General features: G+C 31.5%; 2 protein-coding genes across 2 annotated transcripts; both read left to right on the forward strand.

Annotated features, from left to right (window-relative positions):
* The first annotated feature begins 22,408 nt into the window (after window positions 1–22,408).
* On the forward strand, window positions 22,409–101,547 carry LOC134696830 (uncharacterized). The gene is made up of 8 exons (XM_063558782.1): window positions 22,409–22,568; window positions 28,695–28,872; window positions 29,502–29,605; window positions 96,676–96,792; window positions 97,836–98,036; window positions 98,904–99,007; window positions 99,665–99,785; window positions 101,147–101,547. The coding sequence occupies exons 1-8, from the start codon at window positions 22,517–22,519 to the stop codon at window positions 101,392–101,394; spliced, it is 1,125 nt and encodes a 374-aa protein (XP_063414852.1). The 5' UTR covers window positions 22,409–22,516; the 3' UTR covers window positions 101,395–101,547.
* On the forward strand, window positions 51,096–59,635 carry LOC134696815 (uncharacterized). Its single transcript, XM_063558770.1, has 5 exons — window positions 51,096–51,198; window positions 54,598–54,714; window positions 56,306–56,500; window positions 58,503–58,618; window positions 59,492–59,635. Exons 1-5 carry the CDS (start codon window positions 51,096–51,098, stop codon window positions 59,633–59,635), a joined length of 675 nt encoding a protein of 224 aa, XP_063414840.1.
* Window positions 101,548–125,894: the final 24,347 nt, after the last annotated feature.

The following is a 125,894-nucleotide window of genomic DNA, read 5'->3' on the forward strand; positions in this document are numbered from 1 at the left end:
TAAATGGTGCACATGATGTTTCTTATTCATTTATAACGACTGTCATGTGTTGCATTCCGAAATTGACATATTTGACCTGGATACGACAACCGTTCATGCTGGCTATTGAAAATCATTCCTCTAAAAAATCACAGTTCCAGCTGTTTGCTTCTTTACAAACAAAAAGGGAGGTCATGGAAGAGCCTACCCAAACGCGTTTACAATTATACTTATCGGACATAGAAATTACCTTAATTGTCCTATTCAGAATCGAAATATTTGATTCAAGCTATACTTTATTGTAGTTTTAACATGCATAGGCATTATATTTGTGTTATTTAAGCCCTCACTATCGCTCGGGCAAACATAATTACAAATATAATGCCTAGCCATGTTAAAACTACAATAAAGTATAGCTTGCATCAATTATTTCTTAAAAATAAAAGTTTAAGAATATGATATGTTTGGTACTTTCATGATAATCTGTATCATGCAATGTAAAAGCAGACCATTCGTTTTTCTTGCACAATTTGCAAACGAATCAAAAAAATATTTAACATAATATATAATTTAAAAGTTTTCTATAACAATATAAGAGATACATGTTAAACAAAGCATACACATAATATCATCAGAAATCGAGGCAAGTTTAAAGTTTTAATTCAAAGAATTAATCAGATATGATCAAACATTGATTGATTGTCATGATTGTGAGCATCAAGAAAAATCGATCTTCAACCGATACATGTATGAAATTGACGTTAACACTGTTACAGGCTTTCAAGAAAGAGGGCGGCACTGTTTATGCTACAGAGACACCTAAGTTTTGTGATACAGCAACAACTGCTACGAATCCAGGACCAGATGGGCTGACAATTGTTTCCTGGGATATTTCAGGTTACTGTAGTTCTTAGATAACTGCAATTTTCTTGTTGATTAGATAGATATAGGAAGATGTGGTGTGAGTGCCAATGAGACAACTCTCCATCCAAATAACAATTTAAAAAGTAAACCATTATAGGTTAAAGTACGGACTTCAACACGCAGCCTAGAGCATATTTAAATAAGACAAAATAATAAGGATCAGCTGCAACTTAATTATTTAGTTTATATGCACCTCGCCAAATGTTAAACACCTAAATAATTTTGCTTCTTTTGTTGTTGTTTATAAATCAAATTTTATACTGCTTCTTTATCATATATTTTGTAAATCTATTGTTAATCTACAGATTAGAACTCAGGCATAGATTTTCTTCCTATGGGAACAGGTTTTCTAAGGCTACATACAGTATTTTTAATTGAAAGTTTCTTGCAATACAACGGTGTTTTACGTGCTGCTTATCAGTGCAAACGATAAATATTCTGTTTTTGAAGATGCCCAGACGTAAGTTAACAGTTGAAAGGAAATGGCAAGTTATTGGTATGTGCATACTGGTTTGAGTATGCGCAGAATAGCTGTTCAATATGGGGTTGTATTCTGTTCAACATTCAATGTTTATTACATGTTTTCATACTTATCCGGAACAAATTGAACTGGACCGATTTCTTAAATCACCGTATTTATCGTCTATCATTAATTTCTATGACACCGTCTGTTTCAATATTTCAACACATGGAAATGGAATTGTAACCTTCTGAGGAATATCGAGACATACCACTGTCAAGTTGTGTTCGTTATATATTCATCGAGATTGCGATTGCAGTCACTTGGTTAAAGCAGTTGAGTCCTGATCAGCATAGGTTGCGTCCAGTGCAATTTTGAGGTCATTAAAGCGCCATAGAAAATAGAGATAATGGGATCGTAGATGAGCAGGAACGGTCTGGTAGATCATTTTAAATCTCATACAGATGACAGTGCTTTTTCCATAGTCAGTTTGTCGTCATTCACTACTACATGTACTAACTGTTTACCGCAGACTAAATAAACCTAGTTCACTGCTGGTGGAGATTTATTTCCCCGATGGTATCACCAGCCCAGTAGTCAGCACTTTTTGTGCTGAATTGAATTATCATTGATTTGGTTATGTTTATAAGTTAACTGTTTACCAAATTTTGAATTTTTGAAATACTACTTTTTTTTACCTCAGGCATAGATTACATTTTTTTTGTACCTTAGCTGGATTTGGCAAAACTTTTAGGAATTTTGGTCCTCAATGCTCTTCAGCTTTGTACTTTATTTGGCCTTTTAAACTTTTTTGGATTCGAGCGTCACTGATGAGTCTTTTGTAGACGAAACGCGCGTCTGGTGTATATACAAAATTTAGTCCTGATATATATAATGGTTTTATTTACAACCACTGGGTCGATGCCACTGCTGGTGGAGATTTATTTCCCCGAGGGTAGTCAGTACTTTTTGTGCTGGGATGAATTATCATTGATATGCTTATGTTTATAAATTAACTGTTACAAAATTATGAATTTTTGCAATACTTAGGCTTTTCTACCTCAGGTATACAATGTAGATTAGTAATACCTTAGCTGGATTTGGCAAAACATTTAGGAATTTTGGTCCTCAATGCTCTTGAACTTCGTTCTTTATTTGGCTTTTTATTTGGATTCGAGCGTCACTGATGAGTCTTTTGTAGACCATTTCTTACTTGTAGGAATCGTCAAGTTTGACACAAGTGACGATAAGATCAAATCATGAGATAACGAAAGGATGAAATGTCCGTGGAGTTACACTCGCCACTGATCCTAATTGTACTTGAATGTAGTCACACATTGTCACATTTTGTGTATGGTGCAGAGCAAATTTGTGTTTGCCATTTTACAACTTTTTGTCATAATTTTCATAGCGGAAAATTTATTAATGAAAACAGTCAAAACTTTCACATGGCCAATAGTATGTATGTTATCAAATAAAAACACAAATTCAGTTAAATTTATTTTATTTCGATTAGTTATGAATACAATAAAAAATAATTCTGAAAAATTATCAGGTGTTGCTTAACTTTTGGCGAGTAGACAATTCTAATATCTTTCCATTTAAAAAATTAGAATTTTAAGTACAAAGCAATACATTATTTTGTAATCTAATTGAACTGCTTTTAGCTTGATAAATAGGGAAAATGAAGTTGTGTTTTTACAAATTAAGCCGATCTGCCTTGCTTGTCAATGTCAATAAGACAACAATTAGATACATGTCATTGTACGGTCTTTCAATATAAGCAAACAAAACCCTTCAGGTCAGATATAAACTGGCCTAAAATTTCAAAACGCTATACAAGAAACCAACGATATTTTGCATACCAAAACAATCCAACGGAAAAAACATAAAACTGCAAATAAAAAACCAATGACAATCATTAAATCATTAACTTGGAAACAAACACATACAGAGTAAGGATGGATTAACCAGGTCGAATACATTCCCTTTAACCGGTTTGCATCATTGTTTTTTTTTATTCCCTTAGACAATTACAAATTAATAATTCATACAAAAGGTTTGTCCTGCAAAGTTATTCGTACTTGGACAATCGTTAAAAACTCAATAATGGTAACAACTCAGTGAAACATCATTTTTTTTTTGCATTTGGCAACAATTATCTCTCGCAAAAAATTGTTACAATGCTTTCTATCATATTGTGGTATTCTGGTACTCTTCATGTATAAAACATCAGATTTAATGTCCCAATCCGCACTGATATAAATTTCCAATTAATCAATTCACACAACAAAGCAGGTGCCCTCTTCATCGTGATATTAGCTAGCGCATTGTAGGTAGAAATATAGCTGTACTCTACTTGATTCTATGGGTTCGTGTATCATGCATAAGACTTGTACTTTATAAAAGTAATGTTTATACAATTGTACAAATTATAAATTTAATGTTATTATTTTTTCTTCAGAAATCTGTCTGGATGGAATACCAGGTATGTATAGACTCGAGATAAATAAGACCTTAGCAAAGGATACAAAATGTACATATAAATGTGTCACTTTCTGCTCCTTCAGACATTAGAGGTCCTCAATAAGTTCATCTATATCGAGCCATTTCTGCAGCATGATTAGGTTTAATTGTTTTACTAACAAAAGGAGATATATAGAAATAGTAGGGATAACAATTCCAATCCACTCCAGGAAATTACAAACAAATTAAACGTTGCTATTAAACCAGTACAATGAATGAAAGATAGACAATGAATATACATCTTTTAATTAAAAAAAAGTATTCACAAAACAATCGGAACTCCAAGGTAAATTTAAGAATAAAAACGTACATAAAAACTAACGAAATAAGACGAACACAATGGTGCTCTATGACCTGGTTTTATAACTAGATAATTTTTAAACCCCATATTTGATATTGCCGTTATATTGATATTTTCATAGTCCTGCAATTTGATGAAATCAAATATATTCTAATAGATATTTTCTACGGAATAATGCATGTACAGCTATTATTTTTTCGATGTATTTTTAAACTTATGTTTATAAAATGAATTTTTAATTTTGATTTTATTTTTACAATAAATTATGTATTATTTACAGGTAATTTTGACGACACAGTTGACACAGACATTTCGTGGATATATTTCTTGGTAGCTGGACTTGCCATATTGCCACTCCTGATTTGGTTTATATGTTTGTTAACCTTATGTTACAAGAAACATGGATGTATTTGCAAGCGTATTAAAATACCAAAAGTAAAACTACCAACAAAGAGCAAAAAGCGTCTGTCACCAAAACCACCATCTGAACATGAAATTGATGTCAGCAAGGGCGAGATCGTTGGACCAGCGAGGTTCACAGGACCTATTATCGTAGGACCAGACTATAACATGGCTAATTTGTTCCGACCTAAGAAACGAGTCGATGATTTCACAATGTTGAGTGCTATCTTTATTGACAACAAACCATTATATTTACTGGGTGCTCCTAACATAAGACCAATATACAAGGATACATTCGATGACTATATGTTGGGTGGATTACGACGGAGTTATACACAAATAAGTATCGATTCTAGTATCTATGAGCAAAAAGAGGATTGAGATGGGATAATTAAAACAACTGCTTAGAGCTTTTTCCATGCAATTATGACAAAACTTTACACATTTATGAAATCAGATTATTAGTTGGTTATTATTTTTGGTTATCAAATATTACAATTGAGCCATCATTAATTGTTATGACGAGACCCGTAGGCTCATTTTGTATTGCTCATCAGTTCTGGAATAAATCAGCAGACCATCTTTTGATGTAGTTTTTAAGATAAGAAAATCCGTATTGCAACTAAAGTGTGAAACATCCTGAAAGAAAATTCGACAGCAACTATAAAAACTATATGTTTGGTCTAAAAAAATCATTCTATGTAAGACCGAACTGATTTTCAATTAGATATATGACAAAAAGATGTGTAAATGTTTACATCAACCGTGTAATCAGTTTCCACACCGTAAACTAATACGGCAGTTTTTTTAAATAATTTTTATGAAAGAAAAAAATAAACTTATTAAAATTCATATAAGTATAATGTCTTGATAGTTAAAGATTAAATAAGCCTCGTTGATAACAATAAACAAACACGAACACACAGCCAAATACACATACAGTGTTCTTTGTTTATATGTTTAGTTTATAACGTGGGTAACATATCGTCCTAACATCGTTATTGATACTTATTCAAATTTATAAGATTTCAAAGATTGATTGTTTAGAATTAACAATTGTGTTATGTATGTCTGCTTATTCACAAAGTAGTCATTGTTTAATATACCTGTTCATGTTTGCATAATTGATTTATGAATTATGACGCTTATAAATGGCATTCAAAATAAAAATTTAAATGAAAACATTTGAGATATTATTTCTTTTGCAGTCTACTTTAAATGTTTTTTTTTATGTTTAGGTATAAACCTCTATAGTTCATGCATTTTGTGTACTAGTAATTCTAGTTTTAACAGATAAAACTATAGACAGGGACGATATGTCATTAAAGATTAATAAAAAATGTGTCGACAATATTATTTACCTTTGATGAAATTACCTGGTCCAAATAATCAGTGTTAAGCTATTATCATCACTTGTCAGACTTCGTTACCGTACACGATTTATAGTCCATCAGCTGGTAGGGCAAAAAATCAGTTCTGTGTTACACCCCAGGGTACCGCAATTTTTTTGTATAAATTTAAAGAGTAATATCTGAAGAATATTTTAAGAGGTGTTAGACTTTTGAAAAAGTGTCCAAAAGGGGTTAAAAGGGTACTTATTTCAGGGTATATCAACAATTTTGTTTTGCACACTATTACAGAAAAATGTAAAAATAACCAAGTTTTCAGTACTTTACTTTTTATTAAATGGAATACAACACTTTTTATTAAATTGAATACAACATATCTTATTAAAACGCAGGCTAATTTTTAATTATTTTTTAAATCGTAGAGGACCAAGAAAAAAAGGGGGATAGTCAATTTCCAAAAGTCATGATTTTGAATGAAAAGAAGCATATGTACTAATTTTCTTGATAAAATGGTATATTGTTTCACATTAAAACATACAGCATAAAGTATATAAAGGCTGTTGAAAAAAAATTAAAGATAAGAAACAAAAACATAGAGTATTAACGACAAACACAAACATAAGCAACAAGAAATGCACTATTCTGTCACAAATTTATACATCACATTCATGAATTAACTCACATATTAAAACAAACAAAACTGTCAGAGTTTCTAAGTTTCTTTTTTTTTTTTTTAATTTAACAACCGCATCACCACATTTTAAAGTCACACAGAAGGTCAATCCATAGAATCATCAGTTTGGTCAACTGCATCTACCGAATTATCATCTTTTCCATCATCTTCGTCGTCATCGTTAGCAATATCAACGATTTGATAATGCTTGTATCTACAAGCTTTCGAGCATTGACATCCAGCTATCTGTTCAGGATAAACCTTGTTAAACACATGAACATCTTTTTTTGGTACAACCAGCTTTACATGAACAGCACATCAGAATTACCAAAGCATCTAACGCTGGTGGTTGGTCTAGCAAATTGATACTGATCATAGCGCTCTTAACAATCCAATCATAGTTGTTTGGCAACAGACCAGCGTGGTGTTAAAGAGCAGATTTCCAAATCTTCGTCTGAAAGTTTGCTTGTTTAATGTGCTTTTTAACATTACATCTTTCGCATTTTAAAACGTTCTGATCTTTATTTATCGATATTTTTAATTTCGTAGCCATATATAGAACACGAAAACCTCTCGAGTGTTTTGACAACTCTTCGCCAACCTCTTCCAAGTTTTCACCAAGATGGAATAGACCTTCTGAAAACTCCGCATAACGTGTCAAAAAGACGAATGCTTTGCTTTTTTTTCTTTACCAGACAAAACACTTACTGAATCACAACCTGTATTGGCGCGAAATCCTGGAAGTTTTCTACAAAAATTCTCACCCAGTTCTGTGTTACACCCCAGGGTACCGCAATTTTTTTGTATAAATTTAAAGAGTAATATCTGAAGAATATTTTAAGAGGTGTTAGACTTTTGAAAAAGTGTCCAAAAGGGGTTAAAAGGGTACTTATTTCAGGGTATATCAACAATTTTGTTTTGCACACTATTACAGAAAAATGTAAAAATAACCAAGTTTTCAGTACTTTTCAGTACATATCTTATTAAAACGCAGGCTAATTTTTAATTATTTTTTAAATCGTAGAGGACCAAGAAAAAAAAGGGGGATAGTCAATTTCCAAAAGTCATGATTTTGAATGAAAAGAAGCATATGTACTAATTTTCTTGATAAAATGGTATTTTGTTTCACATTAAAACATACAGCATAAAGTATATAAAGGCTGTTGAAAAAAAATTAAAGATAAGAAACAAAAACATAGAGTATTAACGACAAACACAAACATAAGCAACAAGAAATGCACTATTATGTCACAAATTTATACATCACATTCATGAATTAACTCACATATTAAAACAAACAAAACTGTCAGAGTTTCTAAGTTTCTTTTTTTTTTTAATTTAATAACCGCATCACCACATTTTAAAGTCATCCATAGAATCATCATCAGTTTGGTCAACTGCATCTACCGAATTATCATCTTTTCCATCATCTTCGTCGTCATCGTTAGCAATATCAACATCGTTGTTTGTCGATGGAATGACTTAACAATCTAAGGCAATTACTTCATAGCTACAACACAAAATGTTATCAAGCACACCTTTATTGAGTTCGATAGAGTGCACCTTTTCTGAACGCAAACAAAATCACCTTAAATTGTATTTTTTTCATATATATTCCGTTACACATTCACCTTATAAAATGATGTGTCTCACAAAAACATCATGAATCGACAATTAAATGTTTGTTTTCAGTTGCAAATTGATAATTCTTATGTGTGAATACATTGTACATGTTGTATACTGAATCAAAGACGGTAATTTGATGATTTCCGGTATTTCACGAGTATTTGCACGTACATATATTTTATTAAATAATTCATATTTTAGACAATATATAAATACTGCAAATGATTTAAACATTGCATAATGATTAATTCTCAAGTTTAATTAGCTAAAACGGGTAATTGTATCACGAATTTCTTTATGAAAGGTGAAAATATGCCTTAATTTGAACCCAAAAAATCGGATTGTTTGTAATGTAAAAAACATTTCATTTTAAACAAAAAATCTTCCGAGTTACATTTAATATGATAAGTTTTATATCTCTTTTAGTTGTTTAAACCTATACTTTATTTTTTTTAATCGCTTTATATTAAAAATATTAATTACAAATTACTTAGTCGTGATTGCTAAATGAGGGGACCATTAGAAGGAACGTTTTTAATCGTCTTTTGGACACTTTTTTGTTAGTCTAACACCTTGTATTCTATCAATAAGATAATGAAGTTGAATTATATCCAAAAAAATCGCGGTACCCTGGGGTGTAACACAAACTCCTTAACTAGCGCGCTTTTGAAAACTAGCTGATGGACTATTAATCTTTCAAATTTCTCGATCTACATCTGTCTATTTTGACCAAAAGTGTTAAATAACTATTAATATTTCCTCGCCTGTCTAGCAATTTCCAGAAATGAATGGTGAAAAAACTGAGACTGCCAAATGTAAAAAATGGTTAAAGTTGTGAATTAGGGGTTTCAGCTTATGTAAGGACTCGATTATGCCAGTTGTTGTTCATTCGTTTTATTTTGACATTTGATTAGGAACTTTCCGTTTTGAAGTTTCCTCAGAGTTCAGTTATTTTGTGATTTTACTTTTTTTTTATAATAACTTACATATATCCCTTTCTACCTTTTTGTTTATTATTATGATATATAAAAAAACCAATTCAAATGAAGATAGCAGTACACTGTAAATTGACCACTATCCATTCATGACTGGACGTTAAAGTGCATATATAATCAAAACACATAATATTGTCTCAGTTCCGTTTCTACAACAACCAGCAAATAACTAATACATAAGGTACATTTTACAAAGACGCTTATAAAGTCACAATCAATTGAACATGGGTTTGAATTGGGTAAGAAATGAAAAACAGAAAACCAACAAAACAGGAAAATTGGTAAATTTAAAGGCGTTATTTAGATTTTTCTCGAATAAATATCAGGGAAGGAAAATTTCCCAGTAGCTTCGCATGGAAATGCAGAAATAAAAATCAATTTGTGTTTTGCTATAGTCCTGCGCATAAATGAAAAGTCTAGCCTTTTTTATATACAAACAAAGCCAAACACTGGAAGAGTAAAGCCAAGTGTTGGTGATTTAAAGTTAAATAAAGGCAACAGTAGTAAACCGCTGTTCAAAACTCATTGAGATGAAAAAAATAAGCACTGAAGAAATAAAATCAAGCGCATGAGATGTCTCGTCTAGATCTGTAAATATTTAAAAAGTTTGGCCTAGAGATTTAAAATCAACTGTATATAATATAGAAATATTTTCCCTATGTGTATTTAACTTTGTTGATTATGGTTGCATGTTTCTTTTAATGGCTAAGTGTGGTCATCCGTTGATATAGGAATAGATTAAACAACTTAAAAACGGTTGATCAATATACTCGTATAAGTCGTTCACGATCGTATGTAGGCGGCGTCAGACAATATTGTAAATAGAAAAGTGCTGAGTTTAGATTCTTAATTTTTAATGCACGTGTACAAAACTGAAGTTTTATTTTCGGGAAATGCCATATAGAAGATTTATGTCATTAAACTAGGTTCAACCCACCATTTCTTTTCTAAAAATGTCTTGTGCTAAGTCAGTGATGTGGCAGTTGTTTCTATGTATGTTGTATTGACGTTTGTTTTTGTAGCATTACAGTGTTTCTGTTTTTCTCTTATAGTTGATGTGTTTCACCCGGTTTTAGTGCGTGACCCGGATTTGTATTCTCTCAATCGATTTATGACTTTCCAACAGCGATATACTACTGTTGCCTTTATAATGACATTTCTGCGTATGAAAGGTATCATATAATTTAATATATTGCAAGTTCATGTGGCATATGATTTAAGATTTAGAGGGTAACAACAAACTAACAATACCAGTAAATTTTATTTGCAAATTACAGAAGACGACATAACTTGTTTGAACTATTACAGACGTTTTCAAATGTAACAAAATACTATAAAGAAAACTGTAATCTTCAATAGAGGCAAAATATACACAGAGGAGAACCAAAGTCATGAGTCGAAATCCAAGATAAATAGATTGTAACCATGGCATCTTTCTGCGACGTATGACACTCTTCAAATGGTAGTCTGCTCAACGATCGGGAAAAGTATTTAATGTTTATTTAAAATGGGAACAGATGCACAGATACATGTAGCTAGGTTTTATAAGATGGTTCGACAAGAATATTAGCGTTATATGTAAGCAGCCACGTCAGGTGAAAACCGTCATTTTGCAGTGTAAAAATGTCACTTATAGATCCCTCAAAGAGTTTTGCAAGGCTTCTGTAACACACGAATACTTATTCCGATCGGACAGAAAACTATTCAAAGTGAATGTTTTAAGTCAATGCTACTGTAAATCAACCCTGCAACGAGTTTGTTCAAGATGCAGTAACTATTCAAATTTAACTTACGAGGCATACCTTTGTTAAACAGATTCATAATTTGCATTAAAATTTGAAACTGCTAAGTGCAATTTGTAAAGAAATGTACATGAATAAGATAATTGACATATTCATAAAGATTTAATAAATTAAAAAAAACATAAAGTGACAAACTGTTTAATATTTTGTGTCAAGTATAAATATATTTTGCAACAATACCCATCTTTATTGAAAACAGTTTAGAAGAACATAAACCTTGTGCCCAATTTAATGAGAAGAAGAAAGCTATGGACAAATAAGTAGATTTTACATAGTTGATAATGACATAACTGTGTCAATAATTTTATTTAGATGAATAGGGATGGGACATATTATGGCTAAGGTTATACGCCTTAATTCTTATTTATATAGCTTCTGTAATTTCATAGTCGTTAAATCATATTTATTACTTTTATACGACGTCATTCCACACTGACCAGTTTTTTTGTATATTATAAAGTTGGATTCATCTGTAGGATTATGAATACTGTCATACTAGATATTTCTGAAGTATGTGTTTCAATCATATGATCCTACAGTTTCTTCTCTGCGCTATGATTGTAATGTGCATTTCCCAGACAGGTAAATAAATTTATATTCACTAGTTTAATCTCATACCTAGAACTTTTATACTATAAAATAAAAGCCTCTAATGTAAAATAAGGAGAAATAGTAAGATATCCAATGAGTTGAACAATTTAGATAAAAGAAGGTCAACGGTCTGTTGATTGTACAGTACCATAAACGAAATACAAATATAATACACAGCAACAAACGACAACACCTCCTTACTACCGACAGTATGTGTCGGGGTTAACATATTTACTATTTATTTTTACAATTTATTTTAAAATCAATGTTTCAGAGATCGTAGTGTTGGCGACTGGTCTTTAAACTATGGTTATTGTAATGTTCGGACCATTTGAAGGTCACAAAATTACATGGCAAACTGTTTACATTCGTTAAAGACTGTAAGCTGACCTTATTTGGGTTGGTTTGTAGTTGCATTGAAAATTATGAAGTTTAATATTTTCAAATCGTTTAAAAAAATTATTAACAACAATGACATGTCTTAATCAAAATTTCAAAGTGTATCCTATATATTTGTAGACCCCTTTCACGAACTAGTAATCGACTGTAATCTCTGAAAGTATGGACGATGATATATTTGTCTAGTATATTGAGATGCTATTCAACGAGTTCTACATGTGTATTTCAATTAAAGTTCAAAATATCGACCAATCGTGTACTTAGCCTTAATAAAAGATAATAATAATATGATATTTGCACCAACATAAGTGTAACATGATGTTAAAGAAATGATTTCGGACTCCTTGCGACTGCTTTTTCTTCAAGCGTTCTTTTAAATATCTCTTTTCTTATTTTGTGTATATTAAATATGTCGTGTATAATTACAGAGGCCACGTGTGACCTACCATTTTACTACGATGACGAATATGAAATTGCAGGCAGAGATAAACTCCATCTGAATTCTACCATAATAGTAGACTATCCATTATCAATTCCGGGTACAAATCGAAGAAACTTTGGTTGTATAGAAAAACAGGGTGACATATACCTACTCAAGTAATTTATTATTTTTTACTATTTTATACTTTATAAAACGGAACGTTCACACAAACTGCTATAAACCTTAAAGAAGAAATGACGTATAAAATAGCATTTCAAATGACAGTCAAATGGTTTGCGAAGGAGATGGGGGAGAGGGGGTGGTATTTTCGAATCAGACATTCCAATGTTATTAAAAATAAAGTCGTGTTGAGGTTTAAACTGTTTACATAATAAGCACAATTAATCATTTGGTATATTTTCCTTTATAAATTAAAACTATTGAATTATTATTTTTACATCATTCGAGACCATGGAGTCTTGGTTTTAAAGCAAACATGTTATGTTGGTTAGTAATTTATACTGAACCTTCAAATTATCCTTTCTAATTCAGACATTGTATTTACAGAGGAACAGAGGATGTAGTTATTTTCGGCCAACCTACAAAGCTTTATATGTGTTTAGAGATCCACCAAGTGAGCAATGCTACATATTACTACTACTACAAGACAGGTGAGTGCACTTGTGACAGTACCGAACTTCATGCTTATCAAATACATAGATATATGAAGATATGGTATGAGTGCCAATGAGACAACTACACATCAATAAATATTGACAAAAAACAGTACATAAAAAGAGTGTGCAATAGTGATATAGATACGTTATTAGAGAAATAAAACATCTCAAGAACAACTCATTACTGCTAACCTTCAAGCATTAAAAAACGAAATGCTAAACCTTCGCTTGAGCTTCAACACAACACAGCGAGAGCCATAAATTGATACAAACAAACCGAAAACAGCAATACACCACAATAGAAGAAAAACGATTTGTGGTCTATTCATAATTTGAACAATAGTCGGATTTATATAGGAGGTCAATACATTATATGCATCCACAATCAGCTTTAATATGATAAACACAATTTGAAGAAAAAAGTAAACGTTTATATGGGCAAAATCTTAATATATTTATAAAATTTGTAATTTGCCTTGCCATGTTTCTATTAACAAAGCTACTGTTTATTGAATTATAAATTAATACAATAGGTTATGACGTGTTTCTACACGATTATTTATTTGGATTAAAGACTGGAGAACCTACTTTTGATGAAGTTTGTACCGAGACAACCGACGAAAAAGCTTTCATCATGATTGCAAAGAAAGGTTAGAGTATTCTATTCTTTGAAATGATATTGTATCATTAAAATAAAATAAAACAGAACAAATGGATCTTAATTGTAATTAGAAGGACCCTCCATAAAACAAAAACACCTAGTTCAAATGAGGTTATTCCAAGCTAAGAAATGCATTTGCATTTGAAGGAAAATCTTGAATTGAACATAAATGTCATCTTAAGATAATACAAACAAAATTGCGGCGGAAATTAAACAAGCTCAATAGAAGCGAGGACAGGTGCCTAAACAGAGGGCATTTTTATGAGTCATGAAGCACCCTCCATGCGAGTCCAGAATCAGTAAAAATGTTGCAAACGACAATTCATTATTGTAACTTTAGTGTCGAAGGCAGTTGTTTATCATCATAACTCTGTTTTTATATAAGGATCTACCTCTTCTAATGAAGTTGGTAGATTATAAACATGCACAAGTGTAACGTACAAAAATGTATTAATAAAAATATGTGAACGCAATACGATGAAGTAGAGTGTCTATTACTGCTGAGAAAAAAAGTCATCAATTGACATTTAAAAAATTGAACAACTTTCGATAGTTTCGATAGATATATTTTAGATTGAAATTGTTTAACCGAGACAATATTGTCAGATTTGATGCAAAATTTCTAGATTCCGTACGTTCTTTAATCTCAGGTTTATTGATGTACATAGCTTGTTATTACTCACTAAAAGAGAAACCAAAGACTTTTATTTTGGTTTTTAGTGTGTTTTGTTTTAATTCTGATCACATGAGTACACACTCAGTAGGATACATACTTATAATCCATTGACAAACCGACTGTCTGTTGAAAAAATAATCGGTCAATTAAAGGATTATGTTGTCTATACAAACATAAGTTCACAAAGAAGAGGTTATATGTATCTAAACATTAAGTCCAAGTACTTCAAATCTTTCAATACTTTGTACTTGGATTTAACATACATAAAGAAAATACAAAACTAAGAAAGCAATGAAGTTGTTTAAGTTGATATATTGAAAAAGAAGATGTGGTATGATTCCCAATGAGACAACTATCCACAAAAGACCAAAATAACACAAACATATGCCTTTTCTGCTTCTTTATTAATATTTTGTTTAATTTTATTGTGATTGAAATATATTATATCGCAATGTTGACTGATGTCCACTGTTTGTGACATTTTTACCCATTGTGTCTGTTTGTGTTGTTCACGCATCGTTGCCAATACAATGGAATTTGATACGACTGTCATAAAGGTGAACGGCATAGCTAACCAGGCGAAATCCATCATTTTATACGTAAATTGCTGTACCAAGTCAGGAATATGACAGTTGTTATTCATTTGTTTGAGCTTTTGATTTTTCAATTTGATAAGGGACTTTACGTTTTGAATTTTCCTCGGAATTCATTTTTTTTGTGATTTTACTTTTTTTGATTACTAGTATGTTATATTTTGATGACCTCAAAGAAAATCTTTGTTTAATGAGATGATGTATGCAATAGAGAATAGAAGTGTAACGAATATAAACATTACAAATTAGATTTGTGCAAAATGTGTAAAGAATGGGATTGAAAATCTTACAATAGACATCCAGTGTTAACCCGGTAGATTTTCATTGACGTTGTAGGGATTCATAGGTATATGTTTGATTCCATGTATGCTGTTATATCAGAGTTCTTTAGTTGGACATTCCAAATAATGATGTTTGCGTATGCACTCCTTATTGTTAGATGATGAGATAAAGTTGTAATGATCCAAATGTCGTCTCTATTAACATAGTCGACGTAAAAACTGAAAAATATGTTCCAGCACTATAAAATTTGTTCCAGAACTAATTTTGTAACCAAGTGTGAAATAAGTTCCGGAACAAATATCACAGTACCATGAGTTTTGTTACTCTATTAATATTTAAAAAGAAAGTGAAATAAGTTCCTGTGATATTAGTTTTGAACGAAGGTACCTTATAGAAGTCAATGAAAATGTTCTGTTCAAACCTATTTCACAGAAAATAAGTTATGTGCTTGCATGGGGTACATTTGCAATTGAAGGCATGACTGTAGGAAGATAAGAAATAAAAGCGATTACAATGTATCATAATTTGTATCTATGTTTTATCATTTATATATGTGTTATTCGACCTCCTTGTTCCCTGTTAATCTTTCATGGGTGTTCTAGGCATACATGTACTTAGTTATGGTCATTGCACAGTTTTAAAGTGTGTGTCTTTTGTTTCTTTATGTCTATTTATATAATTGATCGTTCACTTTGTTCTTTTAAAAAAAGTAAAAATGTTCATCTTTAACCGCTATAATACTTTTTTTTCAGAAAGACTTTTATTATTATTTCTAATTCTACTTTTTCCTGGGTCATAAGTGTCATTTTTAGTATTATTAATTGAGTATGTCATTAAACTTTTGCTTTACTCCGCTATATCCAAATTGGATGTTTACACTTTCTATTTATTGAATTATCAATATAATACATGTTTTTTATAATGACTTTAAACTTACTGATGACAAGTGCTCAGTATATAAGATAACTTGTTTAAACAGTGGAACATATTTCACAGACAAGGAACTAATTTCACCAGGTGAGGAACAAATTTCACAAATCCAGAACTTATTTCACCAGGTAAGGAACAAATCTCACAAACATGGAACTTATTTCATTAGGTAAGGAACAAATTTCACCAACCCAGAACTTATTTCACCAGGTAAAGTGTGGAACTTATTTCATAGAGATGGAACAAATTATATAGAAATTGTCTGTGAAAAAAGTTCTCCCAGAACATATTTCCTGTGCAATTAGTTCCACTGGAACTTTTTTCACAGGAACAAATTTTGGCTCACATATACATCTAACAAAATATTTAATTGCCAATGACTGTTGTTTGTTAGTGTGGTTCGTAGTGTTTCTTATTTCTCGTTTGATTGGACCGTTGGTGTTTGAAATGTTTCACACAAGTTAATTTTTGGACCCTATATAGCCTGCTGTTTGGTGTGAGCCAATCATTCGTGTTGAAGGTCAAACTTTGAACTATAAGGATTTACTTTTACTACTTGGACAGAAAGTTGTCTCATTGACACTTATATTACATCTTCGAATATTTATTGATCTGTAGTTGTCATTTAACAAATTTAACTTGAACTATAATTTCTTAAGATTCGTATGATGAAGGTCTACTGAACACAACATGTCCACAAGATATATTGGCTGTATTTGACAACGTGAATATTACGAGCTCTACTGGTACTAAAACAACTGGGTGTCCAGGAACAACAGTAGATGCTTGTACAGACAGGACTACAGTAGCATTAACATACAATAGCACTTGCGCTCCAGCAAAACTGACATCAGGTATGGAGCTACTTTGACTATTTCTATTTTTATCTTTGTAATAATAAACCGATATATGTAACCAAAACAGAAGATGCAATTTAGATGGAAAGCATTTAATATTCCAAGTAAACCCTATTTCTTTAAGAATTATATTGTTTAAATATTTCTCTGCATATCACAATTATCCTTTTAATAATATTCATGGTGCATTAGATTGAATGCCTGTTTCTTTTGATAACAATTATAAAAAAGAAGATGTGATATGATTGCCAATGAGACAACTGTCCACAAGATACCAAAATGACACAGACATTAACAACTATAGGTCACCGTACGGCCTTCAACAATGAGCAAAGCCCATACCGCATAGTCAGCTATAAAAGGCACCGAAAAGACAATGTAAAACAATTCAAACGAATCAGAATGTCGAAATGTTCTATTGTAATGATTATTTGTGTATTTCTCTGACCGTTATGTTCTTGCATTTATATGTACTGTAGTCCTGTCATGTAATTTAATCATTTAAGTGTTATATTATATTACGCCATAACAGCGGGAGGTTTTGCTAGCCGCAAAACCAGGTTCAACCCACCATTTTCTATTAAAAAGTCCAGTAACAATTAAGGAAAATGGCAGATGTTATCTTATAGTTCGTTTTCGTTTGTTTTGAATTGTCGTTTTGGCTTTTTGATGCACTTCAGTGATTCTGTTGTTTCGTTGCGTTTCTCTTAAAATTGGTGTGTTGACCTCAATTTAAGTTTGTAACCAGTCTTTTTTTTAATCGATTCATAGATATAGGAAGATGTGGTGTGAGTGCCAATCAAAATAAAAATTTAAAAAGTAAACCATTATGATAAAGTACGGCCTTCAACACGGAGCCGTGGCTCACACCGAGCAACAAGCTATAAAGGGCCCCAAAATTACTAGTGTAATTTGATGACTTTCGAACAGCGTTATACTACTGCTGCCTTTATTTGAGATTTTATGTTTGTTCTTGCAACAGTATCAAATAAACACTGTTCCTGTTAGATATGATACAGTTATAGACGTTGTCATGGGGGAATCAGAAATCGGTTCATTGTCGACCCAAAACACTTTATCAACTTTTATTAACAGGAGACGGGAAGTACAGTTGTTTATTCTCAATCATATTGGGATCTGAAACATATCTAGGTGTTTGGAATCAGGATACGACGGTTGATGACAGCAATACATTCAGATTCTCTTGCTTTGTATGTATGAATTCTAATAAGTTTCTTTCTACAATTTATTTACCTCTAAGAAACAACAGAAAATTAAAACTAGACATTCGAACCTACAATGGAGGCAAACATATTGAATTATAAACCGTTGTACAGTACATAAAGTGTTAGGTGTCTATTGTAAATAGTAAGGCTTCATATTGCACTTTGTAAATACAGCTGTTTCTCAAACCACGTCTCTTTTGGGAAGATATATAATGTTCATAGATATATTTGATTTGTTTAAACTCTAACAAGTTCGGGGCATATAAAGAGTAAAAATATACCATACAGCCCCATGTTTTGACCTTTGAATATAAAAGTAGTACATATCAACTTTCCATTTTAGAATATCATTTTTCACGAAACTTTATTATTGTAATAGTGTCACTGTTTTAGCCGCAAAGGAAGTTCCTATGATAAATACCATTGTCTATATTTACGGAAATGCAACCTAAAGTTGAAAATAAGAACCTTGAGTTTGAGACTGTATACGACACCGTTTTGTAGAAATATGGTTATTTTAAAAAGTAATACAAAGTGTAATAACATATACCAGATTTATAAGTTAGTACATTCATCAGTTACTCTAAAATCAAAACAGTTTGAAGGTTGAAGATTGAAGATTACATACAAAACGTTTTACAAAATCTGGCTAATGATAAAATGGCTAAGAGGTAGATAAATGTTCGTTTTTGTATGATTTCAACATGTTATGTATTTTACGAACTGAAATATCCCACAAAGTAGATGATACCATATTTATGTTCATGCAGTGTAACTGAATTAATGGATCTTTTGCAATGGATTTACCTTTTGAGAAAGATATAAGCAAAATAACGAATAGATCAATTTCACTATTCAAAAATGGTGTAAGACCAACTGCGGATAAAAAGAAGCCCTAACTCAAATTAATTTTGACCCTACCTTTGTTATACCTTTTTTCACATACATGCATATTTTCAACATTTAATGGAAATCGACCACACTGATAAATCTTTTTGTTATAACTTATGTTACAGTTGAATTTTTTTTTATTCAGGCATACTCATTAACAGGGGATGTTTTGTACGCGACAGAAACGCCGACAGCATGTACGAGTACAACAACGTCTACTGATCTTGGATCAGCAACGAAAGGTGCTACTATTGTAGCATGGAATATTATTTGTAAGTATCAGGGTAGACAAAATGTATGTGTCATCATCGCTTCAAGTGTCTTTATAAATTGTATAGTAGTTGCTATAGTTGTCAAAAAGTATATGTAAGTAAGGACTTCGACATAAGACAGCGGCAAATGATACCAAAAGGACACCGACACTCATAAGTCTAAATACTATGAATGAGTACAAAGAAAAAGATCAATGACAATCACCAGTACACAAAACACAACATAGAGACTGGGCAACAAGAACCCAACCACACACAAAGGGGGGGGGGGGGAGGGGAGGATATTAAATGCCCCAGGGGATATTAAAATCCTGAACCACATGTCGGAACACAAAGATACAACTAAAAATAATAAATGACGAGTTAGCAGCTTACAAACAAATAGCTTAAATCTGACGAAATTGTTAGGGTCCTCATTTTAACTTTTTTGTTTTGCCAGATAAACATTTAGTTTTGCAGCATCTTATATGTTTATCGCATTTCTATAGAATAATATTAGTTGTATTATATGCAATGGTCCTTACATTTCTAACCTTTATGACATCGATTTTAACTTTCCAGTAGCCTTGTGTGTAAATTTAAACAACATGTTGTTCTTTGATGTAGGTATATTCTGATTTAAATTATATATTTGCAGTGAGGTGTCCTGATAGAGTTATACTGCCAGGTAATTTTTCTGACATTATAATTTGTAAACGATTAAGTTGCTGTTTCTTACAGTCATTGAAGTTAAACCTGTTTTCTTGCAAGTGAATATGGCATATTCAAGTGTGTATACTAGACTTATCGATGTTGTTTTTACACAATTGAGTATTATTTTCACAACGACAGTTCTTCATACTGCCTTCATGAATGGATTAAGACTTTAGAAATATTTGATTTGTTGTGTCGTTAAGTTGCAGTCAGCTTGTGTACGTTTAACACACATCTCCGTTTAGTGTGAAGATAAATTTATTAGAAAAGCACTGTAAACAATTCTAAAATATAAAACAAACAAATAACAAAAAAAAAGTAACACAAATACCGAAAAAAGAAGTCCATAAAAACTGACAAAATCAAACGACGGACTTAAAAACTATCTGATTGTTTAAATGGAGGTCATACTTGTTTAAGTAGAAACATCTATAATATTTGCAGTTATTACATTCTAATTTTGTTTCTTTATAAGGTATTGTACTTTTTACATTATTGCAATGCACCTTAACGTGATGTACGTCTTCATTTTGTAGTTGTACCCGAGTCACCGGTGGATTTAACTTGGTTACATTATCTGGCTAGTGGACTTGGAATTATATTTTTCATTATCTTGATTTGCATTCTTACTTGTTGTCTCTATAAGAAGTATGGTTGTGTTTGCTTACGCAGAAAGCCCTTAAAGATAAGAATTCCAGCTATCAAATGGAAGATAAATAGGCACAAAATGAAAAGACAGGAATCACAGACAGGTTTCATGAATGGAGATGAAAAAAATACAATGTCATCTTCTTTAGCAAGTCGAAATTTGTCTAATTCTTCCGAATCCGATCTTCCTGATGTGTTCAAACCAAAGCAGTCAATCCATGACTTAACCATGATGTCTGCTATTTTTAAAGAAAGAAAAATCCCAATTATAATGATGACCCCTAAAGTTGGGCCTATGTATTCTGATACAATTGACGATTATCTTAGGTCTGGTCGAAGCTATTCGCAGACTAGTTTATTCCGACTTGATTCTGGGGTATTTGATGAGGATTTAGACATGGAATAAGCATTAACAGAAAGTATTGATTCATAAATATCTCATCTACATCGTTATTAGATATAGGACGAAGTCGTATAAGTGCCAATCAGACAACTCTCCATCCAAATCACAATTCATAAAAACAATCATTATATATCAAGGTACGGTATTCAACACGGAGCATTGACACACAGCGAACAGCAATCTTAAAAACGCCTTATTCATTGCTAGTGGTCTATAATACCAATGAACTTTATTTCAATTTGTTATATTTCACTTACATGCTGGAATTTATTTACAAAACAAAGAGCATAGACGGACAATTATGAAGTTAAGAAAGCCATGAAAAAAGTAAACCGATCGAATGTTTAGTTGTAGTACATGTATCATGATTGTATTAGTTTGTGTTCATCATTTAATAAGGCAAATATTTTAAAAGGGTACGATGTTTTGATAATGTAACGACAAAATTAGTATACGATGACTAGTGTTTGTTAAACCAGAAATAAATGTAGTTCCATAATAGGTTTATATATTTATAATGTACAAGTATGTTCATCTAAGTCAAATAAAAATATATAAAATGTTTTTGTGTTAGATTGAGAAAATTAATTAAGAACAGTCATATACTTACATCTAAACCTCTTGTTTGTTTGTATAATCATATCTTTATGACAGAAATGTATAGATGTGATATGAATATAATTTAAATAAATTTAGGAATTTTGTTATTGCTTGAAAAAGATGATATATGAGATGAAAGCAAATGTATTATCTTTACGGAAATAATAAATTTTAAAGTGTAAGAAACAGTTATAGATATCACAAACAAAACTATACATTTAAATTAATTTATCGACAAAATCAATGATTCGTGTCTGATTTATTGGTTAAACCACGACCACAATACAAAGCTAACGTGTGAATGAATGGGTGGGTTTAAGTGTAATTAGAAATCGATGAACTCATGTTAAAAACGCACAGGAGATGTTATCATTTCAACCCCCATAGAGACTGAATGCAAATGGTAATATGTGGTTATAGAAAATAGACTCTTAATTGTTCTAATGAATTCTTATACAAATTAATATAAGTGTATTTCTACTTGATCAACAATAACGGTTCTGTATGAATTTTCCAACTGCCTTTTACTTTTTATCTTTGAATATCTTGAAGGTCTTAATTTTCCCATATTCGTTACTCACAGAAATTTAACATCTGGTGACATAACATTGCAAGATTATAAATAATGTTTTAAAAGATTTGGATATAAGAAATGCAAGATGTTCTTTTATGATATACTACGTTTTGGGTTTCCGTTACTGTCAATAGCAGGTAAGTGATTAAAAGGATGCCCAACACAGTATATATATATTAATTTAATTACTTCGGGAAGGGTAGAAAATCGAACCTGTCGATGTCGAAATCTATAAGTATGATTTAACAATGTTAAACGGTATTGCGTTTCCGTCACAACTGCTGAAGTATTAGTCCTGGTTTTATTAATTCATAAAATATGTATAGTACACAGAATTGGAGAGAAAGAATTATAAAAGATAAAACAAATTATTTTTCTGATTGACTTTTTGTGACTTATATGACAAATTACGATTTTCGTTTCAGTAGTCGCACATATAAATGTTATGATTCCTCGAACGCTTCTTCAGTAAAAAAGTTTTTGAACATCAGATCGCAAATTAATGGCATTAATCTTCATAAACAATACTGGTGTCTTCTCATACTTTGTCGACAAGAAGACATCTATTACCTTGATTTTCCTTTGTCCTTAGATATGAATTGAAATTCTAATGCTGGTGAAGTTTGCAGGCAGATTGTGTATGCTTTCTCTGTTTGATATAGTAAATATGATTAGCACAACATTGAATCAACAGTTTGAGTTCTCTGTTCACGCAATTTATTAATAAATGAATTATTCAGTAATTGATTTCATCGTTCTTTTCATTTAAACGTCATAGACTGTTTGCTTTTTGATTACACTTGAAGCTTTTAGATGTAAGCATGAACGAATTACAACGTTAATGTTTCTTCTAAAATATATAGTTATATATATACGGTATGAGATTTTCTGTAAAAACCTATGCTTTTTAAAAAGTAGATTGAAATCGGATTATATTAACTTCATAAAGAGAGACAGTAATGTCGAACATTTGAAAGATATTTACAAAAACAATGTTGATGAAAAAGGAAACTTAAAGGTCACAAGGTATACTGCTGTTATTGCTTCTTATGAAAAATCTTTAGTTGCGGTATTCACCAACATTTGTTGGCGATGCGCACCAACACACCAAAATGATACCAATAGAAAAGTATGTAGTTCAGTGGTTGTCGTAGGTTCATGTCTGACATTTTTGTTTTTCGTAAACTGTTTGTAATAAATCAGGACGTGATCTTTCTCAAATAAATGGTTTCATATTTTTCATGTCGAGACCTTTTAAAGCCGATATTGCGGTACGGATTTGTTTTCGAATAGAACGCCGTAGAATGTCGTAGAATTACTTCACATCATCAACTTTGATGGATACTTGATTTATTTGCATTTATACCACATCTCCTTTTTATAATAGTAGAAAAATAAATAGACGTGATGTCAGCATTTCTAAACAAGACAACTGTACGACGTTTCAATAATAAAACAAATAAAAAATGTGCAACAATTCAAATGGCAAAACTATAGACTATACCTATGACAAAACAATTAACGTAAAACAAGTATGACAGACATGACAAAAAATAGTCTTTGGGTAGTTAAATCATTACATAATTATGTAATCGCTGTTCCATGACCCAGTTGTGGTAATATAAGAAATTGTTAGAATAACAAAGCAACGATAATATATGCCAAAGAAATATGCAACTTATAAATCGAAGTCAAAATGATAACGCCATGGCAAAAAGAAAAGAAAAGAAACACGAATAATAGGAAAAACTTCTACAAAGACTGAGCAACATGATCCCCACCAAAAACTGAGAGATGATATTAGGTACTCTGGAGAGGTAAATAAAATGAGTTCTAGATAATAAGCTTGATCCAAGTTTTTAGCACCACATATTAGCTGATTTATAAGTGATTCATATATAATCCTAGGACAACATGTACATCAAATCATCGGTCGTTTAGGTTTGTAACGAAATGTGAGCTAATAAAATTTGATTTTAACATGTTTGTTGATGACAAAGAAAAGACCATACTGGTTCCGGTATAAACAGCTACATTGACATATTAAAAAAACCCAAGACGAGCAAGACTTAAATTTAAAGCAAGATCAACATGAATACATATTAAACAGAACTAGAGGCATCTCAGGTAATTCAGATTGATAAGGAGATCATGTCCAACATGGAGCTACCTCAACATTGTTAATAACACTTCCCTGCGAAATGTGTTATCGAAAGGTCCGAAATATCGTGAGCGCTAATCCATCAATTGGATATACAACTTTAGGATTGTGCCAGGCAATGGGCTAAGCGCCAGAAAGAAGACGTAGACACTTTTCCGAATGGATACAGCGGTGATGTCGTTGCTACAGGTCAGAATTAAGAAACTGAATAAGTCTACGTCAATCTTCAAGACCCAAAGGTTGCAAAACACTTACCTTACCTCCATGACAAATATGTTGTTGTCCCCGCAGTTAAAGCCCAAACATCATCGTTTTTGTTGTGTGTAAAACTCATAACATTAACTGCTTGATCAACGAATTAGGTATTGACACTTCACTTGGAAACATATACCCTCACGACATTTACCGAAGAAGAAATCCTGGATAATCATAGGTCCGTGCTATGTTCCTTTGGAATTGCAACCTAAGACGAAGAACTAGATCTTCCATCTGTGTATTTGATACATAAACTACATAAGTGTTCTAACAAACAACGGTATATCGCTCCACGAAACCTTTTTCTAAATTATCAAAATTTATTTTATAAGCAATCAAAGACGGGCTTCAAAGTTATTGTGAAACTGCTTTTTCTAAAAGTGGCTTGAATTAGATGTGGATACTTTAAAATACCAAAGATCTTATAGGGTACATACAATCTAACTCTCTTTCATCTTGCAAGAGTATTTAAACTTTTGACTTTCTAGACTTTACACTAGTGTTCCTCATTCCAAACTAAAAGATAAATTAAAAGATTTGGTACTGATGTGTTTCATAAAAAACGAATGGCCAACGTAGATACAATTATCTTGTCTTGGGGAGGGATAAATCCTACTGTGTAAAGGATCACTCTGATTCAAACAAAAAATTCTCTGAAACTGACATTATCAAGATGCTTGATTTTTTTATTGACAACATATTTGTTACGTTCGGAGTACGTGCTTTTCAACAGACTGTCGACATTCCAATGGGAATAATTGTGCCCCTCTACTTTGCCGATTTTTTTTTTTATAATTATGAGGTTAACTTCATACAGGAACTTTTTAGAAAGAAAGATAACAAGTTAGCAATATCCTTTAACCCTACTTTCCGCTATATAGATGACATTCTTTCAACAAATGATTCAAAATTTGGGAACTATGTTGAATGCGTCTATCCCATCGAACTAGAGATAAAGGATATAACAGATACAATTCAGTTGGCCTCTAATCTTGACTTTCATCGACATCTCGAAATTGACAATGAGGGTCGGTTGAAAACAAAACTTTGCAACAAAAGAGATGATTTCAGCTTTCCATTTCTAAGTAGCAACATTCCAACAGCACCTGCATACGGGATATATATCTCCCAATTGATATGATAATCCCGTGCTTGCATTTCCTATCATGATTTTCTTGATAGAGGGTTGCTGCTAACAAATAAGCTATTAAACCAAGAGTTCCAAATGGTGAAGTTGAAATGATCCCTTCGTAAATTTTACGGACGCCATCACGAGTTGGTTGACCATTAGGGAATAACCGTTTCACAAATGATATCGGATATGTTCCTTACGTTGTAACTACAATCCCCTTTCCCTTTCATGAATGGGATCTACCAAATTAGACTATTTACCGGATGTGTTATAACATAAGCAACACGACGGGTGCCACTTGGGGAGCAGGATCTGCGTACCCTTCCGGAGCACCTGAGATCACTCCTAGTTTTTGGTGTGGTTCGTGTTGCTTATTCTTTAGTTTTCTATGTTGTGTCATGTGTTCTATTGTTTGTCTATTTGAATTCTTTCATGTTTAGCCTGGCGTTGTCAGTTTGTTTTCTATTTATGAGTTTGACAGTCCCTCTGGTATTTTTTTCCTTGTTTTTAAAAATGTAAAGAATTATTAACATGTTGAACATAAATAAGAAATATTGTTATTTCTTTGAAGTGTGACAATGTCATTTGGTTGATGTCTTATTTGTGTTTACCAAGTTATTTTCCATATTTGATTTAAGCATATGTTTACGACAGATAAGGTATAGCTGTGATATGTATATTATAATCAGTTCTGATAGATTTAGGGCGTTGTTATTTTGTGAAAAAGAAATAGTAACTTTTATATATAAGTATTATGCTTACCGAAATTGGAGATTTGAAATGAAATGAAACAGTAGTCCTTGAATAAAATACCAAAAACCATCCATTTCAAAGTGAGTTGTGTCTGATGTATTGGCTAATTACTTCGTTTTTCAACAGTACTTGAATTTTTTTCATCGTATTTCACATTAATTTTCTAATATACATAACTCATAGAACAAATCTTATTATAAAATATTCCAGTATCTGATTTGATATTTCGAAAGGTATTGAGGTTTTTGTGAAAGGAAAATGTCGTATCTTAATTACTACGATTTTGCTCAGGCTTTGCATTGCTGTCAAAATCAGATGTTACAAAATGTACAACTACTTAAGAATAGTATTAAAATGCTATATATTTGTTGCAGTTACACTGGTATGCAAAGACAAAAAAAATTCTGTATATATTATTGAGTACAAAAAAAGTGAAAAAAAATGAATGTGAAACTAATGGTTTGATTTAAGCTTAGAACTATAAGACAAATGAAACTCAAATATGGCATTAATCACAGAATATCAGGTCTATGAAACAAACAACGACTACATGTATGTGTTTTGGTTTAATGTGTTTGTAAGTAAACAATTCCCTCCTTTTTGGGGGCAGTGCAGTAAAACAACACGATGCAAGAAGAATAATCATAATATGTAAGTCTCAAAACGACATTGCTATATGAATAAAACAATCCAAAACAACACAATGTACCGTTTTAAGATAACTCGATGTTTCCTCTAATTTAATTAAGAAATAGTTCATGGGGGCTTGAATATATCGTGATTTTACCACGGGTTGGCCCTTTATGACAAATACTTTACCCTGAGCGATAACGAGGGGTAAAATATCAGCATAAAGGGACAACCTGTGGTAAAATCTAAATATATTCAAGCCCCCATGAATTATTTCGATTCTAATAGGTCAAATAAGGCAATCCTTTTGGATCGAAGCGCTCTAGGTGTAGGCAAATATTTGCCATTCCCAGAAATAAACTTACTACTAAATTGGCGTCAAAGAACGGAGCAAACTGAATTAGTGACATGCTTAAAGTATTTAAAATAACATATATAGATAGTTTTGAATTAATTTAAATGATAATTTACTTATATGTCTTAATTGTTTTAACAAATATGACTTATAACACATTTTAGCATCGTTTGTTTACGTTTCCATGTTGTGATGATTTTCGGTAATACAATCGTGTATTTTCCCGTAAAATGCTCATATTCTAGCGTCATCGTTTTATGACGTCGCAAACTCATTCATGAAAAAGCATATGACGTGGGAGTACGATCGGAACAGCCCATGCAATATATTCAAATTTTACCACGGGTGTGTACTCAAAGCGTTTGAAGGACGTCATGTTAGGATACCTATCAATGCACATTCCACTGGTAATTAAAGCATACACATATCAGAACAATCTTAAAAGGATGTGTTTATAAAAGCCTTATGTTGATATCAGTTTTCAAAGACGGACGAAAGATATCAGAGGGACAGTCATACTCAGAGATTAAAAATAAACTGTCAATGCCATAGCTAAAAAAACAAAAAGACAAACAGCCAAATAAAAGTACACAAGACACACCATAGAAACGTAAATAATAAGCAACACAAAATCCACCAAAAACGGGGACGATCTCAGGTGCTCCGGAAGGGTATACAGACCTTGTTCCACATGTGGCACCAGTCGGGTTATTTATGTGATTACAAATCCCGGTTAATAATCTTATTCGGTATATTACATTTGTGAAAAGGGGAAGTGTATTGTAGTTACGACATAAGAAAAATATCTGATATCATCTGTGCAACGGTTATTCAATAACGGTCAACAAACTCGTGATGGTGTCCGTAAATTCAATGTTCCATCAGTAATTCAGTAATTTGTTCTTGAGTTATCAAGAATAAACTCTAAAGTGATAAATAATTTTTCTAACAATAATATTGTTTGCTTTCTTTTTTAGCATGTCAATGTAATTTTCCATCACAGCTTATAGGAGTATGGAAAGGGGCTGACCGAGGGGACATGACATTTGTAAATTCTACATACTTACAATTTTATAAAGTGACCATTCCTGCTGTCAGTGCTTTCCACTTTTACTGCGAAGAGCAAAACAGTGCAGGGACTTTATACTACTTGAGGTAAAAGAAACTTAGAATTATGTTAAAAATGAGTTTTAATACTAATTTTTGTGGTAATAATTATATAATCTATATTGACGTGAAAAAAAGTAGTATCCACAGAATCGTAACATGGTCACTTTTTTCGTTTTTTTTTATAGTTATCTTTATTGAACATATTGCAGTCAAAATCTTATGAAAATAAAAAGTAAAAACATTTTCACTTTGTCATATTAAAAATTTAGATATTAAACAACCAATCAATACATCGGAAATAAATTCTAGCTGTGTTATGTATCAAAATTTAGAAAGGAAATGAGTAACAAATCAAAGAGACAACAAACCGACCAAAGGACTGACACTAGCCGTAAGCCATCAATGGGTCTTCAACGCAGCAATATTGTCTTTTAAATTCATACACGATACCATGCTTTTAAAGAAACAATACTCAAGATGTACATTTTGTCTACACTAGACTTGTTAGTAGCTCACGAATCAAAACAGTTCGAAAACAATCAACAAATATAAAAACCCATCTGTTTTATGCGCGTATGACTGCGTACAAATAACAGCTAAAGCAATTTAATTAAAATACTGAATGAAGATATTCCGGTATACAAATTATCATAACAAACTATTTAATATTTCAGAGCAGAACAAGTGAATAACATTTTTGGCTTGATAATAAAGTTCTATATGTGTTTAGAAATACACGTTGTTGATAGTGATATTGCTTACTATTACCAGTTAACAGGTGAGTGCTAAGCATATTACAACCAATGATATAAAAATAATAACTTCACTTACGGACACGGGGATGTTGGGATATATACTGTACGACGGAGGAAAATACGGCTTAAACAATAAAATCTAACCTAAGGGAACAAATGTCGTCTCTTAAATTGCCAAATGTTCCTTTGGGAGTTGGAACCCTACTTTCTGATCATTTGTTAAATGAAACGTGAAAATTAAAAACATAAGCTGAAAATCATGACGTCAGCAGCGACGCGTAGACTTTTCAACGAATAATTACTGAGTGAACTTCTAAAGGAACAGTCCATTAATAATAGTAATAATATTGACCTCGTGGTACTGAATGAACATTCTACTTTTTAAATGTCGATCGTCCGATAAACAAAAAAAAAGATACAACAATCTGTATAATACTAAGTGATTCAGTATGATTAATTATTTCAATGGACTATTTATTAGAACATGACCCCTATTTGCAAGATAACATGGTTGGAGACGGTACAAACTCAGCTACTTTTGACAGCGTGTGCAGCAGGACATTGGTCAGTCGTAATTTCATCACATTAGTTCGAGATGGTAGGTACATGTTTGACTTTTAGAATAGTAAAAATTTTCATAACATCAAAACAAGTTTTGCCTCTCGTTTTTTCATCATATGTTATTCACATTTGTTAGCCATAATCATGATATTCTAGATTTGTATATGGTGTGAAACTACAGAATAGTCCATCTTTAAACAATACCAGTCTTAAAACTGTAATGAATTTACCAAAGATTATCAAACATCAAATATCAAAATAGCGAACATAAATTTACCCCAAAAAAATACTAACACACAAGCAATGAAATGAAAAGCTATCAAAGCTGATGTCACACGGATTCTTACTTTTACAACACATGTTTGTTTTTCAGAGTAGTTTGTCATTGCGATTCAGAATTGTGTATTTCAGTACTAAACATAATTTCGAATTGAATTAAATGCAGTTATATTAAACTCTTGATTATAACAGAAAATCTCAAATGTTTAATACACATCTTTTATAATAACTATGTTGAGAATAATTTATGTTTGATTATTGCTACTATATCATACCAGAAACTAAGAAAATACATTTATTTAAATGCAGAAAACGTTTCTTATTGAAATCATTGTATACAAGGTACGAAACCACCTTTAATCAAGCTGTGTGTTACTCATAGGTTCCATTGCTGATGGAAGTCTTAACATAACATGTCCTGAAGATCTACAGGCCCAGTTTGGTAATGTTTCCATTCAGCACCAGAATGAAGCGTACGCATCAATGTGTCCTGACACTGTATTTGATGTCTGTTCAGATAAAACTTTGATTAACATTACATACAATGGAACGTGTTCTACAGATTCTACTGACAAAACATTATCAGGTTTGTATTACAAACACTTTATTTTAATATTTATAAGTGTGAAATGTATTTACGTATAACTAACATGTATATGCCTCCTATATAAGGCAAAAGTGCAGCAAAGGAAATATAACTTGCATCAATTAAATATCATGTAAAATGGAAATCGACACTTAGATGATTTGAATTACCAAGCTCTGAATTGATGTGTAATGCATTGTAACGAATATTTTGGTCTTTTTTATAAAGTTTTGTGAGTTTATATTTAGCTGCTTAACAATTTTACCCTTGTTATCTTGTACCACTGAAAATCCCCGAAAAAAGGCGACACGACAAATAACAGTCTGTAGAACTCAACACAGATAAATTAAGATTAAACTGTAATTGTTTTTTTCATAGACAAGAATCTGAAAGAAATCAACCACATTCTATTCCGGAAGAGGGACACTCACAACAAACAATGTGGCTTTAAAAGTTAATTCTTATTTTTTATTAGAGATGCATCATGAATTTTTATATCATGTAAAATCACCAATTCTGTAATACTTAAAATTGAGAATTGAAATGGGACATGTGCTATAGAGACAACAACCAGACTTTAGAGCCGACAATAGTTTGTTTTATAACAATTATTCTAATAGATTTACTCAAATCAGGCAAACAATTTAAGAAACCTTCTTCTAAAATTATTTTTATCACAAATTTAACAGCAAAACAATACAGGAAAATTAGTGGATACTCAAACGTATAAACTATTTTTCTATGAACTTCCAAGTTACAGTGTCCAACGAGATGTATAAGCTATTATAAGTCAATGAGTGTGTGGATATAGAACAGTAAAGTTTTCACAAAACTGAATGCAGCATTTTGAAATTTTGTCACTAGTCAAGTAATATGATAGTTGTTGTCCATTCGTTTGATATATTTGAACTTTTGATTTACCAATATTTTTGTGATTTATCTCTTTACAAGATTAACACGACGCACTGTTGCACAGATACATGAATGATCTTATGGAATCATCAAATTTGAGTGGTGAAACCAAACATGTGAACAAATTATCTCCACTTGACTATATGTCGAAAGTGAAAAAAAAAATGTACAAAAAACAACTGACGAAATATCAAAATAAAATTAAAAAAAATTATGCACTATCAATAGTCAGTGATTTAATTTACCATTACTTACTTACAGCTGTGGGACTATACCGCTGTATACATTCGATACAAGACGGACCAGATACCTACCTGTCTATATGGAACGACGCTACTTTTGTTACCAATCCATTTTACTGTCTAGTACGTTTCAAATTCAAATTACTCTACTTAATATAATTAATAACAAATACAGATTTGTTCTGTTCGTTAGTTTACAATGATGTAGTCGTTAAGATTTATAATTCGAACCGTAATATTATTTTTAACTTTTAGACAAATGTTTCTTGGGGAAATTAGGTTATCCATGGTTTGTAAAAGTCCAGTTAAACACATTACAATTTTAATTATTATGATACTGTATTCATTGAAGTATTTGTTTAGACCAGTCAACCTGTAATCAGTAAAACTGTAATATTAATAAGAGTCGTTTGTGTGCAGATTTCAATACTTTGTATTTGCTACGTTTTTTAAACCTAGTGTACCGTTTCTATTCTAAATACATGTTTACGGGCTTTTTCTTCAATACTTTACTATTTAAATTGTTAAACTGTTACATAATCATGTTCCTTTTTTTTTAAATCCAGGCATTCAGAAGAACTGGTGATACAATTTATGCTACAGAAACTCCAAAGTTTTGTGAAAATACAACAACATCTTCTGAAGCTGAGACAGGTGGTGTTAAACTTGTTATTTGGGATATAATAAGTAAGTTTATTTGGCTAAGGAAAATATGATTTGGCATATTTATTATTCAATACCTATTGATAACGGTTATCTAAACCCCGTTAAGTTGTTTCACTTAAGTACACAAAAAAGCTTTGTCCTTTGTATGTTCGTCTTGTTCGACATCTGTTTTCTCTTCCTAAACGATTTTGTTGAAGTTTTCCTATTCTTAACATACACTGTGTTTTATTTTCAAAACATCATAAAAGTATTTTATCGTTTGTATGTAATAACTTCATGAAAGCTCCATCATTTCTGTTTACTTTGATATAATTCCGGGTGTAAAACGCATTTAATTACAATGTATTTAAACTTTCGGAAATTTCAACTGAAAACCAATAAGACAATACTCGTTTACTCTATGCAGATAATTTATCTATTTAGCACACAGTAAAATTTATCATCTTCATTTCAGGTACATGTGAAGTTATAATTCCCAGTAAGTATAAATAGCTTTACGCTCAATTTTAAAAGAGTATTAAAAAACGAAAGACAGAAGATATTTTAAGATGTTTCAAATCAACTGATGCTCGGGAGATGTCAAGAAACATACGTAAAGATCTGGGTAGGGGTTTCTTTTTCGTGTTTATCTTTTATAACAATTTTCTCTATTTTTATTCACTTCAAACCGTTCTTTGTTTTATACTAAACTATTATTATTTTCTCTCTTTTAAGTATTGTTTCTCGTTTCTCCAGCACTCCCTTTATTCTGCACGATTAAACCACAATTCTCTATTCTGTAAACCCAATTCTGATTCTCATATTTGGTTGGTAGATTGAAGCTGAACCCAGCACGTGACTTCTCGGGGAAACGTTGTAGGATTTTTTGTAACAATTAAATAAAATTGAGAATGGAAATGGGGAATGTATCAAAGAGACAACAACCCGCATTACTTTAAAATTTCATCAAATATCGATCAAAGATCGATATCGACACGTATCTATATATATTTTATAAAATTAAAAAAAAGAAACATTTTATAAAAATTCGAAATAAATGTCATGTTTCAATGGAAAATAGTTTACATGATATTTGATATATTGTAGCAATACCAGAAGTTCCTCCTAACCTGGCTTGGCTGTACATGCTGTTAATTCTACCATTCATTCTACTGCTTATACTAGCTATATTGTTGGCCAGATATTGCTGTCGGAAATATGGATGTATATGCACGAAAATCAAATTGCCAAAACGAAAGAAGAAACCTCCACCTATTGTTGACGACGGGACTGGACAACCTGACATAGTTCAAAAAATTACATTTGTTCCAAGTGTCATAAAACCAGCTCAACTTTATAATTTTAAACCCAAAAAGCCCTTAAATTTCTTTCCCTTGTTTGATCCACAATGGATTCCGTCCAAAACATTACAACCGATTGCAAAAGTAGAACCTTTATATAACGATACATTCGATGATTACATGCAAGGGAAACTCCCCCGAAGACCGTCTGGTGTAAGTTTATACAGCTTTTATTCTGGACCAATGTCCAACGGCAACGCTATATAACATGCTGTTTTTAGGCTAGTTGACTTGATATTGTGTATTTGTTTGATAACTATAACATATAATTAAAGTATTTAGAATCGGTCTTAAATTGTGTGTTAGTATACATATATTGCAACAAGTTAAGGCAAACGTTCAGATTGAGCCTTTATTTGGTTAACCAGCCTCTATGCAAAGATTTAGAATTGGACATAGAAGTGTAAATGTTATGCAAAGTGTCAAAAATGCACGAATATAATAACGGTTTTATTAGATCGTTAATTTTACACAACTTCAAGAAACATCCTGACATGATATCTGGTGATTTTGGCAGAATAATCTAATCTTGTGTCAAATGTACGGAAAGATACTGCTGTACTTAAATTTTGACTATTTTATTTATTTTGTCTCTTTTGTTTACGCATCGTTGTAAATATAACATAATTTGATGAGACTGTCGTACAAGTGAGAGGTTAAGCGCTATTAAACCAGGTTCAATTCACAATTTTCTACATTGGAAATGCCTTTACCAAGTCGGAAATATGACAGTTGTTATTCCTTCGTTTAATGTGTTTCAGGACTTGTTTTTGCCACTTGATTATGATTTGTTTCTAGATATTGACTATGAGGGTCGGTTGAAAACAAAACTTTGTACTTGTTTGGCTTTATAAATATTTTGATATGAGCATCACTGATCAGTCATATATATGTAGACGATACGCGCGTCTGGCGTACTAAATTATATTCCTGGTACTTTTGATAATTATCACGACGAAAGAGATGATTTCGGCTTCCAAATTGCGAAGTTTGTTCTGAAGCTAAAGTCATCACGTCGTAAATTGTACGAACGCCATCACGAGTTGGTTCACCGTTATAGAATATTTGTTATATATATATGATATCGGATATGTTCCTTTTGTCTTAACTACAATTCCTATTCATTTTCACGAATGTGCCCTACCAAATTATACTGTTTACCTTCATTTGTGAATTTTTACTGATAGTGTCTGTTTATTTTGTTCACGCATCATTATCAATATTATTAAATTTGACGCGATTTCAAAAATCTGTACCAAGTCACGAATTTGACAGTTGTTATCCATTCGTTTGATGTGTTTTGTCATTTGATTTTTCCATGTGATTAGGGACTTTCCGAATAAATTTTTCTCGGAGTTCAGTTTTTTGTGATTTTACTTTTTATAGTATCACAAGTGTATAAGTAATTTGACGTAAGGTCACTTTGGTCATTTCTACTTTCTTTTTGTTATTTGTCAGACAAATTAAGCGATTCATCCTTTTGTTATATTGATAGCTTGGAGACACTCAGATTGCGCTCATTAACGAATAGCTAAAATTTGAAGACGAAAATTGTATTGCATGACTGGATTGTTTGGTTGGTTGTAGTGTACCAATATGCATAAAAGAATAAATTACGTACATAACTTTTTTGAAGGCTTTTGTATTTCAACTGATAATGCATCTGCTATCATGTGGTTGACGATACTTTGTAATTTTTGCTTTTTTTGAAATTATAAAAAAAATAGTATAACAAAGGCAGTTAAATTATCAGATGTGCCATAATGAAATGCACAAACTTGAGAATGAAAACATAATATGTGGAACAAGCTTCAGGTATAACAATGACATTTAAAAGCATCATTTTATGCTAACTTTCAGATGTCGATTGATTCCATTTTTTGTTCTTTTAGAGATTATTTATTTTGTAGATACGCCATCATCATATTTTTCATACTTTACAAAATGAATATGCAACACAGAATCAATTGTTTAAATCATAGTTTACTATTACAAACACAATAAAAGATACGGATTAAGTAATTAAAACATTACTTGCACATTATTATCAGCAAAGATCATAGCTTAAATCAACAATTGTTCTCTTATATATACGAGAAAGTGATATAGGTGTTTTCAGTTTAAAGGGTCTAATCAAAGTAAAATATATGCTAATTGATTTAGTCGTAAATGTCTTCATTTGCTTCAAATGAGTTACATTATTAAATTTTCCTTCTATTATTTAAAACATTTTTTTATATAATAATGACAGTGATGACAATAGTTGTAGGATTTTGTGTGTTATGTTTGATTTGTTTAATCAATGTGGGTGAGTATTTTTTGCTGTCTAATTTTCTAAAAAAAAATCAATTATCAGCATACAAACTATTTATTATTAAAAAATGACGATCCAGAACAATTTTAAATATATCTAGTAAAGTTTATAAATTGCCTTAACATTAACATGTTTCCTTGTTTATAATTTCGCAAACCTGCGTTGTTGCCATATTATTATTACAATAATTTGTTTCTGTCCATTTTCTTTCCATTTTGTTTTTATACTCCATCTAGTAACCATGGTAATTAAATTGGTAATATACGAAAACAAATAATTTAAATTATCGCTAACTGTAACAAATCGATTTGATAATATAAGAGTCACCTTTTAACATGCAGCTGACTTTAGGCTTGATAATACTGATTAGAACAAAATCAACGCATTAAAACATAAGGCTGACATTTTTCTTTTTAAATTATACTTTTTATAGACTGTCAATGCAGTTTCCCTTCTGACTTAATTGGAAACTGGTTCGGAGCTGACAGAGGAGATGTGACTGTCTATAACTCTACGTTTATGAAGTCGTATAGCCTTCTACCTCACGAGGCTTTACCTGACAGTTTGGACTTTACTTGCCACATTCAACAAGACAACAAATACATTTTACGGTACATAAAACATATAAAATAATATTGAGTAAATAGGATAATTATTCGTTAAATCTGCTCGAATACGTCATTGTTGATTACGTCACATCAATGAATAATAACGGTGCATTACATTATAATTAGAATCTAGGAAACGCCCCTTAAGGTAAAAATAGATTTCAGATGTGCAGTATATCTGAGGTAGCTAATGAACACCTTAGCTGTGTATTATTCAGATTATAGCACAGTAAGAACAATGAGATTTTACCCATGTCATGTGGTAAATAACAGTACAGTTTTATCCCCCTAGATAACACATATATAACAAGGTATAAAATAAATACAAAAATCAAAAAAAATTAACAACTATTCTATTGTTTCGAATGTTTCAATTTTGATATTTTTTTTTATTCAAACACGTCAGAGCCTTTGCTATTGTAGACATGTTTGTCTTCAAGTTTTTTTTCTTCATTTGATAACACTCAGTTGAGAATAGAATAGCAAAAAGAACAACAAAAAGAAAAAAAATAGAAAATGAATTATACCTTACAGGAAAACATTCAATGGGGACAAAAAACTTGTTACTCCAAAATATTAACTTTATATTTTCTACAGAATTGTAAATTGTACATTTAAATACATTGATCATTATCTTACAAAAATGAATACAGAATAGGTTTTCGATAAGGGAAATATGAGTGAAGGAGGTCTTTGGGTAAACGTTCGTACGACAGGACCCAACAAGATAACTATAAATGTGATATGTCGTTTGTAATTTACTGTATCATTTTAGATCCCCAACAGAGCTGTCATTTGCTAATTCTACCATCCACTTGTTTCTCTGTATAGAACTGACTATAGTTGACAGCAATATTGCTTATTACTATCAGTTGACAGGTAACCATTACATTTATCTTCGTGATTTGTCAATATAATGGATTTAACTAGTTATGTTTAGAATATGAATCACCAGTGCGAGCAATTGAGCAACCCTCGACCTCAATTTATTTTCTTAACATGAAAAAATAAAGGTTGCAGTTGCCGTGTTCACAAATGATGACACACTCCACCGGAAACTTGTTTATAAATATAACGTGTAATTTCTATGCCTAAAACGTAGACAGATCGCCATAAAACACATGTGGTGGAGTATAAACAGACGCGCGTTTCGTATACAGAAGATTCATCAGAGGAATCTTTATAAAAACAACAGGCTAAACAGGTGATTACCGTTGCTACTGTGAAATGAAGATATAAAGCATGGAGATGTAATACAAATGTCGATAAGACGAATATCAACTCTAGTACACATGCCATGGATATATAGGGTCCTTTTAAAAAAAAACGCTTGGAAAGTACCATCATTGTTCATTGTTCATTTTTCTTTATTCAATAATGAATAATGAATTATACTGTCGTTCATTTTTTCTCTCTATTCAACATTATTAAGTGATGATGAAAAATGGATAATAAACGTACTTCAGCGAACAAGACAGAAACATTATAAGAGTTCAAACGAGAATATTAACGGCATGAATAATTTAAGTATGGGTATTTTAGTCACAGTGTATACCTTTTTTTGTTCTCATCACCGGAAGTTTATATAGTTTATGGAATGTGAATGCTGCATTTCAAATCTGTGTATGACATTCATATGTTAACTATACAATCGTTTAGAAGAAAACAGATTTAAAGAAAAAAAAATTGTAATAGAGAGCTCTTATTCCGACTATGTTCATATATTTTTTATTTCTAAATAAGTTAGCCTTTCATATCTTTTCCGCGAACTTTATTTTGCTGGTCTACACATTTTCTGTAAAAAGGAGCTTCTATAATAGAAACATAGTTTAACCTCCAGGCTTCAGCTCGGTATCACTGCAATATATCCAAAGTCTCTATATAGTCTGGACATATTTCTAAAATTGAAAGAGTTCGTGCTTTGTAGTTAGGTTTGACGATATGTCAGGTTTACGTCTATATTAGTCCCTTAGATTATATTGATTTTACATCTGTTTTAATCTGTTGTGTTATATCTTTACAGAATATAATCCTTTCCTTACTAATATCTTGTATGGTCATGTAAATATAAGTGTCAACCTTCAAGATGTTTGCGCAAGAAAAACAGCAGCTAGAAACTTTATAACTTTAGTACGAAATGGTAAGCATATACTCTTTGTTGGTATTATAAAATTATCAAAATATGTTTTAGAATCTCTAATGTGAGCAAGTGTTGAATTTATTTTCTACATCGACGAATTCGTCTTAAAGCACGCGTTTGAGCACAAAAACTCATAAACTCGGCGATTAATTCAACGCAAGACTTTAAATTTCGACGGAAGTTTCAATAAATCGGCCTTTATTAATTCAAATTCGTCGAAATTCAAATTTACATGTTGGAATCTTTTGCAAATATTATATTAAACAGCACTCTAAATAGCGCGAAAACGAAAACAAAAACTCAAAAGATTTTATGATTTGTTTACAGGTTTTGAATTTAATTTGAATATCATATGACCTGCATTTGAAGAAAGTTCTGAAGTGTTGATTATATTTTTTTGCAGGTTCTATCGAGGAACAACATATAAATATAACCTGTTCGTCAGCTATTCAAGCTATTTTCACTAATGTGACAGTTCACCATCATGGTGAAGCTAGCGGGTTGTACTGTAGTAATACCACATGGGACGTATGTACTGATAAAACAAGAATACAAGTATCGTATAGTGGTGTATGTGAAAATACTGATGTGGGAAAAACATTCTCCAGTAAGTTTACCACTGATGATCGCTAAAAGTAATAGCATTGCAAAGATCTTAAACCTTTCATTGTGAATTGTCTGATTGTTTTAATTAGCATCGTTAAGTAAATTATCAGTTATTCAATCCTGTTTTCTTAGCTAATATCAGGTAAATGTATTTGGAGTACCTCAAGGAAGAATGTGATATAATAATAAAAAAGTCAACTATAAGGACAACATACAAACTTTAACACCAGACACTTTTTTATACAATTAATCATGTTGAAATGCATGCATAAAGGTAATGGCTTTTTCGTTGTTGATCTGTCGTCGGAAATCCCTAAAATAACATTGTTAGGTAAAGTTTCTTGTAACATTTATTGTTAAAGGTATCCACCTTTATTCACACTAGATCAGTTGTAAGGAAATACGTGTATAAAGAACATAAAGTAAAGACAATAATTATCATATCTGTCGATTTCCCCCCCGTTGGTTCCATAATTGTTAAATGCTTTAACGATGATAAATGTACTTATACTTTAGACATGGAATGTTATGTATTATTTTGTAGGCTGACTTCATTCTTTATTTTAAATAGGTGGGGGAATGTATAAATGTTTACATTCAATTAACGAAGATTCTGAAACGTATCTTTCTGTTTGGAATATGGACGCTGGTATTCAAAATCCATTTAGTTGTTTTGTGAGTATTATTGAAATATTAATTTAAATATTTGCACCACACTATCTTTTGTTTCGACGTATGATAAACGTTTTTAATCCCGCAGCATTTGTGCACCCGGCTCGTGTCGGGATTAACAGGCCTTTGTTAGTCTTGTATGCTTGTATCTATATGTTTCGTGTGACGTCTTTTCCCTTATAATAGTACGTGCAGGATTTGACACTTTTCTCCATTTCTATCCTCATCTTAATTCATAAAGAAAAGAAAACGTCAGTTTGCACAGCTTTAAACGTTATTTTTATCTCAAAAGTTGGAAAGCGTAGAGTTCATGTTTTGCAGTCAAGGCAAAAACGCATGCAACATACAACATATTATCAAGACAGTTATAACAGCAAACTTGAATAGTAATACTAATAGGAGGTGTTCACTATCTGGAACACCGTAAAGGTACAGAAAGGTAAACACAGCCAGCATTACAACAATTTTGATTTTCATATTCTAGCACCTCCTCGGCGGTTGCGTCCTCAGTTACCTTGAGTGCTGGAGGTAATGAGTTCTGTTCCGTGTCAGGTAAAAATGAAGAATTTGAAATGGTATTTGTTGGTTCTCCGCTAAGTTCGATGCATATAGGGGTACAATCAATGACTAGTCGAATGAAAGTCAGAATACTTGTTCGAGTATGATAACATGTATCTTATGAACTGTTATATTGTGAAAGATCTCTTTAACAAGCAGACTTTATGTTTATGTCACATTTGTATGTTCTCATCCTTTATATAACTTGAATTGAAACAATACTCTCAAGGCTTTTTTATTCTCATTGTATTAGTAAGAAGAGTCTTAACCATGTTAACCATGTTAACGGGAAAGTTATAATACATTACTTTTTTTCTGAAATGTTTCACACTTGTACGATGCCATTTTGTTTTGATAACTACTGCGACAAACAAATAAATTAAAAAAATGCAACACAATACAGTACAAAAGCACAGGTCTTGTGCAATGTCAAAAAATTCATGTAAGCACCATACACACAAATATGTTAAGGATTGTTTCAAGCTTTTTGTTTGTTTATAGAAGATGAGTTTTCGCTATTTTATGTTTTGTATGTTCTAGTCGTTACAGAGAATAGGAAATACTACGTACGCCACGGAAACTTCAAAGTTTTGTAGCAACACATCATCCTCAACAATAACAGAGCCTGGTGGTATACGTGTAGTACTGACAGATCCATCGGGTATGGTTAATTGTACTAAAGAGTAAAACCACAAAAATACTGAACTCAGAGGGAAATCAATTCGGGTAGTCCATAATCACATGGTAAAATCAAATAACAAAACGCATCAATAACGAATGGACAAGAAACGTGATGTTCCTGACTTGGTACAGGCATTTTCAAATGTAGAAAATGGTGGATTAAACCTGATGCTATAGCGCTAACCCTCTCACTTCAAAGACTATTTAGCTGACTATGCGGTATGGGCTTTTCTCTTTGTGGAAGGCCGTACGGTGACTTATAATTGTGTCTTATTTTGATCTCTTGGGGAGAGTTGTCTCATTGGTTATCATACAACATCTTCTTTTTTTAATACATTTTTAACCATAAAGTGCTTTAAAAAAAACATTGTTCGATCGAGTCGCGTATGAATGTGCCAGTCTGCTTTATATCCAGTTATGATTTCTGCAGTACTATAAAGGACATTTTGGTTGTGATAAAAGATATTTTAAAGTTTTAAGTAAATCATTCACAATTTTTCTCGGCTCGGACCAATTTAGATTTTAACATAAATAATTTTTTTTCTTAGATTGTTGACACATTTCATTCATTTGTGCCGTTATGTTGTAATTTGATATATGTATCTCTTACAATTACTTTATCGGTATACATTTTACTAAGTTTGCCTTTCAGAGTTATGTGAAGATATAACTACTGTTACAACTACTGGGGGCATTAGTGGTAAGATAATTTATGTATTTCACATCTGTTTTAATTTCGTGTAACGCCTATATGATAAATTTGGAAATCTAAGTTAGTGATTCATGGAAATGTATCAACAATATAGGTTATCTTCACACAATTGAATAGTAATAACCAGGTTGTACCTTCGGATTTGGTAGCTGTAAACGTGTTGAACTCACGAGTGTACAATACTTGACTTGACGATTGAATGATAAAGTATTGATTGCTGAACCTCTAGTGGCAAACATTTCATAGTGTTTTTTACTTCCCCGTTTTAACCAGGCGTGGCTGCGTATTTATACATCCAGTACAGCAAAACGGAGGAAATAATCTGTCTAGGGGTTCACTATAAATCAAATATAAGCAATACAATTTAGAATGGAAATGGGAAATGTGACAAAGAGACAACAACCCGACCATAGAAAAAAAACAACGGTAGGAGGTCACCAACAGGTCTTCAATATAGCGAGAAATTCCGCATCCGGAGGCGTCCTTCAGATGACCCCAAAACAAAAATATACTAGTTCAGTGATAACGAACGCCATACTAATTTCCAAATTGTACACAAGAAACTAAAATAAACTAAAATAATACAAGACTAACAAAGGCCAGATGCTCCTGACTTGGGACAGGCGCAAAATTGCGGCGGGGTCAAACATGTTTATGAGATCTCAACCCTCCCCCTATATCTCTAGCCAATGTAGAGAAGTAAACGCATACCAATACGCACATTTAAAATTCAGTTCAATAGAAGCCCGAATCTGATGTCAGAAGATGTAACCTAAGAAAATAAACAAAATGTCAATAATACTTAAATAACAACAGACCAGTTAACCATATTTCTTATTCACAAACTACTAGTGTTATTTGAAGAGCATTTTTTGTCCATATGTCAGTCAGTCCAGTCCGTCTGTCTCCCATTTGTGCATGTGCCCTGTAAGCCCTACCTGTGAATGGACTTTGTATACATGTTTTTTTTTTCTATTTTACTCATAGTTCTCTGACCAAAACATGTAGTTACACATAATAAAACAATGATGTGTCGATAATCCGAGTAGTTATTTATATCTTATCCTGATAGTGTGAACAATACCTGCAATTTTTTTATTTGTTTTTACAAAACATACATTTCACCCACTTGAGTTATGAAATACTTTTAATACTATTTCCATTACAGATGAATCGCCTTATTTAACAGGATTATTGGGCCTTATAGGAATACCTGCGATAATTATCGTCCTGGGAGTCGGAGCTATACAATACAGAGTACACAAGAGTAAAATGTCTAAAAGCCAAACCGAGTTTGATCCATTTAGCAGTTCAACAACAATGCATATCGATGTCGTATCAAAGGCAACTTTTGATCCGAAAATTATTCATTCTGCAAGAAAATATAACTTCAAACTAAAGAAAGCAGCAAATAGTCCGTGGCCAATGTTCGATCCGCATTGGTCTCCAAAAAATATTTTATCTTTAAGTCCTGCACCAAAAGTAGCTCCCTTATACAGTGATGTTTTCGATGACTAATGACACCACATATTATTTAAGCTAACAGTCACAAAGAACAAATAAAAAGATGGAGCTTTCATACCACATTAGTGTTAACACAAACGTTCATCATTGTTGGTTGTAAACGTGGTGGCTATTAATGTGTGTAATGACAACGTTGCATTGAATTGAATTCATTAACATTTTATTTGTTACAATATAAATATTATATTTTATATAAAAAAAGTCAATAAATTCGTCGGTTATTTGATTGGGTTTTCTTTTCAAGAGTGGAAAAAAATGTAATTCATTATTGATTATTTTGTTTTTGTTATAAACTTATATACATAAGTAGAAGATGAGACTTAGAAAAATATTATGTCAAAAAACAAACTTTACAACAACAGTCTTTATTGTGATCTATTAAACATCCTTTTATGTGATTACTAGTTTTCAAAATATATGATTCAACTGCATTTGGTTAGGGCTGTAAAATAGTTGATTGGCACCAGCAACATTTATCCAGAACTATTAGACAATAGTAGATTGACATTTCGTTACCTATGATATGTTTACCACCGCCTTAAAAAATAGGGGGTATTCTGTTTTCTCTCTGTCTTCCATCTAACTGTTAGTCCATCTATCTGCTCATCTGCCCGTCCGTTCATCCATCAGTCCGTCCATTTGTCCCAGGAATATTTGTCGTCGCATCTTTCACAGGACCTACACCATAATGATTTCTGAAACTTGGTTTAAGGGTTTGTTTAAGTTAGCTATATCGTGTGATGCGTGTTCAGAGTCATCATTCAACAACTTCCTGTTTACCGAACACTTGTATCTTTACACATAATATTCAAATTTACAATTTCCGTCACATTTTGCTCAGAAACTACAATACAATGATTTTTTAAATTTGGTTTCAGGGTTTATATAAGTCAGCTTTATCGTTTGATGCGTTTTCAAACTCGTCACTCATTAACTTCCTGTTAACCAAACATTTATATTATGTTATACATGAGAGCCAAGTTAAAAATTATTGTCACATTTTTCTCATGAACTACGATACTAGGATTTCTGAAATTTGGTTTTAGGGTTTATATAAGTCAGCCATACCGTGTGACGCGTGTTCATATTCATTCAGATTTATCACTTAACATCTTCCAGAATGTGAATATAATTATGATATATAAATTATGCAACATTGAAGTTGAAGTTCAAAGTAATTTTCATCTTTAAAAGATCTGAATATATAAATTACTTTAATAAGGTTTACACATTTTTTAAAAGTCTCCCATATAATTTTGTCACTGTTTCCAGTCGTATTGCCAAACCAAGAAAACAATACCAAATGACCAAGTACAATAAGCCACTGTTTTGTCCCCAATGTTTTCATTTTTCACATTCTGTTATTGAAAGCTATTTATCATGTAATTATTTCCTGAGGTTTGAAGTTTGTTTGAAAGAACTTAAAAACCATTAATTCAGCAACTGGGTAAAGTGAGCGGGGACAAAATGAAAATATCAGTATTAAAACGTTAAAAGTTAAATAAGAATGCGAGGTCATACATGTATGTTATTGGACTACCTTTACAAAAAAATATAGAAAAATTAAAATATCTGTAAAAAACGTTATATTGAATACGAATACGAGGTCATTTGTTATATGACTAAACTTGAGATTTGAATGGTTAATATGTGAAAGAGACAACAACCCGACCAAAGAGCAGAAAACAGCCGAAGGCTACCAATGGGTCTTCAAAGCAGCGAAAAATCCCACACCAAGAAGTGGTTCTTAGCTGGCCCCTAAATAACATTGTGCACTAGTTCAATGACAATGGACGTCCCAATCAACTGCAAACATATAAATGAACTTAATTAAAAATACATACAAGACTTACAAGGTCCAGAGGCTACTTGTCTGGGAAAGGCGGCGATGTTAAACATGTTTTGTGAGCTCTCAACACTAACCTCTAGTCAATGTAGAATCCAGCAACACATAGCAATAGGCACACTAAAACTCACTTTTAAAGAATATGTAACTACTATGTAAACAAAGTAAATCGAGAATGATACACAAACTAACAAAGAACTACTAGCAGTTAGGGATATGCCAGCTCCAGACCTCAATTAAACTGATTGAATAATTATGTTTTCATCATATAAAGAATAAACAGCGATAAGTTTTGCTCAGTTATGGTGTCGAAAATCATGAGCTTAAAATCGAGAGCTGGACATTTTACGTCAATACAGATCATGGTTTGTTGTTTTTACAAATTATAGCATTTTTTCGCAAAGGCATTACAGTTGTGTATTAAAGTCCAGAAACACAGTACCGTCGTTACCGACTCCTATTTTCCTGGAGTGCAAAATTAGAACCACATTCGTTTTTAATAGTAAAATAATCAAACTAAGCAATGATGTACCTCTGGGAATAGGTAAAATAATACATTATAATGTTTCGAGGGAATATTCGTAATAGTCTTACATTACATTTTTATTTTTTAAATCAATATGATCAACCGAATTTGATATATTGCTTTAGTCTATGATAGAAACTACATAGCCTGTTGATCTAAGAGACTGTTTCTCCCTACATCGGACATTTAAGATTGACATCCTCGTCGTGTTAGGGCGGAATCCACTTAAAAGTCTATGGTTTCAGTCCTTGTTACTGTTAATTGAATCTACAACAAGTTTGTTCAAGTTGTAGTAAGTATTTTAATTTGACATTTGAACATAGATTGCTTTCATATAGTGCATTTGATTAAGATGCACAGACATATAATTCATACTGAAACGGATGTAATTAATATATTAATAACGTTTTAACAAAAAACAACACAAAAGTGATAACTTGTTGGATCTATTGTGTCAAGCATATTATTAAATATTCTTCACAACAATAACCTCTATTATTGGAAACTGTGTGCATAATTCAATAAGTTATACGCCTTTTTCGTATGTCTTCCATAATTAAATCAGTTTATTTTCGATTTATTAGTTTGGCATCTTGCATCTTTCGTCCCTCTTAATAGCCGTATCAATTTCGATAAATAAAATTTAATACGTTTTACGTCACGTCATTTAATACCGTCTATTATAAATATATGTGAGCATAACAATTATTATTACTTCATACTAGACGTTTCCGAAGTATGCCACTCTACTATAGGTTTTTGCATTTTGTAGTCTGCGCTATGATAAAAATGTGCATTTCACAAACAGGTAAAGTATATATATTTATTTGTTCATCTTAAAAAGTGTCTTTCACTTTTATACCTAAGATAAAGGCTTTGTTTGTAAGAATTCAAACGTTTTTAAAAGTACAGCTCTTTATAAGAACCAGGCAGTGTGCCATATACATGTGATATATGGGGGGTTTCAGATTTTATCTATATTTGGCCTAGTAGAAGCAACAAATGAATTCTGCTCAAAAAATAATTTTGAGTGGCAAAATATGAGTGGTTGCCATGGTAACGGACACACAATTTTTTGGCTGTTAAGCGTTGTAAAATCTTTCAAAAATCAGCTAAATCACCACATTTCACAGCCTGATTATGAAAAGAATTTATGCATTTTTCATTAATTTTCATATGTAACATTGATAGATCTTGGTTTAAGCCTCATTTTAGTGAAGATTGCATGTCAACCAAATTTGTAATTTTTTTGTAAAATTTTGTGAAAAAATGCATATTTTCAACTTTTCTGAAATTGGGATTTTTGCTGAATTACCACATTTTCTCCGGTGTTTTTCAGAAAAGTGCAAATGTGTACAGAATAGTTAACACTGTAGTTATGAAGTTTGGATACTACTTTACCAAATTTAATAGAAAAATGTGTGGGATTTTTTTTAGTTTTATCACCATAGCAACCGTTTTTTCCCTTGGAAACGGAGTTTTCATTTGCAGAATATTGCAGTTTAAGAGCTTAAATGTCCAGAATGTTTCATAACCGATAAGGAAAAATACATAAAAGCTAACGCAAACTTTAAATTACAATCGTCAAATGTTGTTGACTTCAATTGTTACCACGGAAAGACATGTTATCCATAGCAACATCCACTAAAAAACTGCATAAATAGAAATTTATTTTTAAAAAAAATATATAAATAAAGGGTTCAAATTTGAATGTGCTTTTATTCTTTGCTTCACTAACAGTCTTGTCTGGGATGTTTTCTTCAGATTGTTCAATAAATGTAATATGTCATGAAACATTAAGGGGGGGGGGGCTTGGAAAAAGGGGGAGAGTGGTAAGTCGATTTTTTTAAATGTTGCATACAAGTAGATATTTGATAAGATAATTGAGTTTCGTAGTCCAAAGAAACATTGGTTTTCGCACTTTAACTTCAGTTTAAGTTATTAGAAATCTATGAAATTTAAACACACGGTTATTTACCACATAAAGAAGGTTGGGATTGATTTTGAGAGTTTTGGTCCCTTCAGTTTAGGAATTAGGGGCCAAAAAAGGGCCCATTTAGACATTTTTCTTGGTTTTCACACAATAACTTCAGTATAAGTAAATAGAAATCTATAAAATTCAAACACAATTTTTAAGAACACAAAAGAAAGATTGGGATTGATTTTGGGAGTTTTGGTCCCAAAAGTTTAGGAATTAGGGGTCAAAAAGGGGACCAATTAAGCATTTTTCTTGGTTTTCGCACCATAACTTTAGTATAAGTAAATAGAAATCAATGAAATTTTAACACAAGGTTTATGACCATAAAGGAAGGTTATGATTGATTTTGGGAGTTTTGGTCACAATAGTTTAGTAATTAGGGACCAAAAGGGTCAAAATTTAACTTTGTTTGATTTCATCAAAAATTGAATAATTGGGGTTCTTTAATATGCCGAAAACTGTGAATGTAGATTCTTAATTTTTGGTCCCGTTTTCAAATTGGTGTACATTAAGGTCCGAAGGGTCTAAAATTAAACTTACTTTGATTTTAACAAAAAATGAATTCTTGAGGTTCTTTGATATGCTGAATCTAACCATGTATTTAGATTTGGGATATAGGACCATAAGAGGTAAGTTTAAGTTCTTAGACTACATTCATTCTGTGTCAGAAAACTATGTTGTGTCAACTATTTAATCGCAATCCAAATTCAGAGCTGTATCAAGCTTGAATGTTGTGTCCATACTTGCCCCATTTATTGCTTGAAATAACTATTTGATAGTGTCTGTTTATCCTCGTATCATTAAAGGTCGTCAAATTGCATAGAAAACTGAGGTCGTTAAAAATTGAATGATGACATCTAAATGGTTTTTGTTTTGTGTTCGGTGGTTGTCTCTTTGATATTCACCCCGAAATTTTATGTTTTTATAAATGAAAATGATAAAACAACATATAAAACAAAGTCCTTATTTTTGCAGTTTTTTTTTAACTTTTTATCATGTACAAGCCTAAGTTTGATTGTCACAATGAAACGTATTGCAACACTGTTTCCAAATGTTTTTGTCCATTTTTTGAAAAATCTATCAAATTCGTTAATATCACAAGGCATTTGTTTATTTGATACTTAGACTAAACCTTCAAAACGTACACTTTGAATTCATAATTTTATTTTTTTAAAAGATCCAGATATTAGAAATGATATTTTAAATAAAAGTGATAGTTTCTTTTGTACAAGTTCTGCATATTTCTGAAGCAAAGGTGAAGGACATTAATTCATCAATGTTAAAGGTGAAGCTCTCCTTATGAATTAATACTTTTTTGTCCAATAAGTGTATAAACAGTTAAAAGGTTAGTCATAACTAGTTAACAAAGGTACGTATACCAGGATTATAATTTCATACGCCTGACGCGCGTTTCGTCTACATCATGTACATAAGACTCATCAGTGAAGTTCAGATCGAAATAGTTATAAAGCCAAACAGATACAAAGCTGGAGAAGAGCACGAAGGACCCAAAATTCCAAAATGTTGTCACAAATACGGGTAAGATATTCTATTCTTTGGATAAAAAACTCCTTGTTTTTTTCGAAAAATTCAAAGTTTTGAAACAAGAAATTTATAAAAATGACCATAACGAGAGATACAGACTGGTTGACGTTTTGCCACCGAGGGTACCACCAGCTCAGTAGGCCCCACTTTGGTGTTGACATCAATATCAATTATATGATTAATATTTTGTAAATTTCCTTTGTACAAAACTATAAATGTTTTGAAAAACTAAGGATTGTCTTTTCCTAGGCGTAGATTGCCTTACGGATTTGGCACAACGTTTAGGAAATTTGGTTTCCATTGCTCTTCAACTTTGTACTTGTTTGGCTTTATACATATTTTGATTTGAGCGTCATTGATGAGTCTTATGTAGACGAAACGCGCGTTTGGTGTATGATCCTGCAACCTTGGATAACTAGTGTACAATACAATGAATAGGACAAAAACGAAAATCAATGACGACAAACAAGTCCACAAAACATTTAAAAACTAACTACTGATTTACACAAACGCAAATGTAAACTGCTCTCCCTTCTCTTGATTCCGCACTTTCAAAGAAAATAAATGTTGAAAAAATGTTGAACAACAGAAATGTTCCACTTATGCAAAATAAATAATGAATCGATAACAAAACAGTACAAATGAAACGTAAAAGCACATGCAATAGCTCTAAAAAATAGTATATACATGTACGCACAAACAAAATTTTTAAAATTGAAGGTTATATTTATATAATTTCTAACATACCATATTGTGGTCTTCTCCGATGGCTTTTTTATTTCATTTTTTTTATAAATGATACTGTGCATTCCAGAGGCTACGTGTGATCTACCGTTTTACTTCGATGATGAATATGAAATAGCAGGCAGAGATACACTCCATATGAATGCTACCATGATAGTAGATTATCCTCTGTCAATTCCGGGTACAAGTCGAAGAAACTTTGGTTGCATAGAAAAGCAGGGCGACATATACCTACTCAAGTAATCTTTAATTTTAGAATTGTATAATGTATACAAAGGAACATTGACCAACTACTATAATCATTTTAAGAGAACCAACGTACATGTATCTAATAACTTTTTCAGTTCTTACACATCCTTGACTTCTAAATATTTGCCATTCAGCGTTCATGATGAAGGTGAATCAGGAAAAAAATTTGGAAGCTTAAACGTTATAACTTGTTGTTATAGATCGACACTTTATTTAACAGCCTAATGGATACACTTCAATCCGACATCTCAGTAATCGATCTGTGTGGATTCAGTAAATTGTGTCCCCGTGCCTGTAGTGTATGTCCTTATATTTTTACAGTTAAAGGTTTGTTGCTTGTGAGAGAGCTGCCTACCTATTCTTTTTTTTTTTATATCTCAGTAACATTACACTTAATGTCCATCTAACATTGTTTACAACATATATAAATCTACTATAGGTTGATTTTTTTGTGTTGAAATCAGTCATAACTTTAGAGATACTTTCAAGATATCTAATGAACAAAATAAGGTATCATCGTATGTATCATACACAATATCATTTATTCTTATTCTTATAAGTTAATCTGACGGAACAAAAATGAATAAATAAGAAGGTGCAGTGTGTTTATACTGAACCAACATTAAAATAACAGTTTTAATCATTCAGACATTGTTTTTACAGAGGAACCGAGGATCTACATATCTTTAACCAAATTTCAACGCTTTTTATGTGTTTAGAGATCCATCAAGTGAGCAATGCTACATATTACTACTACTATAAGACAGGTGAGGATAATACAGTCAAACGGTATACACTGGATTAATTATGTTAGTGGGTACCAATTTGTCGTTGATTTAAGAAATCTGGCCTTTTTCATGGATTTCAAATTTCGTGTTTTTTGAAAAGTCTGCAAACTTTCTTTTAATAAATTTAAATATATGGAACATGTTAATTCGTGGTTCTACTGTATCAACGAAATCCACATGGTACCCAACGAAAATGATTGATTCCACAGTACATATTAATTTGAAAATAGATTTATTGAAATTTGAAGGAAAGCAACACAAACTGGTCAAGGTACGCAGTTTATAATCATGATTCAAATATGTGAATCAAGGTATTTTAAAACAACTCATTACAGCTTAACTGAAAGCATTACCATTGAATAAACGCAGCACCGTTTGAGTATTGGTACAAACCCTTCAGAAACTTGGCATCATTTAATGAAAATTAGAAGTGTCGTCCAATTTAAAACCCTTCAGAAACTATGCATCCTCTAAAGAAAAATGAGACTTCCCGTTTTACATTACTGAAATATTATATACATGTTGGTGACCTTCTGTTGTTGTGTTTTTTTATTTTGGTCGGGTTGTTGTCTCTTTGACACATTCCCCATTTCCATTCTCAATTTTATGTATGTTATAACGTTAAACCATGGGAACATCCTTGTCGCATGGTGTATCACCATGAGGAGTAAATATCATTCCCGAGGGCCGAAAGTTTTTCCATTTTTTTATTCTGTTTATCATATATTTAATAAAATCAGATCCGTGATTTATTATTTCTTTAAACACGTTTATCCGTTTATCGACCGAAAATACACATAGATAGAAAAAATAATGAAAATGTATTGATAAGAATTATGAGTACTTAATACTTTTTTATGCCCCCATTGCCGAACCTATTCATAATCTAGCCCTTGTCCGCCAGTTCAGTCTTTCCGTCGCGTAGGGTTTTAACTGGTTTCCGTTTACCTCAATTAAATGTTATAAATCTTACTTATATTCTCGGCATATAACCACAAAACACAGATCAAATTTAGCAATGAATGTCATCTCTTTTATCGTTCTCGAGTTATGCCCCTTTACAAATGGACAAAGGCTTAATGCTTAAACTATCGTCTCCGTTTTGCCTCAACCAAATGTGTTTGAACTACTACGCAATATGTATTTACAAAAAAACACAGATTAGGTTAAAAATTGGGTGGCCTCATTTTTACCCCTCTCAAGTTTGTCCATTTAGCGCCGATTTACCAAAAAAAACAAGAAAAAACAATGTCTCCAGTGAAGTGTCCAGTCTCTTTTGATAATTTTCAGATAAAGTTCGTTAAATTGCTTATAATCAAGTTTGTTTCACTTTGGCAAAAGGGTTTCAGTGAAAAAGATGCTCGTAAAATTTATAAACGCGACTTGTGCAAAGTGAGAGAGGAGCAAAAGCCCACTTAACCCTGTGGTTCAGGTAAACTTAAATCTGTAATAACGAACTTTTATCCGATATCACAAATTACCAAAACACTGTGATAATAGATATCAAAGGTACCAAGATTTAAATTTATTATGCCAAACGCGCGTTTCGTCTCCATAAGACTCAACGGTGCTGTTCATAAAATAGATATCAAGCCAAATAAGTTCAAAATAAAAGATCTAGAGCATTGAGGTAACAAAATTCAAAAAAAAAAAGTTGTGCCGAAAACGGCAAAAGAAATATGTGACGGGGATAGGCAATTCCTATTTTTTTTAAATAATTAAAGTTTTGGAAATTTATAAAAATTACCAAATTCTTGATATTCATGTCAACACCGACGCGCAGACTACAGGTTTGGTGATACCCTCGGGACGTAACGTCCAACAGCATTGACATCGACCTGATAACTGATTCCAAACAATCGTTATTACGAATATAATCTGGTATAACTAATTTTCCAATATGTAATAACGATTTTATTAAGTTATCACAAATTACAAAAAAAATGTAATAACGAATTCAATTCGTAACAACAAATTACAAAATCTGTTATAATAGTTTCCAAATATCGGTCACCTCACGAAATCGTCCTGCGCTTCATGTCACCCAATCTTTATTGTTCATGCTCTTTACGAGATCTCATGCCAAAATACATGCTGTTGTATGAAAAAACAGTGTTTGATAAGGACTTTGAATTTGCTGAAAAATAAGTGATATATTTAAATGAAAATCAAATTGCACATATGAAGCAGAGATACAAATAGATATACATCCTTGCAGCATAACCCCCTTCAATGTTCACAATATTTCAGGAGTTTCATGCATGGTTTATTGGGTTCAATTTTGAGTATTTCTAGAGCACTAAGTACTCCCAACTCTCTAAATTTTAATCATATAAACAGACGGACGGACACATACATGAGTTGTACATAAATATTTCATCACTGATGGCGTAAACATCTTTTGCTGAGGAGCAGTTATTTTCGTGTATGGCTAAGGATACTTGTTAAACCGAATGCTAAATACATGGAAATAGAAATGAATAATCAAATTGATACCCACGTACATAAACCCACAGTATATATAAATATGAAAAATATGCATATTTATCTTTGAAATGAAAATCATTTACATATGCTTACCATGAATAGTGTCTGAGAAGAGTGAACCGGTATGAATAATACCAACGGTTACAAATACAATGATACATATGTTGGTTTGTTTTTCTTATTTTTTTCTTTTTTCCTACATATTTGTACTGAGCAGCTTATTAATTATAATTTTTAATTTGAATAAACGCTGCTCAATATGCTTGACACAGGTTCACACTTACATTTTTCAATTATGAATTGTTTGCATGTGAGCGAGCTTTCACTTGTTTAAAATATCTTTGGTCTTAATTATTGTGACTCGGATGTTGAGTTGTCTCATTGGCAGTCATATCACATTTTTATATCTATTTTCGTGTTATATTTGATAAACTATCCAATATTACAATAGGTTATAACGTGTTTTTACGAGATTTTATTATTGGAACGAAGACTGGATATCCTCGATTTGATGAAGTGTGTGCTGAGTTAACCGACCAAAAGGCTTCCATCATGATTGTAAAGAAAGGTAAAAGTATTCTGTTTAACATAGTCCATTTAATATCAAACATTTCAAATATGAACTCAACGTCATCGTATTGTATTTTTTTATCTTTTAATTAGGCATATTAGTAAAATTCTTCAAAAAAAAAGAATTATAATGACCTTAAACATAGCTATATATGATTCAAAGTTTTATAGATAACATCTCTGCTTGATGAGACGATGTACTAGACCTTTCAAGAAAGAGACGAAACATAAAAAAAAACAATATTCAAACTCATAATTCAAAACCAAACTGACAATGCCATGGCGTAAAGGGAAAACAACAAAAAGATAAACAAAAGTTCACAAAACACACGTAGAAAACTAAATACTAGACAATACTTACCCTATTGAAAACATTAGGTGAGCTTTGGGATGTATGTGCAGCCGTTGAATAAATCAAAAGTGTTGATATCGATGTAACTGTTAAATTGTGAAGAATATTGATTGGAGATTTTTAGGGATCTAAATGTACCTGTGATTGTTGAACATGTTGAATAAACATTATAACATTTTTTTCTGAAGACGCCTATATTTGAATGTAAAAATGGTGATGGTCAGATATTTAATAATTTAAGGTGCTATGGGAGTAAACATTAAAGATTGACTTTGTTCATTCTTTGCCAAAACTTAGAACATATTGTGACATTTCAAAAAATATAATAACTATGATAGGTAATCGAGCAATATCTCAAGCTACAGGTTGTTAGAAAACGACACATTTTGTATTGATTCTATAGGGGAAAAAACATCATTACGTGATAAGAAGTTTAACTTAATAATAGAATTGTAAAATAAAAAACAATGCGCTAGAATATTTTAGAAAATGGTTTGATAATATCAGAAGAAATGATAGGGCCACCGTACGTTTTTTCGGGCAAAAATTTAAGATAGCAAAAATTAATGTAGATTTCTTCAGAAAATGCACTTTATGTTCGAATTACCTTCCCTTAAAATTCCAACTTAAAAACATTACAAAGCAAGCAAAAATAATCTACGCTTGTAATTTCTTTTATTATTTATAAGTTAAATTCTGATGAATGTTTTCTTGAAATGAAAATTCACATGAGCTACTTTTGTATCTGCTTTTCTCATCACATTTTTTCTATCTTGATAAGTTGATTGCAAAACTACACCTTAGGTTCTCTGTCATTTACAATCAAAGATGGATAAAGTCATCCATACTACCTTAATCGTCGTGTATCATTTATATATATCGTTCTTAATAAGTTTTTTCTGCAATTGAAGTATCCACTTTGAAATGGGAGATCGTCATTGCCCTGTTTTATGTCAATGTCAAATCAATAAATTTGGGGTATGTATGTGATATCCATATTGGAAATGAATTATATGTTCTTCGGTTAGACATTCCAAAAAATCTCTTTAAAGTTTGAATATAAAGGAAATATTTTTAAAAGGTTCGTTGAATATATTTGAGGTTAAGATTTCATTTCGTTATTGATGTCAACCTGTTCATCGTAGACGTAGACGTAACAACTGTATATCAAACTAATGATTAAACTGTAGTAACTGTTGTCATTTCACCGATTTGATTTAACCTTACAATGTATTAGGGTCTTATGAAGAAGATTTACTGAACACAACATGTCCACAGGATATATTGGCTGTATTTGATAACGTGAATATCACAACATCGTCTGGTACTAAAACAACTGGGTGTCTAGGGACAACAGTAGATGTTTGTAGAGACAAGACTACAGTAGCATTTAACTACAACAGTGCGTGCTCTGCTGCAAAAATGAAATCACGTAAGAAATTACGTTTGATATATTTTATTTAAACATATATTTATATTACATAAACTTGCTGACAAACACAGAGTATGCTAATATATCGATACGTTTTTATATGAAAAACTAAAACCATTTATACTGCAACTTACTAGTTGTGTTTATTTCCTAAATATAGTAACATACATTGTAGCTATATTTTGTATAATGTCAATTTCATCATGGAACACTTTCTCCGCAATCAGGTGTTCATTAAGGTAGGAAAATACATTTGACATTTGTGTTACGATCCTTCAAACTAGTTTAACCCAACCTCATTCTAATGTGCCTGTCTCAAGTCATGAATCTTTTAATTGAGTAGTTGTTGGTTGTTGTTCTTTGTCATATTTTTGTTTTTGTTTAATGTTTTGTATTGGATGGTCTGTTTTGTGCTGTTGCATCACTGTCCCAGGTTCAGGGGAGGGTTAGGTGTAATGCAGTAGTTTCGTTTGTTACTGTGTTACATACTTGTTTATCTATCATTATTGTGTATGGGCTTTGCTCATTGTTGAAGGTCGATCAGTAACCTAGAAATGTTGATTTATGTGTAATTTTGGTCGTCTCTTATGGATATTAGTCTCAATTACAAACATCTTCTTTTTGATAATAAAAAAAAGTCTGAAATTACCTATATATGTACTTGACTCTTCTGATTTTTACTACACCAGTATCAATTTGTCTGAATTATACTCGATAATATTTGACTGTTATCTTCAACATACTTAACTGTACTGATTTGTACTTGAACCCTATCTGTTCCATTGAAAATAGTCTGAACTATACTTGATCTTATAACATTTACCCCTTTTCCCTTTCAACTGTTCCTTTTAATGGACATGACAACAGCTACAATAAAGATATATAAAAAAGACTTTGACATCCGTACATGCATGATATGATTTTCAGATTTATCAAACCGAGATCCTTAAACTATCCATCAATATAAAAGTCTGAGTGTTTTTTTTTATAAAAAATAGAATTTCTATTATCTGAAAACCGCACCTGCACTGAGGGTACTAAAAATGTGCTTGTTGTTTTGCTTTTGTTTTGTTTTAAAAAGACCCAACTCACCTTATTTATTAAATAAACAAATACATACTAGTTTTAATAGTTGTAATTCAATAGTACATGTAAAACAGCTATCTTTTCAACTTAGGTAACATCAGCCGACAAAAATAACCGAAATTGTTAAACCTTAAAACAAATCTGTTCTTATTCTAATTTGGCATATTTAATATAGTTGTATATCTAAAAGGAAAAACAATGAAAGCAATTTCTAAAATTGAGTCTATTAAGTTGCATAAATATGCAGTAACCATAAAAAATATCTGTCACTCACACAATTTGATTACCATTTAAGATATTTGAATAATGGTCGAAAGTTCTAGAAATTTTATGTACATAAATGTGAACAGGAAATCATGTATATATACAAATTCATTTAACCGAAACAACTTAATTTATCACATGCTAGTTTATTAAGTCTGACCAGCAATGGCTTCCTTAATAATCCTGTTTTATTTTCCTCTTAAAGGTTATATCTCAAGTGTTGATGAATATTGTGTTGATTAATTAAATATATTTTCTTATATTTTGGTTTCAATCTATATTAAACACATGTTTTATTTCGAACTGTTGTTCAAATTTCTAGCCAGGGGAAATATCTGTTTTTAAAACCAATTCTTAATTGGTGAAATATAATAGATAGATAAATAGATAGATAAAAAAAAGGGGGGGCTAGTTTGGTTAATACTATGCCTATTATGGTTCAGATAGGCCAGGACTACAATAGTAAGGTACTGGTCGAGTACAAGTCAATACTGTTAAGTATAGTTCAGACTACATTCGATTAGTATCAAGTTAGTTACAGACCAATCCAGACTGGTTGAGTAAAATCAGTACAGTCGAGTACATTTTAGACTTTTACCGGTTGTAATTTTAATTGTCGAACCATAATAATTTGTCAATTTTTTTATAACAGAAGATGGGAAGTACAGTTGTTTATACTCTATGAAATTGGGGCCGGATACATATCTTAGTGTTTTGAATCAGGATACGACAGTTGATGGATCAAATACATTTAGATTCTCTTGCTTTGTAAGTTGCAATTATGATATATTTTTTAATGGATTTACTATTATTCATTGACTTCTGATAAACAGTCAACACAACAAAATTGTACACTATTGAATAACACTGCAGTATGTTTGTTGTCTTTTTTGAAAATACAAGTACTTGTGTGTAAGCACCAATCAAGGAAAATTATCAAAATCAGCATACTGAACATCAATACATCGCATTTATATATTATATTTTGTTGCCAATATAATGTTGTATGCGACTGTCATAAAAGTGAGCGGTTTAACTAGCGTTAAAACCAGGTTCAACACACCGTGTGTTATATATGGAAATACATGCACCAGTCAGGAATATGACAGTTGCTTCAGATTCGTTTGATGTGTGTGAACTTTTGATTTTGCTATTTGATAAAGGACTTTCCGTATCGAATTTTCCTTTGAGTTCGGTATATTTGCTATCTAACATATGAATGCGATTTCAGAATACCGTTGTATAAAGGTATTGCTGCCAACAATTTTTGGAACAACATAGTCAATAGTATCGATATAAACCAGTGTGATAGATTCGAATTCGCTCACTATGCGTTATAATCGAAACAGTGTGCAGGCCATTGTACTAAGTTAAAAAGTATTTCTAAACTAGAAGTAATGTACAAAATTGGGTAACAAACTTATTAAGTCTGAATGGCTGTATTTGCTTGAAGATTGTTTCTTCTTATAGTTAAAATATTAAAAAATAGGGACACTAAACGGCACGTGACTAGCGATAATGTATTTGATTTTTATATTTAAGTTTCAAATTCTATTATCCATTTTGTTGACATATTTGAGATATAAACAACACTGATACATTTATACATAACGATAAACTTACGTCAGGATTTTTATTCAGGCATACTCCATAACAGGGGGTGTTTTGTACGCGACAGAAACGCCAACAACATGTACCAGTACTACAACGTCTACTGATCTTGGATCAGCAAATGAGGGTGTTACTATTGTAGCATGGAATGTCACTTGTAAGTATGGGGGTTAACAGCAGACGGTATTTTCATTATGCGCCATTTAATTTAATATAAATTCTGAAGTCAATAACATACGATATTATCATTGTACATGGAATGTTTAATGAAAGAACCAAGGTCAACAACAGATGGTGCTACAATTGTAGCATATTATATGATTTGAAAGTATCTGGGTCAACAACAGACGGTTTTACAATTTTATCACAGAATGGAATATGCATATATCAGGAATTACAACAATGGTTACCTTTGTAGCAAGAACTAATAATTATAAGTATCCGGGTCAACCTGTTATATATACATAATGTAAGGTTCAATAATAGACAGTGCTACTATTATAGCAATTACAATTTTGTAAGTATCATTGTAACAACAGAATTTGTACCCATGTGACATGGGATATAATATGTAAGTATTTGGATCAACAGCATGCGGTGTTACCATTGTAACACAAAAGTTAGATATATATATACATAAAAGATGTGTTATTACTGCTAATGAGAGAAATGACATAGAACTTAACAGCTATGTGTCAGCCTTCAACCATGAGCAAAGGCCATATGCATGTATCCGCGCTACAGCAGACTGGGTTACACTTTTAAGCCTAGAATGCTAAACGTAAACATCTGGGTCAACAATATACAGTGTTATAATTATATCAAGACAATGTGTATGTGACAAATGGGGTTAAAAAAGAGTTTGGCAGTGTACAAGTTTTAGCAGAAAACATTTGCTGTGTGTTATATGGTAAATAAAGCTGAAGCATATAGTGTAAACAGTAAATTTATGTAACGAGAATTATTATGCAAGCAACTCCTAAATATCCAAGGTTTATTACAAAAGGACGTCAGTGGTTTCAAAAGCCTCGATTGAACAGGGGAATTCAAACGAGTGTCAACTCAATAGTTAACAGCACAAATAATCGATATATCAAGGTATTATATACATATGTGTTAAGTACTTTGTTGGTTACAATAACAATTAGCCCTTGTTATTAAATTCTCTACCGCGAAAGATGTGAAAGTTTTTATCATAGTAGGGGTAGATACATAATGTTTGGTCCAATATGAACTCACGTGTGTTAAATATGGGGACGAAGTCCTCAATAACAGTAGAAAAATAAACTAAAAAACCTAATTTCATTGTACTAACGTAAAATCGTTCAATTTTTTTTAATGTCATGTTTGAATTCCCGCATCTGCGCAGAAATCTACAATGTACTCCCTTTTTCCGGTCTCGTTTGTGTGAAACTTTGAGTAAAATAAATATTAATCAGTCTCGTATAAAATAGGAAGGAACGCAATACCAATTTCATTTTTAATAGTTCCTTCATATGAAAAAACGTGAACTGATGATAGCGTTTCTTTGTTAACATTGCATATGACGTCATAACTTAAATAACGTCAGAACTAAAATCTCTAACAACAAAACCAAAATCGGAAACGTTACGGTATTTTCGTTACTTTTTTTAATAAATATTTAAGTTACAAAAAGATAATTCATACAGACTTCGTCCCCGTTTACAGGTAATGCGTGCCTCATATTACTTACACAATGTTTAGGAAACAATGTTTCAATTTTTCAGTTACATATATGATTTTATTTCATTAACATTTTATCGTTACTCAATGCAATTCCCTTATACATTATTCGTTATCACTTCAAACTTTTCGTTATTGGTAATCAATTCGCAATAGTCAAGTATACCACTATCATAATTTAAAAGTTATAATTTTGCAGTGAGGTGTGCTGATATAGTTCCAGGTAATTTATATACTGTTATAATATTTATACGGTTATCTAAAAAAAAAAAAAAAAAAGTGATATGATTGCCATTGAGATAAGTTTCTTTTGTTAAACTCATTGATTGTGAATCTATTTTCTTGAATTTGTAATGATGATGTATAATGTATGATAGATTGCCAATAAAACAGTACTGCTTAATAGATTATACCTTTAGAAGAGAGACGAACGATACCAGAGAGACAGTCAAACTCATAATTCGAAAATAAACTGACAACGCAATGGCTTCAAATGAAAAAAAACCAGACAAACAAAAGTACACATGACACATCATATAAAACTAAAGAACAAGCAACACGAACCCCACAAAAACATTAGAAACCATTCATTTTTTTAAGTTTTTTCATTGCAACCTCGTTACGCATTCCCTATTCAAACATTTCAATACAATAATATGCATGCATATGCCATAGCTTGAAAGAAAAGTAGAAAATTGATAAGAAACAATGAATAGTGTTAACACAAAGTATTGATAACCTTATAATTGTCTTACAATGCTTTGCAAAGTGTTGATAATCTTATAACTGACTAACAATGCTTGAATAATTTGCAAAGAATCAATATATCATGCATATACATAGTGTAAGTTAGTTATATGTGGTAAAGTAACGCTTCTGATTTTGCTAATGACATCAAACATATCAAAACGTAGAGACGTTATGAAATAATTCAAGGTCACAATACATTAATTTCAGAAATGAATACAATACGATAATTTCAGAAATGAATACAATACGATAATTTCAGAAATGAATACAATACGATAATTTCAGAAATGAATACAATACATTTATTTAAGACTGAATACGATAAATAAATTTCAGAAATTAATAGATAAATTGTAGTAATAATGAAATATTTGTTTTATTAAAGTTGTATATTTTTTCATTTAAATTCAAAACTTTTTTTTATTTAGATGGTATATGTTTTTCATCTGAATGCAAAATTGTTTATTGAAATGGTATAGTTTGTCGATCGAATACAATATTTGTTACTCAAATTGAATAACTTGTAAATTTAATGCAATATTGTTTATTGAATTGATTTATTTGTCGTTTAAACTTTAATTTGCAATATGTATTAGTTTTTAAAAAAAATCAAAAATTGCATGATGAGACATTGTGTGACGTAACAAGACCAACCTTGCAACTGCGTTTGTGATTGGTCGATTCTGGATTGTGTATGTTATCTTGAAACTAGTAAGTAACTAATGTACGTTTTATTTTAAAGTTTTGTCGTATTACTGCAACATATAAAACTCATGACGCAATATTTTAAGAATGAAAATACATAGGTTGTTATTCTAACAACGGACATGGCACACAAAAAGACGAAAAGTTAAACAACGGACCACAACATACACCACAGACCACTTCAAAACGAAGCGGAACAAACCTAAACTAAAACTGACGAAACATGTGCTCTGGGGGATAAACAGTTCAAAATATACGTAGTACGTACGGTGTTAGGATTGTCCCATGTCAATAAGTGACGCCAGATTAAATCCGTTGTAAGGTCATAACCCGTTATAATAAATCACAAACGTACATATTATTAGATCGTTCTCGATTTATCTATACATTAGACATACATGTAACAAAAAAGCCATCGGAACATGTTTAAAAGTCTGTACTATATATGTTAACAATTAGAAATAAATCTATATTTTTATGACCAAGGCATTGCATACCTATCAAGTAAATTGACAAATACATTAATTTTAGCATGTTTTTCTTTTGCATACTGATTAACGTAATGATGTTTGTATGTATTTAGATGTTCCTGGGTCGCTTTTGGATTTAACCTGCATTATCTGGCTACTGGACTGATTTTGATAATATTGATTTGCATTGTATCTGCTTGTCTCTACAAGAAGTATGGCGGTGTGTTTTGGACAGAAACCCATTGTTATCAACGGTTGAACCTATGTATTTTGATGTAAATTGCTAATGCCTTGCGTAGTGTGAAGTAATTCAAAGGCCAGTTTGTAAAGACTACATTCTGTTCTGCAATTTCAATTTAGTAATGTTATATTGTAACTGTTTAGCTGAACCGAATGGTGAATAAAATATAAAAAAACAATAAAACATTTTTTCTTTAATATACTATTTATGTCTAAGGGGTTTTGTCTAGTGAAACGTTATCCCGTCTGGTGTCTCTGTAATTGTGTTGTCAACGGAGGTCATTAACAAATAGCTGTTAACACCAATGTTTTAATTTGGAAGCAAGCCTATGACAAGGTCATTTCGATTATAAAATAAAGTTTAAGATTCGAATTTTTTTCTAAATACAGTTGAGGCTAGACATGCATGTCGTCTACAGAACACTGATCCGTTCGAATTCAAACAACTCAAAAGTAAACTTTCACCACAACACAAAAAAAAATAAAAAGACTATGCAATACGAACCCAACCAATCATCGGAGTGATCTCGAATGCTCTGGAAAGTAGGCAGATCCTGATCCACGTATGAAACCGTCAACCAACTAGTAATGGCGTCCGTGAAATTCCGAATGGATGATTTCAACCTTGCCACTTGAATCCCTATAAATTGTGTTTATATGCGACAAACCTCAGTTAAGGAAAATGTGATAGGAGATGCAAGCTCTGGAAAATCTTATCAACTAGGAAATATAGACCCCATATGTGCTGCTGAAATCTGATATCAACCTCTTACTGTATTTTGTCGTTTAACTGCTTTGATTTGATTGAAATGATGATTCCTTTATGTGTCCTGGTTACACAGTAATTACCCTGATTCTTTCGTTGTGTTTTTTCTGCATTAAATCATTGCAGAGTCCTTAATTCCAAATACACATAAGGTCTACTCCTGGACTGGGTTTCACAAATGTCGATTAAAATTAATAGTCTATTAAAAGAAGTACACTGAAATTTAATAGTCTGTTATTTTCGTTGCACAAAATTTAATTAATGGTAATAGTCTATTATCTCACTTTTTAATTTAATTGGACGAAGGAGCACTATTTTAAAGTCCTTAACTGCACACATTTAAAATGGATGCCAAGCAAGTGCTTGGATTACTTGTACATCAAAATCAGAGGAAAAATACCGTGTCAGGCTTCTAAACTCGATGATTTGTCGTACTGAGAGCTTCGCACAGTCGGTGATATCTCACATTGTTAAATTTCGTCACAAAAAGAATCGTTTTTGTTATAATTTTATTAGAATAGTGAGAGAAAAACAAGATTGAAATTGATTATATAAGTTCTTGAAGCATAAATGAAGATATAATTGTAATTCTATATAACCATATTAATCATAAACCTATTAAAGAAAAAATGGTTTCATTTTTAGCAAACCGGGCCCAAAGGGCAAAGTGAGCTTTTCTCATCACTTGTTGTTCGTTTTCCGTCGTCGTCTGTCGTCGTCAGTTGTCGTCGTCCGTCGTCGTTAACTATTGCAAAAATCTTCTTCTCTGAAACAATTGGCCACAATCATCTTTGGAGTATTTAATTTGAAAAATGTGTCCGGTGACCCGGCAAACCACCCAAGATGGCCAACATGGCTAAAAATAGAACATAGGGCAAAATGTAGATTTTGGCTTATATCTCTGAAACCAAAGTATTTAGAGCAAATCTGACATGAGGTAAAATTGTTTATCAAGTCACCATCTATCTGCCCTTAAATTTTCAGATGAATTGGACAACTGGTTGTTTTGTTGCTGCGTCCAATTGGTAAATAAAAAAAAAATACCGTTTTGGTTATTATCTTGAATACTATTATAGACAGAGATAAACTGTAAATAGCAATACTGTTCAGCAAAGTAAGATCTACAAATAGGTTAACTGACCAAAATGGTCAGATGACCCCTTAAGGAGTCATTGCCCTTGATAGTTATTTTTTTTTTACAATTTTCATTAATTTGGCTAACTTTTGAAAATCTTTACAAAATATTATCATCTGTAACTAAAGGTCCAAGTTTATTATAGATAGAGAAAATTGTAAGTAGCAAGAATATTCAGTAAAATAAGGTCTACAAAAACATTACCATCATCAAAACACAATTTTGTCATGAATCCATACTTTGTATGATTTGCACGTTGACCAAGGTGAGCGACGCAGGATCTGAAGAGCCTTTTGTTATAAGTACGTCAAATTTCATTAAACTGAAGAAAAAAACTTTTGCCTGCATATTTGAAAAAAAAGTTTGCTTTGTTCAAACTGAACTGTATTTCTTAGTAAAAAAATTTCTGCAAAATCAAACAAACTATTGAAGGCATAGACGAAATCATTTGACATTTGAAGACCTTTTATAGCAGGGGTTTTACGGCCCAATTTTAGAGTCACATTATGTACACATAATCTTGTGGGTAAAATCAAACATTAAGAAGATTTCATCAAATCAAAGTATGTCGTGAATTAGTTCAAAACATTTTATCCAATTATTGGTTTTTATAAGTTTATCAAAGTGGAACCATAAGGTGCACATATAGCAGTTTTAAATTAGAGCCGAAACATTTCTCTGTAAAATTCCAGTAGATCGATATTGGTGTCAGCATTTGGAAACTAATACACATTTTCCCTAAAATACAGGATTTTGTTGCATAAATGAAGAAATCTTCGAATGTAATTTCCGTTGACGTGCTAATAAAGAGTGCTTTCTTTCCGTCTGCATTTCTATCAAGAATGGCATGCCAAGTTAACATTGTAATGATTACTAAAGATGGGAGACACTTAGTTGGACATAAATTACAGAACAGTATACAACAACATACATTGTAATTCGTTGGACAAAAGAGAATCCAGTAATAATTTTGATATTATAACACAGTGATTTAATTTAGATCTTTTTTAAATAAAGAGGGTGTATAATGTCCATGATATTTATAACCAAAACATATTTAACATTTTTCTGTAAAAAAGATGAAACATAACTATCCTGCACTTTGGTATATCTTAGGTATAAACATCAAATGAATATCTGATATTTACTAGGGCTAGAGTAGTTCATAATATTAAAACAAAAATTATTGGACTTATGGGGGTCGCCCAGATATTCCGACACCTGGTTTGTCCGACAAAGCCGTTAATAACTGATGTATTAGAAAATATAATTCATGAGTATGGCTTCATGTGGGTGTGGATTGCATATTCATAAAACAACAAGCTTTCTTTCCTTTATAAAATACATTAGTTATTTTCATTTGTGTTCTTTGTTTTATCTTTTAAACACAACTTATCGGTTGTACAACACAGGCAAACATGCGACATGAAAGTTATTCTAGCAAAACAACACCCCCTCATTTAATATTGACACTGTCACAAGAAGGTATTAGTTTTAATTATTCCGATTTACGGGCATTTTTTGCTGTTGTAAACTTATTCTAACAGATTCCTCACAGACAAAGCAACAAACTTTACACAGTTCTATTTGGTTAACCACTTAAGGTCGATTGATGGTATACCGCCAACTTGGACCGTACAATCACAGTACAAAATCGGTCTAGTTATTTGCCTAAATCTGCAAATTTGGAAAAAATATTTGCAATTCAATGGTTAGACTGTTTTTCTATATAAAGAAAACTTGTCAATTAATTGTATTAAACACAATATTTTTACAAATATCAATTTTTTGGGTTCTAAAATTATTTTTATCAAATGAGTCATTTGAGGGGAGATAACTCTTTTAATTCAAAATTTATACTGGGATAATAGGGATTTTTTTTAATTTGTACTTGATGCAAGAAAACAAGTTCGATGACACCATTTTTTCTTTTTATTTTCTTAAAACATATTATGAAACCTATCTTCTCCCAATTTATTTCAAAATTCTAACTTATAGATTTTTTTTTATGCACACTAATGTGTTTTTCCATGAACAAACTAACCAATTTTGGTCAATTTTCAACGACTCATAGCTTGAAAAATAGCACGGTGACCCATATTTTTTATTTCATTTTTGAAAAAAGTATAGTAAAATCTTCATCTTGGCAAACAATAAGAAAATTCTGTCTCAAAAAATATATACTTATGATCTACCTTAAAATGATTCACTCTACAAGTAAGTTGTTTATAAACTTTGTTGTATATAGACAAACTAAACCAATGTTCTTCTCAAAATAACCCTGTACACTGAACCATTCATCTCACATATAATCGTCTACGCGGTAAAGCCTAACTAGAGCCTTAACTTTCTTATTTCTCTGCTTTAGGAGATATACATAGCTGTGTAACTTCATGTTAGTTATTCGATTAAACTTCACAAAATTTTAATTTAAAGAGAAATGACGATTGCTATAAGACAATAAGAGATTAAAATTTCGTAACCTACAATCATATTCACGTTTTAAAAAGTGGGGGTAAGCTGTTTTACCTCTTTCAGTTCGTCCGTCTGTCCGTCCATAGTAATCAACGGTACAAGGATTATAATTTAATACGCCAGACGCGCGTTTTGTCTATATAAGACTCATCAGTGACGCTCATATTAAAATATTCGTCCAATGAATATGTTTCGTCGCAACTTTCCCAGGAATTACATCATAAGGATTTCTGAAATTCGGTTTCGGTTTTGATATAAATCAGCTAAATCCTATAATGCGTGTTCATATTCATCACTCAATAACGTCCTGTTTACTGCGAACTTATATAATTTTTCACACGTTAGCCAAGTTGAAAATGTTTCTTACATATCAACTATTTTTGTTATTGTTTCCACTCATATTTCTGAACCAAGCTAGCAATACCAAAGGACAAGGTAAGATAAGCCCCTGTTTTGCAGCCTCCCGGCCCCAGGTTTTCTCATTTTCGCATTAAGTTATGGAAAGCTACTTATGATTTCAAAATAATCTCTGGGGTATGTTTGAATGAATTTCAAAACCATTTATTTCCGCAACTTGGTGAGGTTAGCGGGAAAAAAATTTAAAATGAAAATACTAGTATAAAAACTTTAAAATCGGCTGGGTTAAACATGTTTATTGTTATCTCAACCCTAGCCAATGTAGTATCAAGAAACACATAATAATATGCAAAGTAAAAAGAAAGAAGTCAGAGTCTTATGTCAGAAGAAGTTACAAAAGAAACTACACAAAATGACAATGATACATTAAGTAACAAAGAACTACTAGCAGTTACTGACATGCCAGCTCCAGACCTCAATTGAACTGATTGAATGATCATGTCTTCATCATACAATGAAACATACGATGATACGTTATGATCAGTTATGGTTTCGGAAATCATGAGATGGAAATTTCAATACAGATAAAAGATTGTTGTTTTATTCACTCTGAATTTCCCTGATTGTAATTTTTTTCGCAATGACATGTATTGCAATTTCGTGTATTACAGTCCAGTTGACGACCTATGTTTTCATTGAACAGTGTCTGCACGTCATATCATAGGCGATATTAGCAGTTCGAATTCGGTAGTCATATTGATTTAAAAAATATAAATGTTGTGAAAGACCACTTCAAAAATCCCGTCTAAACTTTATTTTGTATTGTTTTACTTATTCTTAGAGGTTCACTTTTGCCAAGTTTGATGGTTCTATCATTTAAAATAATGTGAACCGTATTTGCACTCATGAGAAATGCAAATAAATCTAGGACACTGTTTATCCCTACATCAGACATTAAAATGATGTCATCATCGTGATAGGGCGGAATACACTTAGAAGTGTATGGTTTCAGTCCATGGTACTGTAAATAGAATCGACAACAAGTTTGTTCAAGCTGTAAAATATTTGACTTTTGAACATATATTGCCTTTATATTGTGCCTTTTATTAAGATGCACCGACGTATAATTTATACTGAAACGGAAGTAATAAACGTATTTATAGAGTTTTAACCAAAAAACACAAACAGTGACAAATTATTCGATATGTTGTGTCAAACATTAATGAGTTTTTCAACAATATCCACCATTGTTGAAAACATTTTATCAGATTATAAACTTTGAGCATATTTTAATGATAATGCATAAGTTAAAGAAAAAAACTTTGATGATACACAATGAATAATAGCATAATTGTGTCAATTATCTTTTTTTACATGAAAAGTAAAATCACCAAAATATTGAATTCCGAGGAAAATTCAAAATGGAAAGTCCCTAATCAAACAGGATGTTTCAGAATATATGCCTTATTTTTGTGTCTTCCGTAATGTCAAATCCGTATCAATTTCGATAAATCAAATTTAATACTTTTTGCGTCACATCATTCCATAATGACCATTTGTTTGCTGTCTTATAAATGTATGTCAGCATTGAGATTATGGATACTCCAACCTAGACGTTTCTTAAGTATGCATTTATACCATAGGTTTTTGCTGTTTTTGGTCTGCGATATGTTGATAATGTGCATTTCAAAAACAGATAAAGTATACATATTTATCTGTTCATCTTCATATCTTTGGTGTGGGTTTTCACTTTTATTGTTTTTTATGGCTGTCTCAGTGATAAATATCCCGAAACTCTATTTATTTATAAAACACAAATTTAAAGCAACGTCTGTTTTATTGCTGTTCTTTATTTTTGAAGCACGTATAAGCCTACACGACAACAGTTTGTCAAGTGTTCTTTTTGAGAGGTTTGTTTTGTAATTTTTTTTATCATTGATTAACAACTGTTACATCAACCTTAAGTTGCAAAGGGAAGAAACTAAGGGGGACTCTAGTTTTACAGTTTCATTTGTCGGGAGTAAAAGCAAATGAGGGAAAAAAAATAATAAACATCTATCTGTATAATTTTATAGTTTGTATTGTCAGTAGGAACCCTATAACAAAACTGTTTTTTCATGCTTTTTTTTCTATATTATGAAATATACGACTAACTACGTTTATATCCTTAGACATTTAATCAGTTAAAACTGCGAGATGAAGATTCTAAATATATTATTTTATTTTAAAAAACAAATCATATATAAAAAAGAAATACAAAATGTAATGAACAACAAAATGATTGGAGAGTAAATTATTGTTGTATTTGGAATGGCTTAACTCAAGCAGGTTTCTAAACAATCAGGTTTGAAATAAAATTGAAAATAAACACACCATTTATCTGCTAACATAAGCTTTGTTAGCTTAAGTTAAACTGATAGTTTATAGATTTATTATGAAGAGCATACGCAATTCGTATAAAAGGTCCAGTCATGACAAATGATTTTATAAATTGTGATAATAATTGTGGTCGTTTATTTGTATGAGTTTTACATTTTTCTTTAGGAAATGCGCAGGACATTAATTCATCAATATTAAAGTTGCAGCTCTCCTTGTGCGTCATTGCTAATTGTATTATAAGTCTATAAACAGTTAAAATGTTACTCAAAACGAGAAACAAAGAGGATATAAAAGAACAACTCGTAAATCATAGAGAAACGGTCAAGGCAATTAGAAAAATGACAATAAAAAAAACAGAAAACTGATCACTGAGTTACACAATCATAAAAACAAACTTATTCCTACACTTTCCCATGATACTTTATACAACTATTTACAATATTGGTCGCTGACACTGCTGATGGACGTTTCGTCTCCGATTGTATCACCAGCTCAGTAGTCATAACTTCGGTGTTTTCATGAAATTCAATAACAATTATATGGATTTTTTCTTATCAATTTACTGTGAGTAATATTTAAAATTATTCGAAAAACTAAGGATTGTCTTAGGTATAAATAATCGCAGCCGTATATATAAACACATATATGGCACAACTTTTTGTAGTTTTGGCTATTCAATGATCTTCATACTGGTTCGGCTGTAATTCTTTTTTAATCTGAGCGTAACTGACGAGTCTTCTGAAGACGAAACGCGCGTTTGGCGTATGAGATTATAAGCACGTTTCCTTTGATAGCTACTAAAAAAAATTAATGTGGAAAAGTTTTTGAAAACACAAAATTTTTTACTTATATCTTTTGAATTATGAATTGCTAAAAATTAATAAGTGCAACATAAGAAATATCTATTATAAGATTAATTGCACACAGAAATATATAGTATCTAACATACCATAATTTGGGTTTCTCCGAAGGCAATGTATTTTATCAATTATTTTGTGCATTCCAGAGGCCACGTGTGACCTACCATTCTACTACGATGATGAATATGAAATAGCAGGCAGAGATAAGCTCCATATTAATTCTACATTGATCGTAGATTATCCACTTAACATTCCTGGTACAAGTAGACGAAATTTTGGTTGCTTAGAAAAGCACGGCAACATATACATACTCAAGTAATATATTATCTGATTATTTGGAACATTGACTTACTGATATAATCATTTAACAAGAACAGCTGTCTTCAATAGAAAAAAATAAGTAAAAATTAAATGGGTAATGTTTGTTACGACATCTCAGTGACGTAAAAGTCATTTTAAGGTCAACGTTGTTTATAACAAATATAAAATGAAGATATCGGTATGATTTCCATTACTAAGAAAGAGGTAAAATCGCATGAATGTTTTGTCAGTACTTTAGTATACCTTCAAGATATCTTAATCACAATCATTTGTGGGTATTGTGCACGTTTTATTCATGTTATAATAGGTATATTAAATGGGAAAAATTACTGTAATTCTATTCGTTTAAACTGTCAGTACATTTGAATGAAATGAATTTATCATGGGTGTTTCATTATATGTAGCTTTGAGGGTGTTTGCTAATTTTACTTCTGGTTAAAACTTATTCAATTCAGCATAGTATTTAAATAAATATTTGTTTGATACTGAATTTAAAATTTATATTATACGGTATATGTCACATTTGTTTGAATAATGTGTATTTCATATTAAATACAGCATTGGCATTGTTGTGCGACCATCCTATTTACACAACATTTGGTATTTATAAATAAAGGCAACAGTAGTGTTCGCTGTTCAAAAGACAAAGATCGATTGAGGTTATTGGCCTTTTGATATTTGTAATTAGTACTGGTTTAATGTATACATTGGTGGGTTGTTCAAATCAGGTGAAATGTGTTAGGCGTGTTTATACCGAACCGACTTAATATGATAATTAAAAGTTATTGTATTAACAGAGGAACAGAGAACGTAGATATCTTCAACCAACTTATCACGCTTTATATGTGTTTAGAGATCCATCAAGTAAGCAATGCAGCATATTACTACTACTATAAGACAGGTGAGTGTGATACAGCAGAGCTCCATCCTTATCAATTTACACAGATATAAATATATGTGGTATGAGTGCCAATGAGGCATCTACAAATAATTTAAAAAATGGACAAATAAAAAGAGCATGTAACAGTGATGTTAGTACATTAACACATTCAAAGAACACATCGTCACATCTAATCCTTCAAGCATAGTCTTTTCAACCTAATTTAAATAAATGAAATTGTAATGTTACTAAAAGCCAAAAAGATAGTCACATAGTAATGTAAATATTAATTTTGACCAAAGCAAGATTTGAACAACTCATCACAGCTAAATGATAAGCAAAAGTTAACTCATATCTTGACTTACATCTAGAAATTGACAATGAGGGTCGGTTGAAAACAAAACTTTACGACAATAGAGATGAGTTCACCAGTTTCCAATTGTGAACTTTCTATTTCTAAGTAGCAATATTCCAGCAGCACCTGCAAACGGGTTATATCTCTCAATTTATACGATATTTCCATGCTTGCCATTCCTATCATGATTTTCTTGATAGAAGGTTGCTAATCACAAGGAAACTATTAAACCAAGGGTTCCAAATGATGAAGTTGAAATCATCTCTTCGTAAATTTTACAGACACCATCACGTGTTGGTTAACCATTATGGAATAGCCGTTTCACAAATGATATCATATGTTTCTTATGTCGTAACTACAATCCCCTTCCCTTTCACGAATGTGACCTACCTAATAAGACTATTTACCGGATTTGTTATCACATAAGTAACACGACGGGTGCCACATGTGGAGCAGAATCTGCTTACTCGTCAAGAGCACCTGAGATCACCTCCATTTTGTGGTAGGGTTCGTGTTGCTTAATCTTTAGTTTTCTATGTTATGTCATGTTTACTATTTATTGTCTATTTGTCTTTTTTCATTTTTAGCCATGCCGTTGTTAGTTTATTTTCGATTTATTAGTTTGACTGTCCCTCTGGCATCTTCCGTCCCTCTTTTAAGATGTCACGCAAGACCGTTTGAGTAATAGTACCAAGAATCTTTAGCTTTTTAAAATTACTAAACGTTAGACTGAAATATTAATCTTTAACGCAATCATAAACTAAACTTCAAATTAATTTTTATGAATATATATAAAGATGTTAAACCGGTTGACAACACAGTCACATGACTAAATAATGTCTATGGGATGGTAAATAAAACAACATCAGCCAATCAGATGACGTGTTTCATACAAAATTAAATTACTAAAACATAGTAAAGATGTGATAAAAAAGCGATCGTGTGAGACCCTTATTGGATGCCCAGGTAGTTTAACACGCACCGAGTATCTAGACAAGCTATCTCCATCAGACATGCATCTATAGAGTTGAAATAGAACGCATTTTATAAAAACTAGTGTACGGAAAATATTCATGGTAAATTACCATTATAAAATAAAACAACATTTGTGTTTACCATGAATATTCTTTGAAAAGGAATGAACTGGTGGGAATAATGCGAACAATTTAAAAAAAAAACAGCGATATATAGACATTTTCCTTTTTTTCCCCAGATATTTGCGCGGTTTTTAATTGCAATGAACATTTGATATATAAGTTGATGTGTAATTTTACATAAACAGGTTTACATTTTTTAGCATCCATATTATTTAATATTCAATAATACAATAGGTTATGCACTGTTTTACCGAGATTATATATATGGATCAAAGACTGGACATCCTCCGTTTGATGAAGTTTGTGCCGAGACAACCAACGAAAAAGCTTTCATCATGATTGCAAAGAAAGGTAAGAATATTATATTGAACATAATCCATTTGATAACAGACATTTTACTTTCCAAAACGTTATTGTGCAAGGAAACATGATTGATACGGAATAACATGATACGTAAGGTAATGTAATAGACCTGACCTCTGCTAATGAATTCCGGATGAAACGAACAACTAAAAGCGAAACATTTCAATTAAATTGTATAAACGAATACCGATGGAGCAAAGGGTATGGTATGATTATACTTAAAAATAAGACAAATAAAAAAAAATCACACAAAACAGCGAGAAAATCCAGCTTTCGGAGGCGAACTTCTACTGAACTCTTAACAAAGTGTGTACTTGTTAAAAGAGAAAACGAACGTCACACTAAACTCCGAAATATATAACTGAACCAAAGTAAAAAGAAAAACAACATGCAAGACTATCACAAAAATATTCGGTGCATGACGTTATTTGTCTTATTATATCTGACCAGGTTTTGTTTGAATTCATATGAATAAAAACGGGTTCATCAGTATGTTTGTACTGTACCTGTCGATCAAAATGTCAAGCATTTAAATGAAATCAACCTCAGTGTATTTCTTTTTTTTTCTTTTAATTAGTATAGTTCTTCACACATTAATAAGTATAGACCCTTACACAAGAAATTTATATCTAGCTATATAGGATGCAAAAGTTTGAAGAAAAACCACTGCTTGAAGAAAGAATAGATGTATTAGATCTTTCAAGAAAGAGGCAAACAGATAATAATCAAATATTCAAACTCATAAATCAAAAACAAACAGACAATGCCATGAAAAAATAGGGGACGACATAACGATAAAGAACAACACACAAAACACACAATTGAAAACAAAAGACTGGACAAGTCGTACATCGTGATGATTCCTTCTTAATAAGTATTTTAATGCAGTTCAAGTATCCACTATAAACATGATGGGATATTTTCATTGCCCTTTTTTATGACAATATAAAATCACAAAAAGGACGGATATTACAGATTATCTGAATCTTCTTTTCTATAAAAGAGGGACGAAAGACACCAAAGGGACAGTCAAACTCGTAAATCTAAAACAAACTGACAACGCCATGGCTAAAAATGAAAAAGACAAACAGAAAAACAATAGTACACATGACACAACAAAGAAAACTAAAGAATAAACAACACGAACCCCACCAAAACTAGGGGTGATCTCAGGTGCTCCGGAAGGGTAAGCAGATCCTGCTCCACATGCGGCACCCGTCGTGATGCTTATGTGATTACAAATCCGGTAAATAGTCTAATTCGGTAGGTCAAATTCATGAAAGGGAAGGGGATTGTAGTTACAATGGGATTATAAATGGCATAGGGATATATGTAAAAATTGGTGGGTTGTTCAAATCAGGTGAAGTGTGTTAGGCGTGTTTATACCGAACCGACTTAATATGATAATTAAAAGTTAGTGTATTAACAGAGGAACAGAGGACGTAGATATCTTCAACCAACTTATCACGCTTTATATGTGTTTAGAGATCCATCAAGTAAGCAATGCAGCATATTACTACTACTATAAGACAGGTGAGTGTGATACAGCAGAGCTCCATCCTTATCAATTTACACAGATATAAATATGTGTGGTATGAGTGCCAATGAGGCATCTACAAATAATTTAAAAAATGGACAAATAAAAAGAGCATGTAACAGTGATGTTAGTACATTAACACATTCAAAGAACACATCGTCACATCTAATCCTTCAAGCATAGTCTTTTCAACCTAATATAAATAAATGAAATTGTAATGTTACTAAAAGCCAAAAAGATAGTCACATAGTAATGTAAATACTAATTTTGACCAAAGCAAGACTTAAACAACTCATCACAGCTAAATGATTAGCAAAAGTAAACTCATATCTTGACTTACATCTAGAAATTGACTATGAAGGTCGGTTGAAAACAAAACTTTACGACAATAGAGATGAGTTCACCAGTTTCCAATTGTGAACTTTCTATTTCTAAGTAGCAATATTCCAGCAGCACCTGCAAACGGGTTATATCTCTCAATTGATACGATATTTCCATGCTTGCCATTCCTATCATGATTTTCTTGATAGAAGGTTGCTAATCACAAGGAAACTATTAAACCAAGAGTTCCAAATGATGAAGTTGAAATCATCTCTTCGTAAATTTTACAGACACCATCACGAGTTGGTTAACCATTATGGAATAGCCGTTTCACAAATGATATCATATGTTTCTTATGTCGTAACTACAATCCCCTTCCCTTTCACGAATGTGACCTACCTAATAAGACTATTAATCGGATTTGTTATCACATAAGTACACGACGGGTGCCACATGTGGAGCAGAATCTGCTTACTCGTCAAGAGCACCTGAGATCACCTCCATTTTGTGGTGGGGTTCGTGTTGCTTAATCTTTAGTTTTCTATGTTATGTCATGTTTACTATTTATTGTCTATTTGTCTTTTTTTTCATTTTTAGCCATGGCGTTAGTTTATTTTCGATTTATGAGTTTGACTGTCCCTCTGGTATCTTCCGTCCCTCTTTTAAGATGTCACGCAAGACCGTTTGAGTAATAGTACCAAGAATCTTCAGCTTTTTAAAATTACTAAAACGTTAGACTGAAATATGAATCTTTAACGCAATCATAAACTAAACTTCAAATTAATTTTTATGAATATATATAAAGATGTTAAACCGGTTGACAACACAGTCACATGACTAAATTATGCCTATGGGATGTTAGATAAAACAACATCAGCCAATCAGATGACGTGTTTCATACAAAATTAAATTATTAAAACATAGTAAAGATGTGATAAAAAAGCGATCGTGTGAGACCCTTATTGGATGCCCAGGTAGTTTAACACGCCCCGAGTATCTAGACAAGCTACCTCCATCAGACATGCATCCATAGAGTTGAAGTAGAACGCATTTTATAAAAACTAGTGTACGGAAAATATTCATGGTAAATTACCATTATAAAATAAAACAACATTTGTGTTTACCATGAATATTCTTTGAAAAGGAACGAACTGGTGGGAATAATGCGAACAATTTAAAAAAAAAACAGCGATATATAGACATTTTCCTTTTTTCCCCAGATATTTGCGCGGTTGTTAATTGCAATGATCATTTGATATATAAGTTGATGTGTAATTTTACATAAACAGGTTTACATTTTTTAGCATCCATATTATTTAATATTCAATAATACAATAGGTTATGCACTGTTTTACCGAGATTATATATATGGATCAAAGACTGGACATCCTCCATTTGATGAAGTTTGTGCCGAGACAACCGACGAAAAAGCTTTCATCATGATTGCAAAGAAAGGTAAGAATATTATATTGAACATAATCCATTTGATAACAGACATTTTACTTCCCAAAACGTTATTGTACAAGGAAACATGATTGATACGGAATAACATGATACGTAAGGTAATGTAATAGACCTGACCTCTGCTAATGAATTCCGGATGAAACGAACAACTAAAAGCGAAACATTTCAATTAAACTGTATAAACGAATACCGATGGAGCATAGGGTATGGTATGATTATACTTAAAAATAAGACAAATAAAAAAAAATCACACAAAACAGCGAGAAAATCCAGCTTTCGGAGGCGGACTTCTACTGAACTCTTAACAAAGTGTGTACTTGTTAAAAGAGAAAACGAACGTCACACTAAACTCCGAAATATATAACTGAACCAAAGTAAAAAGAAAAACAACATGCAAGACTATCACAAAAATATTCGATGCATGACGTTATTTGTCTTATTATATCTGACCAGGTTTTGTTTGAATTCATATGAATAAAAACGGGTTCATCAGTATGTTTGTACTGTACATGTCGATCAAAATGTCAAGCATTTAAATGAAATTAACCTCAGTGTAATTCTTTTTTTTCCCTTCTTTTAATTAGTGTAGTTCTTCACACATTAATAAGTATAGACCCTTACACAAGAAAGTTATATCTAGCTATATAAGATGCAAAAGTTTGAAGAAAAACCACTGCTTGAAGAATAGATGTATTAGATCTTTCAAGAAATAGGCAAACAGATAATAATCAAATATTCAAACTCATAAATCAAAAACAAACAGACAATGCAATGAAAAAATAGGGGACGACATAACGATAAAGAACAACACACAAAACACACAACTGAAAACAAAAGACTGGACAAGTCGTACATCGTGATGATTCCTTCTTAGTATTTTAATGCAGTTCAAGTATCCACTATAAACATGATGGGATATTTTCATTGCCCTTTTTTATGACAATATAAAATCACAAAAAAGGACGGATATTACAGATTGTCTGAATCTTCTTTTCTATAAATGGCATAGGAATATATGTGGGATTCATAGATTGGCTATGAAGTGCATATTTTTTGCTTAGATATTAAAAAACAAATATGTTTGCATATAAACGAAATATTTTTGGAGGCTTTGTTAGAGGTTTTAGGTAAATATTTTCTTCTCTATAGTGATGTCAACTTGTTCATCGTAGACGTAGACGTAACAACTGTATACATCAAACTAATGATTGAAGTGAAGTTGTCCTTTGACCAATTTAATTTAACCTTACATTGTATTAGGGTCTTACGAAGAAAATTTACTGAACACAAAATGTCCGCAAGATATATTGGCTGTATTTGACAACGTGAATATCACATCATCGTATGGAACTACAACAACTGGGTGTCCAGGGACAAGAGTAGATGTCTGCACTAATAGGACTACAGTAGCATTAAACTACAACAGCACCTGCTATACTGCAAAAATGGCATCTAGTAAGAAACAACCCTTCATATCAGTTGTTGAAACCATTACTTGCGTTATACATTTTATAATGAGTATTTATAGATATGTAGAATAACTCCTAAATACCGCCTTCTATCAATGATTGATTCGTGTCTAACTCAACTTTCAACACTAGTGTGCTATTCATTGACGGTCTGGTTTTTGTTTGGTGAGGCAAGCCGGATTACCATGAGAGAACCAACCATCCTCTGTAGCAAAACAGACAATCATAGTCAATTAAGATTAAAGTCGAGTGCACCTACCTTGTTAGTGGTTTAAACTAACTTACACAGTGTTGTCAGGATAGTGCCACTGTGACAAACTATTTTTTACCTTGATAAAATTTTATTCAAAAATTTTCAATAAAAAATTACAAGATAGTTCCTGGTGTCAAAAAAGACAGATACATCTACAAAATGCAGTCAGTTATATTATCTGCTTACCCTTCCGGAGCACCTGAGATCACCCCTAGTTTTTGGTGGGGTTCGTTTTGTTTATTCTTTAGTTTTCTATGTTGTGTCATTTGACTATTGTTTTTCTGTTTGTCTTTTTCATTTTTAGCCATGGCTTTGTCAGTTTGTTTTAGATTTACGAGTTTGACTATCCCTTTGGTATCTTTCGTCCCTCTTTTTTTATGCAATATAAACGGCATTTAAACAAAACATCAGATAGGTTGTTCATCAACTTTTAAAATTGTTATAATATTTCCTCATGTTTATCTATTTCTTTATTAACAAGAGTATCTTTAATAAATTATTTTTCTTAAAAAAAGGTTCCTTTCTCAGATTTTACAGATAAAAAGTGAGAGATGGTTTATTAAACATATCGAGTAATTATTCTACTCGGCCACCGAGGCTCCCAGCTCTTCTTAAAACGATACAATACTAATCATTAAAATAACAAAACTCCAGAACTCCGTGGAATATTCAAAAGAGGAAGCCTTTAATCAAATTGCAGAGTCAAAAGCTCAAACACATCTAACGAATAGACAACAACTGTCATATTCCTGACTTAGTTCATGTACGGGCAGTTTCTTGTTACAGTAGAAAATGATGAATAAGACCTGGTTTTATACAGCTTGCTAAAATGTCGGTGTCACATGATTCCTTATCATATTTTATTGAGTACATCGTAGATATTATTCTTTGAAGTAGTATAGTTTATGTTCGTGTTAATGATGCTTCTTTGTGTACTACATAGTAGTTTGATTTCATGTAGTTATGTTTGTCATGGATGTTTATGGTTAATAATGAACCGTTTAATTTTTTCAATTGATCATAAATAGGAGACGGGAAATACAGTTGCTTATTCTCTATGACATTGGGATCTGACACATATCTTGGATTATGGAATCAAGATACGATGGTTGATGGCAGCAATACATTCAGATTCTCCTGCTTTGTAAGTTTGAATTTGGATATGTGATTTTTTTTCATAATTAATTTAACTTTCAAATGTTAATTGACTTTTTAGAAGCGGTCCAAAATAGAAGAAAAACCACCAAGTCGCCCATGAAAGCAAACTCACACTCTGTGGCCCTGAATATTGAATTAACAAGTAGGAAGGTGACATGGAACTATTTGTATGCAGTTTTGTTACATGAGACGTGGATGTTTAAAACAGAAATAAGCCAAACGTATAGACTGTTCGCACGTCTAGAATTCATTTTAGGGCGCGGCAATATGGAGCGCCAGTTCCACAGACTCAATTTTCAAATCAGACTTGTTAACATTATCAAAAAGTCTTATAAAAATCTTTCTTATCGACGCATGCGTTCAATGTTTCAAGTTAAACAACATAGGTTATTGAACATGTTTCGTGATTTTTGATAGAAAAATGAAACACTGAATTGTGCGTCTCAAAAATAACGCTCATATATAAACTTGAAACAGAAAGATACAATTTAAAACTGGTCACTGATTTGAAATTGTTTAATTAGTAGATACATCCCAATTTTTTATTGATACTATATCGCGTCAATGTTTATGTATAACCGTAATTAACTTATTCTTTTATACATTATTAACTACACATACAGTTATGAAACATGTGTGTTGCCCATTTGTAATTTGATATATACATTTATGGCCCACTAAGGAGCTGTATATCAAAAAAAAATAATCCAAGAAAGGGTTATTTAACGAGGGCTTAAGATATTCACCGACTTAATGCGACATTATTATATTTTACCGAACGAACACATTACTATTAAATGTATAATATTGAGACATATTGTCAAAACACTTACGTTAGAAAACTATCCCGTGTCTATTGACATTTCGCGTATGTAAATCAAAGTTATATTCTGTCTGTAAAATATAGATAGCGATGAAAAGGGCTGATTTCAAGTGACACTAGATGCATTTCAACGTCCACTTCATGAACCTTTAACCTGTCCTTTGCCATATTTGTTAATCTGACGTTAAGTGACGTCATAAGTGACATATCGAATTAGACTATTTACGTGATTTTTATCTCATAAGCAACACGACGGTTGTCACATGTGGAGCAGGATCTGCTTACCCTTTCGGAGCACCTGAGATCACCCCTAGTTTTTGATGGGGTTCATGTTGTTTATTCTCTGGTTTTCTGTGTTGTGTCGTGTGTACTGTTGTTTGTCTGTTTGCCCTTTTCATTTTTAGCCATGGCGTTGTCAGTTCATTTTCAAATTATGAGTCCCTTTGGTATATTTCGTCCCTCTTTTAAAAAGAGTTAACTCGTGATCATACCGGTACGACAAGGGTTATTCACCGGGGAATAATATGGATGTTCAATAAACACTTCAATTTGTCAGGATTATACAACGGGAAATAATAGGGTTGTTTGATGAAGGCTTCAATTTATTGGGGTTATTGTTCGCTTCTGTCAATCTTTTGAAAAACATCAACATTATACTATGACAATTGATTCCGTATTAGTCAATCAAATAAGACCTATATAATGTATGGTAAAATATTACTAGTTAAGTAATTAATCGATATCAAGTACCAAGCAATCAAGAATGCGTTAAACATACTGATCATCATTACTTATCGTTAGAGTATTTGTTATTTATAAATATAAAGTATTTGAATCATTATGACAAATCTGAGTTGAATCATCAGTGGTTCTTTAAAGACAAAAACGAAAGTATTGTAAAACAGATTTCAAGCTCTTTTTCCAAATTTAATCGTTAACTATTCGGAATGATATATTATTAATCAATAGAATTGAAATGACAATATACGGAACTTTCTCATACGGTAATCATATGTATAAATAAATCTTTCCTTTTCGATAAAGTGAAGGAATACTTTTTGCGGAAATTCAATTCAAAGCTTCATTAAGAAGTTAAACGAAAAGCCGCTGACGCAACATCACAATCAAATTGAGTCTACATTTTCCACATATTATATATACTACAACATTAATACACCGTTTACGGAAAGCGTTATATATAGATTATACCACTGCATCGAGTGTAATACTATATTTATCCACTCGAGACAGTTAAATTTCAAATTTAAAGTCCGAGCCGCCTCGGTGTCCCTTTATCTCAGTAGCACGCGTTCGATACCGGAAAGGGAAACACAAACAATTTGCGAAAAGCATTATTTGGCTGGTGTTGAGACGAGTTCTTTATACAGAATGTGCACAGCCATGTATCACCAGCACTGCGGATGACGCAAAGGATAAATCTGTTATCACTTATTCAGACGTACTTATATATATACATAAATACTAACATCGGATTCATTGAATTTGCTTTAGGCGTACTCTGTATTAAGTGGTGTTTTGTACGCAACAGAAACCCCAACAGCATGTACGAGTACTACAACCTCTACAAATCTTGGATCAGCAACAGAAGGTGTTACCGTTGTAGTATGGAAAAGAATATGTAGGTAGCAAAGTAAACTACAGATGGAATAACCATTTTACCACTGAATGTTATATAGATATAAAAAGACGTGGTATGAGTTCCAATGAGACAACTTACCATTCAATTACCATTACAATACGGGCTTTAACATGGAAAAACTCAGTCTTAAGACATATTAACATGCCATGCTACTATGCTAACATGGTCAACAATTGACGGTGTTACCATTGTGGCATAGAATAGTATATATTAAAGTATCAGGGTAAACAACAAACAATATCACCATTGTAGTATAAAATACTATACTAGTATGCAGGAATCAGTCAAAAACTAATGGTATTATCATTGTAACATATTCAACTATCAAAATCAACAGCAGATGGTCCTAAAATTTTACCAATGTTATATATAATCATCAGGATCAACAACAGATGATGTAATCATTGTAGCACATAATTTTACATGTCAGTATTAGGGTCGTACAGAGGGAAATACTACTGAAGGCAGGAGTATCATTTTGGCAATAATTCTTAAATATGAGAAATAGGGTCGACAATGTAAATATTTCAGCAGAAAAAATATAGTATTACGATCATGTCAAATGCACAAAATTCTTTTATAGTTAAAATAAGGGTTGTTGGCACTATTTTGCAGCCACGCTTCTTTGGAACTAAATAAAAAAAAAGACAGAAACCTACATATCTACAACGGAAACCAAACACATAAAAAAATGAAAAGATTATACGCCATGCCATATTTTTTCAAAACATGGAGTTGTGCGTTATTTTGTTAAATATTTATATGCCTCAAACTTCAAAATGTTAAAACTAATAAAAAATGTCTGTACTACCGCTCTCTTAACTTGTATTCTTCCTCGGAATTAAATTTGCAAATATCCACATATATCTATACTTGTATTATATCGTATCTAAAGTAGATAAAGGAAACAAAATATCTATGATTTTTACAGATTTCCTATTTTGCTCATGTATATTATATATAGACAGTTTGTAACTAGCTTTTTTGATCACTGCTAATATCAACTATCAAGGTACACAATATAATATAAAAACGGTTATGGTTACATTTGTTAAAGAGAGGAGAAATTATATCAGAGAGATATTCGAAATTATAAGTCAAAATAAAATGACAACGCCAGCAGAAAATCAATAGTTTCAAAACCGCAGCAACAAAAACTTAATGCTAAGCACAACCAACTGGGGGTGCTGATCCTGCTTCACATGTTGCACTTTTTATTTTTCTCAGGTAAGTACAAACTCGGTTATAAGCTGTACTCAGCTGGTCAAATTCCTATAAGATGATGAGATTGTAGTAACACCATGAGAAATATTAATGATATCATCTATGAAACTGATATTCCTTAACGGTCACATGATATCTAACTTCCGCAAAAATTAAGAAGAACTAATTTCAAATTCACCATTTTGGAACTTTTGATTAAATAGCTTCCTTGCGAGCAGCAACTTTCTATCAAGTAAAACATAAAGTAAGTGCAAGCCCTGAAATAGAATATCGTATCAACTTGTGGATCTGCACTCCGTTAGTAAACAATATTTTGATTTTTTCTGTAATATAAGTATATTTTTTTTACTCCATGCATTGTCCCTTTAATATCATTTTCATATATTAATCACTGTGATTGTTATTGGTTATCAATTCCCAATAGCTGTTAAATGCACTAGCATTGTGTTTTTAGAAGGTAGGCATGTGCTGATTTAAGTCATATTTTTGTAGTGAAGTGTCAGGATAGAGTAAACATTCCAGGTATGTTATTCAACGTTAAAATCTTTTAATAGTGATACATCAGTTTTCCTGGATCTGTAACAAATTAAACAGATTGCCAATAAAATAAGCATAGACATACAGCTTTTCATAATATATTCAAACTTTCAAACCTCTTTGTTTACTGAGTAGTATGGCTGCAGTCTCATTATCGTTAATCTCGATTTATGCATTTTAATGAAATGAAACAGTTCTTATAACCGTTTATTTGTCTACAATTTTACAGGGACTAACATAAAAGTGATTGAGTAAGCTTAATTTATTATAAGTGGTTAAAGAACACTTCTGATTTTGCTAAGCTGTCACGACTGTTTAAATGTTTTACATCTTATCAAAAAATTAGCTGAATCAGACGTTTATACACAAACATAAGTATTCTATGCGTTTTTATTAAGAGTTCGATGTTCGATGTCTTTGACAATTTTTTTTATGTAATATGTCCTTCGCTTATGCATAATAATGCTCTCATTCATAATTATAATGTTGTCTTCCTTTTTTGTGTAGTGATATCTGAGTCAATGGTGGATATAACATGGTTATATTACTTGGGTACTGGCCTTGGAATTGCACTGATTTGCGTTAGGGCTGCTTGTCTCTTCAAAATGTGTGGTTGTGTTTGTTTGAATAGGAAGTCATCGACCTGGAAAATTGAACCAATGTGTTCTGACACAAATTGAGATTATCCTGGGTCTCGTCCATGCTGTTCACAAGCAAGTTAATTATGACCCGATGCTGGTGTCATTGGTTAGGATTAAGATTTGGAAAAGACATTCACAGAAATATTTATTTTGTACATATATCTCCTTCGTAATGTTTTGCATTTCAAATCTGGTCATTCATCATATTGTAACAGTTGAATAAACAGTAATAAACATATTTATCTTTAATATATGAATTATATAGAGACTATGCAACACGAAACCAATCACCGGAGTGGTCTCATGCGCAAATTCAGGTCCACATGTTGCACCGGTAGTAATGGTCATGAAAGTACAAACCCGGTGATAAGTCTTATTCCAGATAAGTCACATTAAAAAAAGAGGACGGAATTTAGGTAACTTAAAATAGAACATATCTATCGTCATCGATACAGATATTGCATGACAGTCGACCAACTCATAAGAGCGTCTTTAAAATTTTGAAGTCTTGTATTCAACTTGACCACTGAAAACTCTTGTGTCAAAATGGTCTTCCTGTTTAAGCATGACACCTTTATCACGATAATCATTATACAAAATGCAAGCATTAAAAGATTAAGAATGGAAATGGGGAATATATCAAAGAGACAACAATCCGACTATAGGAAAGACAACATCATAAGGTCAACAATATGTCTTCAATGTAGCGAGAATTACCTGCATCCGGATGCGTCCTGCAGCTGGCGCCTACACAAATATATACTAGTTCAGTGATAATGAACGCCATACCAAACTCCGAATTGTACACAAGACACTAAAATTATAAAAAATACAAGACTAACAAAGGCCAAGGGCTCCTAAATTGGGACAGGCGCAACAATGCGGCGGGGATCTCATACCCCCTATACCTTTAGACAATTTAAATGTAGAAAAGTAAATGCATAACAATACGCACATTAAAATTCAGTTTAAGAGAAGTCCAAGTCTGATGTCAGAAGATGTAACCTAAGAAATTAAACAAAATGAAAATAATACATAAATAACAACAGACTACTAGCAGTTAACTGACATGCCGGCTCCAGACTTCGATTTAATTGATTGAAAGATTATGATCTCATCATATGAATATCAGACACAATCCTTTCCGTTAGGGGTTTAGTATCATACAATCATAACATATATGAGAAGAACATAACCCGTGTCATGCCAACAACTGTTTTTGTAATAAATGTGTTAAGTTCTGATGCAAAGACCCTATAAGTGAATCAACATTAACGCCAACATATGCAATCTTTAATGACCTGACAACAGTATCGTAATTATATCCCTTCTTAATAAGTCTATTTAAAGGTTTTATTAGTTTCTGAGGTGAAAACTGACATTTTTGTGCTTTATAAAGAATATTTCCATACAAAATTGGAAGTGAAATACCTGAACGTATAAGAAATATACATGTTCAGCTATATTTACGAATGATGTCCTTATACCGATGATGAAATTAAGTAAATGTTTTGATATCGAAAACCCTGGTGTAATAATTTTCAGTAATACATATATTTTATCGTTAAATCTTAAACTTTGTTATATAAATCAGCGAATCGTACGAGTTCAGATATATAACCACCGTAAGATGGTGACAGGGGATCCGGAACGTCACCGTCTAAAAATGGATAATTAACGAAAGGAAACGAAAAATCATCTCTTTTATCATAACTTTAAGTATTACTATTTCCGTTGGTGATATTGATATCAAGATCGAGGAAGGGACAGTGGTCATAGTCAGTATTAGCTTATTTAAAAGATAAAATTTCTTTCGTATATATACTGAAATCGTAAAAAATATCCTCCAAATATCTAAAAGTATTATTAAATTTATTTATCAGATGTTGTTTCGATGTGCCTTTGCTGATTTTTGCAATCGTAACTCATAGCGATACAAAAACGGTCCAAAATTAGTGGTGCACAGTAGGTCCTATATAATTCCGATAACCTGACGATATACGGAATCTCCAAAGCGAGCACAAATGTTATCTAGTAATATGTAATCGTTTAAACATGTATTCACTGATATGATATTTGCATTTGAAATAAATACATTTATTATAAAACCAGCTGTTGGCATGATACGAGTTATGTTTTCCCATATATCTTATGATGATATGATATTCAACATCCAACAGGAAGAGATTGTGCTTGATTTTCATATGGCGGATTCTTTATGTTTTAATAAGTTTAATTGAGGGTTGAAGCTGACATGTCAGTAACAATTAGTAGCTGTAGCAATGCATAAAGAGTTCCCAAATGAATAGTGTAGTACAATATAAAAATTATAAAAAGTGAGAAAGGCAAAAAAACACCTATTAATTACACCAACAAACGCAAACCACTTAACAACAGGCTCCTTGCTAAGAAAAGATACATACAATCAGTCTGCCTCTTATCTTGACTCAAATCTTAAAATTGGTAATGAGCTCGAGGGTTGGTTAAAAACGAAACTTTATGACAAAATAAGGATTTCAGCTTACCAATTTATTTTCTATGATTCCAGTTTCGCTTGCATATGGAATATATATCTCCCAGTTGACAACCTATTCAAGAGCTTGCATTTACTATCATGATTTCTTTGATAGAGAGTTGCTGCTTACAAGGAAGCTATCAATCGTAGTGTTCCAAGTGGTCCAGCTGAAATCATCCCTTTTCAGACGCCACCATCACAGTCGGTTGACTATTTTGGAATATGTGTTTCACAGATGACAAGGGATAATTCCCAATTATGTTAACCACAATCCTGTCCTTTGAATATCGATTTTTTCCTACCGAATACAACTTATCACTGAGTTTAAATTTGCATATTTTCAACGGATGCCACTTGTGGTGGGGATCTGTGGTAGAATATGCGTTCCTTTCCAGGACACATGAGATATTCCTTGTCCTTGGAGGTTTTCGTGTTTCTTAAGTTTTAATTTGAATGTTATGACTTTTATTTGTTTTTTCGTGTTTTTTCATACTTTTCGAATAAAGATTTACGTTTATATTCGATTTATGAGTTTCAATGTCCCCAAAAAATATGTAAAGCAATGGAAGATTTGAAATTTTTCAAATTGTCATTTTTGCAATAGCACTGGTGTATATAAAAATATAATCCTGGTATCTATGATAAATTTATTTACAACCACTGCGTCGATGCAACTGTTGGTCGAGATTTATTTTCCCGAGGGTATCACAAGCCAAGTAGTCAGCACTTTGTGTGTTGACATGAATTATCATTGATTTTGTTTTATTTATAAATTAACTGTTTACAAAATTAAGACTTTTTTTTAAATACTCAGGCTTTTCTACCTCAGACATAGATTGCCTTATCTGTATTTGGCATCACTTTTAGGAGTTTGGAATCTCAATGCTTTTCAACTTCGTACTTTTTTGGATTCGCGCGTCACAGATGAGTCTTTTGTAGACGAAACGCGCGTCTGGTGTATATATCAAATTTGGTCCTGATGTCTATGATGAGTTCATTTATTATCACATGTTTCTAAAATGTCACTTTACAGATAATTTCTGGAGTATTACAAAGTGGAATAATTAAGTTCCAGTGGTGAAAACATGACACAAAAAAAACCCACCCAATTTGACATTGATTTCAGTTCATAATATGTAGTTATGCACAAAAATGACATCTAATGTTCATTTTCTGTTCTGGTAATAGAAGATAAAATTTGGTTGAAATGCACTAGGAACTAACAAATAAGGGGAGATAACTCTCTACTTTGCTATCGTTCTAACCAATTTTCAAACCGAGTTATTTGATATTACCAGACACACACAAACAAAAGACTAATAAATTTTAACTCAGGATGATGGCTAGTATTAAATAGCATGATAAGCTCAGTGGTTTTTTTCTGATTATGATTTGATTTTTACCTAAATTGCCTGATTTTTACTTAAAGCAGATAAATTTTTGACCCTAAATGGTGTTTTTTTTTCGTTCAGACACACATGTTTACAGAAAAGCACTCAAAGCAGGTATAATCGCTTTTGTTTCAAAACAGGAAAATATGTTAAAGCGACAAAATGTTAACACAAGAAGAAAGTCTGTATGTATACAGATATATATACTTATATATGCATATCAGTGTTGCTGATCATTAAATTAAGTAATGCTGCTCAACAGAAAACAATCGTGATATAAAAAAAAAGTGGCCAATCACTGGATTGCCTGACATGTGAAGAATAATACTTTTAGCAGAAGTGCAACATGTTGTTGAAAATTCAATAAAACTAGTGTATGTATCTGGGCATATATTCTCGACTTGAGAAGATGTTATTGAAAAAGTCTCCGTAAGTTATTCTCAAATATCACGAAAACTAAATCCTGTAAGACATTCAAACTTTCCGAGATTATAGCTTAAGAAGCAATATTCGTAGAAATATGAACATTTAATTATAAAACACAACGTAAAAGTGTTTTGTAAAATGATAACATTTTAAACTATCTACACAGTGAGTAGAAATCAAGGTAGACAGTGTATACAACATGAGTGACATAGGTGAAAATGATTCGTTTATAACGGAACAAAATGAAATCGATTTGTCTAATGATATGATTGACAATACACAAAATGGTATTACCGATAGCCAATTTAATGACCAAGACATGTTTAATTTAATAAAATCCAGCTTTGGACAACTTGATAGAAAAACATTTAAACACGACCTCCTGGAACATTCAGACACAGATGATCTCCGTCCTATTAGAAATTCTTTATTTGATTTATTTCGGAATCGGGAGCAAACATACAGTGATACAAAACTAGTAGAAAGAACACAGCGTGACAATGGTCAGCCACTAGGTGAAAAATTAGCGGATGACATATATGTCATTTATCAATATCTTGAAGGATCAAATAATGCTTCTGAACTGAGACAATGTGTGTCAAAGAGCAAAAGAACGACTACAGTATCCGATGAAACGGATTCGAAAATGTCCGATATTCTTAACAAATTATCAAACAAAACAACCAGTACAAACAATGAAAATACTATTGTGCTTTCAATGTTAATGGAAATAAAACAGATGATTAATGATAATATGAAACCTATAAATGACAAAATTGACAAACTCAACAAAAACTTTGAAAATGAAACAAAAATGCTGAAAAGCAAATTATACGAAAAAGACATATTAATAATAAACTTACAAAGCCAAATCTACGAGAGTCGGGACATAATTGGTAAACTTCAAGCTGAAATAAAGTTGCAAGCACAACAGATAAAAGACAAAGGCGACAACATTAATGAAAACGAAAAACAAAGGCAGTTTACGGACGCCATCACGAGTTGGTTGACCGTTATGGAATAACCGTTTCACAAATGATATCGGATATGTTCCTTACGTCGTAACTACAATCCCCTTCCCTTTCATGAATTTGACCTACCGAATTAGACTATTTACCGGATTTGTAATCACATAAGCAACACGACGGGTGCCGCATGTGGAGCAGGATCTGCTTACCCTTCCGGAGCACATGAGATCACCCCTAGTTTTTGGTGGGGTTCGTGTTGTTTATTCTTTAGTTTTCTATGTTGTGGCATGTGTACTATTGTTTTTCTGTTTGTCTTTTTAATTTTGAGCCATGGCGTTGTCAGTTTGTTTTAGATTTACGAGTTTGACTGTCCCTTTGGTGTCTTTCGTCCCTCTTTTAACGACAAGATAATAAGCCGACTGGACGTTATAGACAATAAATTAAAAAAATTAAAGAATATTTCAACAATCTGGGAAAAAATTATCTTGTCTTTAACATGAATTTAGATAATATTAATCGCTAAAAGAATTTGAAAATATACCAGACTTTTATTTACAAGTATAAATTTCAAGCTGGGTAAAAACAGGGGGAGGTTTTACCAAATTTAAAGATCATTTTACAAATATAAAAAAAACTGATTATTTGGGAAAAAAGATACGTTAAACATTGTAACTAAAGTTTGTTCGTTCAAAACTGGGTAGCAAGTGGTTTGATTTATATCAACGACATACTTGATCGTGAGGGAAAGTTATCAGAGGTTTTTTTTAGAAAAATTAAGCAATTAGTCTAATTGGATCGTGCAGAGTTTACAATATTTAAATCTTTCATCCCAAAGGAATGGTAGCAGGTTCTAATTAAAGAAAACTCTATAAAGAGTAAAATCAGTATTAATAAGGATAATTTGAGAAGGGGAAATAAACAAATACAGGCACAAGATATCTATAATAAAATGTTATGTAATAGTCTAGTAGATCAAAAATATACACAGCCGATTGGTATCAATATTTGGACAAGAAATTTAAACCTAGATAGCAAGCCAAATATGTCATTCGTAAACGATTTTATATTTAAATTTTTAAGAGAGAATAAGATGAACATGTTTAGATAGAAACTGCTAAATTATATTATTCCCACAAAGCAATTTCTATTTAAATGGAAAATTTCTACTAATAGTAAATGTAATTTTTGTCAAATAGAAGAGGAAGATTACTTTCATTTCTTTATAACATGTTCTTTTTTAAAAGACTTTTGGGATAAAGTGGAACATCTTCTTGCACAACTCAATTTAAAAAAATAAGATATCTGTTAAACAATTAGTATTTGGATACAAAATATCAGATAAGGGTTATTATGGTTTTAACTATTTTTTGACAGTTTTATGTTTTTTGCATTTTTCAAGTCATACTATGTTTCAGAGCAAAAATTGAAATATATAGATGTGTATGAATTGTTTATTCAGGAATTAAAAAGGGTTATGAATGAAAACAAAATAATTTCTCAAAATGTGTTTTTCGTAAGAAGAAATTGATTTAATAGAATAAGTTGAATATATTGTAATAGTTTATGTAATATTGTTTACTATATTCTGAGTATGTTCCTGGCAACTCAAAAGTTTGTTCATATGAATACTCCATTAGCACTTGGACAGTGAAGTATAATTGTAACAAGATATCTTTAGAATAAAGAATTTATTTGTTGTTAAAAAAAAAATATTGTAGATAATGAAATTACATTGAAAGATTGGTATAAAAATTAATATGTTTGCATCAATTTGTACACGCAGGAAAATAGTGAATTATTTGTTGAATTTTCTCTTATCGGGAAGGGGGAAATTAACATTTCAATTTTAGAATTATTGTTCTGAAATTGATAACTGTAAACAACTGGAAGTTGTACATGATTTCAAGATCAGTTATTACTAAATATAACAAGAGTTATTAACTTCTATAACATGTCTATACACTAAATCCATTGGACGTTGGATGTGTACTGATTAGTAATTCAAGTCTTAGATGCATGATTTGTTTTATCAACTGGTCCTGTGTTTACTCTTATATTTGAGTGTGAATACACATTATTATAAGACGTGTCCCGGTACTTTTCTATCCAACATTCATGTATTTAGTTTTTATTTTGTATTTGTTATACCCATCAGATTTTGTCTAATGCCTAGTTCGTTTCTGTGCGTGTTACATTTTAATGTTGTATCGCCATTTTTCTCTTACATCTAATGCGCTTCCCTCGGGTTTGGTTTGTTACCCGGGGTTGTTGTTTTTTTCTATCGATTTATGAGTTTTGAACATCGGTTTACTGCTGTTGCTTTTATTTAGTGGCTTTGAACAAGATGTCAGTAACTGCAAGTACTTTCAAATCTGTACTTAGTGTCTTTTTGTTGTTGGGATATTAAAGTACACGGCTTCGTCCACTATGTGCTTTTGTTAGATGAATTTTTGTGTGTATACATCTAATGAGTTATACCTTTTCAACTGATTTTCATAGCTTGTTCTCATATTATACTGTAACACCAATGTCTCATGCAAGTGGAGGGTTTAGATTCCGCTAACCTGTGTAACCATTCTCCATTCTGTATGGTTTTCCAATATAAATCTGTAAAAGATTTAGACCTTTTTCTCGAAATGACTTCTAGAGCAAGCTCAAAGTATATTGATTTTTGTTGAGCGAGGAATACAGCTTTCTCAAAGTTGGTTAGACAGGGCTTAGAATCAATCAAATTAAATTCATCACTCAAGAGACTGTACGGTCGCCATCATAAACCGATTGGCTATTATGGCAAAAGTGTGTCAGAAATCATATCTGTTATTCCTTCAGTAAATTTTAACCTTCCATCATTACCAAACTGAACAAAGAAATAACACGACAGGTGCCATATACAGTGCAGAAAATCCTTACCCTTCTGAAGTACACGATTTTACTCCCGGTTTTTTGGTGGAGTTTGCGTTGTTTCTTATTGATTAATTATAAATATTGATGTAAATGTCTTTTGGTTTTGAGTTTTTGTTAACTCCTAAGTTTTGATAATTAATGTCTTTCAACTGGCGGTCGCCATTTTCGCTTCTGTGAAAAAATTAAAACAGTATCGATTCAAATTCATTATTGGCGAAATAATTTGTGATTCGGTTTCACAATCTTGTTAACTTTTCAATTTTCACGGACTTGCAAATCTGTGTATTCACCTTACATTTGTAACGTTTATGGCAGAAATATCAATAACCAACAGTTTGCATTTTATAGCAGTAGGGTCAATAGACTAATTGATAAATTTGTGTATTGTATCATTTTACGAAATGATGTGGTAAAACGGTGTCAAATGTCACATAAAAGGATTAACTTATAACTTTGCAATGCATGTGTTTTCAGCATAGTTTTACGTCTCAACTTTGTCTTTTAATTTGTGGTCAGGAATTTGAAACTATTGAATTGTCATAACGAAAATTGTTTTGAGAATAGAAAGACAAATCACCGACTTAAAACTTAATTTTAACTTTGATAAAAATGATTTATTTTTTGTACTTCTTGGTTGATATCTTATTAGTAACATCTTGATTGTTAGGCTTCTATGCGACAATTTATTGTAATAACTAAAAACAGAGCAAGTATAAAAATAAAAAAAGTTATCAAAGTATCAAAGTATTCATTATTCTAGTCTGTTTAATTTTTAGGTGATTTTTTCTATTTAATCAATCAATGAAAATTACTGTTTTGAAATAACAAAGGGGGTTGTTTACGGTATTTGGTAATAATATATATCCTGTTACGCAATATGTTGCATGTGTACTTATTGTAAGTGCATTGGCCGTTTGATGTTATCTTGGATAAAAATCACGTTTTTTGGTGACTTCATCATTATTGAATACATGGGAATATCTTATAATAGTTTTAAGATATAATCATCTATACATGTATCAGTTTACAATGTATATGTATTGCTCACATTGTTTCTGAATCCCATAACATTTTGAATTCATTGGATACAAAGGTTTGATGAAATGAAAATGGTCTATGTTAATTTACTACTGTTCTCTTTGGTTATTGGGGTTTCACTATTGCCTCATGTAGGTAAGTTATTAAAACCTGATTAAATGTATCAAAAAGGCAAAATATCTTACAGGAAACGTATAAAGTGTAAATACATATACAGTAACAATGATTAAGAATTATCTATATCATAACATATATTGTTATGATCGGTTGAAGCCTTATATTGGTGAATATTAAAATATATTCGAACTTAAAGACTAAATTAACCAAATTAAATAATGAAACAAGTTATTTCATAACAAATATTGATCGCCGCATATGTATGTTTGTTAATTTTTTATTAATGTATACATGGTTTGAATTGACAAAAAGGTCACATATATTAGATTTGTTTATCCCTCTGTGCTCTTAAAATGCATTTTTAAAAAAAAATATTTTTAATAAAGTTATTTGAGCGCCAAAACTGAGTATTTTGTAGACATGTAGATCTGGAGTACAAAATGTTAATCTGATATCTATGAAGTATTTTTTTTGTTGGTATTTTCAGATGACGGATGATAATGCACATACATGTATTTAAAAAAAATGTTTTGATTTCAGTATGCCAATGTACTTTTCCGTCCGAGCTGACTGGAATCTGGAAAGGAGCTGACCGAGGTGACATGACATTTGTTAATTCTACATACATCAAAAATTATACAGTGACAATTCCAGGTGTCAATTTTTTCTACTTCCACTGTTCCGAACAACGAAGGAATAAATACTTCTTAAAGTAAGGTGAAATATTAGACAACCTATTTAACACTTTATGCCCGACATACAACAAAATCAGTGGACAATATTTAAATCTTCATCTTAAAAAAAATCGTATAAATAAAAGTTCTTTCATATGTCTTATATCGTCAAATAGAGCTTATAAATTTTCAAAGTATTCAATAGAAAAGAAAAAGGAATCGAAATATTTACAAACAATATATTTGGTGTATCAAATTTTAAAATATGTTTCATTTAATTTTATACTTGGTTTAACAAAACAAAAACACAAGCACAAACACAGTGTAAGCTATGTCACCCTATAGTGAAATATTTAAACTGGAGAGTTCAAAATCTTTGTACGAGGCGCGACGCCGGGAATAATTGTACATAGATTCAATTAATAATTTTGCTTTTCCAAATCTGAACCATTTACACTGTGTATATGTAGAACAGAAAGGGAATATGCTATTTGAAATTTCCCATAACCTTAATTTTTCAAATATGCTGAAAGCGGGATATATTATTTTAACAGACTATGGAGACAAATAGAAATGTAAAACAGAGATACGGACAGAGAAAATTATCTAGAAGTTCATATTTCTTTTTTCAACTTTAAACTTTTTGATAATTTAGAATTAGTAGTTAAAGGTCACAAAAATATACATTTTATATTTTATTTCAGAGCAGAGCAAGTTAACAAAATTTTTGGTTTAATTATCTATTTTTATACGTGTATAGAAATTCACGTTGTTGATAGTGACTTGGCATACTACTATCAGTTAACAGGTGAGGATTATTTATAATATGATGATGAAAATGACTATTAAAGGAATGAACTGATTTGAAAGCTTCCCTCATTTTGACATAAAGGAAATTCAAATAAGAATTTTAATCATAATAATCGAACAATAATAAAGCTTTTTTATCAGATGAATGTGTTTTCAGGATGGAGTTATCAATAAAATCTGGTTGAATATATAAATAAAAACTTTGAAAAATTTTCGGCACATTTTGATTATTTATCAGTAATAAGAAAAGGTACAATTTCGATAACAAAGAATGGTTCACATGTAAGCTCCTTTGCAATGCTGGACTGTAAATCACGATGCATATAACTGCTTGGCAGAATATTCCAATACACCGAAACACATTATTATCGTCACATCTATTTTCTAGTACAATTAATAATTTTTTTGTTATCTATCTATGTACTAGAACATGATCCATATTTGCAAGATAACATGGTTGGAGATGGTACAAACTCAGCTACCTTTGACAACGTGTGTAGCAGGACATTGGTTAGTCGTAACTTCATCACATTAGTTCGAGATGGTAAGTTGTACTTGCGCTTGTGGAGCAATAGAACATAATGCTAATAAATCTTGTTGAGATCCATATTACAGTATGACAATGCAGCTATTGTGTTAATATTTCAATGAACATGATGGCTTACATTGAAACGCAATTACATTTTTGACTAGTTGTATTGAACATGGTTAATGAAAACTTCGACTCATCATAAAGAGAATATCATCACCATATATTCTTAACTTTAGCAAATGAAAAAACATGGACAAAAAATATAAAATCAACATAATGACACAACCATTGACGATGTTCTCCTGGAAGTAATTGAACTGTACCCTCTATCTTTACACTTGATGAATTCGGTTACACACTGGGTATAAATAAACTTCAAAATACAACTTGATTGTAATTATACACACTCAATTTCTTAATCCTGGTATAAGAGGGAAAAAAATAATTTTAATAAAACAGAGAATCATTAAAAGATAGAATAATCGCAGACTATCAAAAATCATAAACAACTCAGTCAGTAACCAAATGATTTAAATTATCTATCAATAGTTTCTGATAGAGTAAAAAACATTACTTCTTAATCATCTTTTATTTTTGTCAATAATCGTTTTAAAACTGGTAAATCATGCCCGTTCTTGAATATGACTAATGACACATTCTAAGACTGTCTTCTAGAAGTTGCAAACAGTAGTAACTAAAAATAACACTTTAAAATTATAAAGCGTTTAAATTTATGCATTACTCCGAATCTTTTCCTTGTCACGACATTTATGTTATAAAACCACACCAAGGAGAATATTAGATAAATTAACTTCTAGCGATTTATAACAGAAAAAGTATAAGTAGAAACTTGAATTTTGGTTGTAGAATAAATGGTTTGATAGAAATCTTGAGATTATTTAAAAAAAATATAGATGTGAATGATTTTAGTGCATATTTAATGTGTATGACATACACTAATTGCATAGCTGTTTTGGGGTCAAGAATCACGTCATGAGTAGCACCGGTACCACCAAAGTTGTGACGAAGACATTATTGTTGGTTTTTTTTATTAGGTTCAATAGCTGATGGCAGTCTTATTAAAACCTGTCCAGAAGACCTGCTAGCTAAGTTCGGTAATGTTTCAATTCAGCAATATGGCAACGACAACACATCGACATGCTCAGATACTGTATTTGATGCCTATACAGATAACACTTTAATAAACATAACATATGCTGACACGTGTCCAAATGCAACAACCCAAACTTTGTCAGGTGATTATTATAAATATATGTAGTTAATAATACCTAAGCGTAATGCACACAAAAAGATTCCACTATTTATCTATATCAATAGAAAATGTAAACTATATATGCATTCGTTGATTCATTTTGAAATGAAGTGAAAATGTGAAACATTTTAAAGTTTGGTTCATACTTATTTTGAGCAATTCAAGAAAGGTGAGAACCGACGACATACTCTTTGTTACATTATAATGTCCGAGAATATGATTAAACGTGTTCTATTTCTTTTTAATAAACAAAATCTGTGCTCTGTAGCTTTATTCCAAACGATGTCATTTTATTTCTTGGATGTAGTATTTCCTGTTCTTATATTTATGGCACTGGCTACCGTAATATTTAAATTTAATAAAATGATCAATGTTATGTTTGAACAAATTACCGGAATGCAATATTCGGTACGGAACCGATTTATTACCAATGTTACAATATTTGTGTACACTGTTACATTGTGTTATCGATACATTAAGCACTTCAAGGTTCACATGGACCAGTAATATGTACAAAAATAAAACTAAAATTTCCAAATCTTTTTTAATTCCGAATTCTACAAATAAAGAGTGTTTTTATTTTTGAAGCTTGCTCCAGTTAAACACATTTTTTTTGTAAATCCACTCTAACATGTCAACGCAATTATCAGGAACAAGTTATTCAGGAATGAGGACGTCTGTATTACACACTGTGTGCATTATACCTGTTCAACGTTATAGAAATAAAAATAAAAATATGTTAATATAATGACTATTGCTATGTATGTGCTGTAGTTACATTGGTACTGTTGATTTTAGTTACGCACTCCTGGCATTACGTTGTCTGCAATGATATTTTATCTTATTTCAGATCTAGGAGTATATCGTTGTATACATGAGATTAAAGACGGACCAGATACCTACCTGTCTATATGGAACGACGATCCTGGTGTGGCAAATCCATTTAGCTGTCTGGTAAGTTGGTTTTCGTATTGTTACTAAAAAAAATACATAAAAGCGGTTATTTTTTGGGAGAGACATTTGTAGCCGTTTAAATGAAACCAGTCATTATTAAACTTACGAATAATGTGCATAAAAAAAAGAGAAAACAAATAAAATTTGTCCGTATGGTATTGTTATTCTCTATTTGTTTTGTGTAGAACATGCACTTCGTAATAACGAATAAAGTAAAAACAAATATGCAGAAACTGGAAAAAAAAGTCAAACATTTTTCGCTAACGTTTGTAATATATGGGCGACGATTATTTACACTAGTCTAACTATTTGAATACGAAGTTATAATGACATGCCAAAAATACTACTGAACAACATTTCTTAAAAAAAGAACCAATAATATCTTAAAACTGAGCCATACGAACCTTAATAAAATGGGGAACTATATATAACAATTAGGGAGAGTAAGCGTATCCTTAACGAAATTGAAACTCGGTCGCAACAAAACAAGGACATGGCAAAAAATTTGAAAATCGACAAGTTAAACAACAGTACACAAAACATGAACATGACATGATAATAATGATTTATGTTCTTTCCATGCCTTTTTCATACTGATCGTTTACGTTCTGTATATTTTACAAAATATTTAACCTATTTAATTTTAATTTTAATTAGGCTTTTATAAGAACTAATGATATAATTTACGGTACAGAAACTCCAAAATTCTGTGGTAATACTACAACATCGACTGAAACTGAGAAAGGTGGTGTTAAACTTGTTATATGGGATGTGATAAGTACGTTTAGTCATTTTTAATAATCTGTGAACATTTTGTCTTCAATATCGTAACAGTTGTATTTGATTTACAGTTTATATTACAATTCAATTTGAAGCGTATGGCGGAATGAGCTTTATGTTTTTTTGGATTTTAATTGATTAATTAATTGCCCGTCAAAATATGACACTAATTGCAAAAAAAACTTCGCTAGTGGAGAAAATCTCTAAGAGGCTCACTTTTCTTCCTTTTGATGTAACTAGTACAACATAATTTAATTATTTTACTATTGTAAATTGTCATTTTATATTTAACGGTTATAACGTTTCATGTCCAAATATTTATCTTTTATTACTGCAATACTTTAATATGTACCAACTTTATCTAATTTGCAACAATTTACAGCTCAACCTTCAAATAACATGCATTGGCTACCAACTGTTTATTTAATACAATATCTTATAAAATAACAACATAAGAACATCGTAACAACCTTTTCAATAAGGTGTTATCCAAAACTGAAATCAAAATAATCAACTTGGTTTTTTTTCTCATTGCATGACGTCTTCTTGTAACGTCGATAATCCATCACGATTAATCTCAGTCTCGCAGATTATTCTTTATTAATACAGTACTAGTACTATGGACTGTAATTTTCTATGTCATTGTGTTGCATAAGAAAGGGAGAGACAGTCTTTTAGTTGCAAAGCTGAGACGGTCAATAAGAAATTGACGAAGGCAAATATCCGTTAACTGGTTTTTTTACCGTCAAATTGCCGATTGGCGACAACCCCTCTTCAACTATAGTATCGTTTTCCTTATTTGTTTTTTTGCCCATCAATGCCATTGTCCTAATTATCAAACTTCAAGATTAAAACAAAAGAACTGATTCATGAAATTCTTAAGTTTTACTTTATTCACTACTGTGACTTTGTGTTAAAGATTCCATCATTTGTGGGACCACATAGTTACTACATATATATTTTTTTCAATATGATAATTCGTACATATGATAGTATGGTTTTTGTTAAGCCTAGTTTTGGACATCAACAACAACAAACCGTAGTAAATTTTCATACGTCAAAAGAATAGATATCGACTAACAATCATGAATTCGGCTTGACTTTCTTCTGACAAATTAAAAGCAAACATGTATTCCGATTTTAAAACAAACACAATATCCTTCGTAAACAAATAATATCTATAAAAAAAAATACAAAATATTGGACATTTAAACAGACTCACTACTAACACTTGACATTCATATCGTGATTACAGCAAACAGTGATTCATTAAACTTATTATAAATGGTTCATTTATATGTCTTTTATCATGCTAAAAAGTAATACATTTTTCATTATATTTACATTGATTTATTGTAGAAAAATCAACAGATATCACACACAGTCCTCCCGTAGAGACAACAGAGTTTCCTGTGAGTCTGTCTGTAGTGACAACAGAGGCCTCAACCACACTCCCTGTAGAACCAAAAGATTGTCAACCTAGTCGTATTGGTCTTTATGCACATATAATATCAGCAACTGTTCTGATGCTTATTTTAGTCGTGGTATTTGGAATATGTTGCTGTCGAAAATATGGTTTTGCAAACAAGAATAAAAATCCTTCTTAACAAGAAATTGATTCATTCACCAATCGTTAACGTAAAGGACAGAGTAAAATGGAATAATAAAAGCACATTGATTTTATGATACAAATTTTATAAACAAGTGATATGTTATTTTAAACCTCAGAAGCTGTTTCATATTTTCCTCTTTTTTTTCATTCCGACATGGACGAAGTTATTTTCATCCGTCATTTCAAAGAAAGTAAAATTTTAAAAGATCCTGAACTTTGAAAAAAATTCCAAGCGGAGAGTTTTTAACAAAATGGTAAAATTAAAAGCTCAAACGCATCAAATTAATGGATGACAACTGTCGTATTCCTAACTTGGTACAGGCATTTCTTATGTAAAAAACGGGGGATTAAACGAGGTTGTATAATAGCTAGTTCAGTATTTTTGTGATTTTTCTTTTTACATTCGTTTGATGAGCCTTTTATGTTGCCAATTGATTAGACACATTCCGTTCTTAATTTCTTCTGAGTTTTGTTTTTTTGTTATTTTTCTTTGTTCTGCTTATATGGGGACGAAGTCCCCAATAACAATAGAAAATTCAATAAAAAAAAAAAAATCGGGAAAATTTCCCGAATTTTTCATTCTACTAATTCAAATTTTTTTTGTCGCCTGTTTTGAAATCCCGGACCTGCGCAGAAATCTACAATGTACTTCCCTTTTCCGGTTTTGTTTGTATGAATCTTTGAATAAAATGCATATTTATCAGTCTAGTATAAATAGGGAGGAACGCAATACCTATTTCATTTTTAATAATTCCTTGATATGAAAAAACGTTACATGATGATAGCGTTTCTTTGTTTACATTGCATATGACGTCATGAATTAAATAACGTCACAACTAAAATCCCTAACAACAGAACCAAAGTTGGAAACGTTACAGTATTTCCGTTTCATTTTTTTTAACAAATATTTAGGTTACAAAAAAATAATTCATACAGACTTCGTCCCCATTTACAGGTATTGCCTGCCTCATATTAAATGGCAAGTGTACAGTTGAAACATCAAAATAATAAGGACAACAGTTTAAATTTCGCCTGTACCTGTCAATATCAGAACAAGAAGTGATATTCTATTGCCGTCCTTACAGTACCTTAAATCTCAAGGTCACTGAGAATAAGAAATGAAAGTACAAAATTAAATGTTGTTTATTTTTAGGATGTTCGTGTATGTAAATTAAAGAAATTTGCAAGATTTTGATAGAGATTTCCATTTAAATGACATATGTACGTATCTTGACGTTCGCTTCAAGTTGAAAACGGTTAACTCAAAGTCAAGCATTTTGTTAAATCAATCGCTCATATCTAAACAAAACATTTCAACACTTTTAATCATACACTGGATGTTGAAGGAATGAATGGACACCATCAACATACCTAAAAGATAAGTAAAATCACCTCGCTTTTATATCTATGTCCTCAAAGTCATCAATCGCAACTGTTTGGGTTCTTATTCATCGTCAGCATTAACATATTCGGCTTTGTTCAATCTTGATGAAGATCAATTAAAAAGAACTTTGAACGTATATAACATGTGTAATGCGCTGTACGTATTTTCTTTCCTACATACAAAAACATGTATCATATATGTTGTAACGTTTTTATTATAAATTTACATGATTATTACAAGGTATCTATAATCAATATTCCGTTACTCATTATTTATTTTTTAAATAAAACACGAACGGTTGTTATATAATAGTTTAAAACAGAATTGTAGAGTCACCAGTAGAAAAAGAACAGGTATAGTATTTGTTCTTATTTGATTTATACATGTACTGGGTAATGTGTAACACGTATCAAGTGTCCCTTTTTGTTGCTTATAAAACAGCTGTTGACGTATCATCATATAAGACTAGTTATTCGATATCATTTACTCAATAAGAATAACATAACACAAATGTCCTTGTATATAATATCCTCTAAAGGGAAATCTAAGTGATCAGATAACATATGAAAATGATCAGATAATATATGAAAATGATCAGCAATTATATTACACAGTTAAATGATTTCAATAACTATTTTTGGAATTGTTCTTATCGTTTAATCTTTACACCACTGGGTCGATACCACTGCTGATGGACGTTTCATCCCCGATGGTATCACCAGGCCAGTAGTCAGTCGGTGTTGGCATCAATACGAAATATATGGTTATTCTTAATAATTTACCGTTTGCAAAAGTATGCATTATTCATAAAACTAAGGTTTTTTCTTATCTCAGACATAGATTACCTTAGACGTAGTTTGCAAAACATTTTGGAAATACGGTCCTAAATGCTTATTAAATTAGTACTTATTTGGTTTTTTTTTAACTTATTTGATCTGAACTTCACTGATGAGTCTTATGTAGACGAAATGCGCATCTGACGTTTTAAATGTTAAGCCTTGTATTTAATAATAACTAATTAGTAACTGTTGAACGTAACAAACGGATTACTAGTATACACTTCTCTAGAAAAGTGTCAATGTAAAAAGTGAAAAGTATCTTTTGCGTTTGTGACAAAAATATAATTCTTTATGTTGTTACATATTAATGTTTAATATTTTAAAACATATCTGTGAAATTCAAAATGTACATAAAAGTATTTAATCAACAAATAAAGAGACTTTGTAACGATTAAAAATCCAATAAAATAACTGTATGTAAAGATCACATTCTCAAGATGCTTGATTTCTTGATTGACAGCTTATGTGTTACGTTTGGAGGACGCATTTTTCAATAGACTGCCGGCATTCCATCGGAAACCAATTGCGCCCAATCCTTATGCCCCATTCTTCCTTTATTATTATGAGTTTGAATGTCCCTCTGGTATCTTTTGTCCCTCTTTTATTATCACCTAAAAAAATAGATTCTAGATATTCCGATTATGGTTGGTATTTAGAAATACAATCCTTTTTTTAATGATACGATGTTGCAGCTTGGAGTATTATCAATTCCGACCTGAATTATTTGTCAATTTATGTAATTGTTCAATTAGATGTTCTATCATGTTTAGTTTGTCAGTTACATACTATGTAATCTTGTTTAAGAAGTTAAACGTTAGCGTTTTTACTTTCTAAATGAATTGCAAAATGATAAAGTGTAACATTTGTTAACGATACAAACTTCAGGTTTCAATTTTGTTTTTGAATTATTCGACGCGATTTATAAAGCAGTTCAGCATTTGACATGTTTCGTTGATCAAAGAATGACAATGACAATTGGTTTAGATAACGGCTTTAAAGGTTAAAATGTGTTATAACGTAACTATCCGCCCGTTCAGCTCCTTGAATCAAATGAACCAATCACCTGATTTTTACCATAGTTTCGTTAGGGTTCATGTTGCGCAGTTGTCAGTTTTCTACGTTGTGTTTTAATGTACTGTTGCTTGACTTGTCAGTCAGTCTGTTAGTTTTGTTTTGTTTTGTTCCTTTTTAACCGTGACATTTTCGGTTCATTTTAGACTAGTGAGTTTTAATGTCCCTTTGGTATATTGTGCAAACTTTGATTTTGTTGGAGAGACATTACATACACACCAAACAGAAACATCAACAAAATAAATAATAAAGGATATAAATTTCAATCGTAATTCAAAATAAAAAAAATAAAAAAGAATCGAAAAATAATTATATCCGAAAACGTCCCCTATAAATATACAAAATCAAGAAATGCACATGTTGCTTTTACGAATCTTTTTTTATTTTCACTGATAAATATATGATAAAGTAAAAATGAAATAATAATTTCAGACTCCAAAACTTCAGATAAGTTTCATTATGCTTCTATCGATCAATTTTTTGTTACTGCTACTAAAGTACAGTTCTGCGATACAAATCGTTTGTAGCAAAACGATGTTTAAACAGAAGGATAAGAACAGTTAAATGCAATTCAAAAGAAAATTGAAACGAGTTGTAATTTAATTGCAATCAAACTCTAAGCTATAGTTTTATCGATTCAAAACATCCTTGTTTTTCTTAAATAGGGCAGACTAATTTGTCACCAGACATGATTATGTGTACGATGACAATATGTTTTTACCTGGAGATGCTGTTGATGGCAATATATAATATAATATATAATAGATAATATCACAAATACGGCCGTAAAGATTGTTGTGCAATGTCAACCCTTTTAAAACACCACTCTGCCTTTTTAGTCAATGTATAATGTTTTTGATCCAATCGAGGTCATGTAAGTGATAGAGGATTGGTGAATGTAGAAATGCTTCAATGTACATAGAATTGAAATTTGTAGTTATTAAATTCTTAAAGCAGATTGTTCTAATACTATAACTTTTAAACATATGATCTTCTAATTAAGCCGTAGTACATGTAGTATAAAACATTTTAAGTATTTGTTTGTGAATATCTTCTTGACCTTTCTTTCTTTAAAAATTATTATGCACATCACAGTTTTTGAGAAAATCTTAGAGTGAATTACTTTTATTTGCTTTCATTTATTTCAAAGGTATTTACATTTTGTACTGATTTTGTGTTTGTTATTTTCAAATGACCTTTTTCTGTAAAATGTTTGTTTCAGCCTTCAAAAGCTGTCAGTACTGTACATGTTGCAACATATAAGAAGTTAGAAAGCAATATAAGTATAGGTTTGATTGTTTTGCTTTTTTTTTATATAAGTATAACGTGTGTCATAATTTTTATTATCCACAGATATGGTTGTTTATGGCGTAAATCGAATGGGAATTACAGATTTGATAACGTTACAAAAAAACACCCAATAAACTAAATCTGTCCAAAGATTGTGATAATTAGAAGTGAAATTGATGATGAAAATTTCAAGAAATTATTCTGCAATGACAAGTTTCAGGAATATTGCAAAAAAAAAATAGATAAGAATTTATGTTTCTTTTTTTTCTCAATCAGACCGGTTCAGGCATACCAAAAAATCGTGTCAGTTCTAGTGTTTCTTAAAAGTAATCAAGGATAGAGTACACTCACTACCTCTGTCACAATAATGTGACTATTTCTCAGTTGTCTTCATTTTCCGGCATCACGCTTATGGTTTTACTTGTGCTATTAATAGAATCAATGATTTTTGTCATATCAGAACCTAAATTACATAAAGCTTTAGTTCATTTAGGATCAATGTGCTGTTTCAATTTAATATCTTTTCTTCCTTAAAATGTACCCTTATCTGTATCAAGCTCAACGGAAAGATCGACAAATTAGTTCATAGTAGATCCTTTACAAAATATATAAAAAAAATATAGTAAAATATATATAAAGTTCTATTCATGTAGACCACGAAAACCATTAATTTGTGCATATTATAATTGGTTATAACAAAAACAAAAATAGAAAAATTTGCATCAAACCACTCCTTTTTTCAATTGACAACTTCTTTGCACAATTTGTTTTATTGGAATTCCGATAATTATCTATACGGTCAAATCCTTGGTAATCGATCCCAATCGACCGCTTTGTTTCGTTTTCAAATGAAGCATATTGCACACAGAACTGTTTTTAATTAACTATTACAACCCTGACAAACATGCAAGTCTTGATTTGTATATAACGTTCATTTCAGCTGGCTTTGTTTCATATATACTAGCGATTTTGACGTATACCATATTAATTTTTTGTTTTCTTCTGCATATCAAAATTTATTTTAATTTTCAGTGGACGGCCCCCTAAACGAAGATCGATCACCAAATAACGCATGTTTTCGTCTCAATTCATGAAATATGTTTTGCGGTCCAAAATCGACATACAGTACCAAATCATTCATCTTATTTGTTTATTTGATATACTAGTATATAATATTGTAATATATATTATTGTCATTTAAGCATGGCAGAGGATACAAAGAGGAGCGTTCAGTGTGTGCCTGGTATTAATCAGTTTGAACTTGACGAAAATCAATTGTAAATATATAGATCAAATCAAAACGAAATCTCGTTTATCATGTTTATGCACATTTAAGTGAATAAGAAAAGGAACGAAAATAAAGCCAGTACACGAAATTTTTTACACACGATAATCTATCTCTGCTTTAACATGTTTTTTAATTATCTTTTGTATTCATGTAACGGAGGGGTATTAATGTTTTTCTATCGTTTAAAAAAATAAATTACGCACTTCCTAAGATCAGTATCAACCTTATTGATATGGTGATCATATTTGGTTTGATAGCTTGTGAAAAGTAAACGCATCTTATTGCGTGTAAAATTTATATTTGATTGACGAAATTAGATAATACAAGATATTTAGATATAGTTATGAATGTATCTTTAATTATATGAGAAGTGTATAGTGGTTTTATATTATCGATAAAAAAATCTAAGACGAAAATCAACGTTTAATTCGTTCATCATAGATACCAGGATTGCCATCATGTACGCCGGACGCGCTTGATGTTTAAAAAAAACGACTAGTGACTCTTGAATAAAACATGGGGCAAAAAAAGTACAAAGATCATTAAGGACCCTTAATTCCTAAAACAAAATGCCAATTACAGCGCTAGTTACCTATTGTTCTGCTGGGGTAGAAATTTTTGTACTACAAAATATCCAAGTTTTGTAAGCAGTAAACAGTAATCATATGAGCATGACAAACATGTCAATGATAGTTCGTCTCATCAGATTTCTATAATAACCATTGTTTATACAAATCTTGGAACAAAACTACAGATATGATAAACTAACGTGATTTATAAGTTTCTAACAATACTATTGTTTGCATTCTTTTTCAGCATGTCAGTGTAATTTTCCATCACAGCTTTTAGGAGTGTGGAAAGGGGCTGACCGAGGCGACATGACATTTGTAAATTCTACATACATACAATTTTATAAAGTGGCTATTCCTGGTATCAGTTCTTTCAATTTTTACTGTGAAGAGCAAACCAGTGCAGGGTCTTTATACTATTTGAGGTACTAGAAAGTTAAAATTATAATAGAAAATGCATTTTAAAACTGATATGTGTTGTAATCATTTAAATTGAAGTGGGAAAAATAATATTCACAGAATCTTAGTCGGGTCACTATTGTCAGCATTGAGGAATGAATCTTAAAAATGAACAAAAAACAATCAAATATTTTCATTAGGTCATATTAAAACTTTAAATATAAAATAACCAAAGATGAATATTTGGTAATTACTGTTAGCTGTTTTACTTATTAAAATTTAGAACGAATATTGGGAATATTTCAAAGAGACCGCAACCCGACCAAACAGCAGGCAACAGCCGAAGACCATTAATGGATCTTCAACGCGGCAACGAAACAATTTTGTCTTTTAAATTCTAATTGACAGGATGTAGATCAACTGCTTTTTGACTGATATCATTCTTCCACAGTTAAAAAGTTATTAAAGTTCAAGATGCGCTTTCGGACACACATCTCAATTGTTTGTGAAAATTGAAAGGTCTTTCCAGTCAAAGTGATTTTTCGTAATGTACTTTGTTTTCTCGTTTGAATTGTTTTACATTGTCTTATCGATGCCTTTTACAGCTGACTTTGCGGTATGGGCTTTGTTCATTGTTGAAGGACGTACGATGACCTAAAGTTATTAATGTCTTTCTCATTTGTCTTTTGTGGATAGTTGTCTCATTGGCAATCATACCACATCTTCTTTTTTATATTTTTACTACCTTTTGTTTGATATACGACAAGCATTACCTTCTGAAACTTTTCGCTTTTTACACTTAATGACCTCATCCGCCTACATTTTCGAGATCGGAAGTATGATATATATGTAACATTTACTTGATGGTCTTTCATTTGATATGCGACAACGCCATGTTTTAGAAAGTTTGAATTTTGCACTTAATAACCAAATTCAACTATTTTTTGGAGGTCAAGAATTTGATATTTCAAATACACATCAAGACCTTTATTTGATATACAACAACCCTATCTTAAAAGAAAATTTTGTTTTGCACTAAATGACCCCACCCAACCAATTTTTGGGGGATTTCAATTTGAAATTTGAAATGTACGCTTTATGTTCCTTCATTTGATATGCGACAACCTTACCATCTGAGAAATTTGATTTTTTTTTGCACTAAATGACCCGAACCTTCCCCCTGGGATAAAAAAGGGGGAAAACATTTTCAATTAAGTAGAGTTTATTAAGACCTTCAACTTGATATATCAGATGACCCCATTTGACAAAGTGCAAATAATGATGCAACATCAACTATATAAATAAAAGTTATGAAACTTACAAAGTCAATGCTAATCTTGATAATCTCAAATTGATATTTTGGTGGTTTTTTTTCCATGGATTGTTTTTGATATTTGGTAAAACATATAACTATTTTAACTTCTTCCATTTCTTAAACATTTTAAGAGGTAAGCTATTGATGATTCAGAAATATATGCCTCAACTCACAAACATGAGAACCGGAAGTCGTGGTGACATGGGACTACTACCATTCAACTTAGGGTCATTTGACTTTTCAAATATCACAAGGTCAAGGTCATTGTATACTGTGAAGGTCAAGGTGAAATTTCATTATGACCTGACATTGACCTGAAATTGAAGGTCTTGATTTACTGATCATCTTTGCAGTTTATAGTTGGTTGATTTCTGCTGCCTTTATAAAGATATACACACAATACTATACTTTTAAGAATCATCCGTTCTAACTTTTGAACAGAAGGTCGGACATTTTCGGGCTTATTGTATAAAATGTAGAACTCGTCGAGAGAAACAATTATACGCTGCATGTACATGATGTATGCAGCAAAGTCTTATCGTTTTCCTGATGATTAAGCTTGAAAATGCAGGGTAATTTTTTTTGTCCTCGGTGACCTTTGACCTTGGATGCATATTAAAGGTCACATGAATTAAAGATTATTGGTGAAGGTTTCAAGTCTCTATAAACAGCAGTATACTACTGTTGCCTTGATCTATGACTTCTGGGTCTCGAAATAGAATTTTTCAAAAAAAAATTATAATTTTTGAAGGATAACTCCTTGTAAAGGCTTATAGTCGCCGTCAGCTAAAATTCGTAGCGGTTATCGGTAAAAATAATATAAACTATCAACCGCGTTCCCTCGAGATATAGTTTTTCTCATTCCATTCATAAATCGCAAAAAGAAAAACCACTACTGACCTACCTTTTAAGTGATCGCACTGTAATAATCCTGACCTTCACATTTTCCAGAATGTTTTCCATTGTAATTCCGCCATCTTCGTTTCTATGAGGATCATTTGTTTACATGTGAAATTCGTCATTTACGCAGTTTCCTGAAATGTTCTTTTCATTGATGTGATACGGTTTCCCGCGCTTTATGCAAATGTTATGAAATTGAACTCCAGGGGAACACTTCCGGAAAAAACAATGGCGGATTCCACCATTGAAAATAGTCTTGGAAAATGTGAAGGTCAGGATTATCACAGTGCAATCACTTAAAAGGTAGGTCAGTAGTGGTTTTTCTTTTTGCGATTTATGAATGGAATGTGAAAAACTATATCTCGAGTGAACGTGGTTGATAGTTTAGATTATTTTAATTGATAACCGCTACGAATTTCAGCTGACGGCGACTATAGTAACAAATACATTGTTTGTGTTTTTAAACATTGTCATCTGTTCTTGCGCATGCTGCCATTTTCAAATCAATTCTATTTCTAATACCTTTAAAGAAAAATGCAAATAAAAAAATTGCTTCAAGGGGACATAACTCTCAAATGGGATTATGAAATCTTACGCAACCTAATATTGTAATACATCATGATGAGATCTACATTTTGTCCAAATAAAGTCATGATATCTTTAAAAACAACAAGGGGGGGGGGGGTCATGTCGAAAAAACAATTAAAGGGAGATAACTCCTACAGGGGACGATGAAAACCTACACAGCCTAATCTGGTAATACTTCATGATAAGATCTACCGATGGTCCATTTTTGGTCGTGAAAACTCCAATAGAAACAGGGGGAGGTTATGTAAACAAAATGCTGGAAGTAAAAAAAAACACGAGAAAAACAATAAGATCTTAACAATCAATAAATCGAACTTGTTTATAATGGAGCAGGTAAATAACACCGATGTAACTAAATATTTATAATCACAAAGTTATTTGACAAGATAAACAAATAATTATTTTTGTATTCATGTGACGTTCGACCTCGTACAAATAACTGCTATTACAGTTTATTTTAAAGACTGAATGGTCATATTCCTGTATACAAAATCTCATAACAAACTATTCAATATTTCAGAGCAGAACAAACGAACAAAATTTTTGGCTTGATAATAAAGTTCTATATGTGTTTAGAAATTCACGTTGTTGATAGTGATATTGCCTATTACTACCAGTTAACAGGTGAGTGTTAATACTAAAGAAAAAGACCGATTTAATTTAGCTGAAATCCTCTGAAACCATAAAAAGACGTTAATAATTTTAATATGACGTATAAATGTAGTGTTTTGTACATCCTTTATTTGTTTTTGGAACTATCTTCTTTCCACGGAAAAAATCCAAATTCGAAGACCGTTCTTGATCCGTTTTTTACAGTAAATTAATTTTTTTTAAATGATAATGAACATCAATTTGTAGCAACTACACAACGATAGACATTTGCGGAAACTGTAATAAACCTACGATTAGAACTTTTCAACTAATCTCAATACGGACTATTGACATCTACAGTTTACAGGAGAAATAGAGCGGTCGTATCAAAGAAAAAATCTACTTCATATTCGATTATAACATTGTATAAGGATGTCATAAAAAAATAAATTGCACATTAAAAAAGATTTCTTCTGTGGATTTTCTATGTAGTCTTCTTTCTTTCATTTAATACTTAATACATAAGGTTAAAAGAAAAGCATAAAAAACGTAAACCTATTAACATTCCGTTTGCAATTTCGGTTATATAATTATTGATATCTTTATTTGTCCGACTTTCTATTGAAGTCTGCTTCGCTTTTATTTTATGACTCTACATTCTACGCAGCCCTATAGTTACAAACTAACAGATATCAGTGGAGAACCAAGTAAGAGGAGGCCTGCTCCAGTCATGCTTCTGTCATACCTTTTATTATCAAACACATTTTACCCACAAAAAAAGGGGCGGACCCATTGACCACTCATTTAAATCCGCATCTGGATAGGACATTGTAAGGGGATCATGCGTCCCATATGTCATGCCACTTTTCCAACCTTGGAATATGTTGGCCAACGGTATATTCTTTTCTCGGTAGAATGATTTGGTAATGATCTTTTGTATCTCTTTGATTTGTTCAAGCCGTTCAGATTTCGTGGCTTGGTACTGATTTTTGCGACAATATTGAAGATGTTATGGTACCTCTAAATAGTTTAGGTGTTTCATTGTGTGATGTTAAACTTTATGTGTGCCATATCCATTGCTCGTGCTTGTCTTTTTCATTATGTTCAAAGTCTGCTTTGTGATATTTCAAAAAAAACATATAATCAAAATTGAAGACAATAACAATCAAAACCCAGGAGTAAACAAAGTCTCACAAAACCTGAGGACATTTTACATCAACAGTTATAAATAATTAATAAGAAACAATACGAACTCCACTAAAACCCAGGAGTGAAATCAGGTGCTCTGGAATGGTAAACATTTCCTGCACCGTAAACTGCACTCGTCTTGTTATTTCTTTGTTCAGTTCGATAATGATGGAAGATTATTATGACTATTGAAGAGTATCAGATATGATTTCTGATACACTTTTGTCATCATTGCTACCGTAAAATTTCTTGAGTGATGACTTTAATTGATTCATAGCCCTGTCTTAGTAACTGTTGAGAAAGCAGTATTCCTCGTTCAACAAAATCAACGTATTTTGAGCTAACTCTTGAGTAACGTATCAATTGAGACACATATACTCCATATGCTGGTGCCGCTGGGATGTTGCTACACAAAAATGAAAAGTTGACTATAGGACAATAAAAATCATCGCGTTTGTCATAAATTTTGGTATTCAAGCTTCCAATAGTATTCATTTCGAGAAAAAGGTCTAAATATGAAGTAGATTTATCTATGTCGGTAGTTCCTTTAATTTCAAGTTTACTTGGATACATTAAATATAAGTGATCACTGAATCTATTATTATTAAGAGACAGTACATCATCAATATACCGAAAGGTTTAATTTAAAAACTGGGCTAATTTCTTTACTCCTTTTTGTACAAGCTCTCGGATAAATTCTGCTAATATAACATTCGCCTTTTCTAAGTATTCTGTGAAAATGTCATGGAATACACGCTATATTCTGTGACCCAATCCAGACTCATATTCATACTCAATCCAAAAATATAACTAAAGATATAAATCAGTAAATGGTTTATATCCAAAAACAAGAAAACTATAAACAAACAAGTTTGTGTTTTCACCTTTCAATTCAATTGCTAATCAGTTACAATTATATACAACCATTATAACTTTCGAAACGGCCACTAAAATTTTAACTGTCGTATTCAAGTCAACTTAAGGTGTAGACAGGTGTTGAAAGTTCTAGTAGACATGTTACGAAAAGGTATATTCACGACACTGAGGTTGACAATTACAATTTAAATGTGGGGAATGTGTCAAAACACAAACGAGATTATACCTGTGTATACATTACATATGTATTTAAAAACTGCATTGATCCTTTTGAAGTCCATCTGTATGGAACAAACAGACAATAACATTTTTTCCATAAGAAATATAAGAAATAGATATTAATAAATGCCATAATATTTCAAGAAACTCTAATGCAAAAATGTGGGGGAGTGGGAGGAAGCGGTCATGTGAATGCAACGCAGACACGGGGTACATACGTGTGTAAATTTATCGGCGAGCCCTTGAAAAGTTGATAGACCTTGCATTATAATCTGCTTTATACCTTCTCGTGAATATATATGTAACGGTCTTTTTTATATAGTAATGAAAAGCAAACAAAAGTGATGTAGTTTGATCCAGTTGTTTGCCGCCTCAATTTTTATCTAACAGTGTCTGTTTTTTTAAACATCTAAACGTTAGTTTTATACAATTTCAACTTGAAACATGTTGCGTTCAAGTTTAGAAAATTGATATTTAGCTTCGAGGGCAAGCATTTTCTTCCTTTATTTCCTTCCAACTTTGTTTTAATAGCTCAATTTGTATTTTCTTCCTAAGAGGTTTGTGATTTATTGATTATTGGTTGCATAACGTCCAGTGGCAAACATTTAATGCCTGTTCAGATAAGAGGTTTGAGAAAAATATAACTCACTACTCATCAGTTGAACATCCCTGCAGCGTTTCAAAAGCATTACATAATGAAATGCATTTACACCTTAACACAACCTAATGCAGATATTGTGTATTTTGTGGAAATTCACCAACTATTTTATAAAAAAAATGACAATAGGAAAATGAACACCGATGACCGATGGGTGTTTCCTCTATTTAAGGTAACAATGCTAGGGGTTTTCTAACAAAAATATTATGGCGTTTATATAGGTGTGAACCAATTACTACTCTACAGATGTAACAGCTGGTTTTTTTAGGGAGAGGGAGGGGGCTAAAATTGAATTTGAAAAAGGCATCAATAAAGAGCTAAACCACGAGCATAGAGAAGAACATGTGAAAAAAAAAGAATTTGCGTATATCAGAGCCTCGGGTTTATGCCGAACACACTATAAGGCGTTTAAAACATTCAGAGAAGCTGGAAACTTATGGGGATACCCAAGAGAAAAAAACAACCACACTGTAGAGCTTTGTGCAGGATTAGTGGCGCGATAGATTGATTTGTTAACGAACTGTAATACAACAATATAACTCATTTCTAATTGGCTTTCTATGTATATATTATCAATCTAGGGTGGAATGAACTTGTATAACTCTCAGCCCCTTTTTTCTAGCGCAATCACTCTTGTACCCGTACACCTTTCATGTCGTATGAAAGCCAGCAATGATATCAAAAAAGCAATTGTCATAAAATTAGGATGTTACATCATGATGTTCTACATAAATATGATTTGAATTCACTTAGACGCACAGGATTTAAATTTTATCTATTATCAATGTTTTGACACCGTCCCCAAATTTAAAGTGTAATTTTTCAACCTCAGCGTCGAGAATATACCTTTTCGTAACATAAACATGTCTATTGGGATTACAATAACACTTACAGGTAGCATTTAGATGTTGGATTGACTCTTAGCGTAAATTATAAAATGTCCTTTCGTTAAAAGTATAACAGCTTTGAAGTTTTTCTTAATTTGAATTACGGGTTATAAAAAATATATATAGTAATGTAAGTATATTTTTATACATGGAATTATTATTTTTGGAAGTGCTGCAAATCTACGATATGATAGAATCGTAAAACATCAATTAATAAATTAACAAATAAGACATGGACAAATTGCAATTGAAGTTGACAAGAGACAATAACAAGGAGTATACAAAGACTCACAAAACCAAAGGACATTTACATGAACAGTTATAAAGGTTGGGACATTTATAGAGATTCAATGATACATCAATCTCGATACATCTTATAACTTTGTGAGAGGACAGTGAAAACAAAACTCTGTCAGCAAGCCAATTGGTACAACATTGATGGATTTTCGGAATTATTTTCAGTTTTTATTTCCACATGATTGTATCAAGTCAAGAATATGGCAGTTGTTATCTATTCTTTAGATATGTTTGCGCTTTCCATTTTGCCATTTGATTCGGTATTTTCCTTTTTTAACTTTCCTCTGAGTTCAACATTCCAATACAATTGTGGAGGGTTTTACTGTTTTAAAACAAATTTTAATCTCGCTACGCTACTTTTAATCTTCGTTTACTGCGTTAAGCAGTTTCTTCAGATAAGAATATTTACCCCTCTGAAGATGGCATTCTGTTTATTGTAGTGCAAGCACGCTTTTTGCCGTGCAACTAAAAGCATGTTATCTGCAATTAGTTTATGAGACTATTTACCGGATTTGTAATAGCATATGAAACATGAAAGGTGCGACATGTAGAGCATGTAGAGCAGGATCTGCTTTCCGTTCCGGAGCACTCCAATTTTTGGTGGGGTTCGTGTTGCTTAGTCTGTGGTTTTCTATGTTGTATCTTCTGTACTATTATTTGTCTGTTTGTCTTGTTATTTTAAGCCATGGCGTTTGCAGTTTGTTTTTCAATCAATGAGTTTGACTGTCCCTCTGGTATCTTTTGTCCCTCTGTTATTGAAAAGGAGATGACATAATTCTAATAAAATGTATGGTGACATATGTCAACATCATGTTCTTTTTATTAAAAGAGGGGCGAAATATACTATAGGGACATTCAAACTCATATGTCGGGGAAAAAAATAGACAACACCATGTCTAATGATTGAAAAGAAACCAATATACAAACAATAGTGCACAAACACAACATAGGAAACTTAATACTTTGCAAAACGAAGAACAAGAACACCAAAAACTAGTGGTAATCTCAGCTGCTCTGAAAAGGTAAGCATATCTCGTCTGTAAATGACAATGCATACAAATGCATGAAAACATATACCGCTTCTTTGTAACACGTTAGTTCATAGTAATAGCTAATGAGTGTACAGTACATAATATGTTGTGAATTGTTTTAACTTTCCATGTATTAGAACGTGTATCCAACAATTTCAAGCTTTCGTGTTACCAAGCTGTTACATTAATTTCGATAGCAACGACCATATTTTAAAGAGTTCTTCAATTTTAAAATGTATGACAAACAAATATGCAAAATTAAAAAAATAATGACAGCACAATCAACATTTTAAAGCAAGAAGATTGTTTCATTTCAAAAACCTTAAAAAATATCATACGATAATACACTAAAACACACAAAAGTTTGACACCCAAAATATTGGACCAAACCAACGATGGATATTCATCGTGTGATTGATGTGATATGAGTTTATCTAAAGTCCTTTGAAATATTGTAGCAAAACCAGAAGAGGAGTCATGCAATAGTCATGTAATGACAACAGACGATCCATCTAGTCTTGCTGGGTTATATGCATTGCTGTTTGTTCCATTTGTGTTGACGATTATTCTGGCGACATTGTTTGGAAGATATTGGTATCGAAAATATGTATGTACGTGCATGACATTTAATTTAGATAGACAACAAATGGCACCAACCAGCAACTGTTGAAAACGGGACTTGATAAACCGATATAAAAAATAAAATACTATTGATCTAAATGTTGTTGTTGTTATTGGTTTTGGAAGGCGGCTTACTTATGTAGTAATTGCGCCTTAAATTCATATAACATAATTTAAGATATTATGTATATAATTATACTTTCAGTCTTTAATTTATTTTTAGTATTACGTTTTGGCGAGTAATCTTATGAAACTTTGACGAACATGGTTGTTGAATTACTAGAAAATAAATATATGTTGAGAGACAAACAAAAAAAAACAAAAAAAAAACAAAAACACACATATCAGCAGGTATACATGTACTATGAAAATGAAAAAAAATCAAGAGCAAATGATAGTCCCAAATGAAATGATAGGTGTCATAAAATTGTTCAGAAAATTTATATGGTTGTTCACCTTTGTGTCGTCTGTAATATACTTATATACATGTATATAAAAAAAAAGTATATTTAGAAACCGGTAACAAGTGCTAGTTATATGCTACCAATGTAAGGACGTCTCCCTCGATTGGTGTAGCAAATAAAGAATCCTTAAGAAAGGATTGCTTGTAGTTTTTCCTTCTCCATATTGGTAAGTTGCATCAATTTTTTCCAAATAAATTGCCAAAGACATACTGGTATTTTGTGATTCCTCATTCCCTGACAAGAAAAAACACTTCTGTCATTGAACGAGAAATCATCCCTACCTATGCCCTTAATCGCCTATTTAGATTTATATATATATATACAGTGTATAATATATAAATGGAGCAAAAATAGAAAAATATGAAAAAATTTAATACCAGTATATTATTTAAACAATGACATTGTTTGATTTTTTTTTTTAGTACAGAGAATGCCAGCGAAACAGAAGTGCTGGGATGTGCATATATATAATTATACAATAATCTGTGTGTGTTTGTCTACCTGACATCCTCTAGTACAAATTTTAGAATTTATCATTTTATTATTATAGAAAAGGGTTCAACTCTAAGACTTGTTTATATTATAATAATGTATGAGCGTAGTGATTGTGTTTGTTTATTTTTCTTAATTTCTATCAATAATAGTATGACTATAGTTGTCAGTTTATGAAAATCTGAGAGGATATATTGTATTTTTGTTTAAGCTTTAAAGAACGTTAAATAATTAAGATAAATGTTAGTGGCACTTTCATATAAAAAAGTCCTGTAACAAATGTTTCTATTGTTAATTATCTGAGCATAGTGCGATGTGTTTGTTGTTTTCTTATCTTAAATTTTTTTTTGACTGTAATTGTCCATTGTAGAGAATCTTAATGTGATGTTGTATTTTCCCTTAACTTGTACTGTTAACTTATCTAGTATAATAATCTTCAATAGATCAGAGTGATTAAATTGAATGTCGATACTTGTTAAATTTAAATGCGTGCATTTCATGGTCAATTAGTACTGGTGTTTGAAAGGTGAATGATTTACTGATGTATGACACAGGTAGAAAAAGTCTGTTTGATTACGCTCAAAGGACTGACACAAAGGTGAAGTGTGCATTGCACTTGTGACTTGCTTATGCTAGTTCTAAATAAATTTATAAAAAGGAAATTATTTCAAATTCGGGTGAGTTTTTCATTTATCTTTTATCTTGCTGGTTGTATACTGAATTGATGAAATATTTTAACTTAGCAACCATCTGAAAAATAATTCATATACATTTGTTCCAAATACATAATTATTTGTTTTATGATCTCTAGACTAAAGCTAAATGGCAATTATACATGTAGTTGAGAGTCTTCCTATTTCCTAATAAGTATATTAGTTTCCCGTAGATAGTTATGCACGGGACTGAAAGTGTGTGTGTATCCGGATAGAAGGTGTTTCAACGAAAGATCTACGACTCCGTTATTTTTAAGCATATCAAACATCTGTTTACGTTGCACATCATATTTTGAGCAGACTAATAGGAAGTGTACTACATCGTCTGTGACTTTGCAGTTTTCACAAATTTCACTCGGACTTTTCCCTATTTTGTGTAGATATTTATTGACATTAATAGAGCCAGATCTTAATCTGAATATTATTCGTTCATTTTCTCTATTCATTTGTGGTAAAGTAATCTTAAATGATATATTATTTTGGAAGGAGTGTAGTAATCTACCCTTTGGGTTGTCTGACCACTGTTTTTGCCAAATTTGTTTTAAAATGTTTTTTGTTAAACATTTGATGTCTTCTTTATATAGGGGAATATGACAATCTATTGTATCTTTATTAAGAGCCACTTTGGCAGTCTGGTCTGCAATTTCGTTTCCTAAAATTTCGACGTGGCTTGGGATCCACTCAAATATTATGTTGCTACCTAGTTTGACTAACTGGTTGTATAAAAATATAATGTCGTATAATAAATAATTTTTTACCTTAAATAAATTACTCTTTAAGGCTTGGAGAGCTGATAGAGAGTCGACAAACACAACGACATTATTTGGTTTAAATTCTTCTAACCACATAAGAGACAGAAATATTGCCATAAGCTCACAAGTGAAAATTGACATATTCTTAGGCAGTTTAAAACCTTTTTTTATTCCCATTTCAGGTATTGCGAATGCACTTGAGGTTTTATTAGAATTTGGATCTTTAGATCCGTCCGTATATATTTTTAAAAACTGGCGGTACTGCGTATCAATCATGAAGTTACTTTCACTTCGAATTAAGTGTGGATTATCCTTTTTCGAGATGAGACTTGAGAGTTGTGTACATACATGGGGTTTAGTCAAATGCCAAGGGGGTGTTGGGAATTGTTTGTATTTATATATTTGATTAATATCAACATCATGTTAATTAATCATATCTTTTGAAACAATAAAATATGGTTTTTTATTCTGTTTTATTTCCCTAGAGTAGCAGAGAAATGTTGCCTTTTTTGCTAAACTTTCCTTAGTTGGATGGTTGTCTTCATGACTAGATATATTTAAAAATGATTTTGTAATAAGGCACTGCCTACGTTCTTCGTATGGTGGGTCACCCATTTCTACTTGTAGTCCACTTGTGGCTACATTTTTATATGCACCTGTACAAATTCGAAGTGCCTGTCTTTGCACCCGGTCCAGTATTTTCTTTACAGAATGTGAGGCAGAATTATATACTTCACATCCGTAGTCTATTTTAGATCTTATAAGAGCAATGTATATGTTTCTTAGAGAATGGCTGTTTGCTCCCCGCTTAGTACCTGTTAGAAGTTTCATGCAATTTAGGACTTTACTGCATTTTGCCTCTATATATTGAATATGTTTTAACCAAGTCAATTTACTATCTATAATTATTCCTAAAAATTTCACCTCATTGACTACTTGTAATAGACTGTTACCTAACGTTAATAATAACTTCTCAGACTTTTTCTTTCTACTAAAGACAATAGCTACAGTTTTAGAGGGGGAAATGAGAAATCCCCATTTATCACACCATGATTTTATATTGTCAAGATCTTTCTGTATTCTCCTTTGAATATAACCAATATTTTTACCACACAGCCATATTGCACTATCGTCTGCAAATTGGGAAATAGAACAGTTATTAATACATAAAGGGAGATCGTTTACCATAATATTGAATAATGTCGGGCTGATGCAACTTCCTTGAGGGGTACCATTTTGGTTCGTGAGAATATCAGAAAGAGTGTTATTTATTTTGACCTGTATTGTTCTGTTAGTGAGAAAACTATTAACCCAACCGAGCATGTTGCCCTTTATCCCAATTTTAACCATTTTGTTTAGAAGTCCATACTTCCATATCATATCAAATGCTTTCTGAAAGTCAATAAATACTCCAATTAAATATTCTTTCTTTAAAAATGATTTTTGTATATCGTTATCAAGTCTAATTATTTGTTCCATCGTACTTCTATTTTGACGAAATCCACTCTGATAAGGTGAGTAAATATGGTTTTTCTCAAGGTACCACCTCAGTCTGTTATTAATCATCTTTTCCATAATTTTTACAAAATTAGATGTTAAAGCTATTGGTCTGTATGCATGTGGGTCACTTGAATCTTTCCCCTTTTTAAAGCTTGGAATTATTATTGAATGTTTCCAAGCCAGAGGAAGATCTTGTGAGAACCAAATTCTGTTATATAATAAAAGAAGTACACCAAGTGATTTATTACTAAAACTTTTAAACATACTATAGGTAACTTTATCTTTACCAGGAGATGTATCTGATGTATCAGCAATAGCATCCTGTAATTCATTAAGGGTAAATGGTTCATTATAACTCTGAGAGTTTTCAGAAAAATATTGTTTCAAGTTTTCAGCTTCTTTAGACTCAATATGTTCTTTATGTGATATAAATTCTTCTGAATAGTTACTTGAACTACTTACATTGGCAAATGCTTCAGTTAATATATTAGCCTTTTCTTTAGTAGATTCATATATTTTATTTTCATAAATCAAAGTAGGCAAAATTAGAGAATTAATAGTTTTGCCCATCATTCTCTTAATTGTATTCCATACTTGCCCTATATTATTATTATTATTCAAGCCACTGCAGAAGGTTTTCCAATATTGTTGCTGTGTTAATTTAATAGTATTTCTACATTCCTTTTCTTTTTCTTTGTATAATAAATAATCATGTCCACCCCCCGTATGTCTGGCCTTGTTACGAGCTTTATTGCGTTCTTTTACCACCAATGTACAGTTTTCATTCCACCAGGGTACTTCTGGTTTATTATTTTTCCTTCTTTTCTTAGAAGGAATGTGCTCACCAGCAATTTTAATGATAGTGTTAGTGAAATGAGTACATGATTCATTAATATTGTCAGTAACCATGTTCTCACTAAGTTGTTTATGACATGAGCTGGAGAACCCATCCCAATCAGCTTTTTTATAGTTCCAAATCAACTCTTGTTCGCTGTTTGAACAAGACGAGGTTTGATTCAATGTTAATTGTATTACAAAATGGTCACTACCATATAAAGATTTATTATCTACTGTCCACGTTATTTGATGTGCTAACTGTACACTAGACATTGATATATCAATACATGACAATTGTAGATCGGAGGGGTTTTGTCTAGTACCTGATCCATCATTTAAAACTATAATATGATTGGTACTAATAGCGTTGTGCAATGAGTTACCTTTAGTGTCAGTTTTATTACTACCCCATAGATAATGATGAGCATTAAAGTCACCACAGATAATAAATTTACCATCAATTTGATTCAAGAGATTTATATAATCATCTTCTTTTGTGTCTGTTGATGCATCATAAAGGCTAATAATGGTGACCATATCACTGTTTATTAATATTTGAATTACAGAAGTTTCAAATTTTGAGTTTATTTCTTTCTTAGAGTATGGGATGTCTACTTTGACATATATAGCAGTGCCACCCCCCTTTATACCGTCTCTAACTGAGAAATCTGCAACTGTGTAACCGTTAATTTCAATTAGATCAGTTTCACTTTTAAACCAAGTTTCTTGTAGACATATTACATCGGGATAAGTAGAGGAATTTGATAAATTCCATATATATTCTGGACCATTGCTATGAAAGCTATGGCAATTCCACTGATGTATGACAAATGAACTAGTCATTATTGTTAATAATATAGTTATAAAATACATAATGTTAGTAATGATGTTCTTCAAATTAATACTCTTTAAGTATATATATATATAAATGTTATTTTGAATTTTATATTCTGATGGACTGGCTTTTCTCAATATAATGATTCATTTGATCTGTGTCAACATTAGACAAGTTTAGAGTTTTGGCCACTTCACTGATGTACTTTACTACATTATCAACTGTAATTCTCTCTTTTGGAGCATTAATTATATGAGTTATTGCAATAGTCATTATAGATACCATTTAATAAGTAATATTAAATATTAATAAGTAATATTAAATAGTAATATTTGCTTCACCCAATATGGTTTGTTTGTTGGTTTTTGTTTTACTGATATGTTGCTTATTTAATTCTTTCTCAGCAACAAAGGTCTTGGTGTCTTCACCTTTTACAATTTTAGTGGCTTCACCAACTGATATTTTTAATTCTTTGCTCTTGATCTAAATGTAATATTTTTCATAATAACAAATGATAGTGAAAGTTCAGTCATCGTTCAACGGTCCATTAAATAATAATATAAAAAGGTATGAATTCCAAGAATATATGCATACCCTGGTGTGCATTAATATAGTTTTGATTCTGGTCTAATTTCAATCTAAAATGTTGTATAATGTGCTTTTAACACATCTAACAAGTATATGAACTTAGTGTATTCTTTTTATTCTCATTGCTTTAAATGAATAACCAGAATTTGTTTTCTTTTAATTGATTTTCAACAGGTCGACTACTGTTGCCTTTTTATGAAACATTGCAAAGTCCTTTTTTTAACAAATAATATAATCTGATTTCAAATTAATTGTGTCCAGTTTTTTCGACTGATTACAAATTTGACGGGGATTATGATAGGTCGATAATGTGTTTTTTTCAATAGTTGTTCTCATTAAAATGAACAGTTGTGTGTAGGTCAATAACACTAAACTAGAGTTCAAAATCATGAATCGACTTTTATCGTATTTTCTTCTCTTTTAATTTGTTACATGAATTAATATTTGTTGTGATCCGCATACAGAATAAAAGCAGAAGTATTGCGTATAAATAAGCTGAAAAACAACTATGACAGACAACGATTAACGACAACCTGTGAATTATAGGCTTCTAAAATGAAACAGTCACATTTAGTCTTATATGCAATAGTATTGGTATTATTTGTTAGTTGCTTTTAACTAGCTGACAGTAACTGCGAGTTCTCTCAGATATGTACTTGGTGTGTTTTTGTTGTTTGATGTACAAATACCTGGCCACGTGTACTTATTTGAAGTATTTGTATTTCTATCCATCTGATGACTTAAGCCTTTTTCAACTGATTTTTTATAGTTCGTTCTTATTTTGCACTGTTTCCCCAGTGTCCCAGGTAAGGGGAGGGTTTGGATCCGGATAACATGTTTGACAGAATTTCAATTTTTAAATGTATGTGCCTGTCCCAGGACAGAAGTCTGTAATTCAGTGCTTGTCGTTTGTTTATGTGTTACATATTTGGTTTTCTTTCATTTTGAATCAATTATGTCGTGAGTTTTTTCATTTGAATTTGTTGAAATTGTCATTTGGGGGATTTTATAGCTGACTATGAGGTATGGGTTTTGCTCATTGATGGAGACCGTACGGTGACCTATAGTTGTTATGTCTGTGTCATTGTGGCATCTTTTAGAGAATTGTATCATTGGCAATTATACCACATCTTCTTTTTTATACATACCTAATGTGACTGTTTAATATATTTGAACAGTAATGCAACATTACCGTATCAAAACAAACAGGCAAAACTAAACCAACAAAATCATACCGGGTAAAAAAAACGCTTTACGATCATTATAGATGGGCATAGGATGTTAATCTAGTGATGCGTTTGATCTTAAATGTATCTTATGGCGGCAATCCACTATTTAATGATGTGTCTACTGGTATTTTTTAACTGACTCTGGCAGGGATCTTTTTTTATATCATTAAGCCCATAGCATTGTAGCATTCTACGTATCTCTAAATTTCAAATGTTTAGGATTGAGTGTGTCTGTAGAAAGTAAATACATAAAAGCGCATTGTATGGACGACATTTATATGGTGTGTTTGATTCATATAATAATGCATTTCATATAACATTTCTGACAAACCTTAGATAATTTAACATGTATAGGTTTGATTTGATAATGAACCGTCGTCTAAGTATATAACAGTTAATGCTGTAACCACTAGAAATATTCAAAGCTTATGTTTTAACACGATTGATAAAAGTTGATGAGTATGTGAACACGTATACAATGCATTATTTTTAAACGCAACAAAAGAATGTTTGTCACATGAGTAAACAAAGACTAAAAAAACATAGTACATCTACATCAACAGTTATAAATAATAAAAAAGAAACAACACGAACTCCACTAAAAATCGGGAGTGAAATCAGGTGCTCCGGAAGGATAAGCATTTCCTGCACCGTATACGGCATCCGAAAATATACGGAAGTAATCAGCTATAATAATGTTACACAGTTGGTTGATTTACGCCATGTTTCTACCGTTTAATCTGTTAAACTAACCAATACATAATAAATGTATCTGTGCAGGCGATGATATGGGTTTAAAACCCATTCGATCGTAACCAAAAGACCATACTATATCTACTAAGATTTGATTCTATATCGTATAAAAAGACATATTTATTTTTCTAAACAGCAAAAAAGCATTCGTCAGAATTTACATGTGTCTCTCAATGAGAGTAATGTCGATATGTGAAATGAAAATTGTTTCATTGTGAACAAAAACACCGAAGTGCTGTAAATATTGGTCTTTATATATCAATTTAATCGCTCTGATCTATTGAAGATCTGTATACTAGATAGGTTAACAGTACATATAAA

Source organism: Mytilus trossulus, chromosome 14 (genome assembly GCF_036588685.1).
Source record: "Mytilus trossulus isolate FHL-02 chromosome 14, PNRI_Mtr1.1.1.hap1, whole genome shotgun sequence".
NCBI classification, from domain to species: domain Eukaryota; kingdom Metazoa; phylum Mollusca; class Bivalvia; order Mytilida; family Mytilidae; genus Mytilus; species Mytilus trossulus.

Coding starts and splice junctions, on each gene's coding strand:
- LOC134696830 (XM_063558782.1), top strand. CDS start 22,517: ATGTTCTTTTATGATATACTACGTTTTGGGTTTCCGTTACTGTCAATA. Junction 28,873..29,501: donor GGGACTTTATACTACTTGAG/GTAAAAGAAACT, acceptor TTAATATTTCAG/AGCAGAACAAGTGAATAACA. Junction 99,008..99,664: donor CAAATCCATTTAGCTGTCTG/GTAAGTTGGTTT, acceptor AATTTTAATTAG/GCTTTTATAAGAACTAATGA.
- LOC134696815 (XM_063558770.1), top strand. CDS start 51,096: ATGGATACACTTCAATCCGACATCTCAGTAATCGATCTGTGTGGATTC. Junction 51,199..54,597: donor TTATATTTTTACAGTTAAAG/GTTTGTTGCTTG, acceptor ATATTACAATAG/GTTATAACGTGTTTTTACGA. Junction 56,501..58,502: donor TGCTGCAAAAATGAAATCAC/GTAAGAAATTAC, acceptor TTTTTATAACAG/AAGATGGGAAGTACAGTTGT.